The sequence below is a fragment of the Echeneis naucrates genome, chromosome 1 (assembly GCF_900963305.1).
Source record: "Echeneis naucrates chromosome 1, fEcheNa1.1, whole genome shotgun sequence".
Lineage (NCBI taxonomy): Eukaryota > Metazoa > Chordata > Actinopteri > Carangiformes > Echeneidae > Echeneis > Echeneis naucrates.
This window is the reverse complement of record NC_042511.1, coordinates 8869386-9013564: the sequence shown is the minus strand read 5'-3', so window position 1 is coordinate 9013564 and position 144179 is coordinate 8869386. Positions and strand designations below refer to the sequence as shown.

The window sequence follows — 144179 nt, the reverse complement described above, 5'->3', positions numbered from 1 at the left end:
TTTATCGTGTTTCTTTTGCTCTTTTAATTAGTAAAGTCTCTATAACATGAGCTGTTATCTGAGCTGGAACTTAGTGTTCTTCCCGTAGTGGCCATATTAACACTGTCATGTCGTTTTATTTAGTTAGCTTTATTTACCCCTCCACAGCAGGGGTCTTCCTCACCTGTACAGTGGTCCTACCTATGCTTTTATATTGTTGAAAACAGCTGGATCACGAAACATGGCATCTCTCCCCCAATGCCAAATGATTTTGGTATCTTATTTTTTCCACATTGGCCTTATGATTTTCAGAGCAGTAGTGCAGCCCTTAATGTTTACATTTTATGGTTATACCTTGGTTTCAGCCATACATCATGAAGTAGGTGCATTGATTCTCCATCCAGTTCCAGTCAGCTTTCATCGTGAGAGTTGGCAGAAAGTTGGCATGCTGTTCTCTCTTGTGGAGCACAGAAGCTGTGACTGAAATTTTGGAAAAAGGTGGAAAACAATCTGTGGTCAAAGATCAAGGCAAAAATGAGCCAACCAAGAGAAAAATAGGGTGTCGTCGTTTCTGATGTGCAAAGTAAGAGTACACATAACTTCAACCCTAAGGCGGGGGAACACATGACCTGAGCTTTGCACGTGTGGAGGACGCTGCTAAACTCAAGCCATTAATATACGTGTCTGCTAACACTAGCTGTGAGCCTGCAAGATGGTTTTTGATAAGACAATGATCTTCTCCTCACTATACATTTCTGATTCACCCGTCATTAAAATTAATAAACTATTTAACAATAACATTTTCAGATTTATGACATATTCAGTTTTTAGCCAAGATATAGAAATTATAGCCAAATTGTGTTAGGTTTATGTAATTTTGCAGGTTTTATGTCATCATGACCATCGACAGGTCTTTCCCTGTACTAACAACTGTAATAATAATTAAAAAATTGTCTATTAAAAGAATTTACATGAGAAACTGAAACTACAGCCTCTTTAACAGAACGTTTACACTGAGGTGATAAATCAAGTGAGAAGTAGGGGCATTTTCACATACACTTCAATGTAACCTGATTCATTTTACAATCAGTGTATTTGCCCCCAGTTGGTCATTAGATGGACATCACGGGTTCGGTTCCTGGCCTGGAGCCTTTCTGTGCAGAGTTTGCATGTTCTCCCAGAGCCTGCGTGGGTTTCCTCTGGGTACTCCGGAGTGTGAGTGTGAGTGTTTGTTGGTCTCTTACTGTCTTTGTGTGTTGGCCCTGTGATGGACTGGTGACCTGTGCAGGGTGAACCCCGCCCTCACCGAATGTGAGCTGGGATTGGCTCCAGCCCCCCCCACGGCCTGGAAACAGATAAGTGGTTGAAGATGAATGAATGAATGAGTGAATGAAAGAATGGTCATTGTATAGAATGCAGCTTTAAGGTTCTACAGCACTTTTCAGCCAGTTTATGTCTATTTTTATTCTCTGTCTAAAACTTTACCATGGGAACTAACATAAAAACTCAACATGTTCCACCATGCAGCCAGATTAGCCATCCATCCATCCTCTACTGCCTTTTCTGTTTCCAGGTCAGGGGGGTGCTGGAGCCAGTGATTTGGGATATTTAGACATGTGACTGTCCATCACCATAGACAAGAAACTTTTATATGCGGGTAAAAGTAACGTTTTATACTTCATTATTTAAGTAAAGAAACTTGTCTGTTTGCTGAAAATGAACTGGAATAGCCCCGTGATGTGGACAGAGCTCTGGATTTAAGGCTGTTTAAAGGTAAGATCGCTCACAGTCACTTTGCTGTTAAGGACATTTAATGAATACTGCTGGGGCTTCTGCATTTGACAAAGGTTTAGACTTTCAGTTTGGGAGCTGACAGAGGGGCTGACTCGTGACTCTGAGCAGAAAATGATAAACAGGTGCTCAGAGTCATTTCATGATCCTTTGAGGCTGATCAGTAATTCTGTGAAATCCTGTGCTGACACAGTCTAGCAGGGCTGAAGCACACAGTTCATACTGCCATCATTGCTAACGTGATTTTTTTCATTGTCTGACAGATACTTGGTGCTGGGTACATTGAGGAAAGAGCAGGATTTTCGTGCATACATATTGTGTGAACATAATATCAGAGTGAGTAGAATGAGTACAGGAGCATGTGCTTACAATATTGTGTCATTTGTGCTGTGCTTTTAACATCAACACAAAGACCCTGTCTTTTTTCTGTATCAACTCATTTAGTGTTGTCACTGCTGCTATAGCTGCCATATCTTGCAGACATATCAAGGCTATTGTGTTATCTTTAATGTAATTAGTCTAAATACTTTTCTATCCTGACACACTTCCTCCACCACATATCAGTGTTCGATTCTCTGAAGAATCACTTCAACGCTACACGAATAAATATTTTCATATAAACAATGAATTAAGTGACCACCACATAAAAAGCATAATTTCTGTTGATGAGCTCACACAGATTTTTTTCCTTCGACTCTTTTGGTTTTGATTTATTGACTCTGATTCATCTCCAGCAGTCAGCTCAGAAAAAGCGGCTGGACGCCACCTGTCACAGCAAACAGCAGGCCGATGAAGTTAGTACCTGCAGCAGGTTCATACAGCGCAAAATTTCAATGACCAGACCGAGACAGAGTGCATGTTGTTTCATTCCAATCATCCATCCAAACATTTGGCAATTTCAAGCTGGTGATGAATAATTACTGTTTTAAGGGTCAGGCCTTCATGCTGAACAAGAGCCTGGAGAGAGAATACTATTAGCATGGAGCAAGAAGTTGATGTAAACACGCACACAGCAATAGATTTAATCCCATCCTGTTGTTTATCACGCACATATATCGAATGTCTAAACATGAGCACACAGTTAGCCTTAATCACAATATGATTCATGCCATCCATCATTCATACTGTAAATATTGTGCTGTTTTTCACACATCTGATGGCTGTTATCATAGTATTTAGGAGAATGAAACAACATGGCGAGGGTGTGGAGCCAAGTTGATTCACAACCAGCAGGGAACCAGCAGAACGTTGTTGACTGTGTTCTCGTCTCACAAAAGAGTACGTCTAATCTTAAACATATGGCCGAAGCTGGGGATACATGCATGACAGCATGCAGAGTGTGGAAAAATACTGCTGTTGTCGTTTTTTTCTCCTCTCCTAAAAATTTACGTCTGTTCCTTTTGCCCTGGCTGTTTTCACTGCTTCACAAAAATTTCTCAAACTTATCTTGGTTTATTACAGATATAAACAAAATGCAGAGAAGTTGGTGGATTCTTTTATAGACCCTAAAAAGGCATAAAAAAGGAAAATGGCAGTATGGTGTAACCACATAGATTCAGGCTCTTATGCTTTGTAACTGAAATAAAGATGAGATATTTCATGGAAAAAAGTACTTTCTGACAGAAAGTTTGTTGTGCTTAAAGCAGACATTTTTTTTTTCAGTATGATCAGACAATACTACTCCGACTCAGTAACATCATCCTGGCTGTCCTCAGAGAAATTCTCCAAATATGTCAGCTGAAGGAGTTGAAAAACAAGCTGGGTGTTGCATATATATTTGGACTGCAGGGGCTTGTTCATTTGTTTTATCTATCCCACTTTTTTGAGTCCTCCACCTCAATTTATTTGTATTGGCCTCAGCCACATCAGACTTGGCTGTAGCACTTATATATTTAAACAAGGGCAGTTGAGGGTTGGGGGAAGTGTTCACCTAAACTAGCCGGGTCACCTCAAACATTTAAACACGGCTCCGTCCGTGGGGGCAAGATGTTTACCTGAGTTGGCTCTGTTCCTGCCGCACAGGGCCGCCAGTCCTTCTCAGAGCTGAACTGTGGAAGAGCAAAAAGACATGCAGAGTCACAGAAGAAGAGTGTGTGATAAGTGCAGAAACAAAGTAAGAAACAAAATACAAGGCTTTTGCAGGAAGTAAACAAAGAGAAACATAAGCACAAGGACAGGCCAGATGGAAAGGGGGGTCAGTCACACAACACTGGATCATTTTACAGGAAGCGCACACTGATACTTTAGCCACTGACCTCTCGTATGCAGGAGTGGGGGTGGAGGTGACAAGGGCTCCGCAGGCCCCATCTGCATGGCTTGTCACCGGCTATGTGGCCATGTGCAGCACCTGGACCCACGCCAGGCCCCAACGCCCCTTTGTGTTGGCCAGAGTGGCCGGTTGGGGTCTGCCTTTGATCCCAGGCCAACTATTCATCTCTAAAGGAAGAGGAAGAGCAAAAAAAAAAGAAAAGAGAGAGAGAGAGAGAGAGAGAGAGAGAGAGAGAGAAAGATAAACAGAAAAAATGGGGGGTTGAGGGGGGAGGGAGGGTGGAGAAAAGAAAGTCAACCTCTGCTGCCAATTATTGGAAAAACATCAAGGTCTTTTCTGTCCGTGTAAAGAGAAAGAAGAGAAGAGAGGGAAGGGGAGGTGGAAGGAAAGACGGTCATTTGATGGCTCGCCTCAGTGTTAGTTGGAGGATTGTGGAGAGTTGAGGCAGACGCTGACCTGCAGGAGGTGATTACAGGTAGAGAGCGGCATTTGTCTGGCTGTTAAGACTCTTTCTCTGTTTGGTGTGTTTTCTTTCTGTTTTTCCTGTGTGCCCTTTTTTTTAATCTTTGCCTCTGTTACTATCTCTCTCAGACTCCCTCTCTTTCTTTTGTTGTCACCATCCTTATCAGTGCCTTTCTTTCTGTTACCACCATGTGCTGTTAAACCAGTTCACAAGGACAAATAAAGGTCACCTCTTTGTCTCTGTTGAGGTTTTTTTTTTTCTGTCTCCATCTATCAGTCTGGCGCACCCTCCCCCCCACCACCACCACCTTCCCAACCACACATAATCACACATGTACTGTATAAAAACACATATAAACTGTGTCCCCAAAACAGGAAGCAAGTGTGAATGATACGCTGTGTACAGATGCAGCATGCCAGACAAATGATGAGGATGTCATGACAACAAACAGAAGGGAGGATTACAGTGTTGTCAGTAAGCAAGACACATTTTAAAGCCCATGAAGAGCAGAAATAATCACATAAATGATGCAGGTTACACCACACCGGTAACTCTAACTCGGCCTAACAGGCTCAAGGCTCCATCTCTTTTCTTATTCAGGCAGGAGTTTGGCTCAATGTTCATGTACTTTTTCAGAACAAATCCTACTTCACATCAGTACTCAAAGCTCCTTTGCACATTATAACTTGACTACCGGCTACAGAGTCAAAGAAGAAGGTTATATGACGTGTGCGTAATGTGTCTTTCCTTGGATGTTTTTTAAGGTGTCACATGTTCAGTCAAAGTAAAAACAGCCAAAACTTCAACACTTAAAAGGATCAGTAAAGGTTTTACTTTTTACGCATGACTTTTGTTTAGGAAATTTTCTACAGTTCCAGATTTCTTCTCGTTGTCCTGAACCTCACCATTATTTCTAAGGATTGAGACACAATAACCCCCACTGTGGTGTGCAATGGTTTAGTATTTGGACATTGTAGAAAAGCACAAAACATGTTTCAAAATGTAGTTGTTTGAAGAACATGTATGATTTTGGTGTCCAATAGCATCTTCAGATACAAACAACAGTCTTGCTGCATATAATAAAATGTTGCAACTGTTGAAACCTAGAAATACATAGAATGTCAGACAAGACATCATCACATATTGCTGTGGCACTGCTAGGGTGTACTTGTTGTCATTGTGTTGCTCATCACATTCTCCAGTGTGACAGCCTTTAAGGAATATGTCTGCCTGAGACATCTGAGCTGCTGCTTGTTGTGTCTTCTTCTGCTCAAAAGAATCTTCAATACATAAGTGGAACCCTTTCACTCCTAACACATTTCACTCTCATAATTCTTTGCTGCTTTTCCTTATTCTACAGAATAATTCACATTTATTTTATATAGGCAGTTTTGAGCATTAATCTCTGGTTAGGATTACTGATTAGTTGACGTTAAAATGGTAATGCCACTAAAATGTTTAATGGGCATTAGTAGAAAGACAGTCAGATCAGGACAGCCAAATAACATATAATAATATATATAATGATCTTCCAACAGGGAACATAACAGCCTCTGAGAAGGTACATTACAGTTACAGTTAGTCAAATTTAAGTTTCAGTTTGTGGTTACCATTGTTAGCAAAGTTTCTTATCAACTAATATTGTTTTTTCTTTCTCATCTGTTAACCTGGTACATTATTCATTAAAACAGTGTTTGATTTTGGCAAACAAATCACAATTAACCAGCACATTAATGTCAGTGTACGTGATGTACATGAAGGGGAGCAGCTGAGCTCTTACTTTTACATCCTGCCAGTTTGGTGTAAGGGCCCTAAATGCTGTTCATGTGCATCACTTGTCTCCTCTCCTCTGCCTTCGTCCTTGTGGACAAAGAACCAGAACAGACAATAGCACAAGCATTGATCACCAAGGATGACTTTCTATCTCTCTCTCCCTCAGCCTCAGCCTCTCCCCCCTTCTGTTTCTGTAATTTTCCTTTCATGGCTGTTTTTCCTGCTGTCTCCCGAGACCTTCTCAGCCGACAAGAGAAAACAGAAACCGAACATTAAAACGCCCTGCAGCCCTTTAAACACTTGTCATTTGTCCTTTGTACAAATCATGGCAAGAGTTGCTATAGACGCTGTGGAGGCTTTTTTCTTTCGGTTTTGAAACTGTTTTTGTTTCATTAGGTTTGCTAGTGAAGCAGAGAGAGGGAAAGAAGGAGGAAAACAGACAGTGAGGGAGAAAAACCACAGTCAATTATGAGTAAGGGGGAATGATCAAAAATGAGCCGTTTAAAAATCCAATTTGCCATGGGGGTGTAAGATGAGAGATGATTGAAGGACAGTCAATGTCCTGTGGATCTCTCTCATGAATTTTATTTTTCCATAATTAGTCTGCCAGTGTTTTCTTTGCAGCTTGCACCCCCGGTGTTTGCAACATGTGAGTCTATGCACTATGTCATGTTTCCGCATTGTTTGAGTGTATGTGCTCCGTATGGATGTGGGTGTGTTCATTAGATTCCCAGTACCTGCGTCCAGCCATGGGCGTTTAATTCAGCAGGCAGGCAGGCAGGCAGGGGCATTATCACTCACAACCATCACTAATCCCCATGGAATGAAACACCGACACTTTGATGTCTGCCAAAGAACAGTGCTGTAGTATTTGGAAGCGAGACCGTGCATCACGTACAAACCATAATTAACAATCTATAGCTGGACTCCAGCCAGGCAAAGTGGTGGAGGTGCAGGGAGGGAGAGAGAGGAGAGAGAAAAAGGAGAAAGACAGAAAGACACTGGTGGTAGAGAGCCAGAGGCAGGACAGTGAAGCTGGAAAGAGGAGCTATATGCGTCTGTCTTTTCATATATATATATATATATATATATGCCCATGCACACAAACATGCTGTAGGAAGACAGTGTTGTTGTTTCAGTAACAACCTGCTCAGAGCTCAAAGAAGGCTGGATGAAGGATGGTTTAAGTAAAATGCGGACAACAAATTAAGCAGAACAGCCAAAGAACACAAACCTCCTGGACTTTAACTGCTTGATGAGGATGCAGAAAGAAAAACTCAGGCCCTCTAACACCAACTCAAGTTGTCTCACACTCACACACAATGCAAGATTCCTCGTGCTGCCTACACACATTTTGGTGAGAAAATGATATCAGTGCATGCCAGTGTTCATCACAGTGCGAGTGTGCATGTGCCTCACACACACCCCGTACACACACAAACACACACGCACACACGCAGACTATAAAACATATACCTCATGTAAGAGGATAAAACACCAAAAAACCAAAGACTTTCATCAAAGCAAGTGAGAGAGGATGTCAGAGATTTTTTCAAAAGATGAAAGGGGGGGATATTCTCTCATTTCGGCTCATCTCTTCCTCTCACTCTCTTTCAAAATCCTTGAAGTATCATCCATGTTTTTATGATGAAGACAGTGAAAGAGAAAGAGAGAGAGAGAGACAGAGAGAAACGGGGGTAAAAGTTATTTACGTCCCACGCTGTGTTATGTGGTCTGTCACTTCTCATTTTCTCCCAGGGCTGTCCAACTGGAAGACTTCAGTCAACTCTCTCCAAGCCTGTATTTGCTGAGGTAATTACAAAGTGACAGCTTCAAATCCTCTGCCCTAACACACACACACACACACACACACACACACACACACACACACACACACACACACACACACACACACACACACACACACACACACACACACACACACACACACACACACACACACACACACACACACACACACACACACACAAACACACTAAATATGGGTAAATGTGAGAATATGGTTCTGGGGCCTTTCAGTTTTTGAGCTGAGTTGGGTAAAACCTGAGACGCACATCTCTCATTTCATTCAGTCGACAACTAACATAACTGCACAGATGACCTTTAAATGTTCCAGTCTTCATTTGTCAGAACCCCAAAGTCTTCAATGATTAATAAGCTGATAATTATACAGCATTTGCTGGGAACCAAGTTGGAGAAAAGGGGCAATTTTTTTTGTTGTTTGTTTTTTAGATATCTGCATTCCCATAAAACATATGTGGGATGCAAACACACACTTTCACATACACACACAAGCACGTCCACCTCCCATATCCACTTAGAGGTGATTGTAAGAACATCTTTGATCTTTTTTTCCTTTCTTCTTCAAGGAGATGCATTGCCTATTCACATAATCCATGACAGGCATAATGTGATTTGGTAGTATCTCTAAATGGCAGGGAAAACCAGTTGACAGAAATTAATAAGTTAGCGTTGCATAGAAGGAACTGGGGGAGGAGGGGTTGGGAGGAAATGGTGGAGGTGGTGGGGTAACCTGGCAGCAAAACACACAGATCATCAAATTATCTTTTGAGGCATATTGTCATGGTAAAAGTCGCATGCATGCAGAGCTCAACCTGCCCTATCTGCAGCCTTGCATGGTGCTGGTCTGTCGTCTCCTGTTTGGATCATCATTTGAAAAAAATCTGGATGGGCGATGTCACAGACTCAACGTTATGAGCAATCTGGAGACTTTGGGGGACCCTCGTGCCTCGTTTCTGTCAGACGGTCCAGATCCACAGGAGGACGGTTTCCAAATTACTCTTTGAGCTCAGCATGAGGCCTCACAACTGAATGGGAATGTTGATGTACAGCGTAGGCTCACGTACATGGCAGCTGCTCCTGGATTCAGGGAAGTGGGTGGATGCGTGTAAAAGGTCTGTGGTACGGGGAGCTTTCGCAAAGGTAAGGTAAGGGTAATAGCTTGTATTAGATGCTCAAAAAGTACACAGAGTTCTTCCATCCAGTTGCACGGTAAACTTGTTTTGCTTGTTGAACTTTGATTAATTACAAACTGTTGTGACAGAACTTAACTTTGATCAAACTGCTGAAGGCAAATCTCTATAACCTGCTGTACAACAGGTACATGTTTTAGTGTCAGTGGAAAGACAGGTTTAATGGGACGTAAAACTCCTGTCAACTGACTGTTAAAACTGTAAGATAAACAACATTAATAGTGAATGACTAAATAGGCAACTATTTAAAACCGCATCTTGCTCACAAAAACTCATCTGTGACTCATCGGTTTCGTCATAGCTTTGTGGGTATGATTTGATCAAATTTGATTGACAGTAACAACTGCAACTGATTGGAAATGGCATCATCTGTTTCCTGACCAATGCAAAAAATAATTTCTTTAAACTGTCCACTTAGGATTCTATAGTCACCATGTTGGTGAGCTTCCAGCTCTACTGACTGCAAACATACTAATAACTGATATTGACATAATATTGGTTGATTCATGAAATAATAATCAATTATGCTTGGCCACATTCTTGTCTGATCAGACAGGAAATAAAAATAAAGATATCTGGATAACATCACACAGTCACAGTCAGTGCAGCCACACTGTGTTCACGTCTCGGGATCAAATCTGATGTGCTGATGCCAGTACAGCATCACGAGGGATGAGCAGAGCAGCTTTCATGCCTGACTTGATGCCTTTTTGTACTTCTTCTTTGGATGTTAGACGATTCTTCGCAGGCCACACTCAGTCATGATCATGTGGCTCCATCCAGCCTTACTTTGCTCTCCATTTTCCTCGCACAGGCCAACATGGTTCCCTGGCAACAGCTGTAAACAGCTACACTTTGAAGAGGAAAGCATTACGTGAATGTACCACATATCAGAATAACAGTAAACAAGTCTGAAAGTGGAGTGTGGGGTGGGGTGGGGGGTCAATTAAACTCTGATTATGTGTCTACAACATGTGCACACAAGCATGCGTGCACAACATACACAACTATGCTAGAATGTTCATGTTGGTGTGCTGCCTGCACACAAGTCTTAACATCTGGATTTGATGGGCGGTCTGATACGTATGAAGACACAAATAAATAAACCAATAATATGCCAAACATTATCTCACTATAAAAAAGTTAAAGAAAAAAAAGGAGCTGCATCTGGAGCATTTCACAGAAACAAATGTGAGTTCTCTGAAGATAAGGAGATTTCAAGGTGGCAGTTTCCATTGGGAAGAACTGGGCCAGCATTGCTTTATGTGCTGCTTTTGGCTTAAATATGAGCGTGTGTGCATGTGTTTATGTGTGCAAGAGAGCATGACAGATAGACAGAAAGAGAAAGAGGGATGAAGAGCAGAAAGAGAGAGTGTGAGTGAGGGAGGTATGTCATGCCTGCCAAACCACTCAGCAAGAGCCTGATTTATTTGGCAACTGTTAGCTGGTGGTCCAAGTACAAGAGGCCACCTACACCAGTGCCTGACCTTTGACCTGCCTCACCTTCTGAGATGAACTCAGCTGTCTTTGCTAAATCTACATTCAGACAGGAGAGATGAGCTGTTAAAGAGGAGCACACACTTTCACAAACATGTCCAAAAAACACACATACATGCTTATGTTTAGGCCACAGCAGACAAATGTGCAGTTGCAGCAAACAACCACACAATATGCAATAATGCACAATATGCAGAGGAAAAGAGAACTAAGGACAGCTTCTACTTTCTCTCTGGTGTATCCAAGGGACATGTGAGATGTCTCTCACTCTCTCTTTTTGCTATCTTTCTCCATATACAGTATATACACACGCACACAGACACAGACATACTACATACAGCAACGTTTTCTATGAAACACACTGTTTCTGGGCTGTGACCTTGGACACACTCACAAACATACACACACATCAATCTACTTGCATATAGATTGGCTCTAACTCCCTTTCTTTCTCCCTCTCTGTCATCATCCTTATCGTTGTTTCCATGCATTTAAAACTTAAATATATCCAACCCCATTGTGCACTGTACATTTTGTTACCATGGTGATTACCATGTGGTGCAAGTTAAATAAGCATGTGCACATCTCTGTGTGAGTGTGTATGCATGCATATTGCATGTTTGTGTGCCAGTAGTAGTGCTATCAGCCAAGAACAGTCTCAAGCTACTCTAAGAAAACAAAAATAAAAGGAGGAACATTGACTATACCCTTTTCTGGTTTCCCTTTCCCTCTCTTCTTCTCATCTTTCCAGTCCTCCATCTCCTCATTCTTTTCTGCCCCTCCGGCGCCCTTTCTTCCCTATCTTTCTCCATTGCCCCATTCCCTTTTCTCCATTTTGCCCTTCCATTTTCCAGCCACCTTACAAATCCAGTTGCCCGCCTGCGCCAAATTTCAACAGCCAGGAGAAGGAGGAGATAGAGACTGACGGGCGGCTCAGAGGTGGGGGGGGTTTGAATGTGCATGGTGGTACTGAGTGAAGTTCTGGACTCATCTGGACTGCACATTGCAGCCCCCTGAAACCAGCGGCATCATAACACCAAGATGTCAGCTCACACCACCACTACCACCAGTGGCCCAAAAATCCAACACAACCCAGACTGAAACTGGCTTTGTGTGTAGCTGTCTGTCATCCTTACTAATTCTGACTCTTGTGTGTGTTTATTTGTGTACTGGATTTTTTGAGATGAAGAGGGATTCATATTTTGTGTTTGGGGACATCTTTCACAGAAATATTCGACACACAAACATTTTAGTAAATGCGTGCACTCATCCCCCAAAGGATAGATATTTCATTTGTGCGTATTCTTGAGTGTTATCAAATTAGATTCATATTATTCTGCCATATGATGTTCCCTCCTGTTTTGTGTACATGCAATCACGCACATATGCCATTCTCTCTCTGTTTGTTTATGTTTAAAGCCATGCAACGTTTCATTCCCACTGATCAAGGGAGCAAAAGGCTCTTTTATTCCAGGGGTGGTCCCCATGTGCAGCCACCACTCTGGGCTGATCAAGGGCAGAGCAGCAAGGGAGGAGCAGCCAACCAGGCCTGGTAGGTCTGTTCATCTGACTGATGCGTTGGCTTGTAGAAACACTGGATGCCTTTTACAAAAAGGAGGGGATTACCAAAGCCACAGAATACTATTGATTGATACATTTCTTCCTGGTTTCTTTCTGTTAGGTGATAATATTCAGCCTGGGGGAGTTATTTGAGACAGATAACAAAGTGCTGAAACAGATAGTGAGAGAGATGCATCTGCCAAAATACAGGATCAGAAGTCACAACTCTGTGGTACGACTCGCTGGCCTGTGTAATGTTGGTTGATGGTTTATCACAGCTTGGGATTCAAGTAGTTGGTTGTTTTAACTTTAGTTTTGCCAGTTCTCAGTCATCTATGAACTCAGCAATAGTCCAACAGGGTAAAAATTGTGATTTTCAGGGGTAGACTGAATGAATTATATTTTAGCAGTACATTACATGAATGCATACATCACAGAATACATTTTAAACTCATTTACTTTGTAGTTGTATTTGGCCATATTTTTACACAAGTAATTTTACTTACTTTACATTTAAAAGTACTAACATTTGAGTACCGATTCCACTATTTTGAATATTTGTAGGTGAACTGAAAAATGATAAAAGTTCACAAAGGGACTGTCTGAATGATGATGCCTCATTAGTCTTCATTTTCTCTTCCAATTAAGGTTTTCTAACCTCAGGGTCTGATTAAAATCTGTATGACTGTTGAACTTCTTTTTAACAATGTCACATATTCCATATCTAATTTGGAGGGTACACTCTTATAAGTGACAAGAGTTTCACTGAAAACTACAAAAACTGGAACAATTCCGTAACTTGTAAACTGATATTTTGCCCATTTGGTACAAGTGCAGCTTTGCAGCTAAGTAATCTTCTGTGTGCACTACCCAGTGGGTAGTGCACACAGAATCATTATGAATCAAATCGTTTTGAATCGAATCGTAGCCCCAAAAATCAGAATCAAATTGAATCGTTAGGAAAAGATTCCCACCCTTAACCTGGCTAGAAGGAAAGGCCGCACAGGAGGAAGAAAAGAAACAATAGTCTGTGGTTACTGTAAACAGGGAGAACCAGGTACCCTTGCTATGGAAGGATAGAAAGGGATAATTAAGTCTGTGTTGTCAGTCTCGGCTCACCGGTCACGTCAAAGACGGTGGATAGTCTATTCCAATAAGCTTCTTCCAGTCCTGTGTTTCCCTGGTTGGTAATTACCTCTCCTGGAGACTGACCAGGGTGAGAAATAAATTTAGACATGTGTGGGCTGGATATTGGAAGATCTAGAGGGATGATGGCTTTAGCTAGTGGTGGAGGTGACGGTGACACAGACAAAGACAGACACACACACACACACACACACACACACACACACACACACACACACACACACACCATGAAACCGAAGAACACATGTACACATACACATAGAAACATATTCTTCAGCCTACATAGTGACAAAAAAAATAAAAAAATAAAAAAGTTGAGATTTGAGACTGGAGCTTTCTCCTTAGCCATCCAATAAACTTCTTTGAGCAAGTTCTGCAACCACAGAAAGTCTCCAGGCTGCATAATTGTCTACACCTCATGTAATGTATCCTCACTCCTTGCTGCTCTAATACTTGTAGCACAGTGCAGCTATTGAGCTATTGGTCTGATCACTTCTGATACTCCATCTCTCGGCTCCACCTTGCCAATCCCTTCAAACTTGTTTTAATGAAAACACATTCCTGAGTTCGGCGGATTTAGTGGATTTTGCTCACTCTCTCATCTCTTCTTCTCTCTCTAGGATTTAGGGGAAGACGGGGTAGAAAAGTGCTGAAGCTCCGGCAACAGTAACAGTGTGACTGTGGCAACAGCAGCCCTTTTTAAGAACTGCTGACGCCAGAGCACCGAGCATTTGTGTGCATTCAAGGAATGAGGAATATATCTCCAACCAGCTTAAAGAGAGGAAGAGGTGTAGTGTAGGAGTGGAGAGGTACAGCAGGTAGCATGGGGGAAAGAAATATATAAAATAGAGGCGACAAAGAAATTAAGTGGCATCTACACCAATTCATTTTCATTTTAAGACAAAAAGACAACTATTTTATCTCTGGGTCGAATTTCTGTCCATACTATCACAGCTGACAACACGCACATTTATGACCATTGCCATGCAATGGAAATGGACAAGTTGGTGCAAACAGGAAGCAGATTGTCCTCAAATCTGCCTCAAAGAAAATGCACAACATGGCCCCTAACACTTCACCCATATTGTTTTCACTGCTGTAACTCCAGCAAAATAAGACAATCGAGGGGCAACTGTTGGCTATGACACAACTCTGTTGGTTTTCAAGGAAAAATTGGTCCAGCAGCATCTCTAAAAGTCTTTTGACAAACATTGTGGATGGGATTTCAAAAAGTGTAACTAAAATGCAGGGGTGTGCATGTAGCCTAAAGGGCTTATGTGTAAATTTTCACTATTGCTACATAGCCAACAACAACATGAAAAAGCTTTTGTATTACAGTCATGAAGAAGAAGATGTGATTATTCCTTTACTTACACACAGCTGTGTCTGTGTCGCCTTCTGTACCATTGTCGAGTTAGCATGCTAACCAGCTAGCTCTGACCAGCAGTCAGTCTGGCGTCCAGGCTGCCCTGAAGATGAAGGTTATTTTTTAAGAACGGAAAAATTTCCCTTCGTTTACACGCAAACGGAGAATTCGCCTCCGAAAACGATTCTTTTTTTTTTTTTTCAAACTCCGGCCAGAGCGGAGAAAGACATTCTTTTTGGCATCTGACGTCACATTGTGCGCCAGAGCTTGCACCTGCGCCTAAAGTGCGACATTTGTTTACTTTTTCATTTGGCTGTGATCATTTTCGGGATTCTGATTGGCTAACGTTACACTGCCATCTGCAGTTATGGGATGTCCTGACGGCATACATACTCTTACTGCAAACCACAAGTTTATTGAAGACGGGCACGTGTGCATGATCTTATTTTTTCAATACGGAGAGTTTGAGATGTCCGTTTATTAGAATAAAAACCTGCTTTGGAAAAGCAGCAATGCCGGAATCGTTTACCAGGACCGGAAAAAACAGCCGCTAAAATATATGAGATGGCACATATCACACAGATGGCACATATATCACAGTTAATGTATAATGGGTGACATATGGCGACACAATGGTGAGGGCCAGATCAACCCACAGACATTCCCAGACCACAATAATCTAGAGCAGATGATGACTGACACACGTGGGCTCCATGAGGACAGTGGCTTTGTTGGAAATCACTCTGGCCTCACAACCATGATCATTATTTCCTGCACACTGATATAAGGTACATGCATCTGTGATGTATTTGTGATTATTGAGACCAGGGACTAAAGATGAATATTTCCACTATCTGATTTTAAAGCATGTGAATGCAGTATTTTTGATCATTATCGAAAAGTAACATTCTTGAGAACATAATAGTCTCCTAACAGATAAGAGGAAAGCTTAAGATTCACTAACCAAGGATGCTATGAATACAGCAACAGGGGAAGTAGATTATTATTATTAATAGTCATCTAAGCAGAGGCTGGTGGAGCCAATCGGAGTTTACACTGGGCGAGGTACACCCTGACAGACAGAGACCAACAACCACTCACACCTACAGACAATTTAGAGTCACCAAATATGATGTCTTTGGACGGTGGGAGGAAACGGGAGTACCCAGAGGAAACCCACACAGGCATGGGGAGAACATGCAAACTCTGCACAGAAAGGAGCCAGGCCAGGAACCGAACCCGTAACCCTCTTGTTGTGAGGCAACACACTAACTACTACGCCGCCATGCTGCCTGGTGTCAAACATCCTGGCATATATAACCCCGTATTTCTGCATAATTTGTGCGACACTAATTATAGTAAAATTATTTGGTGCAATACTAGTGATTTGGGACGATCCTCCATCTCTCTTTGCTTGATCTTGGTCAAGGTGTCAGTATGAATGGCCTGCCGAGTTTGCTATAAATTTCAAAGTCAATTTTTGATGAGCTGGATAAAATAATTTCATATTTTATAAGGCAAAAAAGCACCCTAGAAGTAGATTATAAACCTTGCAGTTATCTAAACTAGAAAGAGTTCTTAGGGTCCCAAACTCAGAATATTATTTCTGAACTGAACAGATGAAGCCTCTAATGGTGCAGATTCAGAATGGCTCTTTCAGTCGGTGGCCTAATATTGACCAAAATATGAGCACAGTGTCCATATAGATACACCCATGGAAGAATTGGCAGAGTGGACCAAGATTACTTTTAAAATCTGCAAAAAGATGTCAACAACAAATATTGGATTTAGGAAAAGCTATACCCCTCCTAATTTTGAAACTGGTTTTAGAAAATAGTCACATCATAGTTTGGTTTTATTTACATCAATTATTTGATGGTAAAATTCTTAAGACATTGGAACAGTTGAAATTTGATCTCCCAAGTAAAGAGTTCAATTAAGAACTTTCCTTACAACACACAAGGAATGGACATAACTCATACAGCCCATCTCTGTAGCCAAGCTTTTAATAGAGCAACAATGAGATAATAGAGATTAGAGAATAATCAGCAAATTATAGCATTTATTTTTATCTATGAATCCACACAGTTCCCTGCAGATAAAGAGGAGATGGGGGTGGAGATAAACAAGGTCATATCAGTGCTGCTGTCATATCACTGACAATCACCTGGCCACAAACTGAAACAGATGGAGGGAATTTAAGTGGAAAATAATCACTAGATTCTTTAGGACACGAGAACTAGTGTTGGCTCTCTAATCACACTCATATAATCTGGTCCTGTCCAAAGGTGAGTGTTTACCAGAGAGCAGTATTCCATGTCCCCTTAAAGTGGTTTTTCATTAACATATGCCATGGGAACCTACAGTGGCATTACTGGTGCTGATTCCTGGAGGACTGGAGGGGACAGCCAAAAAATATTTATTGAATATATTACTCACAGCTGCATTAAAATAAATAACCATTAGATGGCTGAAACCAGATTCAACTGGTTATTATATATGGATCCCAAAAGCATAGGATCTTTATCAAATGGAACAAATGACATACCTGCTAAACCTTCAAAGCTCCATCTTTGCTGGGCATGGAGCCCTGTCATGGCTTTGTTAATGAAGTGAGGTCAGCTGTTTGGCCCTCCTATCTGATGTTTGCTTTTAACTCCTGTGCACACGTCATATACCTCCTTCCTGGGATACACACAGTACCTCCATTTCTTTTTCCACTTGGTGGGTTTTGGAGTGGCATTTAGCCATTTTTTAAGTACTTGTCTACCATTTGATTATGCACAAATATATATAGATACAGCTGGCAAGGAAGATAATTGTGTGAACATGTTTAAATTGTACTGATGTTGACAAAAAATAAATAAAAAATGAAGTTAAAAAAATGTTCCCTCTGTGTGATTGATGTGAAGAGTGACAATTTTCTCCCTCCTTCATTCTCTACAAATTCAACAGCATAAATCCATTTTTTAATCCAATCAATCCATGTGCACATCCTTGACCCTGTACTGGAGGTCAAGGATGATCAGTCAAAGCCTGACAAGCCTTAGCTCTTTTCAAAACCACTGCCATGATGACGGTCATTCATCAGACTGGACACACTAACTCAAACAATGTTCATGGAAAGTACTGTGGACTCAATGTGGCACATGAATAAATGGAATAAAATCACGTGAAAAAAATAAAGAAACAGTTGAAATGAATAAAGATGATGAACACTGAAGAACTGAGGAGCAAGTTTCACTTTAGCCCGGTGTGGGCTTGGTGGTTGAACGAATGGGAAAAGAGATGACACTGAAGATCACTGGGTGTCGCTCACTGTTGACTCTGGTCCGTTGTGCCTGCTCAGAGTGAAGGGTCCTCCACTTTTCCAGCTGTCCCTTGTCATCCTTCAGCATCCTTGACTCTCCTCTTCAAGCGGCTCTGGGCCCCATGGGAGCCATGGGTACTGCCAGCTGAACCACCTCGCCGACAGCTTTTTCCCATGGCTGGCCACCGATGCCTTGCTTTGAATCCTGGAATAGACAGGGAGAGGACATCAGACCTGAAGGTAAGCATGGGAACATTTCATTATAGGGAAACACAGGTGACAACGGTGGTCGAAGACAGGTTGATAAATTCTATTATTCACAGCCCAGCAAGGGCGTCAGATCTCCCCTGGTGATCGCTACAGAGGCCTGTGTCAGAGGTGACATCAAAGAGACATGGGCTCTGTGACAGCCGCCGACAACGCCACTGCCGAGGTAACTCCCAGGTGCCCTGGCATGGGTCCCTACTCGGGAGCCCCCCGTGGGATAAGGAAAGGTCACCTGGCAACACAGGTCAAAGCTTTGATCCTATCAGATGAAAAGGGACTGCCTTTTATGAGTGAGAGGTAGAGGGAAGTGGTTAGCTGTCATTTTGTGTTTCAGAGGTAAAACATGGAGCCAAGGGGAAGCAAGCAGCAGCAGCAGGAGTGTCCCAATCATTATTTCATACTCGGAGCACTTTGGATGGTTCTGGACTAAAACAAAGTGTTGAAGGAAAACAGAACTCGTGATACCCATTATTATTAAACTGCATATTTTATGAGGCCCCTCCCGATTAGAAAGTCAATTGGCGGTTATGTATTCACGCAGGCAGTGAAAAGGCACTGAGAGAGTGACCCTCAAGCTTGACCTCGCATGCTTTGAACTTTTTCTCCTCGGCCCCCCTCCTGTCTTTCTCTTTCTCCCTTTCTCTGTCTCTTTCTGCCTGCACTTGGTCCCCGGGAATGAATGCTTTGATTTGGGCCGTCCAGCTGCATAAGTAAACCACATTACATTTTAGGAATGTAAATAGCAGAAAGTGCTTTTGTGAAAAATTCATTGGATGCTCCCGGCTGGACCACATAATTATTTAGAGAGCATATGTAAATACCTCTTACGATTATGGAGGAATGCACGCAATTTCCCTTTCAATGTCCTACCCGGTCATTTGGTCTGGAGATAGGAGGTCACAAAGACAAAGTAGGAAACTATAGAAATGCTTTGCAAGCAAGCCAATGAACCGTGGTGAGGGAGGTGAGCTCTTCAAGAGATCCAAGTGCTCTTTGGACCTCATACAAGAGGCAGTGTCTATTACTGGAGTATCGTATACATCCACACAGGACCCGGTGGTTGCTCCAGGCTGACACAGCTGCAGACACACTATGATATCATTTCAACTTAACGCCATTTGTCAGGGATTTAAGAAATAATTTCTCAGGACGCCAGCAGCATGCTTCATCATCCCCTTCACTGGCTAAACAGACACAAAGCTAGAAAACATACAGGAGTTTGTGCATGTCAGACACAGTTCCCGACAAGATAAGTCTGATACACGCATGATGTGCTAAGCTGTGTGTATTATTATTCTTTATTTTTTTTCAAAGATCAAATGTATACTTTACAGTGCACACCCTGTCTGCCATATGGAGAAGCATGGCTGTGCTCAGATCAGCTGCCATCACTCATCACTTCCTCCTCTGCAAACTTCAGACACAGGCAGGGCTGACTTCCTGTCTGTCTGGAAGATTGCCTGTCTCTGGGGAAGGGGACATGTCTCTGGAATGACATGACTACTCTGCTGTGTGCTTGTGTGTGTGTGTGTCTGTGTGCGCGCACGCATGTACACATTCATGTATTTTCATCTACTTACAGTTAAATATACAATGATCCTGGTTTGCCAAATGCAATCACTGTCAAATTTTAATCTGAATCGCTCCTAATGCCCTTCCATGTCCTCTGCCATATATTCTATTGTTATGCGGCCCAACAAAGGCTCTGACTCTGAATCCTCCAACCCATTATCAAATGCAACAACACTGACAACCAAACATCTCCTCAGCCAACGATCAACATCCCCAAAGGTAGGCTAGTATGATATGTGTGAATATGTGCATAGTCTGTGATGTCTTTCTCTGTCAAACATCAGTGTCTTCTCCCAAGACAAGAGATAGGTGACAAAACAAAAACACACACTCGAACAATAAGCCGTGTTATTGAGGAGGTGATTGAGGAATAATAATTAATGATGAGCATGCAGCTACATAAAGATGCTCTCTAAAGACTAGCCAGGTGTCCCCAGGGGAGTGAATGGGGTTTCAATTAACTGACAGGCAGATGTATTAGAATTTATATCATGGGCATTGGTGGGCAGGTGAGATGCAGGACTACAGTGCTTTGAAAACCAGTGTGGTTTCCCCATTAAACACGTCCTCTAGGTCCTTTGATCTGCTGGGTGGTATGTGTCCTTGGAGACATGTGTCTGTTTCCTCAGAGCTCTTTGTTACCAGCACCTCATTTTCCTGTACTGAGTTTTAGTGGCAAGGCAACAACAGGCTCAGCTGCATTCATTCCCAGACAACAGAAACAGCAGCACGTCCACATCATGTGACACCAGCTGATTTTATGCCTGCATGATGCTAACCACACTGTTGATGCATGTGTGCACAATGCATGAGCATTAACATGGGTTGTACGACTTTATTAGGACTCCTATAGTCTCATTTGGCTGTATGACTGAAACATGACTATACAGTTCATATGTCTTTTTGATGTACATGTAAATGTTATTTGAATGAGTTGGACTGAAGTGAAAAAATGAAGTTACTGGCTGACTGTGGATCAACTCCTTTAGTTTTGCCAAGCCTGGCCTGGTTCCAGACCTCTGACCTCACCGCCCACATCTCTTCTCATATGTTGTGACTGACTGTCCAAACAGCTGACCAATCAAAGCTTTCTATGGCAAATTAAGAGTGGCGATTTAATCATCTGTCCTTGTAGCTACCTTTTACTTCTCCCCACAGCATAGAACTCAATTACATACGTGAAACAAAGTGGCAATTCAGTTTTATCAGCTCAGGCTGTGCTGTTATGAGATGATTAACGATTCTACATTCACACCAAAACACGCACCATGAAGCCAAAGAGGTGACGTGACAGTTCACTTGTCAGAAGACGTGCTGCTCATGTTGAGAAAACATTTGGATGGTCCAAAATGCTTCTGAGCTGCATTTCAGGAAATACTGGATCAACTATTTCTACAGTTTGGCCCACACCCGGAGCTCAAATTCAGGATCAGTATCCCAGCTTCTGCCCTTCCACCTCTTTCAACAGTGCAGCACTAACACTGACTGCAATGCATGCTTGTTTTCTTGTGGCTATACCATACCGAGCCAGAACATATGCTGAATAAAGTGTTATTGTAAGATTCACTTTCCATATTTGGACGCGTTCGGCAGCAAACACAGAAAATCCAGTTGCCAGTCAATAGAATGAAAGGTGATATCTGCACAGATGTGCAAGACTCAGGCCAAGGACATGAGCATCTGGACCAGGAGTTTAATTTTGCTGCCTCAATACAAGACTATAATTATATATACCAATACGATTGCAGTGTGCAGGTGCATTGTTATCCCTGAAGATGCTTGCACCTCTAAAATGAATCCAGTGTTATTGACAGGTGCCCGTTTGGTAAATGGTAAATGTATTGCACCTACTCAGCGACTTTTTAACGTTACCATTCCAAATGCTTTACTATACTTCCGCTTGCTTATGCATGTGATGTAAAACCTGCTTAACCAACTGTGAAGTTTCAGGAATGGAGGTCTTGAGGCAGTATCCATGCCCCCCCTCACCCCAAAATCATACACACAGACACATGATCACTGACGTCAGCAGGCGTTCTCACCAGCCGGTTCTTCCTTGAACTGCTGGGTCAGTTTCCTGTTCAGCCCTGACACAATATGCATGAATGCTCCAGCCTGCAGCACTGCCGCCCTGTGAAGTAGTGTTCAGGTTAAATTCCTCCCAGCTAAAGCCCTTGGCCCTCCCCAGCCACGGTAGATCTGTAAACTGTTTACACTTCACTTCCCACACCTGGAAAGGTTCCAAGGCAAACCTGGAACGGGGCCCACAAGATGGAACCAACAGATAGGCCCTTAGATTTCAGCAGGAGAGAAGTGATTGGGTCTTGTGCTAGAGTGGAGTATTGACTCACCGACACCACCAGACTCTCTTTTTCTCTTTCCTAAAGGGAAAGTATGAGAGGAAGTTTGAACTGGAACCAGATCCATGTGCTCAACAGTCTGCTGGCCCACAAACCCAAGGCTCAGAGTGCTCTTGTCATATAAATATCTCCTCACATGAAAACTTCTCATAAAGCAGTTCTCTGATGTACGATGACTAAACACAGGTTATATGGGCATGCTTCATTCATGCTTACTTTCTAAGAGTTTATTTGGATGTTTTAAAAATAAAAGAATCTATGGGTTGAATTTGTCAATGACAGTAAGTCTCCCCAGGCACATTCTTCTCTGAATGTGATTAATGTTTCCTTGAAATCACAGTAGCAAAATCCACCACTGACGCAGCAGGTGCTCTCATGTACGTCACTGCCCGGGTCCCACTGAGGGTATCACAGCTAACTTGTGCTTAAATCACACACCACTTTTGCCATTTCAGTTTTCATGCAGGCCACACCTCATGCAAATGCAAATCCAATCTCTGATATGTTCTGCAAGTGTGATGTAAGTGTAAGACAGAAAGAAATCCTCCATTCCCCTGGTATTCGAAGGGAGGCTCATAGAGATGGATGAGAGCAAACAAGCAAGTGAGAGAATGAGAGAGGACCCTCTGTGTGTACTTTATGATTAAAAAAAAAAAAGAAAAAGAATCACTTGGGGTGGGGAGATTTCAGAGCGTGTGCAGATGTACACTCCAGAAAGAGCAACTACATCATTGCAAGAGTATCTGCAAAAGTGTGCCATGTGAATAAGAATTGTGTTAGATGAATACATTGGACTACTGAAATAATTATATATATATATATATATATAAAGGCACTGCAGGAGAGAGGAAGGACAGTAGGGAGAGACATACATTTTGTGTTACCATCGACCATAAGGATTCCAGAGTGAATACGAAGCAGGCCTGTTTTCTATAAAGTCTGCTGTGAGGCAGTGAGGGGAGGGGATTCATTCAAATGTTGTGGACTGTCTGAAAGTCATGCTACTTACTACAACAAAACGGAAAAATATGTCAACTACATCCACAGCTAGCCTGGCCCAGCCTATTAATTGCCCCTGTGTCCAATTTGCTGTCTTCTTTTTAAGTGACAGTGGCAACGAAAGGCATTTTCTATGGCTGGAATTAGGAGGGGATGAGAGAGGGATGCATACAGAGAGAGCACCACCCCATAGCCCGAAACTAGCATGTCCTGCAGTGACATGTATATTGAATACCAATCAGAGGCATGGGGTTTGTCAGGCTAGCGCTGCTCTCATTTCCAATGCACACACTGTAGCTCAATCAGTTGGGCCCTGGTGGATAAAAAGGGATCGCTTGCCTGGCTCTCTGAATATTAGCTAATGCCACATTTGCAAGTCTTCAAGAGCAAATGAGGAGAAGGGGGGGGGGGGGGGGGGGGGGGGGGTCAAAGAGGGAGATGAAGCAGATATGGAGGGATGGAGAAACAGAGGGATGTGAGATGGAGAAGATAGGAATGTAGTGAAAGCAAGAGAAGGAGAAGGGAAAGAAAAAAAAGTGCTCTGTTTGGGATTGTGGAAAAAAAAGAGATTATTTCTTGCAATAAAAAAAGCTGTGAATGGTTTTGGCTTTGTAGTGCACAAGTGATGGAAGTGATGCCTGGATGGGGATTATGGTCTTTTCATCATAAAGCCCCATCTGGTATACTAGCAAGACCACGTCTGTCCAGGCCTCTCGCCCTTTAAAGTCTCGGCTTGGGTTACACATCAATGCAGTCCTATTGCAGCTGTGCCGAGAAAATAAGGCAAACCAATTCTGCACATACATGACAAAACTCGCTCGGACACACACACACACACACACACACACACACACACACACACACAAAATCACGTAAAGAATGGCTCCTCAATTATAAAATGTGTCGGCACGCAAATAGACAGATGGATGAACAGGGATGGAAACTGAAGTAAATAGTCAGATTTCACACAAACACACACACACACACACACACACATAAACAGACCGTTGCCCCCATGTGCAAAGTCCCATAGAAACAATGGTAAAACAAAAAAGGCCAGCTCTGTTTTTGAAGCATGCCTATTTCTAACTTGAAAGAAGCAGCCATAATTAAAACCAATGGGCAGCAATGCGAGATAAATGAATAGCAGAGCGTTCACCAGACCCCTCCTCATCTTTTAACTAAACCACTGGTCCGGTGTCTGACAGATGTTCCACCTCCATTTGATGTGTGCATGTGCAAGCCTAAGTTTGTGTGAGTGCGTGTATATGTGTTTATCTATGAATCTGTGCGTCTGCACCGACTGGCAGGACTCTGTCATTTGTCATTTCCTTCTAGTTCATCTTTGGCTGTCTACACACATAAACCTATCATGGACTCAAATTCTTATTAGAACTTGATTTGCCTTGCTACAGTGGCTGCATTTGCAACATGCACAGATGTTACAGAAATGGTGCAATAAAATATCCCCTGTTATGTTATATGAGGGCCTTTTGTATTTTATAAAGTTATACCATCTTCTATCGAGGGATCTAATTAAAATAGATCCTTGTATTTTTGGTGCTTTATCATCTGAGCAAATGCCAATACACTTTGCTCTACACCGCATGTACAAACTCATTTTTAAGCTGCTCATGCATGAAACACTACATGTGTTTTGGGAATCTGTGAATTGGAAATATGAAAGATTGAAACACTCAGAATGTTTAAAGAGCAATTATGTTATTCTACAGTGATTAATGCAATGCAAAGAAGTAAAAGAAAAGCTGAGAGAAGTTATTAAACTTGTTTTAAACCTTAATTCCAGACAATAATGTGGACTCCGCACCACCAAATCTTCTTTTTTTTTTACACCCTTCTGCTTTAAAGAGGATGATATTTAACTGATCGGTCACATTTCTCCTGCAGAAGTACAGTTACACTTTACTCTTTTAGAAGAGAACTGCCTTTCGGCCACAAATGATATTAGATGTCACACATTAACTTGAAGGACATGATTCACTTTCTAGCTATGCAGGACCTTTTAATTCTCCTGTCTAAATTGGCTGGGGAGGGGGGTCCTTCATCTTCAGACCATGTCATCATCACACTGGGCCTCATCATTGGAAGAAAGGCTCAGCATCATTATCTCATGATCTGCCTCTCCCTATTTGTTCCTAGACCAATAGGATAGGAACAAAGAGGATAATATTACCACTGGATAAAGATAAATGAAACTCAATTTCACTGGAATTAAAACAAGCTTTTGAAGAAAGAAATTATAATAATGAATTCAATTGGATTTGTTTGGCATTAATGGTAGATTGGGCTCTCCTTTGACCATTCTTGATGGAAAAATTAGTTTAGCTTCTTATTCAGTGTTTTCAAAATAATGAACAATGGAGAAAGTCAAAGTACAGAGAGATTGACAACGAGAGGTGTGTGTGTTTGTGTGTGTGTGTGGGGGGGGGCATTATGACTATCCAAAATTGAACTGTTAACAAATTGGTGGGTCTCAGCTGTTTTCCAAGACTTCAGCCTCCAGGTGAATTTGTCTGTCTTATTGTGCAGTGCGGTTCTATCAGTGCTGGACCTTCAGTTGTATCTGGACAGCCCAAATGACAACGCTGCAGGCAAGAGAGAGGTAGTTGACGAGCGAGGAGTGAATAAAAGGAGTCCAAATCACAGCTCGCCCGCCTCCTCCCACTTCCCCTCCTCCCCTGTCAGCGAGTCTGGACAGCCCTGAGGAGATCAAACCTGTTTGTAATCCTGCGCTTCCTCTTCATGTCTGTGTGTTTACAACCTGACCACATTGCTGCCGTACGCTCTCTCGCAGCTCTGTCTGTGGTCCACGTCTTTCTCCATTAAATCAGAGGTAGGAAGATGGGGAAGAAATGGGGATGCATTCATTGTCCTTGGCTGACAGTTTCTCAGAGAGACAGTCGCACCCTGCTAGTTTTTTTTTTTTTTTTCCTGCACTGCACTGACAAGTGACGGGCAATTAATTCACGCCAACTGCTCTCCGCTTCTTACATGGTCATCATAGACATTTCCAGCCTGGGGATTGAGTGAAACATAAAATGTGTGCTGTATGACTGTCATCAGATGGTTTGCTCTGTTTCTGGTTCCTTGTTGTGAGGAATGCAGGCTAACTTAAGAATGACATTTTCCTCTGGAGCAGTCTGGGGGCCTTGTTTCTCTTTCGACCATGCTCGGGTTCTTTTCAAACACACTAATTAGCGGAAGGGGACCCCAGCCATAGATCACAGGGCCTGGATCTTTGGGGTTAGTGGGCAGGGGAACGGCCTTTGGGGTGCAACCCAGGAACTTCTTCAATGGAAACCGCATGGCTGTTAATGGGTAACCTCTGGGTGGTCCAATCAACCTCAAGATGACATTTACTGACACATGTGTCTCTGGTGATTGATTTCAGCCCATGAAACATCAGTCTATTATCTCACTGTATCGTTGCAAATTATGATTTATCTGGATGGCAGCAGCTGCTGATGACATCACGCCTTGAATGAATTGAAGCAGGTTTCATTGGGTTTCCCAGGGGCCCTTGCGGTTTCTTTGACATCTCCATCAAATTTACAACACCATGGAAAAAGAGATATGTGAAGACAAACACATGCATATAACAAAAACCAATTACATCACAACAAATGGCTGTTTTTAACGTGTTAACGTGTCTTTGATTCTTTGATGTTTCCATTCAGTCACCACAATGTTGTTAACATCTCCCCAAGCCTCAAGGTCAGAATGCAAACAGGATGGTGGAGAGCTCACCACATCTGACCCCAGTCCCCAAAATGTTACTAATCTGCATCACAAGAAGAGCAATCATCTCACTTCAGTGGTTTTCCTGCTACAAACCCTCTCGCCCTGCAACAACCTGACATCATTGTCCACAAACTCTCCAGAACATTTGTGGTGTGTAATTTCAAAGCAATGGGAAAGCCCCTTTCCCTCCAACTCGGAAGTGACCATGAATAGGCAACTTTTCCCTGGTTTAGCTGGTTTCGCATGTAAATTCGAGGAATCTTGAAGGCATGAAGTGAGGCTTATGCTGGGAAATTTTAGACACAGATGAACATATATAACGCACAATTCTTCCCTGAACACCATGACTACTAGTCAAAAGTCTGGACACACTTTCTCATTCAGATGAATAGGAAAGCGTGTCCAAACTTTTGACTGGTAGTGTATATAACATGAATACAGTCTATCAAAGCAACAGGGATATTAAATGTCTCTTTAATAAGATTTACAAAACTCAGTTTGAGTTATTTGAGTTAATCAGAAGTTGATCCCACTATTTCCATCAAAGCTGCGATCAGCTTGGATTGTAGTTGACTTGAGGTTGCATAACAGTCAAACAAAAAAAATGTGTTTTCCCTGAGCACTGGGTTGTGCTGATTGCCAACACAAATTATATAATAGTTCAGCAATCACCTTGCAGTGATGAGCTGCTTTCAGCATCTTAGCCTTAATCCAATTTCCTGTTATTAAGATGACAAATACAGCTCCAGGCAAGCTCAATTACACCATTAAACCAACTGACCAGGCCACATAAAGAATTATTTCATGTAAAGTGGGTTGGATTGAAAAAAGAATATATATATATACTGAAGTCAGGGAAATGGTGACTCTGTGTTTTACTATAAGGTGGTATCATTTTAGCTCAGTGTTACCTTAACTTTAACTACCTAGTGTTAATGGTTGAAATAGCCATAGAACATAAAACATATTGTCATTGTTTCCACTGCCGAAGGCCCACACTTACCATAGAGCTCAACTTCTATGCACTGAATAAAACCAATGAATCAACCACACCAAGCAACGTAAGAAACCAGCATATGTATTATTTCACTGAATTACCAAACCATCATGATATCAATGTCAAATTCTCTCCACCATGAAATATAGTTTAACATAAATAGGAGTAAACTTTGAAGAACCTATTGGTTCACTGTTTTTTTGACCCACACAATTACCAAGTCATCCTGCTGGGCTGATCGTCTTACTGTGGAGCTATCATTTACAAAAATGTCTTAAGAGAAAAAAAAAAAAAAAAAAAAGAAAGATTCTGATATCCAACCAGGACCGAATAAAGGTGACTGGCCATGCTGACAAACTACATTTAATTCTCAAGTTTGAAGAGTCAAACACAACCACACTAGGGGTTTGCCTGTCGAATGGCATCCCACAGAGACCCCATGATAGAGGGGCTGGGGCTGAGCAAGGGAGGGGTAGGAAGAGGGTAGAAGGGGTTTGTGGCTGAAACGAACTGCTAAAAGAAATAAATGCTATTCATAATCATCTTATGAACAAGCCTTTGTGAAGCAAAAAAAGAAAAGAACATTAATGGTAGGCAGCTTCAATTCAGTAGGTTGTAATAATAAGCTTAAGAGAATGATGACCGTAATGGCTACCTGCAGTGCCTGGAAAAAAACCAGAGTGCGCCCCCACCAGCCCTCCATCTTTCATAGAGCTACACACAGCCCAGACTTCTCCTTTGGTCAGCCAGCAGCAAAATGAAAGACAAATCCTCCCTAGGGCTTGCAATAAAAGGCCTGAATCAAACTAACACTAGGGCAGTTTTTCATTCACTTTGCCACCAGCAGTTTCAGCATATTAGCCTCTTCTACTCTTGGTCCACATCCCGCAGTGTAATGAATACAAAACTGCATTAAAGTTAATACCACATGACATTTCCCTCTTTTTCTGGAAAAATTCCCCTTTCTTTTTGTTGTGGTTTTTGCTGCTGTTGCACATTTGTAAAAACCACCTGCAGGAGTGATTTGTCAATTTGGTAAAGTGCACCTGGAGCATCCAAGTGGCTACGAACAACGTCCCGGAACATCACATAAGCCGTATGAATGGCAGTCTTCAATAACTGCATGCCAGCAGTTAAAATAAATAATGCATCCATACTTTGTGTTAATATCAGCAAAGAATTGCCGCTCAAATAGCATCAGATGTGATGGAGACCCCCTACCTGGCAGCCCCTGTATCCACGACCCCCGCTGTTTGTGTATTGTCGAACCATGGCGGCCCATTGACAGCGTCCCACGGATTGCCAATTTCCCGTTGGTGGTCCCGGGTTTCGCCTGTCCTCTCTCAGCATTGTGCAACTGGAATAGGTGCGTCCTCCCCTGTTCACGCTGCGGTTGTAGCTCCACGATCTGATTGGACAGTGGTGAGCGAGACTTCATCAGCAGAACATCCCTGTCGTCATGACAACTTGCCAATATCCCAACAGGGGTGTATTTGTAGGAGGGTGGGGTGGCAGGGCATGGTTGCTGTCTTGCCTCCGACTGGAAAACGACAATGATTTATTTTACATCATCGTTACCTCACTTCTTGCTTCCCCTTTCTTAGAATTAGCGGGCTAAGCTAATCTGTCCAGCCTGCAACGTCTGGGCCACTTTCCCTCAGTGTGTGAGCATCCGACCAGCTGTCTTGTCAGGGTTTCTCAAGCCAGTGTCTCGCACCACAGGATGCCAAATCAGCTTAAAACGATGGCCATAATAACTCGTCTGTCACATGAGATCCAGGATGCCGACAACAAATCCAAAGACGGACAACCAATTCAAATAACAAAAGTTTTTTCTTAAGAATTTTTTTTTTTTTTTTATCATATTCCAAGAAAGGAAGGAAAAGAAAGATTTTGAGAAACAGCAGTTTGGCCATGTTTGAACTTTTGAGAGACATTTGACTTTCTATCCTCAAATGACTTGTCATCGTAACCAAGCACTTCTCACCCAAAGCCATCCTCAGAGAAAGGACAATTTAGTCAGCTTTCAGTTAAACTCAAAGAAACATAAACCAAAAACCCAGCAAATCAGGCTGGAACAGAGCAAAACAGATCAACAGAAGATGGAAAGAAGCGAGGAAAGTGGGCGAAAGTGAGAGGAAAGTAAAAGTGAGGTATTATCTTGTTGTTAGCCATGCTATTCGACGCACCAACAGATAAATGTTTGGCGGGTGAGACACCTGCTGTGCTGTTAGCCTGCTAGCCCATGATTAGCACAGAGCAGGTGGCTGGTTCCCAGGGTTCTTTCCCAGTTACCTCCCGCCGAGTTGCAGACGATGACCTTGGCCGCTGCTGGAGCTCTCCACCCCTGCTATGAGTGAATGGCAGGCCGGGACTGAGGGCCCTAGCCTCCACACTCCTTTGATTGCTAATCCCCCAAACATTGTGCACCACCCGGCACCCTACCTGGCCCTCTAGCTGGAGGCGGCTTGGTGGCGGCCATTGAAAGCAGGTGATGAATGGGGCATAGCTGCTGGAAGCCAGACTCCCTGGGTAGCAGAGGAGCTCTGCAGGCCCACAAAGCTGCTTAAAATTGTCCAGTTCTCATCTGTTTTGTTGGATTTCAGAAGAAAGAAGAATGCCCCAGCTTAGTCCTTGATGAGTAGACAGCAATGTCCAAAAATAGACACACAAAACCAGTATGCTATCAGCCAATTACAGAACATAAACAACCTTTGGAAGTCTTTGAGTTTGCCACGAAACATGTTCAACGGATCCTCGGACAAAACCCCAACTTCAAAGCATGAGTATGGAAAAAAAACTGACAGCTGAGAAAAAGAAATCATAATACTGATGCTGGAGCCAGCGAAAACCGATGGAGCATGGTTTGATAGAGTACATGGACTCTTAAAGTGGTAGCATCCTTTTCCTTCGGACCACCGCCCAGCATGGGTTAGACCTTGAGTGTCCATGTAGTGTTAACGTGTCAGTCCACAGTTTTTTATTCTGTGTGTAAAGTCACTGTCGGTGCTCTGACCATTTGGATTGTGGCAATGATCGAGGGATGACCAGCGCAAATGACAAATTATATACCCAAAAAGCGGTAAATTATCTATAACGAAATAAATTTTCTAAGAATTTTCCTCGGGACAGACTCACAAAAACTACTTATTGTATAGAATTTACCATGACAAACGCAAGGCACCATTACAATAACAGTTCCCACAGGGCAAGGGCGGTAACACTCGATTCTGCCATTTCAGATTTTTGCCCCAGTGACATAGAATCCCAAATCATTCCTCAATACGTTTCAGAGGCTGCGAAAAAAAGAAGAAGAAGAAAAAAAAAAGTGCGATGCTACAGATTTAAAAAATGAAAACACAAACCTTCTCATTGTAACGTCAGCAGCATGTTCAGGAGAGACTGCTGGATGCCAGACTCTTAAGGGGACCGAAGCTGAATTCAATGCCTCTTGTCAGGGGAGCTTGATGTGATTATCGCCCCCTGCTAGGGCAGGGATAGTGAAGTTGTCTGGCGCTGGCAAGGACGCTCAAACGGCACTGCGGGATGCCCCTCTCCCTGTCCTCGCTCCAGGAACATCGCTCCGGACGCAACAGGGGGTGGGAAACGTCCACCATCTTCACCAAAGACCCAGTGTGTACATGTGTGTGTGTGCGCATGTGTGAATTTAGGTTGTGTTGACAATATTGTTCTGCAGTTCCTTACTGCTGATTCTATAGTTGCAAAGAGGGGTTCTGAGAAGTGATGGGACCCCCACCCCCCACCAGACCTACAAGCTGGCATTCAAGGTCAAGGTGCTGCTGACTGGACACTTCTGGGCTTATTACTTTTTAATGCACTACAGCTCAGTGTGTGAAGCAATTTTAAAACAGCGTGTGCACATATTTGTGTTTCCCTGTGAGTGAATAGAAGTGGAGGTTTGGGGGAGTTTTGCAGGTTTTTTTTTTGTTGTTTTTTTTTTTTGTTTGTTTTGGTCTAGAGGAACTTCCCCTTCCCTCCCTTCTCCCCGCTGAGGAGTCTGTCGCTCCTGGCTCATATCGACAGACCCTCTGCTGACTATTGATCTATGAATTTGTACAATATGATAATAACAATATGTCTTTTTCAGTAGTGGGATTGTGATGTGTCTGTTTATTTTTTTCAAGCCTTGTGTTCTCCTTTCACATGCTCGTACAAAAAGCAGTTGAATAAAATAGAATACACATGAACAGCAGCTGGAGTCTTCTTTTTTTTAGGTGTAACTTTTATTGTACTACCACACATAGGATGACACCACTTTGAGCTTAGAGCTATACAAGAATTACAACCGACCTAGAAATTGACTGCATAAATAAAACAAAGAGTAATAAAGGCCTCCGGGTTTCGAATCTCTCTCCTAAGGACATGTTAATGCGTGCAGAAAGAAACACAGCTGACATAAAAAGGCAAAACCCTGCTGCACAAACATGCACAATGGTGACTTAGATCTATGTGCTTTGACCACCCAGACATGAGCTCATGAGCACAGTACCTTTTGGGCTATCAGGACCTTTCTGCAGATTCCCCCACATTGTACCACCGGGCCAGCCCCTGCCACCCCTATCCTCGACTTAGCTTTCAGTGCTGTCCCCCTGGAGGCGAAGGGGGTAAAATAAGACTTCAAAGCAACTCCAAAATAGTCCTGACACAAACTCATTTCCTCATGTTACATGAAGGGGGCTGGCAGGCTTGCTAGATTGCTCCATCTCTGGTATGTCTCAGCCTCCTGCTCTGCGCTACCTCATAGCAAGCTGTGGTGACTGGATGCCATTTTGACAGAGCGATTACGGACAGTCTGACATAGACTTAAAAGGAGCCAGATGGGGAGAGAATTTACAAGGCCTATCTGTGGGTCATGCTGCGCTCAGATGAGATGAGGAAATGGGAGCTCATTTAAAGGGATGCTATTAGCAGTGAAGGACCACAAATGACTGCAGTTTGGAACTATATTAAGATGAAGCTCAGCAGAATGCGGTGGGGCAGCCACCGCATTCTGCTGCTAAAACTTTTATTCTGGACATTCAGGACAAAACCTGGCAGGTGCAGAACTCAGGCAGAACTTAAAGGGTTACCACAAAATGAGCTAGAATTTTTTTCCCCACAAATGAAGTATAACAGATAAAGATGTGGGAATTAACACATTTTTATGCAAAGCAGCAATAAAACTATTAAATAACTACATGGCCTTCACATGAATAGTTAGTATAGAATAGTAACGGATTCTGTATATAATGAGGTAATGTTTCTCAGTGTCTTGTTTTTTTAGACACGTAATATTTTGATTTTGGTGTGATGCCCACAAAGCAAGCTAAGACAACAACAAGTTAGTGTTAATGTACGGATGCATTGTAATAGTAATAGCTTGAATGCCTCTCAGTACGGGCATGAACCTCAATGATGTCTGACCCTCGATCTGCTGCTTTAAACAGATGCGCACGAAAATGCAGTTGCAAACTTTGGTGCAAATTGGTTCCGTTTTTTCAAGTTGCTGCAACATTTTTCCTTTTTGTTGAAAGTGCAATGAAACTGACCTTTGTAACCAATTCAAATATGAAAACTCGTGCTGATTCTAAGAATTTATTACAACTTGACTTGTCTTGCTCGATTCTTACCGCAGTAACTTGGGATTGGAGACTTGAGACTCCAATCCCAACCTCCCAACCACCAGCTTCAACTTCTGGTTTTCACACTGCTGAACAGGAACAATAAATGATTTCCATTAAGAAAGACCAAAGTGAAGTTCATGTTTTCACAAGAAAAATTTGTGATATCTAAATTTTACATGTGATCCGCAGTTCCGCATGTGACTGATGAGAGAAATGATCTTTTATATAATATATGTCATGTGAACTCAATCAGCGCAGTGTTCTTGCTATTGCAGTCACATGCTGGAGGTAGTGTGCCAGAGAACGAGGCTGTGCAGCTTAAGATGGAGGCAGCTCTGCAGCATAGTGTTTAGCGCTGTCGTCTCACAGGAAGAAGGAAGTGGGTTCAATTCCCTTTCTGTGTGGAGTTTTTATGTTCTCCCCATGCTTGTGGAGGTTACCTCCGGTTTCCTCCCACTAGGTTGATTGGTGACTCTAAAATTGCCTGTGAGTGTGAGTGGTTGTTCGTTTCTATGTGTCAGTGAAAGACTAGCAACTCGTCCAGGGTGTACGCTGCCTTCAGCTGGGACAGCCCCCTGACGCTTACTCATAAACACTAGAAAATGAGAGAGGGATCAATATATTGAATGGACATGAAGTTTGTTCGATTTAGTCAAGCTTTACTTAGCTTCCAACCTTTACCTTCAGTCAGCCTGAAGATGCCTAGTCCCTGAATTTAACCAAGATTTTTAGTTTCCCGACTCCAAATACAATTCTCTTTAAATATTATCACAGTGCCACTGTCTCTGTTTTGAGCTGTTTTGTTTTAGTTGTTTTTTGTTTTGTTTTGTTTTTTTACATGGTGCCTTCACGTGTGTCTTCACTTATTTACCATGAAAGCACATAATAAACCAGGGAAATGGAAAGTTAGCTACATTAGACATTGAAGAAGTATTACATGCTTCCTTGATTTCATAATTGTTACAGCGTGCATTTCATTTCCTTAATGTTCATTAAAAAATGTGTAAAAAAAGAGAATGTGTGTGTGTGTGTGTGTGTCTTTGTGTGGACACAGCCCAAAAAGCAGCTCAGGCTTACATGGCCCTGAACTCGACTTGGCTGAAATTCAATCAAGAATTTGATACACTTATTACTAAGAAATTATAAACTGGCTTCAGATCTTAAGTTTCATTTGGAAGGAGGGCCCTCTCTTTGCTCTCTTTCCCATCAAAGGGACTTCTTCATTTAAAATTTCTAAATGATTTTACTCTTTTTTTTTTTTCTTCTCGGTCCATTCAGCTGCAGCAGGATCACAGTGCAGAGGGATAAATGATATTCTGTCAGAAGCACAGGATTTGATGGTTGGGCAGGAATCTGCAGTTTGGACTAAATGCCAATGCTACTATTTGGCCAACAGGTATCCAGCTGTTGCTAGGACCTCCCTCCTACTGCAGTGCTCTGATGGTGATTGGCTGGTGCATTTTCCCAGTGTGGGGTGGGAGTGCTGCATTGTGTACATGTCTTACCACGCAGGCACAGAGATAATGCTCTGGATAGGATTTTAATAAGGAGTTCTTCCTTCAAAAGAAACCGTTTACCCCCAAACAATAGAACTGTATTTGCATATATTACACAGAATCATGTCCATTATGTATTTTCAATCAGAGAGAAATGAGGTAAGATTATTAATCAAGATTAGGTGATACTAATATTAGATAAATCCAGGATGTAATATAGCTCATATAATGAAAGTAGGACTGAACCTGTGCAAATTTATAAGATAATAAATCCTACAAACATTCACTCTCATAAAATTGATACCACCATTAAACCTGCAGCAGCCCACCATCTCCCACACCAAAACACATACATGTAATTATTAGTGCAGTATGTGTTATGAATTAAACATATATAGGAAGCATTTACAGAGTTGTTATTCATAGTGCAACAGTTGAGGAAACAATGAATGATGAATAAATGAACATAGAGAAATGCATCTATCCCTCAACCTGCAGTCAGGCAGAAGTGAGAATCTCTACATCAACCTGCACTAAAGATAGATTGTATGAAAGGTATTGACTTTGTTTTTCTATTGCTTGAGGATACATTGATTTTCCTTTTTGTTTGTGTTTTCCACAGACATAGGAAGAGGAAAAAGCAGCTTCAAACCACGGTGCAGTTAGCACACACACATTTCCACAAAGAAAAGGATCCAAAAACAGATACATGGCAGGACGGAGCAGCCAAAGACGCGCAGCGAAAAGCTGCAGAGTTAGAGGAGTGACACGAACCTGTTGAGCGACTCTTCCGCCCTCCCGCCTGGCTGCTGGGAGGAGGGCACTTGTTTCTCGTGCACAGGGGTTTTGATCTTTCTGCATTGGCATCCGCTTCCTCCATCTACAAAAGCCATGAAAGAGAATAAGTAATTTATCTATCCGTGCGTCTGTTCGTGCATGTCTGCGTGTATCTGTGTGTTTTAGGCTTGACCTATTTCTGCTGCATTGACATGAGGTTGGCATTTCAACCTCACAAGTAGAAGTGCAGGCACAGGCATTTCATAAATCCCTTTTTTCAAAAGAACAAAAAAAGCTCTTGATAATAGTCATTTGGAAACACTAAATATGCGCATAACAGCATTTTTATTTTATTTTGTTTTGGGCTCTGTATGTTAACTACTTGTGACGACACATAATCGTCAACGATCACATAACATCACATCAGATTGTTACCATAAACACAGGACATTTTTGCATCAGATGTACCATGTTTTCAGCTATTATTATTCAGTTAATTTACAGCATAAATATATTTTTGAAACAAAGAAAATGAATAAAAAAATCTGAAATGAACACATTCAAACTTATGGACCAAAGAAACTAAATGAGGAAAGTTTAGGCTTGGGGAAGGCAAATATGTGCAAAAATAAGATGCAGGTTCATAAATAAAATATGACTAGGAATCGGTTCAAATATTTCAAAATAGGTTCGCACCTCCTCAAAATATTCAAGGAAAAGTCCCAAGCATTTTTTCTCTGGCTGAGAAACAGCAAAGCAAAGTATTTAAATGTAATAATCAACTTAAGGGTACAAAATGTTCTTTAGATAAAGTATAGCAAAAAACAAAGCTGGCTGGAAAATGTTCAATGAAAACAATGAAAATGTTCAAAGATATTAAACTTCTATTAATCACAGTTTAGGGATATCTGCAGCACTCTATTGTGGCCATGTTGAAAGAAAAAACTTGACTTTCACACTGAACTCTGATGGTTTGTTAATAATATTAATTTATGGTGACTTCCTTCTTCTCACTAACAATGTCAACTCTCTTTGGGTCTGTCAGAACCTTAATGCTACATAAATAATAAATTGACCTGTCAGCTAATTTATATTTGTCCCATACTGGAAGATTTCCTTTCTTGTACAATTACTGTGTAAAATGGAAAACTAAAACAATTAAATTGCAGTTATGATAATTAATAATGTGCAGAAACATACTTTGTTCATGTTGGAGCATTCTCAGTCTTATTCGCATGATGCCAGCCCTTCACCTTGAGAACAGAAAGCAGCGAGCCTCTATCAAAGCTTTGATGTGGGACTGGAGACGGAGGAAAGTTCAAAGGGCATGTCAAGGAAGAGAAACAGAGGGAATGAGCAAGAGGAGGGTGGCAGGGAGGCGGTGACATGGGAAGATTCTCACCAAGCTTTTCCTGGGCATAGAAAGAAGGAGACTCCTAATAAGGACACCAGCTAATGAGTTCCAAGTGACATTTGATATTGTGTGTGTATACACAAATGCTTTGAACAGTCTTTAAGACTGCCGATATTCCCATTTCTCCATCAAGAGCTGAATGGTATGTTCCTCATGATCTCACGAAAAACAGGTTCTGGACTTGATATAAAGGCCTCTAATAGGAAAAGCAGGGCCATGTGAGGAGCATGTTGTTGTTTACCAGTGCTCGGTTCTCTTCATAGCACTGTGTTATTCAAAACAGGATGCTTTTTGAAATAATTATGCAGAGATGTTTGCAATTTCATCTGGCCATATAAAAACAAACCTTTGCAACCAGATGGAACATATCATTTCAGAAAGCTTAAGGATGGAAAATTCACTGTCCCACTCTTTTTTTTTTTTTTTTGTGAGCTATCACTGCAGTAAGAGCGTGGAATATGTGTGCTCACGATCAGGAAATGATTTGGGAAGTTTAAGATGTCAGGAAGAGTGTCTTTCTTTCTTGCATAGTTTAAAGATTTGGCTCTGAGGCTCCAAGCTCATCATGTCATCAGGAAATTATTAAAATCTTTGATGATTTTACTAATAATCAAGATTAAGTTTTGTTGAACTCACTTAATCAGGTTCTGGCCACAGGGAAGGGTTTTGAGGATGCATTGTTGTTTTTTTTTTATCATTGAGAGCGAGCCCATGGGGAAAGGTGTGTGGAGAGCTGACTTTCTCACATGTAGCCCTCATTAAGCAGCGAGGGAAAGACTGGTTTAGATTCACGGCCATTCTCAACCTTGCCTCAGTTGGTGCATCTGAAAAGACCTTCTGATAGAAACAGCATGCCACAGGAAATTGAATGCAGCTGCATCCCTGTTGTTTGTTTCACTATTAAACCTCTCTTTTTCCTCATTTCATTTCTGCTTTTAACACCTTTTTCAGGAAACGAATATTTTAGTTTCTTCCCAGAATCCAGGAAGAAAATGTTCTCATGTACAGTGATGTTTTCCTGGATCTCTCTGGACGGTCTGCCCTCCCCTAACTTTGAGGTCTCTGTGGGACATTTGCAGAATGTCTTCGTCAGCCGTTACTGGGAAAAACCTGGAATTTCGCAATCCCAAACCCATGTCTTTGGTAGTGGATGTCAGGCTCGCAATGAGCAGGGCCTCCGTTTGATCTTCAGTCTGAGGCAGCTTCATAGTGTGACTAATGCTGCTGACACATTTCCTCGTTGCCCTGATTCTATCTAAACCAAAACCACTGGAAGTCGATTTGTTTATGTCAACTCTAACAGGAGGACTTTTTCTATATCTGTACATCACTATAAAGCCCTTTTTTAAACTGGAAACAGATTATGCTTGGAGAATTGCACAGAGATAGAAAACGCGATTAAAAAATGTTAGGGAACTATATGTTTGGGTGTATACAGTGTTTACGGTGCATTATAAATAAAAGAGTTGCAAAAAATGTTGAATTTGGAAACTTGTTCAATTTATCCCTTACGTTTGGCCTGACAAAATAAAATAAAATAAGTTAGTTCCTGAACAAGAATTTTTTAGTTTTTTGCTTAAATTTTTCTTGTTTTTTTTCTTAAATTATGAGTTATAATGTAGCTAAAATAATTTTTCCATTTCTTCCATTTTTCTTTCCTTGTAATCATCTCCATCATCACATTTGGAATATTTAATTAAAGCAGAATTAAATCCATTTGACAAAATACAATGCAAAAGAATAGAATCATATCAATAAAATTTACAAACAATATGATAAAAACGTGTAGACAACAGCACTTACATATTCACAAATAATTCATTTTAGTTTGTCGTGTGCTTTGGAGAAAATATAACAGAAATAACTTTTTTGCTTTTTTTTTTTTTTTTTTTTTTCCTGTTGTTGTTTTTCTTACTATTATGAGCAGTCCATACTGCTATAAAAGAAAAATTTTGCTTGCTTTGGATGAAAAAAATGTATCAAGCTAAATGTTTTATTTTTTCATGCTTAATAGCTAAGTTTGTTTTTATACTGTTGTGAAATGCACATTCACAACAGTATAAAAACATAATTTTACTTTATTTTTGCAGCATTGATAAGTGTGAAGAGTGGATAGGATAAATATATCTTAGCTGTGAAACCTGATTAGTCATTAGGTCCTCAAAGGACAGAGGTTGTTAAAGTGTGAGAGGTCATGATGTTTATATCGACCTTTCTGTCTGACCACAAACCTCAACCAACTTTTTCTTCCCCACCTGCTGCTGCCTGTTAGCTCCATCGCTGCCCAGCACACACACAAACCTGCTCCATGTGCTCCACTGCTGCTCCTACCTGCTGAGGGAACAGCTGCCCACAGTGCCCATAAACCCAAACACCCATCAACGCTGCTACCAAGCGTCCGCCCTCTGACTAAAGCTGCAGTCACTGTAACGTCTGGAGGCTCATCTTCACTACATGTGTGACTGGAGAGAAGCTTATCCAGTTTAAAAGCCTCTATACCACAAAAATAAGAATTTTCAATCCATAGATACAAATTGATTGTCAAGAAACAAATTTCTGTTCTATGTGAGAGTGTAATTTATGACCATACAGGATAACCTGTTGTCCTTGTCTGAATAAAATTTCAGTTGCTAACTCAAAAATAATAATAAAGTGTTGGGCACCACGCTGTCTTAGTTAGATGCCTAAACGGAAATACTTATGAAACAACCATTTGGAGTTGTTTGTATTTAGAGTTGGAGAAAGCTGAACCTTTCAAGCATCAGCCTGGGTGATTATTTTGAGAATAGTCTGGGTGTCTGGGTTTCCACTGGGTGCTGCCTTTTAGCTCCGTACAGTTCTGAACAGCACACCCTGAACTGGCTTTTGTTTGAACTACTAACAATACCCTTACTTGGTAGGTGGGCTGTATCCTGAATGGCAATGGCCACATCACACAGATGGGCAGCATGACATCAGTGCGACATCAGCATGACATCAGCATGACATCGGCATGGCGTGTACTGACCTGAACCGACCAAACCAGGCCTGGGGAGAGGTGGCAGCTGGTGAACGCTAACCAAGGGAGGCATTGGTAGTCCTAAATCTAACACTCACTCTTGAACAATTGTGTTTGGCACAAGTGTATGCTTGAATGCATCTTCTTTATTTGGGATCATGATTCTGGCCAAGTTCTGTTGCCATGTGAAAAAAACAGAGGAAAATATCTTAGAATTGAGCTGCTAATTTTTCCACTACATTCACAACTCGCTCACTGGCATTGTCTGTTGTTTACTGCTGAACAGGTATTATATATTATGGTATGTAATGACAATGATCAGAGACTTGTTTGCTGAAAGCTGCTGCCTGCTGCTTCTGAAAAGTTGATTATGGAGACCAGGACTCCAGAAGAAGAAACTTTTAAGTGTCGCATCTTCTGACAGAGCACATGCTCTACAAACTCACACCACGTGTTTCACACTTTCACCAAACTGATGATGAACCCGTTGACCTCAGTCACAGATGACGACCAGATGGACTCTGTGTGACAGGATGCTCCGACATATTTATGTTATTGCTCTCATATAGAGGACTCACCAAAACTGTCATAGCCACCCCAGATGACTGTTGTGTTTTGAAAAAATACTGTACATCTGCGAATGACGTGCCAACATCCGTCGTACAGGGAACTTGCTGTCATGACTCAAGCAAAGTGTCACTTCTCCTCTGTGTCCTTTTCAGCTTTGACACCTCAGTTCCTGTTGTCACAGTTAAAGCACACAATGTAACACTTCCAAGCTTTTTTTAAAGGAAAGAAGAAGTCTTTCCATACTGACACCTGTCAAATTCACTGCTGTTTATCCACAATGTCAGCGATGGAGAAGCTGTGAGTGCAGCAGGTTGAAAATTGACAATTCCATCAGTGGCGTTACTCTCACTTTAAAAAGGTTTGTTCAGTATTTCTCCTGGTGTGAATGTGACTTGGTTTTGATTGTGAACATCTTGAAATGTACATGTCAGAACCTGGAGATTTTTATTAGGAAAAATTCACTGTGCCTCTCGCATCTATGTTTCTGAATGAGAATATGGAGATTACGATTACATGTTATTGTCAAAAAGCAATTTATACATGAAAATTAAAGGTAGCTGCAGATTTTTGCACCAATTCTGAATATTCACACAGCTTCTTCTCACATTTAAGTCAAAAAATAGTGGTTAGCATTGTTGCCCCACAACAAGACAGTTCAGTTCCTGGCCTGGGGCCTTTCTGTGAGGAGTTTGTATGTTCTCTCTGTGCCTGTGTGGGTTTCCCCCCACCATCCAAAGACTTCATGTTTAGGTTAACTGGTGACTCTAAACTGTCCGTAGGTCTGAGTGTGAGTGTGAGTGGTTGTTGGTCTCTGCCTGTCTGTGTGTTGGCCCTGTGATGGACTGGTGACCTGTCCAGGGTGACCCCAACCTCACCTAATGACTGGCTCCAGCACCGCCACGACCCGGAAACAGATAGGAAGGATAGGATAGGAAGGAGGATAGGAAGTGGTAGCAGATGAATGAATGAATTAGTTGTCGTGTCACCAGGGTGAGAGTCATTGATGGAGTGTTAGTCATTTAAATACATTTCCCTGCACTGTTGCTTGTGTTTGTGTCTTTGTGCATTTAGACTCATTTAGACTTTTTCATGCATAATGAATTAGTATTTAATTTTATGTTGTAACCATTGAAATACAATCCACGTGATTGGAACTTGGATATATATATCCAGGTCCATACATATTCTTCTATTTACAAAATCAAAAAAAATAACTTGACCATAATTACTACATTGGTTGGTAAAAAGTCGCACTGGCCGGGACTCTGATCTCACCACAACATCCCATCACCCAACACTGACTGAACTTAAACAGACATACTGTTGTGATAAAGCCAGTGAATCCTATAATATGGTATAGTCTGTATTACAATGTTCCTCACTAATAACAATTAGTGGTTATACTCATACTATAAATTACACCAAAATACAATGAAATATAATTATGAGTACCATTTGGCTTATCTGACTTTAAAATATAAATATGGTGTAGTTTCCATCACAAAGCTTTGGTTTGCAGTGTTGTCTGTGCGTGTTAAATGACACACACAGACAACACTCATTTGTGTGTATTTTGGTTGATATTGGATGCATGTTGATAATCCCAAACAAACCTCAACTACAACAGGGGTTACTTAAGAAGCATAACCTCAATAAACCCAAACCAAGCATTGGCTTTTGGCACAAAGGATTTGCAGAATTTCACAGGAAACATGTTTGAATTTGTCTGAAATGGTGGTTGGTGTTGCTTTGATGATTTGTTGATAGTACTTCAATGTTGTTATTAAGAATATGATAGTAATTATCTGTGTTTAAGGGGGGATACACAAAAGGTAATAACTCTGTATTACACAAGACAAAAAATACAGGCTATGTAAGAAGAAGGAGATGCCAGAAAGACTGTAAATTCTCATTTCAGGGATCCATGGTTTTTTCAGTTGTAGGGAGTTTCATGGCGAAAAGGAAATAGTAGTCTCAACCTTTCAATTACAGCCCATAATCATAACTCAGGGCCATGACAGCTCAGTCCGCCAATGTTTGGCCATGGTTTCTATTTATGCTAATGCTACACAAAGAAAACAAACAACATTTCATGAAAATACTGATTGGCCCACTGATGCAAACAGATGGACCAAATCCTACTGAGCATTATTAATTGTTCTCTCTCACCTTCAGTGACTTCGTCACAAAGAATAGCTGCCATGTCACTTCTCAAATGTGGCCCTCCAGGGGCAGATGCCTCTCTCTTTTAAGTCCCCCTCAATGTTTTGCGCTGCGAAACAGTAGAAAGTAACAATAACAGGATACACAGCCAAGAGAGAGGCAGACAGAAAGAAAGACCATCTTTCAAGACCTTTCCTCGTCATCCTTTTTTTTCTTTGTAATTTTGGTTTCTCTCATGTTTGACATCAAAGATGTTGAAATTGTTTTCCCCAATGTTGTGTACTCTGTAATTATTAATCTGCCTTGCAAGCCGACTGCCTTTGGGGCAAAGTCAGACACAAAAGGCCCCTTTCTGGATCTCTGATGTGGAGCAACACACAAGAAAGAAAGGAAGAAAAAAGAAAATTGAATGAGAAAAAAAATGTGCAACAATGCCACCAAACTAGAAGTGTGAACTTTTAGACAATAGCTGTAAACTTTGAAAGACAGAGAAAGAGAGTGCCATAGAAAGCTGAAAAATGAAAAGCATAAAGTGAGACAGAGGGAAGAAGAGAGGGTGAAGCAATGCTTTAAATGTGCAGTGCTGTTATGACAGCGCCAGGTGAAGGAATAGTGACTAGATGCAGTAATGAGGTACTCTTTTCTTCCAGGCTCACTCGGCCTCCTACACTCTTCTTAACACCTTGAACTGATTAGTCTCCATTCACAAAAACTCAGCCTGTGGATTTTGTGGCACAACAACACTAAAAGACTGTGGCAGCTTTACACCGGTATATTATATTTATACATATGATAACGCCAAACGTCAACACTAAAAATCTGTTTTGCAACTTCCAAGGCTCTTCAACAAAAAAAAAGAAAAAAGAAAAAAGAAAAAGAAAGGCAGCATTAGAAATAATCTTCAACAGGGTTACCAGGCTGCAGTGTTGGAAAGTTACATTTTATTCATAACTTATTGAAATGTGCAGTAATTACATTTCTTTGCTATTTATTGTTATTTGTTGTTTTACTTCTGCTCCTTAGCAATCCTTCTGGACCGATCCCAGCACACATTGGGTGAGGGTGGGGTACACCCCGGACATGTCACCAGCCCATCACAGGCCCAGAAACCACATTATTGTAATGGATCTGCCCCACGCTGCTGGACAGGTTGTGGTATTATAAGGTGAGTATAACAGACACAAGTTGGTTTTATTTCCGGCCACCCAGCACCTCCATTTCCTCTGAGTCAGTATTTGAGGCACCGTGTCTGCTTGTGAAAACTGCATTATGTTGCGTTGAACATCTTATGCATTTCAGAGTTTTACCTTGCTTGACTGTGCATGGCACTACGGAGGAGGGAGAGCTGACATGGTGGCTACACTGGGGTGCTGATAGTGAAATCCCATTAGCCGCCCTCCCACTGACGGCAAACTGACATCAATAGGAAGAGCCAGAGCAGGTGGGTGGTCTGTCACTCTCTCACCACTCACTGGCAGCAACAACCTGCTCGTACGCACACACAGCTGGGAGTCTGCTAACGCATTGCGGCTGTTGTGCTGTGCCTGTCACTGATAGTGTCTGTGTGTGCGTGGAGTGGCATTGATGAATCCCACGATTTAATATGATGGACAATAATACAGAGAGAAGACATTTGCTTTCTAGTTTCAGCCAAGACAGAGGTGGAGGGAGACAAATGGAAGTGAAAGAGAAGTAAGCAAACCATTAAAAAAAAAAAAAAAAAAGCGGGGAAGAAAAGGGGAATGCCAGCTCCTACGTGGCCACCGATTTTGAATGGTTTCTGGTCAGGGGAAGTGGCAGGAGTGGATGCCCAAATTAGAGAGGTCCCGGTCGAATCTTAGGAAACCCTGTCATCCTCAGGATGCTGGCATTCCAGGCAGCGAGGAGCATGGGAGCGGGAGTCACCCGGACAATGTTTGGTTCAGACAAGATGGGAGGGCCCCCGCTTGGTGGTGGATTTTCCAAAACTCCAAAACCACAAGGCACTTGGGAAGACAGGGGCCGGGACTCTATTGATCACAGTCAGAGCTGTTTGCTGTCAAACACGCTGCCAGGGAGGTCCCCATCAACAGTCGCTCACAGAGATGAATACACCCCTCGCCATCGTAAACGTTTTGATCTACATTCACACACATTCCACATGAAGTGCTGTAGGGCATGAATCATGCATACTTTATGATCAGGGTGACAGTTTTAATTGTTTAATTGTGAAGATATTTTCATTATCTGTGTTTTTTGCCTCATATCTTCATGATGAATCCAAGCCACTTTGTAAAACTAAAAAGAGCATCTGTTTCCTTTCGTTTTCTTTTTGTTTTTTTGCTAGCTAAGATTTATTTATTTGTTTGTTTCTTGCTTGAGTGAGATGCGACTGTTTATCAACGCAAGTGTGAGTGAAATGTATTTGGTAGAAAATAAAACACAAGAACATATGGATTTTATGGAAAATGCAGTTCTTCAAGCATTTGTGGAGCAAAATTCATCCAGAGTGAAGTCAACCAGATGGTATGACATTCAATTGAAAGCCAGATGAAAAGACGTAAAGAAAACAGAGAGAGGACTTAAAGGCAGACAGCATCAGCAGAGAAAAAAGACAAAAAGCAAAAAAAATATACAAAAATTATACATTCATCTTCTTCAAAAAAAAAATGGTTTCCTTTTTTCACTCTATGAGACCACAGACTACCACTGTCAGCTCTGTAAGGCGTTCTCTTCAAGGCCCACGTGTGTATGTGTGCGTGCATACATTAGCCAAATGACAATCACAACTATAAACAGGAGCTGAAAACAAAACCTGCAACCACCTGCTCTGACAGCCTCTGCCTGACAGCCAAGGTCATAAGAGTCAAGATGAAAACTGACGCAAGCATGAAGCGACCAGACAGCTCGCCACACATATTATATATCAGATGAAGAGCCGGAGAGAGAAAACAACTCCCCTTGTAATGAACCAAATCTTCCTCCTCTTGTTTACAGCTGAAGGGCCTTGATTTAACAGTAGAAGGGGATGAGGGCTGGTAATGGCAAGAGGAGGGTAGTTTGGAAGGGGGAGGGCAGCAAAGGGGGCTTATGTTATCTGTTAGGCTTTGCCTGTCCAGTGCATTACGAGTCCTGCATCGCTCATTTCATGGCAAGTGTACTGGAACAGATTATCGCCGGGTGGAGAGAGAGCACAGAAGGCAGTGGGAGAGAAAGAAATGGGGTGGAGGGCTGGACAGCCCTGGTTTTGTAGTCAGAAGATGAGCGGCAGAGTGAGCAGTCTCCAAATCCCTGATTATGCACACCCCTACAATTGCTTCACATTATCCGCCGATTTATTTACTTTATTTATTTACGCCAGCATTCAGCAAGTTTCACTCTCTCTCTCTCTCTCTCCGTGGTTTTTCCACTAAAAGTTTTCTCCATCTGAATAACCAATCTAACTTTTCTTAATACACTGTCAAAGCCGCAAGGAATGATTCTTCTGCTCGAGTCTGGGAGCTTCCTCTTAGCTTTGTCATTGCGTCCACATCACCTGTCACTGTTTTTTTTCCTCAAGAAAATACCTTCGACTGAGGCCTGACCTCGGTGTGCCACAGAACATAGCATTGTGTTGTGTGTTGAATGTTGTTTTGAGGCTCAAAGGTTTACAATCACAGCAGCCACATGGTCAGCTCAGGAGGAAGCCATTTTGTGGCTTTCCCTCGCATCTGTTGATCCCTGTGGATACTTCCTGCCTCTTGTGTTCTATGAAAGATGAGATGACTTTGGACCACCGGCTTAGGATGAGATGCCTTTGCCCTGGGGGAGGCAACAACTGGAGTCATCTGGTGGCCTAAACTTGGCCAAAGGGCCTGAAGAGGTAATACAGTTGTTTGGGGCCAAAAGCAGGAGTGACCTCTCACACTGTGGCCACTCTCATTTAGTGTCCACGGCTGTCCCACTTCTCAGATAACATGTCTCTTACATCTTCAGTGGATAACCCACATTTCTCAGGTAACAGACGACATATCAACTGTTCAGTTAATGACGCTGTGGCAGTTAAGCATGGATTCAAATATCATCATCAGAATCTTGTATTCTCCACTGTTGTAATGTTGGGGTCAAATATAAAAAAAAAACAAGACATAACAGCTAGTTTTAGCCCTTATTCTAATGACAGCTCATTTTACTTCCTTGTCTTTATTTTATATCTGTAGTCAAGTTGCTCTTTCAGCATTTTCCACTGACAAATTAACTTCTCATTAGAGGATTCTCAGTCAGCAAAAGGAACAAAGGCACAGTTATTTTACTTTAAAGTGAGAAGCGCTCAAGTGGCAGGTCTGTTTTTTTATGATTAAACACAAACTAGGTTAAACGTAAAAACGTTTTCACAAGTTTTCCATGTGAAGATAGTGCACATCATATTAAATTGAAGTAGGCCAAGATGGTCAAATAAAAAGCTAAATATAAATTCTATTCTGACAATGTATAGCTTTAAACTGTTAAAAAACTGAGATTGGTGGAAGGTGTGTCGCGGTTGGTTCTGCTGCCAGAGAGGCACTGGCTGTGTGGCGTGTGCATCCTGGCTGCTGTGGAAACACACACATTAACACTGAGGTCACAGAATGCTTTAAATTGTAGCTTTCTCTTCATTTTAGATTCATTTCTGATTTATTTTTTGGCAGAAAATGTGTCTAGCATACCAGTCATGTTGCTGGCATGATGTCACAATAAGTGTCAGCAGGTCTTTCCTACTTTTTCCGTGACACTTGTGTGATACGTGTGGAAAATAGGTGAGATGTTGAATCATGAGATCATACTGCCACAACACGCACATCTTATGCAGGCAGAGTGTTTGGTCTGCAAAATGCAAACCAAGACCTTCTGCAGCTGCCACGCACATGTGATGCATCCAGCGTGTTCTTGCTTTCAGGACTGGGCTCAGGGCTGGGCTGGCTTATGTTTTGTTCCGATCAGAATCAACTGATGTGAATCGAGTCAAAGTCCAAATCCCATCCTTTTTTAAGTGTGACAATAACTATTGTTCCATCTGAGTCTGCTGGCCACATAACAAAGCTCCTCCATAGTGCGAGCAATCTACGGCATATTCATGGAAAAAATTATCATGTGAATGAAAAGTGATTTACCAGTGAGTCAAACTGAATGTAGACACTGAGGTTGAAACTATGCAGAGATTTTCTAAATGCTTGCTTTTCCTAATTATCAGTAGCAAAAAGGGACACTGTCCTGCATGTTTTAGATGTTTAGATGTTTCAAATGATCAGCTCGTCATCAAGCTCTGCTGAAGTGTGATCAGGAGTGAGTTGTCAGAAAGTGATCACTCCAAGATTAGCTGGTTAGCTTCACGGAAAATGTGTGATGCGACGGGCACTGGACATAGTTGGTATGAAGCTGCTCAAGACCGTTCTGTTGTGTTGCGGTTGTGTTGCAAGTACAGCTGCTGCCAAATGCCCTTTAGACTAAATCTGGTGTAATTTAAGTGTAAAGGCATCATAGGATATGATGTCTATGATTATTTGCCATGATTGAAGTACATTAATTCTAACTGCTGTTTAATGACGTAGAAAATAACACAAAAAAAGATAATAGCATATGTAAGTCCCGCATTTCTTTTAACTGGTGGTGCTGGTTCAGCGCTTGTTGGGTTTGGTACAGCTTTGGCTTGGTGTTGATTCTCAGTGGGCTTGGCAGAAAGAGCAACACTTGATGTTACAGGGAGTGATTTGATTCAGTCTATCAGAAATATCCTTTAATGGAGCTTAAAAATGTGTTTAAATGCCCGCTACACTGTTCTAAATGAAGCTTGCCTCTGCAGCCTAGCATCGCCATTGTTCTCCCTTTCTGTCTCCTTTTGTATAAGCACCCACCACAGGGGTGTGCCAGCTAGAAAGCTCTGCTCTTTCTTCTCTCTTTTCCCCTGATCTGGCCAGGAGACAAAGCATTCAAAGAAGAAGAAAGGTTCTTATCTGAAGCAGGGAAAAGGTTTTAACCCGAGAAGCCAGAGCAAAGAGGTTGTTCAGCTTTTTCCCTCTCGCTCTCTGTCTCTCTCTTCTGCCTCTCCCTCCTTTAGTGTTCCTGAGGGGAACGCGCAGTGGGCTGCATATTTGTGTTGCTATGTGCCCACTTTATACCGTTCTCCCCTGCCGAGCAAGGCTATGCAGCATTGAGTGAAGGGCCATGTTGGAATGCCTATAATGCACAGTGGAAACTGTGACTGCTTTTGATTTAAATGGTTTCAGATGCCTTTTGGAGGTGTGCAGTGAGAAACAGCTGGTTGCTGTGGCTATTGATATGCACAAAAAAAAGCGTGTTGAGGCTGTTAAAGTAGCCTTGTAGGCAGGATTCAGGCAGCATCTTGCCAAATACGGTATTTATCCTTATGCATCATGTTTTGTTATGGAGATAAATGTTTTTGGTAGATTATCATGATACTGCTTTGCCCAAGTCCTTTCTTAAAAGCATGTCTATACCCCTCCACCCCAAGCAGAAATGCATTATACTCTCAAATTACTATATGAAAATTACAGCTGAGCTTTTAACTGCAACAATGGGCACCAGCAGATCCGCCGCTCGTTTCCTTTCAAGAAATTTCTTTGAAAAATCTTCTAAAAGACTGTAGATTGCTTTTGATTAAATGGGTTTTTAGTAGATATCCCAAAGGAAAAAAAATGTAATGGCAACTGTGAAACATAGACTAACATGACTGTATAATGCACTTTAAGGCAGAGTTTAAACACAAAAGTTTGTCCTTGACTCTCTGGATGAGTGAATACAACAAGAAGGAAAGTGTATGAAGTTTTAGTGTTTTTGGGGATTTATGATTCAGCACTGAACTCCAATGAAGTTCAATTTCCTTCTGGTTCCTTTGGCTTTGTCACTGGTTGAACTAGTCTGACATTGCTCTGACTCTGAGCTGTAAGTGGGATATTTAGGAGCACAAAAAAATGCTGCCAAAGAGAGGACAGCCAACCAGGATGTAGTTCTACCCAATCACCTTTGGTTGTTCTCAGTCACACGCAGCTCTGGCTCAACCAAAAGAACTCAGTCAATTTCAACTCCCAACTGAGTTGAAACTGACTGAGCACGGAGGAGAGGTTGAGCTTATTATTGCCTACTGTGCTGAATGTCTTCCAAGATGTTTTTCATGTTCAAATGGTATTGCAACACCAAAAAAAAAAAAAAAAAAAGATGCAAGACTATGAAGTTATATTCGTCTTCAGATGAAACACTGTACTGTATATATGAGCGCTCACTTTCAAAGATAAAAAAAAGAACAGATTTGTTGTCCTTGCTTTGTGAGATTTTAGTTCGATTTAATGTAGCAGCTGTTCTAAAAATTGAAACATGTTGGGATTTTTTCTAAAAGTACATTAATTTAAGTTATTTGTTGAATTTCCTATGAAACAGTTGTGGCTTGAAATGCATCATTACGGGTTTGTAATGATGCAGTTGATGAAGCTAAATGAGTGATAAACACAGAGTGTCTTCAGGCTGGTATCCTGTTAAAGTTGGTCCAGAGTGACTCAAGGTTAAAAAAAACCTATACACAAAGCTACAACAGTACACAGTGTTTCTCAGTCATGAAGCTCTTTTCTTGAGATGAACTCGGGAGATTTTTGGCAAACAAAGTAATGTTGTTGAATCAGTATTCATTACTTAACAATGTTTCCTCTAAGCTGTAGACATTTGCAGGTTAAATATCAGAGCTATGTCTGATATATGATATGTATGTAATAACAGCAGAGCGGACAAGAAATACAATAATATCAGTCAACAGAGGAGCTTTTATGGATATGCCATGGCACTTGCAGTTTTTTTTCATCATGGGAGTTTTTTCCTTTTTGCACTCATGGTGTCTTTTTTTTTTTTTTTTTTAAATCAAAAGGGTTTTAATTCGTTTGAGCAGCTGCTGCAGTGAATGATTATATGTCTCAGAAAGGCCCATGCTGATCATTTTTTCAGAGACTGTTGAAAGAAATGAGATTTCTAAGAGTTACAGAGACTAGTCCAGACATGATGTCATAACTGTGGCTCTCCATCTCTGTTTAGGGATGTTTGGTTTTGTTTTTTCCTAAACAATCAGTTTCAAATGACATCAATCCCACCAACATCATTTTCAGTTGACAGGAAAGCTAGCGGTTGCTACCAGCAGTTCGTGTTTTTAAGCTCATCAAAGAAATAAGATGATGAGTTTTGTTTTGACTTGTTATCAAGCCAATGAAGTCAACATGAAGATACTAAAAGTGCAGTTCCCATAGACCCTTATGTTAAAATATCCATCTTCAGAGTAGAAATAAGATTTCCCAGTCTAGTACAAAAAAATGTTTGGTCTGTAGCCTGTGGTGCTGAAAAGGGGGGAAAGGAGAAGGATTCTAGGGGCCCATGATTGATATAATTAAAAATGATATCAATCAATCATATAATTAAAAATTATATCAATCAATCAAATTATACAAATTATAACTTGTAAAGATTGTTTTCATGGGGCCCACGCGTCCCTTTCTGTAGCTAACTTCTCTCTTCATGACAACTGTATGGGGTGAAATTTAAAGGAACTCAACCATTCTCTGTAACTGAGGGATTGTCAAGTGGGTGAGCCTTAGTTTCCCACCAACCAGGATGAACCACACAAACTCCACCACTTTCATACACTGCAAGGACGACAACTCTATTTGCAAACCTCTTGGTCGCAATGAAGCTAATGAAGATGACTACAGCAATTCAACTGATGTTGTTTGTCAAATGTTTCACTGACATTAGCTGTCGTGAAAAGCAAAAAAAAAAAAAAAAAATCAAAAATGTGGAGGAGAATTTGGAGGCCTTGTGCCAGTCAACCAAAGTTTGAGTAATGAAGAAGAAAATGTGTCATTGTGTTATCTGAAGACTCCAACATTTTTCCACAATCATACACAAACTAAACTGAATTTTCTTTCTTTTCCAGTTTGCAGAATCTCATTTCAAACTGTTTTTCAGTCTTTTAATTTTTTTATTTTTTTTTTTCGTCTGGCACACAAAAGTAATTGACTTCATGAAGAGGAACTATTGTTATGTTCCACACATTGTGAGAGACTTAGTGTTAAGGGTAGATATACCCGCAGACACAGAAACAAACACACATACACAAACCTCCCTTGCCTCTACCTGCAGACAGTGTGGAGAAGAGATAAGGCTGCATCAAATGCACAACACAGTATTGATTTCCATGCCAACCAATCTCACCCAATCAAAAAAGGTCACGCTGTGTAGAAATCAAAAAGAGGACTCTTTGTTTCAGAATTGCATGCTGGGTAGCCTTCAGGCAGACAGATTCAGTGAGTGAGACAGTTTGAAGCGTAACGTTTTTCATCTGTGGCTAACCACCTCGTGCAGCAGGCAAAATTGGAAAACAATATTGATATCTGACCAATGTAATGGCTCAGATACCAGTGTGAGAAAGGCAATTTTTTGTCTCCTTTCCAGAAAAGTAGTCTGGGCTCACGCTCATGCATGGCAAAAGTACACCCATTACACACTGGTGTTGGTGTGAATCTAATTTTGTCCGCCCCTTGCCATGCTTTCCAAACTCAATCTGTAGCCTTTGTCTGTTTTTGCGACTCACTGAGACATGATAAACAAGGCAACTATTCAAATCTATGAGGCATGTGGGCGGATTTCACAGCCTTCCTATGGCTTGGTGTGATGATGGTCAAGATGGGGGCTTTGGAAGGCGTTTTTGATGTGTTTGTGTTGCACCGTGCTGGGTCCAGGTCACCCCTACATGCATTAATGAGCTGATGCAGCGTTTGATGTTGGCCTTCAAATCTCCTTTGGTGCTCTGGCCCTGGTGTCCACCCCTCTATCCTCCGTCTTTCTCACACACAAACGCACTCTTTACACACACAGTCAACATCACACGCAGGCAGATACTCACTCATTTACATAGCCAGCAGGAAACAAGCAGCTCCGCTCTCCTGCAGCGCTCTGCTGCTGATGAAATGAAAAGGAATGCCCACCTATGTTTGTTTTTTATGCTTCCATAAAAAGGGGCTGAGGTGGAGACAGAATATGTGAATATTTTGTGTGTTTACAATTTACAGATACGTATATATGTTTCCAAGACACTGATTCAAACAGTGAGAACACTTGCAGTGATACCAAGGGCTAAAATTTGCTCAAAAAAAAAAAAAAGAGAATGTTTTTTTTTTTTCTCTCTACTTGTCTATATTCGCCTCATGATTATTTCTTTTTTTTTCCCAGTGTGTTTTTTCCGACTCATTCGCCAAGTCCCCCCCAAAAACCCCCATCAAGCCAGCAAGGCCTTCCAAATGCACAATTACTTTCCTCTGTGTGCTCTCCTGTTTCCCGGTATGCTAATTTCCTGTGATGATCAGAGGGACATAGGGATAAAAGTGTTGTGCTTTAAGCACTTTGTAGTTTTTATGTTGTTGCCATAGTAACATGAAACTGGAGGCCAAATCAATGCGGCTTCTCTCATTTGCATGGAAAAATAGAAGCCTTAAACAGAAACAGAAGGGAAGGAGAGAGGGAAAAGTAAAGAAAACGAGGGCGCACGAGGGGAAACAAATGCCATCCCACACTGTAGAGCATCACCCTTCCTTCAGTGCAATCTACTTTAACAAGAACAACCGCCATTTATGCACGGCAGACACTTCCTCGTCAACAAGGCCAACCGCTTATTAAACTACTCTTGCAAGAAAGCAGTAACAGCCTAACTATTTATCCAGTCTTAGAGCTTTTAGCTGGTCTCCACAACACAGCGATGTAGTTCCCATTCACTTGATATGCATTCTGCATGCTGCTCACTCCACTTTGAAGTTGTTCACAGGGCTATGGAGCTATGATTATCCTGCCCTGACAAACCTTCCACTCCTCCTCTGAACTTCATGATGCCGACTGCAAGAGCTGCGCCCTACAGCCTGAGCAATGTCCAAACTACTCCAACCAGCCACAGCCCCCGATCTCATTCAAATGCAGCTTGTGAATGCTTAATTACTTGTTAATTAGCCCAGCTCCCCCGCATGCCACTCGCTCTGTCTCGTCATTTATCAGGTTCCCAGACTGGGCAGCTGTTAATGAATGGTGTAATTTATTCAGCCCAATCTGTTTGTCCTCAGAGTGCAACGCTGCATAAAGACTGAGAAAGTGCACATGCATGAAATGATTAGGAAACATCTTGGTGTGCCAGAGAGCGACGCCCAAAGAAAGCGTCTGCAGGTAGTGCAGGCCTACCCCATTTCTCTGGGTATTATCACCAAACCCTGCAGTGTAACTAATACTCACACAGACAGATTGGAGGCGGCTCCAGATACACACCTTCTGTCAGCTATCTCCTCCCATTCATCTATCACTACACCCAACTGACTCCAGGCGGATGGTATTTACACAAAACAGTTCAAGTGCGACTGCATCAGCTTTATTATTCATCATGCAACAGTTGAAGCTAGTGACAGAAGGAGGTTGATGTCAGATCGGCGTTCAAAGAGCTCCCATCCATGAAGAGATTTGGAGGTCGGTGATAGTTACAAAAAGATGTTTTGGGTGGTGTTCATAGCCAAACGCCATTCGATCTCATTACCTCATTTAAAAATAATTTGAATTAAAATTTAAATCCACAGAATAATCATGACACCAAAAAAGGGGGGTCCAGTAGCCAGTAGCCTACCATTAGCAAGAATCACATACTGACCCCCACTGCCCCAGGTTATAGCCAGGGGTTAAGTCGGTTCAAAGAGGAAAACCAAAGCTGGTTTGGCCGCATCCCGAGAAAACATAGTGATTGTAAGCCTGGCATGTAATTACACCCCAACTGCCCACTTATTCCACTTAGCATTGGACTCAATCTTAACAGGCCGCCATAATGTATAGCAGCCATTAGTCATTTCACATAAGTTCTTAGTCATCTCACTGCAACATGGAGAAAACAGAAGTGTCTTTTAAGCAGGGAGGCAAGTCGCAACGCTGGAATTCTAGCAGCAGTAAGAGAATTTCAGTAATCCCGAGAGGGAACTTTGTCGACACAGAGTCAGAAATTAGCGGTAAAAGGGGTTTCAGAATGGAATCCAGAGATGAAAGCCAGATTCCCCTCACCAAACTTCACATGAGGGGCCAAATTACCAATGACGTCATTATTGTTTTCTACGACCAAACAGATTAGCCCAAAATGAGGCCCTGCCTCAGTAACTGCAGGATCCGTTCATCAGGCCCAGGTCCACGTGGTAGCCTGGTGAGATATCTCTCAGGCAGGAGCCGAGTAAACACAGAGTAAACACTGACATCATCTGTGGGAACACATCAACAGTGACATAACTGGGAAATATTCAAGAGCAGCGCTTAGTTTTGTTTAGTATTAACGTTTAAACTAAGAACGAGTTGCTTATGTTAGTAATGACAAGACACTATAAACTTTCATTTCTTCTATTTTTCCCCTTTTTTAAGTTCACTGAACACACAAGTTGCATAATGCACTTCATTAGTGTCTTACACACACGCAAGTATGCAAGGAATGTTCATACCGTCTCTAACTATACATACAATGAGATTAAATATGCGTATTTGTTCATATCTGTTGGTGTAAAGTCCCCTTTACTTTGTTTCCTAGCTGCAGAGCTGAGAAGGAATCTGTTTAAACATTACAGAATAAGCATTCAAGATTTATTACTTTAATTCTTTCATTTGAATTGATGGGAATTTGCCTGCAAAAACAAATGAGAAGCATCAGAGTATCACATAAAAAAAAGTTGGTAAATGCAGGAAATGACCAGAGTCAGACAACAGCATTGTAAAAGAATGGTGAATCATAAAAAAAAGAATTAAAACAAATGTCCCTGCTCCATTCTGTGATGTGTATATTCAACACAAAAAGACCAAAAGAAGCACATGAGGCCCATCTTGTATCAATAGTGTTCAACTTTTTAGAGAGGTTGTGGATTAGAAGAAACACAGTGAATGCTTCACTCCTCTCTGCAGAGCAGAGTTTCACTCTAAAAAGCTCTTATCTGCTTCATCTGCTGTATCAAAGTGTGAAACAAAGTGAATGTAGAAGACATATTTTTTACATAACATAATTATTTGCATGATCCTATAGTCTAATTTTTTTTCACTGAGGAAGGAGCAGCTCTGTGTTGTTTTAAGAATTTTAACTAGTCAATGTAACATTTTTGTGGGAAAAGGAACAAACTATTATGTCTATTATGTCTTAAAATGCATATTTAGATAATTCCACATGATCGCAATTTGGATCTCATTTCCTTATTTCCGTTATTCCTGTCTGTAGTAAAAGTATTGTGCTCACGAAGATCTGAAAACATAGAAGAAAAGAAAAGCCAAAGAAGTCAGACAGTTTTAAACAAAGCCCAAGGCTTGTTTGGGAGACAAAACAAAAGGTGAACATGTAAAAAAAAAAAAAAAAAAAGAAAGACTATCCAAATCATAGAGCTCTCGAAGTTTACATTTTTACCTTAGTTTTATGAACCAACCAGGTTCCAATACCGCAGAGACACAGCTGGTTGTTTACAACAAAACCAAAGGGTGTAATTACATTCCTTTATTTTGTGGTTGTACTACAGAAGACTAAAACTAATCACATCCGAGCATATATTCAACATTGCCTTGAAAATTAGTCATTCAGTCATCAAAGCTTCAGAAATTTATGACCAGATTTTCCAAGAAGACAGCCACAACTGTTTCACCACTGTAATTGTTGCCGTGTACAATATAGATTTGGCCCATGCTGGCTTGTTGCATCTCACTTAAATACAAATGAATAGTCAGTCATTCATTCATTCGCCATCCAGCAATATAATGTGATCTCACCTTCCTTCTCAGAGATTCGAGGTTCTACCTGAAATATTACCATAAACGATCAAAGGTGCAGGTGTCTTCATTCAATGGAAAAGGCAGGGTTGCATTCCCGTGTGCACACCCACACACACTGCTCAGTTACAGCTTAATTGACACTGCACCCCTGGACATTGACCAGGTGCTGCCTTCATGCTGTTCACATACCTGTCTCCTCTCAGCCACCTGACTGTGGAGAATAAAAGCCCTAATTAATTTAGGCTGTAGCTTCCCCTTTCAACCAGTCTGGTGCTCACTTTGATCTGTTTGCACTGCATTTGATCTTTAGTGAGGCTGTTAACAGCACCACTGAATTAGACCACTGGCCCCAGATGAAGTCCATCCTAATTATCGTCCCCACTACTGAACAAAAGGCCCGGGGCCTAAGGCCTAACCAGTCTGCCTTCTTCAACAGTCACAAACACACACCCCTACACATTTATAACCTCAGACAAAGCAAGATTTTGAAACCTGTAGAAAAATAAAGTATGGCTTGCATTTAAAGCACAACTGATGTTGTGACAAAAGCTCATGTATATATTCTGATACATTTTCATTTTCAGAAACTATACTGTATGTCTAAATGTCAGTATCATGCTTTGTTTTGGGTTTTATTTTTGTTTGTTTCTCATATACTTTTATTTAACTTTATTGTTCGATTGTTTGCAATATATTTGTATATCTGTATGACTGCCTGACTGACATTTGTGCAGAAATGTGGTGCATTGAATTATGTGTAAAATCTTCATAGTTCTTATGGACACACTATGCGTCTTATGCGTGTTTTTCCTGGTTTTTAAGCAATTGTATCTTTTAAAGGCTGTTTCTTCTGCTGCTGGGATAATATATAATTTATGTGAAAATATGTATATGACATCATACCCTATTGAAATGAAAATTCCCTTTGGGCTGCATATAATGAAGCCATCTGGGAATCTCCATCATGGAAATACTAGCATTTCACCCTTGGGTGTAATTCTATTTCTTTATATACCGATATGTGTAGAAAAGTAACAGTGTGTTTTTCAAATGCAGTGCTATCTGAAAATTAAAACTAATTCTAAGTAACTTTAGAAGGCAATCAGTTTGTTTTTCTCCCGATATATATTGTGTGCATCAAGTTATCATCTCTGACATTTTTAATGCTATATACACCCGACTTTCTAAGATGAACACTAGAATTATTTTAAAGAAAAGTCATGGCGTCAGTTAAAAATAGCTGGGGCTTTTGGTCCTGTTATAATAAGCAGTCATGGTGTCTTATGTGAAACCTAAACATGTAAAGCATGAATCTTGCAAACAGATCACAGGCAGGCTCAGAAGACTGTCTACATCTAATCTGATTTTCCATTTTAAACATGGTCTTTGATGACTTTGCAAAGAACAGTTACCTTGGCAGATTCCCACAAAACATCATGAGGGCAGCTGAAAAGGAGCAGCAAAGTCACACGCTCAGGCCCACATTGTCTGTTCAACAGAAATCCCCCATGTTGCCACGCTCCTCTGACAACCTAAAAGAACAAGGAACAAGGAAGAACAGGTTGGTGTGAGAAGAAGTGAAAAAAAAAAAAAAAAAAAAAAAATCAATAAACTGAAAAAAAAAAAAGAAAAAAAAAAAAAATATATATATATATCCAATAAAGTAAAAGTAGCTTTGTCAAAATATTACTTAAGTAAAAGTGTTTTTTAAAAAACTCAGGAAATACAGGAAAGGAAAGTAGCTTTCTTGTCATTATACAATACACTGGTGTGATTCTGCTACAGACATGTTTACAGCTCAAAAATAGCTTCAGTTAAAGAGGCCCTACACGAACCGGTCTCTGGACGGATCCAGTCTAGTCTCTAGTCTCTGGAGGGGTTTGGTCCAGTCCAGAGGTGTCCAGCTCCGGTCCTGGAGAGACACTGTCCTGCCTGTTTTAGATGGTTCCTGCTCCAACACACCTGATTCAAATGATCAGCTCGTCATCAAACTCTGCTGAAGTCTGATCAGGAGTCACTCATTTGAATCAGGAAACATCCAGGAGCGGATTTGGAGACCTCTGGTCTGGTCTCTAGTCTCTGGAGTGTTCCCATCTCTTGTCTGTACAAAACATATTTTATATGGACACAGTAAACACAGTCTTAAACTCCGGGGTGTCTGGGGGTCTGGTCTCTGCTGGTTGTCCTGTCTGTTATCTCCTCTTGCTGTTCACCTTGATTAATGTGAGCTCCATGTCTAGTTCATCCTCTGCCTCCTTTTATGATAGTAAGTCTTGTTATAGATTCAGGATGACGGCAGAAATGGAGGTGAGAATTAGTGACTTAGAGTCCGGCTCCGCACTTTAGCTAGCTCAGCTAATGCTAGTGTAGCTAGCTATGAAGCTAAGTCTCGTTTCAGCTTAGCTTGGCTTGTCGACGCTGGTAACCATGGTAACTAGCAGCCCGGGCAAAATTCTCACACACACGGAAGAAGAGAGGCGGAGTGGTTGGACACATGGACCGGATTTATTCAGCTATTTTCAACATCACAATACGGTACTTCTATGAGTCTCATCACACTGACTATAGAGCTTACAGCGGCTACAGCTGCCGGTACTTCTCACACCATTCACCGGAGAGAGGGACAAACACACAAAACAACATGGCTACCTGCTGACTACGTCACACATTACCCAGAAGGCCACCTGCTTAAAGGGGAATGCTCAGGTCACACTGCGCAGCGGCCATTGGACAAGTGAAGGAGAGACTCAGGACAGAAGTTCCTCTAAAGTGGAGCTGTGTGGATATTAACCAGCTTGCTATAAGTATCAACATACATTTCTATATAGTTCCCCATTGCTGAGCCTATTTTGTGTTTGTAAACCTTTCATCATCTAATCTCTACAAAAACAACCTGTGTGTCCATCATGTTGGGAAGTAAAGCACATTGCAGTGTAAAGCTGAGGCAGCATGTCTCTATGTCTGTTGAGTGAGTGATGCATGTTAGTGAATTTCCCTCAGGATAAATAAATGTAGATCATATATATCATATTTATAATTTAAAAAAGATATAAAGATATAAGACATAAAAAAATATATTTCTGTTTCCCAGTTTGGGGTGTACTGATGTCCTAATACAGATGGAGGATGCTGATCTCTGATTTTTTTTGTGATGGGAGCAGCAGGGTGGCATAGTGGTTGGAGCTGCCATCCTGCATTGATTCCCGGTGTGGGCACTTGAACATGTCTAAGTTAATTGGTAAATTGTTTAGGAGTACTGGGTTAACGAGAGCATCAATAGAAATGTAGTGGAGTAAAAAGTACAATATTTGTCCTTCAAATGCAGTGAAGTGAAAGTTAAAGTATCCACCCAAAAATAATACTCAAATAAAGTACAGATACTCAAAAACTGTACTTAAGTACAGGACTCAAGTAAATTTACTTAGTTACTGTCTGCTTGTGCACTCAGGTCACAAAAGACTGATGATAACACATGAACATGTGAATGTATATTCAGTGTAAAACTAATTTTAAACAGGAATCTACAAGAACAGAAACCTGTGTGTAATTAGATCTTATCTGATTTTACATTTCTTGCAAATTCTACAACAAGCTGGTCAACCTAAATAACAGATTTATTTCATTGATGCAAATCTGCAGCTCACATTTAAAGCTACACTAATTAACATCTATGCATCAGTATATTTCATTTGATTCTGCTTTATATTATATCATTCTCCGAGACTAGTCTAGAGCAAAAACAAAGTGCAGGCCTATTGAATTGGAGGTAAACTTTGCCTCCAAAAATCATATCAAAGTAAATCTAAATGCTCAAAACACTGTTAGATGTGTGCATGAAAAGCTCACTGCGTTACACCCAATCTAATTAAATTGTTTATTGGCATCTTTGAAAAAAATTGTATGAGCAGTGAAGACTTATAGATGATGTTTCAGCGGAAGCTCAGAAAACATTATTCACATCAACACCCATTTAGAGACACTGAAACTGTTTTTCATACCTCTGGTGGTATGACACAGAAGAAAGCCTGTTATTGTTGCACATATTGTTCCTATCCGTCTTTTGGTGGTTTATGTCGCAGGAGTCAAATATGCCTGGGAGCTACCGGGGTGAATGTAGTGTGTGGGCATGTATTTAGTAGGTATGCATTCAGTGAACAATGAGCGAGTGCTTAGGCTGACGAACAAACACAACCAGGGGTAGGATCTTGGAATGCAGAAGGTACAGGTTTATACACCTAACGATGAAAGACTTATTTGATTAAGGCTGTTGAGTTCAGAGCCAAGAATCAATGTTAATGGATGGTGGTGATGGAAGGTGTGCAGTCATCTCTTTAATGTCAGAGTCTTTGCTTTTTAAAAAAAAACTGGCTCTTTGGTTCTTATCCATTTAAACCGTTATTACCTTGGCACACTAAATAAAGTTGTGACATTAGAGCTTCAAGTTCTGTGCAGATAATGACATGAGGCCCACGTAAAGTAATCTCTGCTCATTCCAACTCTGTGCGCTTTGAGTTCAAGCAGCATACATGACCTCACAAGACTTAACTATTATAACTTTATGAAAAGGTTCCTTTAAAAGCAGAGTTTCAAAGTGCTTTAAATCTTGAATCAGAGCAGGACAATGACGTGGATTTACAGAAGGAAGACAGACAGTAAACTTCAAAATAAATTACAGGGAAACAGACACAAACATGCAGGCACAAGGAGATACAATGAAAGGGCGATAACAATTACTTAAGGAAATGTTACAAAACAATACAAATTTGTAAAAAGAGTAAATAAAAGAGTAATAAAAGATTTTTAAAAGTAAAAAAGAAGAAGAAGAAGAGTGTTTTCCAGACATTTTAATTTTACAATGCGCTACAGAGCTCACATGGAGAAAAGCTAAAAAAAAAGTAGCACTACATTTTTCATCTCCTGATGAAACAAATCTCTATGCTCATAGTTACTTGGGCTGATGGGTAAATCTAAACTGTAAAGCTGAAGGTAGTTTACCAAAATAATGAGCCAGATGGTGAAACTATATTGAGCTTTAATTGTTGATTTCAGATGTCAGAATTTGTTCAAAATGAATTTCACATGACCGTCGGTTGACGCATTGCTTTTACAAAGATACTGACTGATGCGGTTCTGAAAATTTCTGCCTGTCTCTCCCGTCACCCATTGGTTTGTGAATGCTTATTTGAAGCTTCTGGTCTGTGATTTGGCAGATCAAGCCATCATGGATACACTGTTTTTGACCTGGAGGGTGGACCTGGGGAGGAGTCGCATATGGTTCTGACCTGCTTTAGGCTTTTTCTGGCAAAATATCCCTGTCAGATATAGACCGCCAATCATATGGTAATTATGCACTAATCCCTCATTAGGATGCCCTAATTTGACTCCATCTTTAATGGATCATTTTCCTATAAATGGGACTGTAATTTTAAAAAATATATCACATTGTATTGAAAACTTAAAACTGGAGACTCACAAGGAAAACACTAATTGAGGCAATAAATCAAGTGAGGCATCGGGGCATTTTCACATAAACCTTTTACAACCAGTGGAGTCACTTCCTGATGTTCAGCAATTAGAATCCAGGTTTAAGACACTTCAGCACTGGCTTTACTCTTTACTTTGCATGGAGTCCATGTCCACTCTTATTTATGGCCTGGGGTTGCTTTAATTACGCTTTATTTATGCTGCTGCAGGCGTAGACTGCTGGCACCTCCATCACTCTCTCTCTCCCTCTCTGTCTGTCTTGCTCACCCCATGTATGTACATCACTCATTGCATGTCACTTTGTTTCTTCCTGTAGTCTGTGTTCCAACTAATAGTTTCTATTAGTTACCATTAACTGCGATAATAAATCACTAGTATTATCCCTTCTTGGGTTATTTTTGCTTTACCTTTCTCTTCTCTTTTCCTCTCCCCTCTTTCTCTCTCTCAGATGGCTGCCCTCCCTGAACTTGGTTCTCCCCGAGGTTTCTGCCTCTTAAAGGTGTATAAAGGTGTGTAAACGATTTGCCGGTATATTCATAATTTGATTTGATTTGACTATTCAGATAAGTGGCAATACTGGGGACTATAGCCAGTCCCGGCTGAAATATGGTGAGGGTGGGCCATGTCCGACACTGGTCACCAGTCTGTTGCACATATTTTCTAATGAGGTGGCTTGGCAGAAAGGCGTGGTGGTTATGATACACCCTCAGAGTGGCTTGATTTCATGGCAGACAGAAAGCTACGTGTCATTATCAGAAAGTGACAAGACGGTCCAGGGCTAGCTGGTTAGCATGCTGAATTCAGAAGAAGAAAAGTGGCATAAACATCGACAGTTATCATTGGTTTCCTTTCCATCACTGTTGATGAATGAAGGATAAAGTTTTTATACTGCGTTCTAAAGCATACGTAGCTAATGTGATGGGAGCTTCTGTCAGTGTTACCTGTTACCTGTGAGAATGAGATTATCAACTGTTTCAGTGAAATTACTGACTTGACTTTGCTTTGCTTTAGTTTTCCTTTGTATTCATTCCTGACCACCGCACCTGGTCTCTGTGCTGGGACTAGGTTATTAAACTGATTTATTTACCCTTGAGCTTTCTGCATATTTTCTTTCAAGTCATCGTCATCCGCATGTGACATCATCAGAGCATGCTTGCATACCTTTGTTGCGTTTTCTTCCTCGCTTTAATTCACAGCCACAAAAGATGAGAGGAACCCATAGCATACCAGCTAAGAAGAAGACCGCTGAAGAGAGAGCAACGCAAAGGCAAAATAAACAGATTTCAAAACACTTTTATATCAAGATCATCAAACGTCCCATGCGATGAAACAACATGCCGCAGCACGCTTTAATTGACACACTGACAACCTCAAACTTATGATAAGAAGAAGAGAGTGGGGGCTAGAAGGATGGATGGAAGGAGTTAGGCAAGAATAGAGGGGTTGAGGAATGAAAGGGAGATCAGCCTAAACCAACAACAATAATGGAATGATAGAAGGGCTTAATTTTGCCTGACAGACGGTGCTTTCATCAGATTGTGTGCCTTGAACTGCACCTCGATTAATTATTAAATAAGACGGCCTGCTCTTCAGCTCTGGCCCTCTTTTGATGCTCCTGCAAATGTGTTTCTGCTGACAGATAGAGGTCCACCACTGGCCCCTGTTTACATATTCCAAAATAGAACAGCCGGCAAGTCCTAATACTGTGTCATAAAGCATGACTGGAGCTTTGATGGTATTACAGCCGCCTTAGGGAGGCTTTTTTTTTTTTTTTTTACAATGATTTCAACCTTACACATAGATACTCTTTATCATCACTGTTGTTGCCATGTTCCTTCATTTGTTTGTTTATTCACACACTGTACTGTACGGGGAGAATCTGTACTTATTTACTCCAGATAAAGAATGCTTTTGTCATAAGACTTGAGGAAAGTGTGTTGTCCTGTCTTGTGTTCATACTGGAGCTGTTTATGGCTTGTTGCAGAGACCAAGGCATTTGGTGGTAGAAATACAGATATTCAATTTATTTAAAGTAACTTTTTCCCTAAGCCCCATAAAGTATGTATACATATTTTATCTTTTGTGTGCATGTTGGTATGTTAAAATTTTTCTATTTTCCAGTTTTAAGGTTCCACTAAAGATATAATTTCCTCTGTAAATGTCTCCTTCCTGTATGTGTATTCCTTCCTTTTTATATATCTTTGTTTATGATAGAAAAATTTTTAACTCATCATTCTTCAGAAAGACTATAGTCAGATAAAGGCAGACATTCCCCCAACAAATGTAATTTGAAATGTAAAGTACTAAGCAACCTATTGAAAAGTGAGCAAATGAATTACAAAGTACTATAGAAGCCAAACATTATGTGTGGATGGGGATGATCACAAAGCAGAAGGAAAGAGATGTAATTCAAAAATGATGTGGGCAGCTGTTGGCTTGCTTCACACTGCTTCTGCTGTAAATATGAAATGAGTTTTACCACATACAGCACATGAAAGTTGTTAAATGTGATTAATTAAAACAATGTCTTTGTTACACTTCACTAAGTTAAGGCCACAGACTTTCGCCCATAGGATTCATACATACTCCAAACTGGGAATGGACGCAGTTAAATACTGTATTGTACATATCTTCAAATCCACTTTTACATCTTTGAAACCTTGAAGTTAAACATCTTTTGACATATGTGCTATGGGACGACAGAAATTGAGCAATAGGGTGATTTATATATGTATATACATCCATGAATAACGTCAAACTTCCTGTATTTTGGTGTACTAAAAAATATTCCCTCAAATCAATCAGACATGGGGAACAATAACCTAGCCCATCATTGAACAAATCAAAAACTCATGATTTCCCTGAAATGGTCCTGGCCTTTTTTCCACGCTTGAATGCATGCACTTGGCCTCGATCTGACATTAGATTATATGGGATTGGCATCTACCCCCCCCCCCCCCCCACCTCCTTTGATTTGGGAGCCCTCTGTGTGCGGCCCGTGTCTTTTCAGCTCAACTTGTTTGGTTTGGGCATATCTAGAATAACTGTGGCCTTGTTAATACTCCCCAACCTGACCCCAGTTCACTGCATCTGGAGAACATCCCACACACCCACATAGCTGTATCAGACAACCCATGTGTACGACGTGTACACACACATTCAGAAATGAATACACAAATTCACATATACAGTAAACAAGTTAGCTGATGCCAGGCTTGCCCTCCAATAATCTGTCCAGCTCCCATTAATCATGTCTCTCAGGACATCACCTGCAAATAAACTCGCACTTTAATTCTATTCTGGCGAGGAAGAGAAGAAATCAAATCAAACAAGTCTTGTCTGAAAGTAGCAGAATTCTGGAAAAATAAGTCTTTGATCCAGCCTTAACAAGATCGCTTTGACAAGTCCAACTGATGGCTGCTTCTCCCCACAATAGCTTACTGTGTAGAGATGCTGGAGATGATCTAATCACCACTGCCCTCAGAAGTCTGAGTGAAGAGATGAATAGGAAACATAGAAGAAACATTGTCATCCACCACTTTGGACGTGAAAACACATGATGGCTTCACCTTATCTGATTTTATTCCAAATTAGTAAGACCAAATGAAATCAAAGGAGAAGGAGGAGTCATTTAATTTCCTTACACACCCACACTCCACTTTCTGCAGTAAATTGTCGTGCTCCTCTGCAGGAATGGACATTGTGATGAATAGACAGAGAACAATGCTCCTGCAGATGACGCCTTGTTGAATGGTTTACACGGTTTTATCAGTTCTCAGATCCCATGTTAGAACCGCTACAAACAGATATCCCCAAACGCGTGCCTATACACAGATTTCTTTCAAACTGCAAATGAACCTGGTTACCAAAAGACAACCAGTGTTGTAGGCAATCCAGCAAAAACTCCCTTCTCTCTGGTGAGAGTTCAGATGTCAGCTTCACACTCAAAGACAAAGCTGAGCACAAATACTGACTCATGCCATCCTCTCTATGGCACCAAAAAAAAAAAAAAAACAAGGCACATTCTCAAATGCCACCTTGTGACTTTTTGGAGGAGCTAATCTATTCTATTTAATGTAGTTCAGAGGGACCCGGCTCCACGCTGAAGACACAAGGCAGGATTAGTCCTCATATAGCGGTGGCAAGATGAAAGGAGATAAACCACTTAGCCTGGTTCTTGGATGATTTTATATATTTATTTCCCGCAAGTCTCTTCCCAATGTTTGAAAAGGGATTTAACAGCGAAGACACTTAAGTCTTCAGAAGTTAATCTCTTTTTCCTCTTTCAAATAAGTTGTGGACTTTTTTTTGTCTATTTTGCGCACTGAGTTTTATGAACTTTCAACAGTAGTTCAGTGAGGGCTGAGACACAGAATTCCCACTGCTAAGTGTGGCCTTTGTTATAAAAAATCTTAAGCGATGCTTTAAAATTGTCACAAGCGCAAGTTTCAATCAAATATTTGGCACAAAGTGCTTTGACATTTCAATGTATTTAACAGCTCACTGACTGCCTGTTTCTCTCTGAATTGTACCTTCTCAGAAATAGCCCTTAAGATTTGGATGCACAGTTCCCTCACCCCAAAATGTGTCATGTGGCCTTCGTGTCTAGCTGAGAGTCTGACCCATCTGCTCTTGAGTATCTTCCCACTCCTCTATTGACTCTGCAGACCCTGTGCTCTGAGCTAAACCCACTGAGGGGTGCCGACCCAAGGCTTTGGCCCCCTCACATCAAAGGCTCCTTATGGAGGATGTTAATATTTGCTCAGGTGCATCTCGCGGGTCTCCCTCTCCAAGCAGAGACTGCTCTGAGCATATAAATATAACGGAGGCCAAAGGGGCGTCTGGTAAGGCTGTCCCTGTGTGTGTGTGAGAACAGAGGAAGGGAATGGATGACAGCGTGTGTTGTCACAAAACATACACACACACTCATATACACAGACTCCACCCGTCCATCAGACTCCTCTGGTTTATAGCCTGCGTTTGAACCCCCTCATCTCTCTCTTTCCTTTCTTCTTAGTGGCCTTCTGACCTGGGGCTGACCTTCGATCGGGGGGACATGGACATGACAGCTGGGGACAACAGGAGCCCTGTCCCAACCAAATCCCCTCCTGCCGCCTGCTTCTTCCATCCCATGACCCCTCCATTGCCTTTGAACTTCTGTCTCAGAATACCAAGTCAAGACACATTTCCTGAGATCCCTCCTGTAAGCCCAACAATGTTACAAATAAGAACATGGTGGTAACATTACCAAGAGCTTTTCCTTGCTCTTTGTTTATGGCTCTAGACACCTCACATCTGCACTGATTTCTTCACTGTGTCACTGATTACGACAGCTTACAGAAAGCCTAGGCCCCAGCTCCCAATGTTGCTTTCGCTCCTGTGCGTTGGATTTCATGTTGACTCGGCTCGCCACAACCGGCTTGTTTCTGCTGAGCTCCGCCAATAAGATCTAACCCTCGGCAGCCTTCGTAGTCAGCCAGCACAGATAGACAGACGTGGAATCTAGAAACTCCAGCATCACATCAAAGGAGTTGGAAGCCAGTCAGCCCCACATCTGCGGAACAATCTGACGGTGAAACTGATGTGTTTCGTAACCAGCTCACTGACAATACACAGACTGTTGAAGACCTACAGAACTGCCGCTGCTGGTGGAGCACACTTAAACAGGCCTCAGTCTCACATACGGTACATGTCTGGAGTTTAGGATCCCAGGCAACCATGGAGCACTGGTGTAAGACTGCTTTGTTGCAAGTTTGAACCAAGCATAAGCTTTTTTAGCAGTCCGACTGTTTGTTTAGGACAGGAGTGAAGCCATGGTATTATACAGAAAGAGATACATTAATCAGACGGGCTGCTATTTAATGGTACAGACTGACCAAATGGAAACTTCTTGACTTTTCTCACCTCAGAAATAAACATGTTCATACAAACATAAGTGAGGCGAGACAGATTGCATAGTTTTGCAATAGCAAGGTCAATATACACAGTTCCAACAGCAGAAAATTGCCTTTAAGCACTTTATATCGCAGTTGTGCACATCAGAAATTTGCCCAATGCCAGGGGCAAAAAATCCATTAATGCTGTGACTGTCGGTTTATCATCGATGTGAAAATGTAAAAAAGTCTTCCACAATGACTTTGTCTGCCTATCCAGACTCAGCGCTATTCCAAGGACGTGTGCAGAAGGAAATGTCAATCTTTGATGGCATTTTTCTGAATTGCCTGTGAATGGCGATAACATTACCAAGTTAAATCAAACACCAGTGGTAAATTACCTAATATTGATCATCTTTTCTTATCAGCAAAGCCCAGGGCTTGTCCTTCCTGCTCACATTGTCCTCCTTGCTTGTTCTAATCATCTCTTTCTCAATGTTAAAGTAGTAGGAAAAGTTTTCAGGCCATTCACTGAGGAGTCACAAAAAGTACTACCTATAACTTTATTGGTATGAATAAATGGATGGTATTGTGAAAATGCTCCATTAGCAACCAGATATAGTGATTTCAGGTTCACCAAGGTGTCCATTCATCCACTAATGAAACATTTTTTCCTTACAGGATCACAGAGGGACAGGAGTCAATCCCAGCTGACACTGAGCGAGGCCAGCACGCGCCCAAGATGGGTTACTAGGGTTTCACAGGATGGACAAACAACCATTCACCCCGCCCCAGTCCCCAGGTTCCAGCCCAGAACCAAGTTTCTGCTAACGGCTGCACAACAGCCAAGTGATGTTTATGGTAAATTGAGTATTCATTCAGTAACCAAAAAAAACCTCCAACCTCCAAACACCTCCTAAACACTCCATTTTAATTTTTATTATTTGCAATATGATTTAATGCACACACAATGCTCTTTGGCTTACTGTGGCCCCAGAGCTAGAAAATCATCAATCAAAAGATTGGGGGGATGCCAATCCCAGCTGACAGCACAGCTGTGTTGGCCAGGGTTTAAAAAAGACACAAGACACAACAACAGGCTGTCCTCTAGATAATCTCCACAGACCTCAGGACATACTTATTCAAAAGTAACTTTGCAATAGTCGGATGTGTCTTAGTCATTCAGCAGACTGACCCTCAAATCTGTTTTATACAAATTTAATTCGGGATATTGACTGGAATATACAATATGACTTTAACCTATATGAATGGGAGAACAGTAAATTGCATCACTATGAGGTACTGACTTATTACACAGTTATATTTTTCAACTTTATGCAAATGTACTGTGTGTGCTCTACATATTACACTGCCCAATTTATTACTAGACTGAAATTGCTCAACAGTGTTGTACGTGCATCATAATTAGCACAAGCTACTACTCAACTTCTTATCAAAAATTCTCTTTAACATGCTCAGATATTGGAGTGTGGGGGTTTTCTGTGGAATTTTCTACCACACTTCATGGCCAAGTTAATGAGGATACCATTCATGAGTCAGATGTCTAAAAAGATCTCTGAGCTTTCTTTCCGTGCCCCAATTCAGGTGGCTTGTTAGGAGGATGACCCTCCAGAGACCACAAATGTCAATTATATATCAATAATTCCAATATATAAAATGATGAGAATGATAATAATATAGTTCTAAAATCTTATAGAAGACACCGCAGCTGTGCCTCGGACAGCATTTAAAGTGGGCTGAGTAACAGTAATTAGACAAGTGTTAACAGGAGGGGAAGACATTTTTGAAATCATCAGTGAAGACGGGCATTGACAGTATTACCAGTGTGATGTGTCACCATGTTGGGACAAACATATTGAGCTGACTGGACTTTAACAGAGGCTCCCAGGAGATAATCAGTAAAGTGAAGGCACCATCTGCTCAGCAATATGGAGATAATTAACTGCACATAAATGAAGTCAATAAACACACGGTGGGTGAAAGTATGTCCATTCAAATTAGATCGGAGATTAATATTAGAAAAGAACCTTGCTGTGAAAAGAGAAGCATATAAATGTATACTTGGTAATGATCTGGCCTTTATGACATCATACTAAAAACAGCAGGTAAAAAAATTCTAAATTTTGTATAGCATCATGTTGGTACTGGTGTGTGTGGGGATATGCAATCCTCTCTGAAAAAATATTCATCGCACAGACTCCTTCATTACCCAGAATGACTTTCAACCACCACCAGTCATAAGCTAGCATGCTGCATGAGAATGTTACCAGATAAAAACTGACAGCCAACTATGCACAAGAGAGATTTTCCAGTTAAGAAGAAGAGTGCTGCTGGGTTTACTTTGTGCTTATTTTCTGATGTATGCATTGCATGTTGTTCCGGGGCGGCTGCAGCGAATTGGAGAACTGGAGAACTGCTATACTATATTACATTTTACATTTTAGCATTGATGCAAAATGAGGAGTTAGATAAGAAGTCAGTACTAAATGGTAAGCCTGATATATCTCTACAATCCTGCCATTAATACTTTAACCTGCATCACTGACTTTTAAATTCATTTATTTATTTGTTTGGCCACTTGGGAGCAGTAGAAACAAACTGTGAGCACAACACTGGGTATTATTTGTTTTTATCCTGATTCTTCTCCTCCTTTTGTCGGTGTAGTGTCTGGTGCACGGCAGGTCGTGTTGTCAGGTACTAAACTCACACTAAAGCTGTTGGTTTGTTCCCAGGAAGTCTTTTCACATCCATTATTAAGGAGGAGAAAATACTTATTTGCTGAAAATGCATATTTTTGCACACTATTGTCTAATTTTGAGCATGCTAGCTGAAATGTTAAATCTGAAATTTTTTGCATCCTCTAACATTAAAGTTAGGACGTTAGCACATTAACAGTAATATACTAAAAAGCATCCTAAAACCAAAAAGTTGACATTTTAGAATGGTTACAATAGACTCAAAGTACATTCAGGTAGAATCCATCTTAGTTGTGCTAATCCGTGCATGTGATTTTAAAACCCCATAACATTGACACTAAATAAAAACTGTTTTGCTGGGTTTTTGTGGTGTACTTAGTAATATGAACTCTCGCTGTAGCCACCCGGGACCTCTTTTGACCCAGCAAGTGTAAATTTTCATCGTGGGTGTAACAAGCGCTTTAGTCTCACATGACCAATTCTTCAGCAAATAATGTTCTGATTGTTCAGAGGTAAACTCCAGTGTAAATACAGCATAGAGCAGTCTGTCTTTCATGCTTTCAGGGACATGGTATGATGGCCTGAAGAACTCTCAAACACAACTGGATGAAACCAAATTTCGACTAATAGTTACTGACAGAACAAAATAGAAATGATTGTGCTCCAATTCTTGGATCAGTAAGTCACATCACATAAAGCAGTTAAGTAATGAAATGTTGCTGATAACATTTGCTATTTTTCCAAAATGGGTTTGTAACATTTTTAAAATCTCAGGCTTTGTTTCGTTTCAGTCAACAAGTTGTGATCAGTGTTGTAAAAATTAGCTGCTTCGATTTAACTGATTAATTCATTCATTTAGCCTTTTACGTGTCAGGATTTGATGGACAGGAATGCGAGATGTGTGATCTTGGGGGGCTGAATGGTGATGATGATTTACAATCCATAGTTATCAAACAACAACCCCTGAAAAAGGGAAACAAGTGTGGGAGGATGAAACTGACTGGGAAACCTTGCTGGTATATTGCATGTCACAAACTCTGCTTGTCAAATATTAATCACATCCCTTTTCCCTCCCTGTTTCATTCTAGCTTCAGTAGTAATAAATACATTAGTGGATAAAAGGAAATCAAACCGGTTTCCAGAGGGAGCCTGTGAAGCCTCACAATCTCCATGCTGTTTGTACTTGGGAAGAATCAATTAAAAATGTACAGCTGCCATAGATTTATTATTCATACGCACATCTTTTTCAATCCATCGATGGGCAGACATGTATTTGTCAGGCGGGTAAATACATCAGCAGGAGGATGAGGAGGCTGGAGAGGGGAACGTTTTTGAGAGGAGGGATTTTTTTCTGACTCCTTCCATCTCAGATTTATGACCTTTTATAGACTAGTAATGTCCTTTTTTTCAATGTATTTTTCAGAAACACTTTGTCTCCATCTGTCATTCTATTAAGTCAGTGTCCCCCCACACTCCCCAGTCCCTCCCCTTACTTTCTTTCTCTCTGATGAGCTCTCTTTGTCTCTTCTTCTTTGTCCGTCTGTCTCTCAAAGCTCACACTCAGGCTGCTGAACATGGATTATTGACCAGTTGCGTGTTTTAAATTTTTTGACAGATTCTCATTTGATATTTTATCACTTCGTCCTCACCCATCTGCCTGCCAGTCAGGTTGCTGGTGCTATAGATCCCTTATGGCTCAGCCAAAGAAGCCATTGAAGCTCTGCTACGCAACCTTTCCCCCTGCGCTTTGCTTATAGGATCCACAAGCAGACCTACAAAGACGTGATTGAAGTGAAAGAGTCAAGTCAATCTGAGCTCAGTCACTGGCACGCACGCACACACACAAACACATGTGGGTGTTTTCGTCTTGTAACATCTGAGATTCTTCAAATGCACTTTTAAAAAAAGTTTCTCGCCAACAACATCAGTAGAGGCGAAACTTGTGAAAAGGGCTGCCAAGTAAGACACAAACACACATGCACTAATGCATCTACCTCCAGGTTTCTCCTCCATGAGAAGTGTCCTTTCTTCTTCCTCCTCCTCCTCCTTGTCCATTTCTTTCTCCATATTACATTTTTATTAAAAACATCAATCTGCGTGATGCTCGCCTGACATCTGTTCTGGGGAAACTTGGGAAGCCTTAATGGGAGATCAATAGAAGGAAGATTACTCATGCCCAGGTGGAGGGGTGAAGAGTATAGTTTAGCAGATGTCCCATACAAAGATAGGTCACGTGTCTGTGTATATTTGTGTGTGTGCATCACTCTAAGCATGCGTTTGAACATGCATGTGTTGTGGTATGTGTGAGATAGCCGATACAGAGGATCCCTGAGGGAACCCTCTCCCCGAGAGCTTCCTCCTTCAGGCAGAAAAGCTTTGGAGGAAGCATTTCATACCTTCAAAATTACAAGCTTTGAAATGTGAACGACTGATAGACAGCAGCGCTCAGGCTGAACTAACGCCTTCGTTTAGCCTTAATGTGTTGCCCTTGTCAGGTTGGATCTCTCTATCATGTCTTTGACTAAACTTGATGGCGAAGTATGCACACACATCTTTGCCCATCTGCTGTATAAATGTTCCTTTTATCTTCCGAGATGTGTTCCCTCAAAGATAAGATGAGATCTGGGATGACTTTGTCCAAATCCCAAACCAAAGGCACGAGGGTGAAAAAACCGAGGACTGTTATTCCAGCTTTCCACCTCTAGAGGGCGAATTCAGTCAGATCTTCTCTTTTCTGAAGATACTTGTTCACAGAGTGTTTGACTGAAAGCTGGGACCATCTGAACATCAGGTGTACAGTGTAAATAGTTGAACTGTATAGAGCATATTCATTTCTTTGATCGAGGGTGCTTTGTATCCACAGTGGCAATTCAGAAAATTTCTGCAGAAGTAAAATTGCTGAAATACGGAGAGAGAAAGTAAAAACACCGGCTCTCTGACACAACTCCTTTTGGCTTTTTGCCATAAATTCTCACAGTTTTCCTCCACATCTGGCGATGCTACATAAAGGGGGTTTTTGAAGGCTGGAGATACTGTAGGTTACTGGATGTTCCTCCACCTAAAGGTTGCTTCAATCACACAGACACACACACACACACACACACACACAGTAAAACAAGCTTTATCTGGTATGTTAAAAGCACATCCCAGACGCAGGAGGAGCAGCTTGGATGTTTCCAAAGGCGCTGTTTTAGAAAGACAGCAGGAAAGGTGTGAGGAGGAAAAAATATGTAGCCTTTGACCTCAAAGGAAGTGATTTATACAGGACTATAAAGCAAGCCCCCAGGATCAGCGCTGGGCTGTGATTTTGTAGCAGCAGCCGCAGTCAGAATTACAAACCAAGAGCCTTCCACCGACCCTAAAAGCTTCTTTTCATTTACAAATGACTTACTCTGAGTTATTATAATTTAAGCCAGGTCCAATGAAAATGAAAAGAACTGAATTAGTAAATGAGGAGTCAGCCAAAGGTCAGCCTGTTTAACCGGAGGATAAATCTGAAGCACATTTGTCTGTGCAACAAAACACTGAAAACTGAGGGAGCCTGTTTACAGGGTGTGTAAATCAAGGATGAATGGTTTATGTATACTCAGATCCATAAAAGAAATGGAGGGTTGAAAATGCCAATATGGATAATAAACAGATTTATACAAATTTATACAAATTGTGATGGTGTACACAGAAAATCATAAAACTGTGTGGTAGAATAATAATGAATATGAAATATGAAGTTAGTACTAAAAACAGATGTCCTGTGGGAGACAGACTAAAGAAGGTTCACTGATGATACTCATCTAGATTTATTGGTGACAATGTTACAACTTACATCATAGAGTTCAAGGCAGGTCTTTTTACAATCAATTTCATACACAAAGACATATAAAAGAAATTAAATGCTGTAAACAAAAAACAGAACTCATTATATCTGAGTCCATCTGTACTCATCACTGCCAACCCAAACAGATCCTAATGAAGAGGGAACCAGTTCCAACTCACATCAACACAGCATGTTTTCTCTCTGGTCTCCTCACGACCAAGATCTGAACAGATGAAATTCAGATCCCAATGGGTAAAAGACATCCTGCCCTTAACCCTGCTGGACTCATTATAAATTGGACATGGGCATCAGGATTGATGAGTAGTTGGTTATTTCTTTGTTACTGAACCAAATAGTTTGTCTGTGTTAGTCCCCCACTGCAATTCACATTCAAACTACCAAATAGACATGCTGCCAAGTGGCATGCTAAAAGGATCCAAGGACTTCACTTTACAGATGTAATGTTGTAGCTTGCCCATATCAGGGTCACACTGCGTCGCTGAAATGTTAATGTGCATGAATGAAGACATGCATGGCGACACATTACTCCACACGAATGCACGCTTAAAGCAATTATAGAGGAAAAAATTACTCATTTAGCTTGTTTTCTTTTTACAGAATCAACCAAAAGGAGTTAAGCAGAGAAAGCTTGCCTTTCTGTCTCAACTTCCTGTCTTTATCTCTTTCTGTGCACTGCCCTTGAAAGAGAAAAGGACAGGCTCAGACAGCCTGGGAACGGCTAACTACCAGAGGATCCGAGCAGTGCTACATCAAAGGCCACCCCATTTGCACAGCAGCTTACACACACCCACACATACACAAACACCGGCTTACATATTTGGGGTTGCTTTCTCTGAAGTTCATTAGAAGTGGCAGAACTATTACCCTCTTTGACAGCATGTGTGTGAGTCAACTACAAGAGGGCAGAATTCAGCCCATAAACAGTTCAGCTTGGCCAAAAAAAAAAAAACTGGGGAAGCATTGGAAAGAGTCCCTGCATTATCTTTAGGCTTGCTCTTATTTCGGGATTGCGAGAGCGAGTCGACAGTGTTTTATCCACAGATGCTACCAAAATGTGTCGTGTACAGTAAATATCTTTCACAAGTCATTTTCCATGACTGGTGGTTTAAGTTAGTGGAACAAAACGGCAAGAATCATAAGTAGATGGATTAGCAGACATCTCCTCCCACCTCCTCTGATCTTTTGCTGCAGCCTCATGAGAAGGAAGCCCCGTTTCCACAGTCATCTAGTACACTTAATCTGAAGTGGCAATATTAGAAGTCTGAGTTTGTGCCAAGACAAATGCAGCTAGCTGAACACAACTGGCTCTTCTCAACGGTTCCCAGTGTGCCATGTCTGAGAAAAAAGGGGGGAGGGGGTCACATATGAGTTGGTTGGGGAGTGGAAATGAATGAGGGAGGAACGGGAAGATTAACGTGAGAACAGAGGAGGAGTGTGTTGTGTGTGGGAGGGACAGATGATGGATACAAGATGTGTGAAGATCCTTAGACAGGATGAAAGCGTTTGAGGAGTCACGTTGAGTTATTGGACTAAGACTTTAAGCGACATGACGATAGCATCAGCGAACGAGGGAGCATAGGTCACAGTGACATCACTAAAAAGGGGATTAATCAGGAGTGTCACCTTAAATGTTAAGGTGGAGATGAACTCCAAACAGCCTCTATCCTGATGATACTTAAGTACGCAACAAAGAATTAACTTCAAGGCCACGTCTGGTCAAAATATGAAATCTTAGTCCAGTTGAATGTGAGCTCAATCAGGCCTGAGACCACAGTGGCTAAGGTGGACAGAGAGACGGACTCTGGTGTAAAGTTGAGTTTGCATTCCAGCATCCACTTGGCGGTTGGATACAAGTCATCTCACCACATGTTGGAACCATTACATGATGTCATGGTGGTACAATTTCCCACCAGTGCCTGCATGTGTGAGAGGAAGTGATGTCACAGACCCAGACTGAGCCCTGCAGATGGCACTCTCATGGACCAAGAAAGATAGTATCTAAACCTTCTGCGTGTGTGTGTGTGTGTGTGCGTGGGAGGGGGGGTTAATGAGACATGTCAACAGATGCACAGATCAGTTGGTTTATTTCCAAAACACATCCCTGCTAAAAAGATTTTTCCGTCCTCTCTTTTTCCAGAAGGATCCGTGGCTGTCAGTTAGTTTGAATGTTGAATCTGTGCTTTAATTCTGCTCTGATCAATGTATTTTTTTTTTCAGCAGGTGATCAAATGACACTGTCATATAATAGGCTTCAGAGCTCATGGGGGTTTTTCGCCGCTTTTATCGTTTATTGTTCGGGTTCAGCCTAACTGTTTTGGTTCACTCTATCTGCTCTCTTCAATGTGGTTTACACGAGCTTTTGTCAGCTCTTTTCAACCAATAATCCAGTAAATTGCGACATCCCTGCTTTGCACTAAACACTGAAGAATTTTGCAAATAGCATTAACATTTAGCAGCTACTGAGCCATATATACCCCTGAGAGCTGAGAATGAATATCAAGTCAGCCAGAAATATAACTTCAGATAAATCATGTTACTAGGTGGCCATTGGTTGTATTATTTCTTGTCATTGTTCATGATCCAAGTTTAGAGCAGTTAATTTTTGTCTCATTCCCTGTAATTTAGTATTGCATATAGACTTGCAGCTATTACTCTGAATTCCAACTGAATGGAATAATTTATATATATATTTATAATCATTTATAATATACCCAGCAGGTGAAGATGCCAGACTTTTATTTAATTTGACAATAGAACAAACTATTTATCATATTTTGTACAATTTATAACAAACTTGTGCTTCAAACTTGTACATAAAGTCATGAAATTGTTGGCTAAAATGGGAAGATACAATTATCATTGCCTACAGCCTTTTATATTTGCATGTTGATAGTAAATTGGAACTAAATACTGCCACAACACTTCATAAAACAATATTCATAACCTGAAAAATCCCAGGTGTTTGTTTGCATTTCAAACACATCTGTCTTTGTGTGAAAACTGGTTAAGCGCTTAATCACTGGTTCCAGGGGAGGGGAGTGAGGAAACAGAGTGGGACGGTAAAAGTGGATTATTTTGCAAAAGGGGAAAAAATAAGAGGGGAGAAGAGGGAAAAAAGGAGAGGGAGTCTAAGCAGCAATCGATGGTTTTTTCCCCCAGAGCTCCATAGGGATTTGTGCGGAGTGATCTGAAGTGGCACCCTGCTGTGCAAACCTGAGTGCTTTGACTCCACATAAAACCATTCAATCACAGAGCACCGTGTTCTACTAAAAAGCCTCTCATGAGATCATTACCAAGGATGAACAAATAGGCACTAATGAAAAGAGCCAGAGCACTTTGTGTAAAGGATGAGGGGGGAAGTTGGAATGGGATGATCAGTCACAGATTCATGAGTTTGAATATGGCGTGGTTTTCTCTGAAGTTAGCGGCATCTTCACTAATGTCCTGCTTTAAGATGACAGGAGTTTTTACTTAGATTGGCCATTGTGTGAATATGAGCTCATTTTATTCACTACAAAGAGAACGGATGTGAAAACAGTATCACGTGGTCTATGTCACATAGGCATGACACCCTCACCCTCTACAGTTACAGTTTGAGCTGTGAAAGTGCAGATTCGTATGTCCTTTCAAAAATTGTTGTAAAAACTTTCTTTAAAACATGTACATTCATCAGAGTAACAACAAATTATGGGAATTGTAGGATCCCTATTGCTTGAGCTTGACCCATACTGACATGAAAAGTCTATTATATGTCGTAAATATATTATATATTATAACATTCTGACATTGGTATCACCAATTTTCTCAGAATTTTGCAAACCACCTAGCTTTGTGTAGATATGATACTACATTAGGATGGCCTGTTAACTTTCAGATGACCGTGAGATCAGATTTGCCAAAGTGTGACCAAACCTTTGACTGGTATTGTATAAATGATAAACAGTGTCTTTAAACAATGCATCAGCGACTCTTTAACAATTTGAACAAAGGTAATCATTTGCTCCTGGGAACCTACCATGAATGTCAAATTCATCACAACTTGAGATGCAGGTTGGAAGCTGCTGACATCAAACAAAGGTGGGGGCCCACTACAAATGAGCCTCAACAACTCCCAACCACAACAAAATCTTTCTTTCTTTTTTGTGGGACTTGGGATCTGGGAACATGAAACCCACAACGGTTATATTGACAGTCCCTCCTTTTAGCACACAGTGGAAAAACAATGTTGGGATAATGATGCAATCCATCAAAAGGAAGCAGCAACATGGGGCATCCCCCATGCAAAGTGATACTGCTTTGCTTTAAGGCCCTCATAATGCACCTGTTTGTTTCCATAACACAAGACAATTGGTTCACATTTGGGAGCCATTTTACACATTGACCTAATGGCTCTCAGCTCTGACTCGAGTATGGCCACTCTCAAGTTGAGTGGAAGTGGGACATAAATCAAAAAGCTAAACATGTCTTAACTGTGGCTGCTCATTATCAGAGCTCCAGTTTTATGTTTTGTATACTGAAATCATCTCTAATGTCCAGGATTGCATGGAATATCCTTTCATCTTCCATAAGAACATTATCTGTCCAAGAATAACCTGAGAAAAAACAGGAACAAAGAAGTTGTTTTTAGTCAACAGCCAGTTGTCATGGACAGGTGACAAAGTCTTGAACGGCAGTACGTGTCGAAAACACAGAGAGCAATACATTTGTCACTGGTGGATTAAGTAGCTATGCCATACGCAAAATCCTGCAACTGTAGACATAAGCAGGGCGAAACCACATGAAACGGCCAGCAGCAGCAGTAGGGACTGTATCACAGGTCTGCCAGTGAAGAGTTCTTGGTTAGCGTACAGTGTGCCCTGTTCTACAGCCACATGCACAGATTAAAAGCCTAGGAACATTAAAGCAGTTGACCACCTGTCCCAGTCCTCGCTCTCAGGCCTGAATGAGACCACAGGGAGATCCTCTTCCTCCAGCACACCACCTGCTACCACTACCTCCCCTTTAATGTCGAGCAACTCTTTAAAGTCTCCACAATGGCACTTTGTAAGAGCGCCCAGTTTAGCATGGAGGCTACTTGCAAAATAACAACCAATTGTGCATTGGGCTTGCCTGAAACTAAAAAGAAATGAAATGTTTACAATCGTAGATTTTTTTTTTTTTTGTTTCAATCCCAAAATTGACCTCAGTGGGGTGCCATTTCTTGTGAAAATTGTGTCTGTAAATGACAAAAAAAAAAAGTCTGTTGCACAAGTCATTGAGGGTTTGTAGCGTTTCACAAAGTATGAATGCCAAGGTTTAAAAAGTATTTAGCATTTAAGTTACTCAGTCAGTAGAGATTAAATAGGCCCATATTTAAGTTATTGAAAGATGAAATAGCAGATTTTTCATATTGAGATATTATCACCTTTTTAAAATGGCATTATAAAGAGCTGCCTATTCACACTTTCTATAATATTGAAAATCATTTGGGGTCATGTTTCTGGCCACCTGGCAAATGCAACTCCAACAGTTTTGCTTCTTTCATCAATTCTCAAGGGGCACATCTGGCTCAGTAACTTCTAAATGCTAATGCAAGTTGTTTATTCTTTCAGTCTGGTATTTAGTGCCGTGTAAGAGGTGTGGGAGAGGTTAAGTTTTGTTTTGTTTTTTTGGGAAGAGTACCTAGATTTCCTGCCAAGAATGACAGTTTGAAACTGTTAAGAGTAAAGAAGTGTGAAACAAAAACATAGCGCAACATAGCACAAAGCATTAAAATGTCACAACTTTCATATATGCGTTATTATTGAATCCATTCTAAGTATCATTACTGAGACATTCATTATCAATTCAAATCAAATCAAATTTATTTGTATAGCGCCAAATCGTAGCAAAGTTACATGAAGGCACTTAGAGCAGGTGTTATAGAGACCCAACAGATCCCTATAGCAGTTTAAATTTTAGATTTTTATATCCACTGTTACATTCATGATACTGGCTTATTATTGAGGATGATTTTGCTTGTAAGTATGAGTGTGTTACATGATAAGCAATACTGTGAGTAAGCATTTATCTCATAAGAGAGGACAGATGCTTTCGCGTTTGGAAGAAGAAATATGTGCTGAAGCTGTAAGGTACATGTGTGACAAGCCGTGCGTAGAATGGAATGAAAAAGTGTGTTTCGAAGTCAGCTTTGCAGTAAGTGAAGAAGAAACAGAAACAAAGACCTCAAAGCCTGTTTCATACAAAGATCAACCTCTCTCTCTGACTACGTCTGTCTGTCTTTGCTCAAGGCAAACCTTTTCATCCGCTCTACCCACCCTGATGGCCATCCATGACACTTTGAAGGCCATTTAACTGCAATGGAATAATAAGGTGCACAAGACGGAGCTGATCTCTCTGGAAAAGTAAACTATATTAATAATGAGAAGCATAAGCTATATAAGATGTATCAGCAAACGCACTGAACACAGCACAGGGCTAACAGGTAAAAGAGAAAGAGAAGTATATGCCAGGATGTACCCAGCGTTAAATTTAATGGTACAAGTCAGAGAGGAGTTACATCAAAGGATACTTAAAACAGGAGGTTGTTTTTCCTGGGCAAATAAAGGACAAACTGTCTTCATCATTAAACTTGGCCACAGATTGTCTTTTTCTCTGTTTTGGATTAAGACAAAAAGGTTTATTTATCCACCATTCCTCCCACAGCCATGTAGGTCAGAGTCACTGAATCAGATGTAACATATATTAGTAGGGAAACAAAATGCAGAGCTGCAGCCAGACCCAGACAGGCCATCTGGCAATTTTGGCACACGCCTGAAGAGAGAGTACAGTTTTGAGCCATTACTTACTAAAATGATTTAATGATAGGTGTTTGTAAAATACTGTAGTATGAATGTGATGTGGTGTTTCAATGAGCATCCTGCAGTATTTCATTGTGAAATCAGAACACTTGGAACAAATTGTTACACATTTGTAGGTTGGAGGTTTGCTCTTGGAGCACGTTTATCAGTGAAATTATTATTATTTAATTATTTCATATGTAGCCCTGGTTTTAAGATTTTATGTTGTGTTATACTGATTTGACTTTATGATGAACTGTCCAGCCATCCATTATCTACAGTGCTTGTCCATCTAAGTCGCAGTGGGATGGAACCATTTTCAGGTGACATCTGACCTTCTCCTTTGGCCAAGAACCTTGTTGCAATAGTACTAACCACCATGCCACCACGCTGCTCTCTCATCCATCGTCTGAACTGCTCCTTTCTACAGGGTCATAGGCGGGATTCAATCCCAGCTGACATTAGGTGTTGTCAGGCTCCACCCTGGACAAGTTGCAGCCTATCACAGGGATGAAATACAACATACAGAGACAAACATTCATTCGCACTCACATTCAGACATGAGTCACCAATTAATCCACATGTCTTTCGACTTTGGGAGGAAACTGGAATTATCAGAGGGAACCCACACAACCACAAGGAGAACATGCAAACTCTGCAGAAAAAAGCTCCAGATCCAGGGTTTTTACCCAAAACCCAGTGTTGGGATCTCCCAAAGAGTGACTCTAAAATTATGCCCACAACCAACAAGGACATAGGCAGACAGATATTTGCTGTAACACTCATGTGATGAAGCAAAGCGCTTTGGTTCTGTTTGGGTGTCACTCCTCAGAGAAATACTCCACTATAGCTGCTAAATGTTGCTACTAATAAAGAACAATTTCAAGACCAGTGAGAGAGGACCAGAACAGTAAAGTTGCAGGTTACCAAAGTAGTGATCACAAATAAACAAGTGACCTCTTTCACCTTACACATAGTCATTTGACATAAATGTAAAAAAATAAATAAATAAATAAAATAAAATATTTTGATCAGAACGGTTGTGTGTTGTAACATTTGATAAAAGCCAAAGCAACCCATTAAAAGAGAAAACAGCAATTCTGTATGGGCTACAGGGTTGGGTTTTCCCTGTTCAGAGACAAATTCTCTTCACAGTCCTGTCTCAGATGAATGATTTATACTATTGCATTGTGATGTTTCCTCTGCTGGAGGTGCATATGCAAGCCCAGCTCAGATCATCAAAGGAGGTGCGGGCTGTTCCCATGCTTGTTCCTTAGGTGTTGCTATTAAATATAAGAAGATCAGGTTAAGTGATCAAAGAGTCTTGGTTTCTGGGGCTTAAGTGTTGCTGCATTTCATCAAAGGCCAGTAGTCTTTTTAACCTCCCCTACCTCAAGGTAACATAAAACTAGCAGGTAATGGAACTTTGACTTTCCTGTAAATACTGTACGTGCCTTTTTCGGTGGGAACCAATATGAAAGAGCATATAATGACACAAAATGGCAGCTTCCTTTCTCACATTCTTCCAGACCCCGACAAAAAAAGCACCTGCTTCTTTTATCTACAAAAGAACAATACAAATAGACTTCAAAAGCATATCCGGCTGACACTTTGTTTTCTTCTGACCAAAGTGTTTATCTGACAGGGATATATAAGGCCACTCTGGGGTATTGCGCTGCCAGTAACCCACTTCCTCCAAGCCCTGCTTAATTGTCAGGGCATATGTCCTTTAAAAACCACAACTTGGGAGCCATTAGCATCAGCTTCTTGTTGATGACTAATGCATTCACTCAGTGCTGTGTGGCACTCATTTCAAAGGAGTAACAGTTAAATACATTTGTTTCAAATGATGTGGATAAATCAAACATAAATGCACACAAATAATCTTATGTGACGTCATTACTTTGAAGATTAGTGTAAAAAAAAAAAAATCATAAAAAAATGAGAAGGTATTACAGCACAAAGGATTGTCACGGTTCAGTTTTTACCGAGGCCACCCATGTTCTGTTTGTTAAATTATCCTCAAAATAGCATGCTCACAAAAGACAGGAAGTTCAAATTCCTATGAAAAGACTTCAGGTAACATCCAGGTGATAAAGACCTCTGTGGGCTTTTTCAGCTCAAAGTTTTTTCTTCGGTAAAGAAAACTTTTTCTCACTGTGTTTGTGTGATTTACTGCATCCATCTGCATGCCTGCTAAAGCTTTCTTGCACAGATGGAAAGGAAAATAAAGGTCTGTCTCTTTTCTCTGTGTGAAATAGAGAAAAGGTTTGACAATGTGCATTGAAGGCAGGCAGTCTGGCGTTAGTGTGCTGCACCTATAGACTGCTTTGTGTCCAACATGAGCCCTGCTAGTGTGCACAGCAGCCACATCAGCAGGCGGTTCATGTCAGCTCCTAAGTCAGATTCAGTAACCTTGTAGGCTGATAGCAGCGTAAACAATCCCCCATCTTTCACAAGAAATGAACAAAAAACCTCAACAGTACATTACATTGAGTTACCTATCCTCTACAAACAGCGAACAGGATGATGCATCAGAGAATAGAATTGCCTAACTGGGGGCATTCAGACAGAAATAACTGACTTTCTCTTTGTTATCCTCAGTGGCATTAGAGTTTTGTTTGTGGTACTCGTGGACGTCAGCATAGTTGGAGTACATGTTCCATTTAGTTAAAATTTTGCTGCAGAATTTGGTGTAAAATCACTGCAATGCATGTCTTTGTGGTTCTACTGAAACAGCTTTGGAAACCAACACACTGAAAACAGTAGCCTCTCTCAGGGCAGTACTGCAGCTGAGCATTCGGTATGCGTTAAAAGAAGACCCACACAATGCCCCTAATGAAGGCCTCAAGGTCATACATATTGGTCAAACAGTAATGCTGTTTTGACCTCTTCAAATGAAGACCTTGTCATACCCCCCCCCCCACACACACACACATTTTCAACACTTCATGTTGTGCAGCAATCAATCTGTGTAAAGTTGAGAATGTTTATAAGATCTATCCCGCACAGCTTACTCATTCAACCTTTTACTTTCTTCACTCTTTGTGTATATAAGCAAATTCAACATGTTACAAAAGTTTTCATTTTGAATGAATACATGATTAACCTGAACCTGGATACACTTTGTAAAGGGGCCCCTCGATCTGGCCATTGAGAACGGGCAAAATCACTTTTGTGTTCTGATGCTGTCAGGTGACACTTTATGAACCAGTTTGCTTCAATCAAAGATTTGTTTTAAAGGTGAAACCTGAAACAGAGCAAGTATATACAAAACTTTTCTACCAAAACATATTTTTATTCATTCATTCATTCATCTTCTGCCACTTATCCATTTCTGAGTTATGGGGGTTGCTGGAGCCAATTCCAGCTCACACTGAGCGAGGGCGGGGTAAACCCTGGACAGGTCACCAGTCCATCATAGGGCCAACACACAGAGACAGACAGAGACCAACAACCACTCGCACTCACACCTACAGACACTTTAGAGTCAGCAATCGACTGAAACATGCATGTCTTTGGACTGTGGGAGGAAACTGGAGCACCCAGAGGAAGAACCGAACTCGCAACCTTCTTATTGTGGGGCAACATTGCAAACCCCATAATTTTAGTAATGGCAATAATGATTAGGTGATAGATGTAGAATTTGACCAGTAATCTGAAGAATATTACCTCTGTGCACTCCAGATGCCTCCTCCGTGCTAATGAGCACCTGATTTCCCTTTAAGTCTTCATATGCTTCAACATAAAACATACCTCTGCCTTTCTTTAAACTTTAAACCGGCCTCCTCTAAATTTGCTCTGTCAACTTCATAGTATCTGCTGCCAGCTGGTAGGTAACCCAAGCTGTTGGTAAATATACCACTTCTTTGGCCACACTTTTCTCTGACAGTATCTTTTAACTTCACAGCACTAATCAGATGTCCCTCAAGCTCCACTGATCTCACTTTGTGACAGACAACAAATAACATGTACTTTTATTACTTGCTAGACATTTTGCATTTTTTTCCCCAGTCTTTTCGAGTTTGTCCTCAGCAGCACTTGTATGTTCTATGATCTGTCTCTCTCCCTCCCTATCCCTCTCTCTTTCTATCTAATCCCAGACGAAAGGGAGTTGGACACTCATCCCAAAAGTTGGAATTGTAAATAGCTTGAACCACATCTAAGGCAGAGACAGAATTAGCAAGAATACACCAACTCAGGGCAGAGAAAACGAAAGAGAAAAATGCCATATTGTTCAATATCCAGCCCCAGATATCCTCTATAAGAGGTTCAACAGGGGCAAGTCCAAAGTAAACCTTGGAACTGTGCACAATTTTCCATCCTCACTTTACAATATGTTGTTTGATCTTTGTTATTTTGAATAAAATTATGAAAGGTAATTTGATCAGTCTTGGTCCCGTAAGATTAATCACTGACATGAACAATAATGTGCAAGAAACGAGGGGGTGTTCATCCACTGTGGACAAAACCCTGAGAACAAAGCAATCCATAGTGGCTATTACAGCACTTTCAGACTGAATACTGTCTCTTTCATGTGGGTGACGTGTCCTGCCTGCTCCTCCAGGAGACGCCAGCAAGGCACCATGGTCCGATTAGGAAGCTGCTGGCAAACAATGCCAGGGCCCTGTGCCATCTCCAGCTGCTTCCTCTCCACAAAGGGTCTCACTAAAGTGGATTGTACTTATTTACTCCTCTTTTATAAGGCTGACATGAAAGACAGAGCTGTTTATGTCTGTTTATTATGACTTGGGTTTCCAATAGGAACTTTAAGGAACACTCCCTCAGGGAATCAAAATACTCTGTGATTGGTTCTGGACCCAAGTGGTCTTGAATACTAGGATCAGCTGGTTAGTCTGGATTCATTAATTCTGCTGGCATTCAGATGTGATGTACCATGACCTCGGCTTCTCCCTGCCCTCATCTCAGCAGATTTCATAAGAAACACCAAGGCAGAAAGGTGGGACACACTGTTCTCTAGAAAGGGACAATTCTTTCTGCTATTGTTGCACTTAGTACCTCTGTGCTCACTCTGAAAGCTTGGCCATATCCCATGTGCAGCCCTGTGGGGAATGGCGAAGCCTCACGTCTGCAGCCGATTAGGGAAAGAGATTAAGGCCTGCCAGGAGAAACCGGGCCATGGTGGAGGTGTGGGTACTAGGAGAGATGGAATGAATAAAAAACAAGTTCAAACCAAATCAGGCCTGCTGGGCTTATCCACCATCAACTGCAGAGTGGTTGGAGCTTCCAGATAAAGATGCAAGAAACCACATTGAGAGGAAGGAGGGGAGAAAAACTGAACCATTAAGTTTACATAAGTTTCAACTCGCACCACCAATTGTTCGCATGCTATCCAACATTTTATTTTTTCTTATTTTTTTTTACCTCCATCTCATCTCTCACCCGATGCGATGCAGCCTTGTATTCAGAGTCAGGCTGGGTCTTTAAGCTTTTAACAAGCCCATGGAGATTTTTCAGTCCCAGCTGTAATTCACAGAGATATTTCTCTCTATATTCAGTCTCTGATATCACAGTTACAGTTAGTTACATTGAGTTTCAGTAATATCTTTATTCCCATCTTTCCCCACATTATGTTGAAAATGTACATTGCATGTATCTGTGTTGAGCAAATTTCTATCTACTGTATGTTATTGATCTTTTTAACTGATGTGTTCACTGTCACACACTCACAGTTACCTACCCACTTGTAACCCTACACAACAGACCTTTTTATTGATGCTAAAATGGAATGATTTGAGTGTCCCAGTTACATTCTGCCTTGTCTCTGTTATTGTATCCTGTTTCAAACATATAAAAAGACATTTTTACTGCATAGAACATACCATCATGGATCCTGTAAGGACACGGGGTAAGGTACCGTCATATGTAATCACTACTTGTAAAGATGGACTGGAGACAAAAGGGCATGTGAAAACTGTTGAACAAATGTGCCCTTGCTCACGCTGGCCAAACACTATGCACTCCTGATTTCGCTCCAGTATTCTTCTCAGTCTGACTGCCTACTGAGATGTTTAACTGGAATGAAAACATTTAAATTTTTGGCCCCTTCAGCCAAATTATACTTCTCAGTAACTTCAAGACCACAAGCTTGTTATATACATGACATTTTGTGGTAACTAATTGAGCCATTTTAAGCAGAAATGTAATTCATATCATGAATGATTAGCTGTGATGGAGACCTCAAAAAAAAAAGTATCAGTAAATTTATAGAACCTGTTAAATATGTAGAAGTTTTAAAATCCGGATATGTGTAATTTAAAAAGGTTTGTGAATTTGTGAATGTGTCATTATGTGGTAAAAAAAAAAGAAACAAAACAAAAAAACCTTCAGTAATTTCTCCAGAGATTGTGACTTGCCTCTTCTCTCCTTTTCCGCCTTCGCTCGTTTTTAATCAGGAGTAGGTCCACCATCTAGTGGATGCATCCGAAACTAATCAGCCCTTTATCTTTCACCCTGCTCATTCTAAATCCAATGGTCTGAAACAGGGAACATACAATAGCACTTCTGTGTTAATACAAATAGCTCCAAGCAGTCATTTGAAGTTCATCCATGATAATGATGCTAATAAGGCTAATGACAATGAAGATCCTCTGTTCTCCTTTCATGTCAGCCACGAAACAAGAACAACATCTCCCTTCCTTAGGACAGTATTGTATGGATTTTGGCTTCAGAGCATTGCTCAATTCACTTTGAAAAACTACGGGGGTTTTTTTATCATGAGAGAGGAAGCAACTGGAGCAAGTGAAAGAAAGCGGGAAAGGGATTGTTTGCAGTCAGAAACACATTTCAAAGGCTTCCCCAAAAACAGCCTGCAAAATCTGAGATGAAACCAGCTAATAAAGCGCCACAGTGCAATAAATAATGCAACAAGAGGAAACAACATGAAAGATCTTTTCATCTCCATATAGAGGAAAGGGGAAAGGAAGCAATAAGAGTGTGTATACGCTCAGTACTGTAGTAAATACAATAGTTTGTTGGACTTTCCTTTGAAACTTTAGAATATTTGGTCAAGGGCAGAAATGCATTTCTGGTTTTCAGTCTTGACAGTGTGCTCATTTAAAGTAAAAAAAAAAAAAAAAAAAAAAAGAAACAAATCATGTTGTATTCCAAGTCTTGGTCACAATGAACATAATGACCTTTGGCACATGCTTTGTGTCATCCATACACACTGGTACTCACACACCTTTTGTCATTTGCCTATTTTATTTTTGTTTGATTAGTGTTGAAATTGTTCTTTCTGTCATCGGTCCATGTGGATAAAAGTCTTTCCCCCACATTTTGGCCCTACAATATGCTCCGGCTCTCTCTACAGCATGCCTCCCTCCTCCATTTGGAAAGCAGAGCCAATTCTTATGACTCACTTCAATCAACAGGCCAAAAAATTCCTTCGTACCCACCCAAAATAGTTCTGTCCACCAGCTGACAGCCAAGGACAGAGATCAAACCAACCACAAAGCGCGGGGGTCGAAACAAGAGCAACGAAAGAGTTTCCTCTCCTAATCTCTGTTAAATTAGAATAGACGTGTGTAGCAGTGTGGGCTTCCTGGAGCGGATGAAGGGGCTTGAGTAGTGACTGGAAGTGGACTGTGTGGTTATGATATTATTAATAAAGGCAGGATTGAGGGAGAACAAGTGCTGAACCGGCATGTGTGTATATGTGTGTGTGTGTGTGCGCATATGGGAGTGAGTTAGCAGTGACAGAGCGACACAAAAGCACAGGGAGGACAGTTGTGTAACACTGACATCTTGTGACCAAATGTGCAAACTGAATCGCAAATTTTAACAAAAGGCAGTTGGTCCACATTACATCTCTATCCCCTGAGCGGTCAGATGCCCTCAACTCAATGGCCAGCAGAAAATAAACAAAAACTATTTTCCTGTATAACCCTCTCATTATTTGTGGTGTAGTAATGTGTTGTCTTCTGTGAATCAAAACTAATTGATATGTTAATTCACTACAGATTCTGATCTAAATATCCTTTGCACAAGCGGAGCCAAGAAAAATTCTCAATCATAATGACTGATATATATTCTCTCACTGTCTTATGTTATCACCACATTGACAATTTCACAAAATAATGTGGAATACTGACACCAGATAGAGTTTTTGACCAGTTGAGAAAAAAAGACCCTGATAAATCAGGGTAACACGCAATTGTAATACAAAAATTATCAATATGTTTGACACTATACAGGATGTCATCTCACTTCTTACAATATTGCCCACTCACCTATCCAGATTCACCATATGACACATCTAACTTGTACTAGATAACCTGGCCTTATGTTTAAGTTTTCAGTCATCAACAATGACCAAACAATCCAAAATGCTACAGATGCACGACCATGTGTTTTATTTTCCCTTGTTGTTACTGAGATGCAGTTGCCTGTTTTCTATGTAAGGCTTTGTTTGAGGTAAAAATGGTGAATGCCAAATCATGACAATTTTCAATTATATATTGTTGAAAGCAGAGATCGTCAAAAAGCATGCTTAAAATAGAACACATCTAGACTTTCTAAATATAATGTTATTTACAGGACCACCAATTGCAAGAAAAAAAAAACCAAACCTTATCGCATGAAGAAATCTCAAGCAGAGCCAGAGTGGGCCACATGTGTTGATAATACATAAAAATAACATAGAAAATTAAAATAATTGTTAGATTGAGCTTTGAGACATAATAAATGCATTTTGTGGTGCTGCTGAATGCGAGTGGCAGTAAATCAATGACACCAGTGGGAGGCGACAGAGGACAATCATCTATCTCTCTATCTATTTATCTAATGATAAATCTACCTAACAAACTATCTATCTGTCGTATCTGTGCCGCCATCTTATAGTGTGTCTGGTCTAAATAGAAATAAGAACTTTTGCTGCAATAATTGTGTTGAATATCGGTCTGGATGAGTATTACCTGGAGGTTAATGTTGGGACTTTGTTCTCATAGCAGCACGGTCTCTTGGCGTCTTGACGCACGCAGACGAGCACGTGCAGGAAGCCTACAAACGCTCCGCGCGGGCAGGCGGTGGTTGAGACGTGCAGGTTTGGCCGTGGAGCTCGCGGTGTCGCCGCAGACCTTCCCCTCACGAGGCGGCGAACTCGCCATCAACGTGGACACTCAGTGGACGCGAGTGAATGTGTGTGTGTGTGTGTGTGTGTGTGTGAGAGAGAGAGAGAGACAGACAGAGTCACAGAAGATTACCGGCGCTAAGCCGCGCGCCTCACCTGCTCCGGGACTTTATCAACCGCACCTCCTTGTCTTTTTTTCCAGACGCCGCTTGGCCGGAGCCGCAGAAACACCAGGTGACGTGGATTAACTGACTTCCTCACTATCTGCTGTCGGTTCGGCGGTTTTGTTTGTTTGTTTGTTTGTTTGATTTTGTTTGTCTGAAGTGCCACATCCAGGACGGTGTGGACGGCTCGCCCTGCGCTCAGGAGGGGATTAGAGAGGAGACACCCGCTACTCAGAAAGGTCCTAACACCTTATTCACACACAAACAACTAGACTGGGCCGAGAATAGATGTGTTTGTAAAATTGTATTTCTTTGCCTTCTGCGTCTGTTGTTAAACTAGCTAGCCAATGATTTCTTCATTCCACTAGCTCGCAGTTAAAGTCCAACGAGAGAATGTCAGCCAAATTCTACTGTTTGCAACTGAAGTCATCCCATCTTTCAGTTTAGCTCTCCGTCACCACATGTCAGGGCTCCATTGCTCCTGTGCAGATACACCCAGGTGATTAAGGTTGAGGTGACGGGGAGCAGGTGGAGGAACTGTGAGGTTGGACTGGGTGGCCGTGTGCTGGAGACCATTCACAGCATTCACCTGAGGCTTCCCCTGGCTCCCCTCACAGCAAAGGACTCAATCATTTTCTCTATTCAGCTGCTGCTAAAGAGTTGATGAACCGACTAATAGTACATAGTCTGTGAATGTGTTTCACTAATGCATCACTGCAAGCAGGATCATGCACAACCACACAGTCTCTCTCTCTCACACACACACTACTAGATGCATTTTACAGTAAGATGTTGCTCCAGATATTTTGCTGCATCATGCTTCTGCCTCTTGAAACACAGCACACAGTGTTGCCGCTGTGTATGACGCCTGATTCCATCTGCATGGGAACTGCATGTGTCCAGATCAACGGGCGTCTACAGTTTATACGTGTATCTGTTTCATGAAGAGACAAGACTGCAAAGCGAACTCTGGCACTCAGCACAGAGTTGAAACAGAAGAAGGAGAAGAATATGAGGCCAGCAGCATTCTGACGGCCCTTCCAGGCTTTACTAATTTATGATGTTATTTTTAGGCACAGCTACATTTTTGATGCTTCGTATTTGTCAAGTTTAATACAGAGCGAAAACTTAGGGTGTGTCTGTCAACGTCTTTCATCCTACCACACTTTCAGACATGAATTATGTGTGTGGACACTTAAAAGGTATTCTGCACTATAATGATAGTAATATTGTTCATTATTATTGCTATCATAATTATTAGTACATTTATAGACCATAATCATCAAAGTACTTTTCATGAAAGCACACACATATTGACAGCTGCATTGTTGTTCCCTGATGTAACCAAATATCCCTTAGCTCTTCTCTTAGCCCTTCTTCATTTTCAGAGCCTGAAAGCGTAAGTCTCACTGGTAAAATAGGAAGATAATGTTTTGTTTTGGTTTTTTAATTTCTCCAAACTCATTTAGTTGCATATTGAACTTTTCACCCAAAACTCAACACCAGACCTCACATCGGGCTATACTTAGGCTACTTTTGAAACCTGAATATTGTAAGAGGTAAAACCTTTTAAAACGTTTCTTAAAGCTTGTTTGTTTGTCCCTTTTTAACTAAAACAAAAATACTACTCTGGCATTTAGGGCAGACAATGTATGATGTAAAAACGTATGATGTATCAGTGACTATACTGGATGTAAATATCAGATGCTAAATGTCAATCAAACAAAAAAAACAAAACATTTCTTAAAACAAAGATTTCAGGAGGTTGGAAAACTTTCTCAGTGAGCAAAAACAGGTGCTCTTACAAAAAGAAGCATTGCAGCCCCCTGACTTATCACTGCACAGCGGCGAATCAGAAAGAAGGGAGATTAAGAACTGTTATAATGAAGTCTAGAAGGTTTTAGGGCCAACCTTAATCTCCTTTGCCATATATACAGCACATTTAGCCAAGTTTGGCATCAATCTAAAACTCCTGATTGAATGATTTCTAGCAACAGCAGAAATAGTTCTTTGTGCTCTTTTAGTGCTGTAGGCCTATCAGAGAGTAGGGAAATTAGTCTCCTCCTTAGCTTTTCCTGCTTTGTCCTTCTGAGAGTTTCAATGATTTAAATTGCAGAGGCCCTTCTCTGCGATTGCTCAGTTTAACCAGGCAGTCTGCTCAATGAAGTATTGTGGTCGTTTTAAACTTCTTCCATGTTGGAATGACGAAGGCCACTGAGCTCTTGGGAACCTTCAGTGCATCAAATAATTTTTTGGGCCTTCAGCAACCCAATCCTGTCTCTGATCTCTGCATGCTGCTCCTTCATGTCATGCCATGCTTTGCTTGGAATTGTCAGCTGTAAGATTTTTTCAAATGTCCACGTAGTAGTTGTGGGTTTTTTTTTTTGTTTTGTTTTGTTTTGTTTTGTTTTCTGGTTATTTGTTTTTGTTTTTTTTTTTTGACTGACTAATCAAGCTTTCTGAATCCAATCCTGTCAATTTGATATTTAAGTTTTTGATATATATATATATATTATTATTTTATTTTGACATAAGGCTGCAACATAATTAAATGTGAAGTAATCTGAACACTTTCCTAACCAACATTATTCTGTTCATACAAAGACATAGACTATATAAGTTATATCTGGTTGCTCTCCAGTTCTCTATTCATACCCCTAATTCTCTCAGAGAATCTACAGCTTGTTTGTGAAACAGTGCCAGAAATTTTAGCCCTGGTCTCGAAAGGCTTAAGTTTGAAGAAACTGAAAACAAAAAGGCTTGTGGAAATTATTTTTCAAACTGCCTGCTGCAACATTTGCCAAGCAGAAACATCAAGGAAAGCAGTGTCACTGTCACCCTCATTAATGGTCTCAAGTTAGCATACATAGTCTAACTGCTCACATGTCAGTGGATTAATTACCCTACTGATCAGTAAAGCCAGTAAGGCCATGTCTGTGTCACACTGAAGACTAACGACAGCTGGTGCCTGTAATGTCTTTTCTGTCTTCCCTCTATCCTTCTTTCTCAGAATTATTAGATGAATATCTCGATAACAAGATAAGACTAGCACAAGCTTCACTATCTAAAACTGTTGCCATCACTCAGCTTACAAATGGATTTGTATGATAAATAAATAGAAACAGTTACCTTGTATCCTATTTTTGATGTTTGCCAGGAATACCGATTTAGTTTATTGATGTAGTGGAGGATCAAAGTTAAATGTGGTTTCTGAATCCAAGCCAGCTTTCTGCCCCCTAAGTCTCGAAGCTTATTAGAAAGTTCAATAAATCCGCTAATGAGACAAATGCAACACATCGGGCTCCAGTTGAATTTGTCCGGATTCAACTTGGTGGTGATCTGATTCTAGCCAAACTTTGTGTCCCTATGCCTCCTGAAATGTTTCTGTTTCCTGTTGTAAAATCACAATTGGCATGTGTATACAGTAAATAGTTTGCTTGTGATAACAGTAATAGACAGCTAAGACAGCTGAATATGTTTCCTTGCTATTAATACATAGCACACACTTGGTTTCCTTTTTCTCTTGTACATGCAGTTTCATTGTTTTGTTATATGTTGGTCTGTCCCCTGTTTTATATTTCGTAATGTATATCACCTTTCTCTCAGATGGACAAAGTGGCAATAGAGTGCAGACATAGTGTTGTCTGATTGCGTCAAAATCACCAGTCCTTGCTTTACTCAGTTAAAATAAAAGGTTGTTAAAAGTCGTACTTCCACATAATGCAACATATGCAATAACATTGAATATCTCATTACAATGTCACCTGTCTGTGGGTGTGTTATATTAGGCAGCAAGTTATCAATTTGATACAAAGTTCATATGTTGGAGAAGGAAAAAAGTGTGAGGATGTAAGCAACTTGGAAAAGGACTATCAGAGAATCTCAAAAACTAGCTCTTGTGGGATGTTCCTGGTCTGTAATTGGCAGGGCCTATCAACAGTAGTCCAAGGAAGGAAAAACAGTACACCAAAGACAGTGTCGTATAGTCAGGGTCACTGAAGCATGTGATGAGCAAAGGCTGGCTTGTTAGGTCTGGTCCAAAGGAAGGGCTACTATAGCTCAAATTGCTGAAGAAATTAAATATGGCTTTGATAGGAAGGAGTAAGAACACAAAAAGCATCATTTGTTACATTTGAAACTAACAAGTAGACACACAAATGTGTGTTCATTAGGTTTTCCTGCCAGTCATACCCTTACCTTCGCCTTGCCCCCTTCTTGTAGTGCTCACATTTCCCATATTCATTTTTGCTACCTCATGTGTTTTCTCTCTCGCTCCCTCTCTCTCACTGTCTCCCTTTCTTCAACCTCATTCTCCGTCTTCCTCTGTGCGTCGGTATGCCTGTTAGTTGTTGTTAGAGTGAAGCAGCTGCATTATCTAGATACATTATTGATGCATGCTGCACTCTGGCCAACATGTGCACATACACACACACTCGCACACAAACTTCAACCACTCACTCGCATAATTAAAACATACATACACTCCTAAAATCAAACACGTGGTTGCACATAGACACAGATAGGCACAATCACAAAGAGCATGTGCCTCAATTTGTTTTGAATGTGAGTGGCTGCAACAGCGAAAAGAACAGCAGCACACGTGCAAGCTACTGTTTGTTCACGACTGAGAGAATGCAGCTGATTCTCTTCTGCTCTTAGCAAAAAATTTAAGATGCTGTAAGAACTGCACAGACTGAAATACTAAAACTCATGCTGAGCTAATAGTTTAACCTATTGTGTTTGTTTAACGCCCGCTTGTACTTTGGGAGAAGTTGGTGACACAGAGAAAAAAAATCCACCTTCTAAAATAGTGACACAGAAAAGAAGGAAACACTGACAGGAGGGAGAATTATAAAAAAGAAAAGTACTGAGGGGAGAGAATTTGTGTGGTGAGAAGGCGATGATGAGAGTGAGGGGCAGAGGATGGAAGAGCTCCCAGCATCTCTTTTCCCAGGGCTTTGTAAGGGCCTCATTAAATATGGATGGTGTTTGGAGCAGTGCATGGGCAAGTGGGACTCCGCAAACAGCACAAGCAGCCCAAGCAGGTCCATCTAACTGCGATGGAGCCCCGCTGTCTTTTTCACCTTGGCTGTCCCTCTGTCTTTCTCTTCTCATCCCTCGACTCACTTCACTATCTTGCCCTCTTCTTCCTCCCTTCTTTAGTTCCCACCCTGCATCTCTCTTCCGACCTTTCTCTCTGCCGTCATCTGTGTCTGTCTATCAAACCCTCTAATGGGAAAGTGTATCTTTTGTTGCTGCCTGGACTGTCTGTTCTTGTCTTTTCCCTTCATTTGTTTTCTCTCATCCTCCTCTATGTGTCCTCCCTTCATCCCTACTGCTTTCCCTCCCTCTGTTTGTTCCTCACACTTTGCTCCTCACCTACCAAGTTGTTTGATTGGTGCATGTGAATGAAGAAGAAAGGTTCTCTCCATTGTTTTTACTCTTCATCATAGATTTCTATTCCTTTCAGATGAAAGTCATATATATATTGCAACAGTGGAGCAGTTATATAAACGATAATATTGGTTCTGCACCTGCATCTACGAAAGTTTATATGCTACTGCAAGTATATACTAACTCTTAACTCTTAATTCTGCTCTCAGGTGATGAAGGCGAGTCACCGGTCCTCTTCAGCAGAGCCATGGACAGACAGAGAGCAGAGCAGGCCTGTAACTGGCACCTTCATGAAGCCCTGATACATAGGGCAGAGAGCAGGTTTGTCTATCTGAATCAATAATCATAGCTGTGGAAGACATTGAACACAAAAGGAAAAATGACAAAATCAGAGGATTAAGTGAGTGTAAGGAGAAAGTGAATCAGACAGACACTAAGAGGAGTCTGAGTTATGGTTTTAGCCAGTCTGTTACGCAAACTGGACCTGTGAGGTTGAGGTGAAGCTCAGTCTAATCTGGCTCAGCAGGAATGACGCACAAATGCACATCTTGCAGACACACTCTGTAATCCTATTTGCCTGCTCTGTACATTATTGTGTGTACCCATGTGTCTGTGCATTCAGACCAATTTGCAAAAGTTGTGCATCAAATTGAGAGTCTGCATTTCAGCATATGCTTTATTGCTTTTTACAAAATATTCCTATTTAGGTTTGTCCCAGACATACAAAATAAATATTTTTTTTCAGACTTCAAAGGTGAGAACAGTTGGGCTTGTTTGAATTTTAATAGTTCAGTCAGACCAGCCCAAGTATTGCAAGATATATTATATCTTTTATTTGAAGATGTTTAAAAATTGTATCATTGTACTTTACATATAGTTAATGCTGCAAGTAAACAGTGAAAGCAAAGTAAGACATGAATATAACAGCTTACTCTAGCAATATAAACTAGAATATACATAGTGAAACTGTTTATGGATGAAATGTGAACACACGGAGGAGAATATAGATAGAGCGAGAGCCGATGACAACATGAATGAATGGATGCACAAGATCTCTCTTGTACATCAAGCGTAAGTGGTGGCCGTGGGGGATTACCTATAAATTCTGCTGCAGCCCCATTATCGGCTCGTGTGTGTGTGTGTGTGTGTGTGTGTGTGTGTGTGTGTGTGTGTGTGTGTGTGTGTGTGTGTGTGTTCTCTGCAGCATTTGTTATATTGAAGGAAAAGGCCTGGCAGATGACATCAAGGCAGCAATTTTATTTTATTAGAGGTGGGCCAACTAAAAGTGAAATCCACTATGAAAGAGAAGTTTGTAAAGTTTATGATTTGGGCAAAACAGAGGCTGACCTACTGACATGGCAGAGGGTGTGTGAACGCAAGCAGCTCAAAGGCTGGAAAAAAATTTAGCTTTAATGTTACAATACGCTGGACAACTTTTGCACACTGTGTTTTGAATGAAGGTGAAATTTGATTGGAGTAAAATTTGGCCCAGCTCTACATAATTGTTGACTCATACTGGCTTTTCAGTGGATGTAGCTTCAATCCACTTTTCACTGAGCCTAGATGTAAGTTAATGTGCAACAATCTAGGTTAGAAAAAGGAAGTTAAATTTGTTATACTAAAATGTAGTTTGTAGTTTAACAGACATGGGTATAATGTGAGTTATTGTGATGGCATTTACTCATCTTTAAATGTGACTTGATCAGGCATTGTCAGCACAAAACCCCCAGCTGTGTTGAAAAAGTCACACACTCATCAGAGATAAACATGCAAGAGCTGTGTAAGTTGTCAAGGTTATTTAAATAGAAAATATATAGAGATAAATATAGATGTTGATGTTAGGCTTTCATTATAAATTGAGTTATAGATTATAATGGAAACATAAGATCACATAAAATAAAATAACCACATGCTTAGAAAGTGTAATTGTCTTGTTCTGGAAGCACAGAGAAACACACAAATGTGAGAAATTAGATTCCTCCCACAATTTAAGATTAATCTAATAAAAAGAGTGAAAGTGACATGCAAGTAATGCATGCAAGGATTGAATGCTGTGCTATGGGTTGTACAACAATGGTGTGAAGACACTAAAGAAAAAGATAATCTTAGGGCTGCCCTAAATTGACGAGTCGAATCAGAAACCTGGCAGTGAACTGAGATTCTTCAAGTTGAGCAGGGTTGTGTTTTAATTTTTTTGTTTTGTTTTTGTCACTCAGTGTACAATACAATAACAAAATAAAACAGAAGGTTACAAAAATGTTACAAAAAAAATAAAATTCTTGCAGTCAGCATGCGATACTTAACAGTCCCAACTTACTCACCTTAAGTTGGTATTAAATGCAAATAAATCAAAAACAATGGATGCAAGAATGCTTGTGTCGTGTTGTGTTGTTGTGTGTTATTTGTCTTGGGATTAATGCTAGAAGGAAGTACAGTAGGATATTACCCGTATCCTCTAATGTTACACCTTAGAAAAAAAACAAAAAAGGCCTGACACCATTTCCTGTCTTGTCTCCTCATGAAGAATATGATTGAAGAACGGGAATCGCTATGCAGCTTTAAGGTTTTTGGGCTTGCGCCTCATCAGTGTAGTCAATCAAAGCTACTTGGGCTGGAAAACAAATTCATGGGATTAGAGGGGATTGGTTGTATATGAACACTTTGTCCCAGTGTTTGACTTGAAATACACAGACATTTGGACGTAATCCATCCCAGGTTCAGCGATTTTAGAAAGAAGTAACTCTTCTGGATATCTATGATTTTAGAGCTTTGGGGCTGTGTCTCCTTGTATTTGTGTATTCTTTTCACCAGTGAGGGCATGGTGCTGGTGAGCTGGTTGTGATTATTCTGCATTGTGTGTCTGTAACTGGAGATGTGAGAGGCTGCGAGCAGAGCAAACAGGAAGAGTGAGATATAGAAGAGCTAAAAGTAAGGGGCATTTTGGATGGAAAGGGGGAGAGAGAAAAAGAAGCCGGAAAGGGTAATCTTCAGACAGATGGATGGATAATGTGTTTATGACTCAAGATCCCCCAGGAGACGTTGCTGTCTGGCTGTGTCACTTGCCACTTTCATCATTAAGTACTCCCCCTTTCTCACCATCTATCATACTTGTTTGTTTGCTCTCCTCTTCTCATTAAGTTTCCTGTGCTTGTCACCTCATAGTGTATCCGAGGATCCACCTTATATATTGCTTTTCTGTTTTTTTATTCAGACACTTCCTCTCTTTACACCCTCACCCCCACCCTCTTGTTTCCTCTAATGGATGGTGCTAATATCCATCATCAGCAGCATCCTTCTGGGGGGAGATTCCTTCCTGCAGTTGCTCATTGAGGCCCACAGAAGGACTGCTGAGATCAGTCATTCCATCCATCTGTGTGTGTGTGTGTGTGTGTGTGTGTGGCTTCATCTATCAACACTTTCCCTAACACCAACTTTCTTTGTATTATTCAATTAAATTTTTTGCTCATCGTTCATCTGCTTCACTTTTTTCTCTTTGGAGTTTGACATCTTTTTTTCCCTAGGTTTGATCAGTTAGTTGCCAAAATAAGCTAGTCATTCATTCATTAATTCATTCACTGGCTCATTCATTCTCTTTCTGTTTTGTCTTCTATTCATAGTCAGGTGATACATGAGCCTTCACTGTCAGAGTAGATACCATTCACAGTTGAGTAGAATCACCCTTTGCTGATGTTAAAGGGGGATCAGGTCTCAGGTAATGAACAAACCCTTGTCTGACTGACTACATCAGTCATCGGGGGGGAGGCTTTTGGGTGTGTGTCTGTGTGTGAGAAAGGAAAGTGAGTGGAAGACTCTGGTACCCTAGTAATCACTTCCCAAAAGCCTGAATGTTTGTCAAGTGATGTTCACTATAAACACAACTCCTCTACCAGGCAATATGTTTAATTGTATATTTAATGAGTTTAAATATGTTTATGTGTTTTGTAGTAGTATAGGTCAAAATTTTGCATGAATGGTACAGTAACACAATAATAATAAGTCCAGATCTATTTCAGCGCAGCTGCGTGTTGCTGTAACCTTTATGTTGGAGGACTTGGGATTGTGACATGCATGTCTACCAATCCTGCATCTTTAACATCATTCTTGAGGGTAATTGCATCATGGTCTGTTTAGACAAGTACTGAAAAATGAGGAAGAAGTCGGCGGTGCCATCTGTTCACGTCTGTAGCCCTCATTTGTATCTACAACAGCATTATATGATCGAAGATATTGCAAAATGCACAAGGGCCCATTAACTCAGTGGGCCCCAGTGTGGGACCCATGCATTAGTCTAATGAAACCACACAGACACCAAGGGCAACCCAAGTCCATTACAACCATTTCACCAGCCACAACAGTCTGTCAGAAAACCCACCAGGCTCACAAACGTAACAATGATCCATTTGAGGGAGGCACCATCATAATTTTACATTTTGGATTATTGATTTTTATTTAGGATTGAATATAGAATGCAACAAATTGGCTCATAATTCTGCCAAAGCACATGAAGCCAATCGTGACATCATTGTTGACCTCAGCCCAAGTATGATGCCCAAAAGGGTTGCAATAACCTGATGAAGTCACATCCCATTTCCACCAAGTGTGTATATTTGTGTGTGTGTGTGTGTTTGTGTGTACCATAACTCTTAAACATTGCAGTTTTCCAAATTTTAAAATTAGTGACCATAAATCTTGGTCTTCACATTTTCATTGTCTGATTCGAAAATCTCACTGGTTCAATTTTTTATTTTTTTATTTTTTTTGGGGACATGACACCTTGACTCTTTCCTCCATGGCAGATAAATGGAGGGGCAGGACAGGAGCCGCTCCCCATCCCGCAGGACCAGCCGGGTGGAGCAGGTGGTGGGACGATGGCTCAGACGGTCCCGAGACCTAGGCAGCAGGTCTCACTCTCTGAGCAGGTGAAAGTGTTTTCTAATTTAAATTTCTGCATAAATTTCTCCATTTTATCTAACTTGTACATCACTTGATGAGGGGTAGAGCCTATGTGGAAATATAGACTATTTCTATATTAGTAACCAACAAACACATTTGAAAATTACTATCTGTACCATTTTGTTATTGCATGTATTATTTTCTTTGTATAATCTAGGAAAGAACAGGAAAGAAGCAAACAGAAAAGGCAGGAATCAGCTGACACCAGACAGAATGCAAACAGCTTGCAATGTCTTCTTGCCATATGCAAGGTCTTGTTTTTATTTCTCTGTGCTTTGTCATCTACAGAGACCGGTGTACAGTGGATGGGAAGACAGCAGAATCCAGCAGTTCTGATCAGAGGAATTACCCCTTCCGCTTTAATGTTCAGATTCAACGGGACCCAAACATCAACTCTCATGGCCTTACTCTCTCCTCCCAAACCCCCATTGTGGTGCAGGAGGTTATCCCAGGTATGATGAGATTCTTAAAATGTAAACATAGCAGTAGGCAAAAGAAAATTGGCATAACAAACACTTAAACAATCTTAAATTAGTATAGAGAAAATATTACATGGTTATTGACAGTACAGCTCACCTTAAACTGTGTTCTAAAAGCTAATGTTAAAACTGATAACTATATGCTGTATTAATATGTGATTCTTTAGAAATGTAATGTTCCTTCCTTAATGCAGCATTCGCTGTGGACAATCAGGAGAGGAAGAAATCCAGTATTTCAGAATTAAAGTCAAAATTTGGTTCCATTGCTGACTGCATATTCAGCTGAGCAATGTCTGCTCGATGCCTCTCCTTCAGCTCTGACTACTTTTCCCACTGTCCTCCCATTCTATGTGTCAAGTGCCAGCATCTTTCGCCAGACTCTGCAGTGTTTTTGTCTGCCCTCACGGTATGGCTGGCTCAGGTTAAACCCTCGATAAACCATGAGAAAATACATAAATTATATAGAATGTATTTTATTTCATTTTCCACTGTTGCCGCTCCAAAATCAATAAATGTATGGAATAACTCATCCAACACTTCCAACTGCCACACATTCATCCTACAGTAACACTATGTAAGTATAATGTATAGGGTACATGCTGTCTTTTCACTGGTATGAGTCATACCATAATTAGCAAAACGTTTTGCAACTGGCTAATGTTACAGTTCCCAGAAATCAATTCCTCTATGCCATTTTAAAGCACAGAACAACTTCCTGTGTAGTCAACCATTTTTTTAGGGAGGTGATGAAGAACTGATTTCTAAGAGAACTCCTGTGTCATCTATTATGATACTGTATTTCCAATAGTGTCGCTGGTATTTCGGACACTAGGACTGAATGTTTTTCATAGTAAAGTGTGAATTGGCCCTTTTTTTTTTCCTTTTTAGTGTTTTGATAAAGTTGAATTGTAAAAATTTTTCAGTTGAGAGTTGATGATCCTGTACCTTTCTTCCTTTGGATCTTTATCTTTCTAAATGAATCTAAAGAGAGAATAGACTAATGATACAGGTAATCATTATAAATACAGATTAAAGGCAGAATATACAATAATTACATTTCTAAATCCAAAATAGTTGAGGCACAAGGGGGCTATTTGATTTTGTTTTTTTTTATTATTATTTACTTATTTATTTATTTGAAATGTATTAAATTTATTTATCTGCCCATATTTGTACTCTGAACTGCAGTTTGTAGCTGAGCTGCAGAGAGACAAGGAACTGAATCCCCCTGAGGTTTTATAGCAGATTACCTCGCTTTCTCCAGTCTGGCTCTCTGCTCTGTCACCATCTGCTTGCGCCTGTCTCTCACACACACAGACACACGCACACACACACACTGTTGCTCATTTCTCCAGTGACCCTACTGAGCCTTGGCTCAAATTTGCCTTTCCCTTTCTCTGGCACATGCTGCAGCATCTTAACAATGAAATGTGAATCCATTACTTAAAAGCTTTTTCAGTATTATCATCTCTCAGTGTCACCTGTATTATTTGTTCTTATTGAAGCAAAAAGTCATTATTTACAATTCCAGAATTAAATAACTGAACAGTGAGTCATTACTCAATGTCGTAGATGATGCATTTGCTGAATGAGTCTATCATTCAGTGTGGACCAGTGTGGGAGAAACTCAGGCCAAAGACCATGCTCATGCCTTCTCCTGTTCATGAGACTGCACAAAAATATTATACAATTTACATACATTGTTTCCTGTCTACATGACATCACCACAACAGACCAGGGATATGAGCACTTCTAATATTCTCCTATGATTTCATTTGATTTTCACCTGATTATCCAGCAGGGTCATCTTCCTGGATATTAGCTAAGAAAATAAATCAAATCCATGTGGAGTGGAAGTCCATCAGATCTTAAAATAAAGGGAAAATGTTTTAAGTTCCGCATAGAAACAAACTATCAAAGTATCAGTAACTATGAAAAAAAAATCCTTCCAAGCATGGAAGGATTTTCAGCATGAAAAGCAAAAGTGAGAAACTGAGCTGCATTAATGCAACATTGGTCTCTTTCCAACTTTTTCTTTTTTTTTATTTCACTGCTGCCTGTCAGTGCAGTTACTGTAATAACTTATCAGGGAACGGTTAGATGTGCACAGCATGAGGCAGCATTATTATATTTACTGTATTTGGAGCAAACTTGGCTTTTAGCCAGAGCTCTGGTGAATGGAGACATTACAGACATCACTGTATCAGTAAAGTTTTATTGAAATCAGTGGTGGTGACTGAAATCATTCAGTGACGCTTAAGAGTAGAGCAAAAAAAAAAAAACAACAACAATGAAGGACATCAGAATGGTGTTCATGTAGAGAATTAATAATTATTTGGTCCATAATTGTGCTGTACATATACAGAACTCTAGTCATGTGTTTATTTAATGTTGATGAAGAAAGGTGATGTTGAATTAGAGTCAAAGGAAATTAAATGAATAAAGCAAAGAGTTGTAAACAGTAGTTGTTTGATATACAGAATACTGAACAGTTATTGGACTTCATTGACAGTTGGGTTTAGAGAGCTGTGCAGTTTGTGTGTTTGTGAGTGAGAGATCAGTAAAATACAAACCACTGCCCGTCATCAGCCTGGTCACAGTGTGAATGCAGGCCAGTTGAACACCCTCAGGCATGACGACACAACATTTTGTGTGCACAGGTGGTCCTGCAGATGGTCGGCTTGTCCCTGGCGACCAGCTCGTGAAGATCAATAACGTTGCTGTTGATGACCTGACCCCAGAGCAAGCTGCTGAAATAATCAGGTCTACACTGACAGCTGCATTCACATACAACACATGCACAATTATTGGTACATCCTCCACAGGATGCCGTCTAACATTAGGTTATGCACATCTCTCCTCACCTTGTCACCCACACTTTCTTTTATTTCAGGGAGTGTCAAGATATGTTGACCATGACAGTCCTCAGGACAATGCTGGTAAGTCTGCTTTATACAAATGGCCACACATGCAAAAACACATTTACACACAAAGTTGCACTGATGCACACCTAATTGGATTATGGTTGGTCCTATAGATGGGATTGAAAATGGATGTAATGTGTTTCCCATTTTCATTAGGTTATAGACAAACACACACAGCAGCATGTATAGTGCAACTACACGAGTGGATACTACACATACAAAGTGTGCATTTGTACATTTGGGATTCTAATATACTTTTGTCAACACATCCATGAATAAACATGCCAATTAATCTTGGTGTCAAGCATCATCAGTAACAACAATCTTGTTACCAAGGTCTCATCACTACATAACTGTTAACAGTGTCACTACACACTCTCACAAACGCATCCAAACCCAGTCCACACACATATATGTGAATCTGAGTGTGTGTGTGTGTGTGTGTACTGGCTTTGGGTGTGTTGACTGTGTATTTGTGTGGATGAAGTTGTTTACTCAAATCTGTATCCACTAAGTTGAAATGTATTCGGACTGAGGTGAAGTAGATCAATAACTGAATGGCTGCTCCTCAGTGATTCTCATCAGTGGCTCTGCTGATTAAAGCACCTTAACACTCTGATTTATAGCTCACAGTTCCTCCAAAACATCGTTATTGAGCTGCAAGGAATTATTGGCATTTCCCCTTAAAATATTAATCACTGTCATTAGTGTTGATAAAAAACAAACCATTGAAGGAGTTCTGAACCAAGTGAAGATTTTTATTTTAATCAGATGGTGCCACAAGAGCAGGAGGATTGTTTACAGTTTCTGGTGCCTTCAACACACAGATTGTAACTGGTTGCGCAGTAAGGAAGGAATCAGTGTGCTTACTAAGTTACTGAGTACCTCTATTTACATCTCTAAATGTAAGTCCCCCATAGAAGGAACAAAACTCCCTAAACATATTTGGATACTAGTATTATATTGACAGTGATAAATTCTTATTGCCCTAATTGTTTGCATTTATATACACCATGTGTCTTATACTTATCATTTTGTCTTTTTGATGCAATGACACATAGCAATTTTTGTTTTCATAGCAATTGCTAACAGCTGTAATTTAGATAACTCAAACTCATCAAACTCATTCTGAACACCCTGTACTGTCATATGTATGCACAGCTGTCAAATGATTGATTTTTTTTTAAAATGTTGTAATTGTGAAATTTCAGGAGTTAGTTGCATCTGCTGTTTTGCATCAGCAACTGTACTGCAAGAAACTACTAGAATGACCAGGTTATGCATTGGTTTGTGTTCCTCCTAGGGACCAAAGTCGTCATTCATCACACCAGAAAAAAGGGCCAAGCTCAGGTCCAACCCTGTGAAAGTTCACTTTGCTGAGGAGGTTGAAGTCAATGGACACTCTCAGGTGAGCTTGACAACATGTTAGGATACTCTGCACCTTCAATACTAAAATCTACATTTGGATCCCCATCCCCATTTTTTTCATCCATTCATTTTCTACTACTTTCTGGGTCATGGGGCGTGCTGGAGCCAATCCCAGCTCACTCTGGGCAAGGGCAGGCCACACCTTGGACAGGTCACCAGTCCATCAGAGGGCCAACACACAGAGACAGACAGAGACCAACAGCGACTCACACTCAGACCTACGGACAATTTAGAGTCAGTCACCAGACGGTGGGAGGAAACCGGAGTACCCAGAGGGAACTCACGCAGACAATCAGGGAGAGCATGCAAACTCCACATAGAAAGGCCCCAGGCCTGGGAATAAAAACCCCCAAACTTCTTGCTGTGATGCTACAGTTCCACTATGCCATCATGCTGCCCCCATTTTTATTTTTATTTGGCATTATTTTATTTTTATGTACATCTTTTAGACAGTGAAATTTCATCACGTCTGATGAACCCTTCATTCATCTTCATCCGCTTATCGGGGGCCAGGTCGCGGAGGCAGCAGCTCCAGCAGACAACCCCAAAATTCCCTTTCCCCAGCTACATTGGCCAGCTCTGAGTGGGGGATCTCAAAGTTGTTCCCAGGCCAGTGTGGAGATATAATCTCCCCACCTGGTCCTCGGCCTCCCCCGTGGCCTCCTCCCAGCTGGACATGCCAGGAGTCCCGGTGGCATCCTTATCAGATGCCCAAACCACCTCAACTTGCTCCTTTCCACACAGTGGCTCTACTCCAAGTCCCTCCCAGATGGCCAAACTTCTCACCCTACCTCTAAGGGAGAATCCAGCCACCCTCCAGAGGAAACCCATTTCGGCTGCTTGTACCCGCGATCTCGTTCTTTCAGTCATGACCCATCGCTCATGACCATAGGTGAGGGTAGAAACAAAGACTGACCAGTAGATGGAGAGCTTTGCCTTCTGGCTCAGCTCCTTCTTCATCACAGCGGTGCGGTAGAGCGAACGCAACAAAGCCCCCGCTGTGCCGAATCTCCGGCCAATCTCATATTTGTCTCGTGCAAGCATGAGATTACCACCTACCTCCTCAGTCGAGGTCAACAGCGAACCATCCTTACCATAAATGGCTTGGATGGTCCCCCACTTTCCCCTTCTGAGATGCCGAACGTTTTTCCAGAAACACCTTGGTGACTCCCAAAAGTCCTTCTCCATTTGTTCTCCAAACTCCTGCCACACCCACTGCTTTGCCTCCCTCACCACTGAGGCTGCAGCCCTTTGGGCCTGTCGGTACCTTGCAACCGCCTCAGGAGTCTCCCAAACTAACATACCCCAGAAGGCCTCCTTCTTCAGTCGGACAGCTTCCCTGACCACCTTCAGCAATAGAAGCTTTGATCGTTGAACATCGATCACTCAGGTTCAATGTCCCCAACTTCCACAGGGATGCCAGAAAAGCTCAGAGGGAGGTGAGAGTTGAAGGTCTGTTGGACAGAAGGCCTCCTCTAGATGTTCCCAGTTCACCCACACTACACGTTTGGGCTTGCCAGGTCTGTCCTGAGTCTTCCTCCGCCACCTAACCCAACTCACCACCAGGTGGTGATCAGTTGATCAGCTCCGCCCCTCTCTTCACCCAAGTGTCCAACACATGTGGCCTCAGATCAGATGACACAATCACAAAATCGATCATTGACCTTCGGCCTAGGGTGCTCTGGTACCAAGTACGCTTATGAGCATCCTTATGCTTGAATATGGCGTTCATTATGGACAGTCCATGGCTAGCACAAGTCCAACAACAAACCACCGTTCGGGTTCAGGTCAGGAAGGCCGTTCTTCCCAATCACGCCCCCTCCAGGTGTCTCCATCATTGCCCATGTGTGCGTTGAAGTCCCCCAATAGGACTACGGAGTCCCTTACTGAAGCCAAGAAGGCTGAATACTCCGAACTGCTGTTTGGTGCATACGCGCAAACAGTCAGAGTTTCCCCCCCTCACAACCCTGAGGCATAGGGAGGCGACCCTCTTGTCCACTGGGGAAAACTCCAACGTAGTAGCGCTCAGCCGGGGGCTTGTGAATATCCCCACAACTGACTGGCGCCTCAACCCATGACCAACTCCAAAGAAGGATAAAGTCCAAACCCTCTGCCTGCCTTCGCTGCCACCTAACTGGCAGCGCACTAAACCTCATCGGTTATCCCCGCAGGTGGTGGGCCCACAAGGTGAAGGAAGTGCCACGCTGCTTTTTCGGGCTGTGCCCAGCCAGGCTCCGTGGTGTGCCCAACCACCAGGCGCTCACTGATGGGCCCCCCTTCCAGGCCTGGATCCAGAAGGGGGCCCCGGGCTTCCTCTGGGCAGGGCCATGTTTTTCATCCCTTGTTGTTTCATGGGGTCTTTTTGAACCACTCTTTGTGTGGCCCCTCACCTGAGACCAATTTGCCCTGGGAGACCCTACCAGGCATACTTGGCCCCAGACAACACAGGCCCCAGGTTCATAGGGGGCCACAAACCCACAAACCTCCCCACCACGGGACAACCAGGTGATGGTTCTCCTGATGACCCATGAGTCATAAAACCATGTTACTAACTGTTTGCTTTTTGGAAAGTGTTTCATTCCATCATTCTCAACCAGTTTTTAATTATCAGTACATGAACTTTATTTCTGGTGACTCCCAAAAATTGTCGTGCCTCTGATCTCCATCATCATTAGGACATCGTTTATACAATGCACAAGATGTCCATCCCATTAATGGCCTCTGACCAAATGGGTGGAGTCAAATGTCATTTACAACTACAAGTGCTGTTTTGTTATTTCTGCCTGCATTTGGATCAGCTCATAATAGGAAAACCATGTAAGTGGGGCTGATGAGGAAACTTTATCTGATTTTTCAAATTTTCACATCATCTACAACCGGCCACGCCGTGATCCAAATCCCTATCAGATCTATAAGAGCACATGTTATTACAGGTTGAAGGTTGAAGGTGTTGAAGCGGTTTCTTAAATTAGTTGCTTTTGTTTGTTTATCCGTCACATATGCTTATGAAACTCCTCACGTCCACCTAAAACACTCCACAGCGATTGTCTAGTTTCAAAAATGTTTAAATGACTTCAGTTCTTATTTATACTTTTATCTTCAGTAAAGGCAGTAGTTCCTTGCATTGAAGATTTGTCTGTTTGTGTCTGCTTGTCTTAGGCTATGAATGAATGGATTCAATTTTTAGAATAGTTTCACACATAATGTTTCATTCAGCCCTGACATGTTTTCATATAGGCCTGAATGGTTAGGGTTAGGTGCAAAAATACAGAGCAAGTTAAACAACTTTAGTTAAACAACTTTCTTCATCAAATCTTCAGACCTTCTTTGTTTATGAAACATTTATTTTACTATACTGGAAAGATCAGAGTAAGCAAATAAAAAAATCCCATTGCAGCTCTAGTCTAAGTCAGCAAACTTTAAAACATCAAAATGAAAGAAGCTTTTCACTGTGATGGGGAGTGATGTTTTATAATTTGTCAGTATTATTCTGTCCTGTTTGCAGTTTTGTTGTAGTTCCCATCCCACAGCGGATGTGAAATTAGCTGGATGTGCTGGACTGTCCATTACTAATCACATGGAAGATCAATATCTGCCTCATCCTCTGGTCATAATGTCTGTGATTACAGGACAATAAGCATCCAATTAGGAAGAGAGAGGAAGATGGAGAGGAGAGAGAGAGGAGGGGGAATGCACATTGTTTAAATGAGGATAAAATATGGGAGGATGAACACGGAGGGTTTGTCTAAAATCTGAAAGCTCTCCATTTGATCTTCAAAACACACAGACATCAGTGTCAATACATAAAAACATTTTCTAAAATCTAAAAAGAACAGGGGTAACGCAGGGTAACGTGATTCCCATGAGCCTGGCAGAAGGAAACAGACCATAGGATATGGTCACAGATGCTCTGTGAGAGGAACAGAGAACCAGACCACACTCGCATCTCAACACATCTGATATGCTTAATATATAGAAATATGAAGTCTTCCCAACTTCAGACAAGCATTACAGACACATATTTTCAATGTCACATCTCAGTGCATCTATGATTTATGATCATGTTGAACCAGGAGGTTTTACACTACTTGTTTTCACTGATACATCTTTTAACTCTGATCCTGATCCCAATCCTAACCCTGATCCTTGTGTGGTTTGCAGGGTAATTCGCTGCTCTTCCTACCTAATGTTCTTAAGGTTTATCTGGAGAACGGACAGACCAAAGCCTTCAAATTTGAACCCAGCACCACGGTCAAGGTACTGTTCAATCGATCCACCATACGTCCACATATTCCAAGCTTTTCCGTGATACTTTGCAGGAGTTTTGAGTTGTTCCAAGGTGACTCAGAGGTTCATAATTTGCTTATGAAATAATACAACCTTGTCAAGAACTAAAGCCAGTTACCATGCACAGTATAGGATATTCTGAATATAGGAATAATTTCAAATGGCATTCAGTCCACTTTATGAATTTGAATGAATGTGATGTAGCACCAAGTTTGCAGTAAACCACATATTAAACTACAATTATACAACAGAGGCAATATTAATTATTTAACTATTGCCTATTCTGACCATTAAAAAGCTACTTTATTGCTACACCACTGGCCTTAATTTGCCAACCATCCAAACTTTAGCTCAGCAAATATGTTTCCTGATCTCATGAAATATTATCTTTCAAGATGTGATTTTGTTTGTGCATCAGGACATTGTGATGACACTGAAGGAAAAGCTTTCTCTCAGCCATATCGAACACTTCTCCTTGGTACTAGAGCAGCGGCACAGCATCAGCAAACTACTGCTGCTGCATGATGAGGAGAGAATACAGGAGGTACACCAATAATTATTACATTGTATTTGTCTACTTCAATGTGCGTTTCCATTACACTATAGCTCTATCTCTACTGCAAGTGATCCATACGTTTGTGTTTCCAGGTGGTGCAAAAGAAAGAAGCCCATGACTACAGGTGTCTCTTCCGTGTTTGTTTCATGCCCAAAAGCCTCGAGTCTTTGCTGCAGGAGGATCCCACAGCCTTTGAATACCTCTACCTGCAGGTAGATTCGTCATCAACAAGAAGGAGGCTGCAGCATTTAACTTAACTAACCTGCTTTGCTATCATAACACACTCAACAAAAAAAAAAAGTTATATTAAATTCAGAATCTGGATTAGGAAGTAAAATTTCTAATTTGACACCCCTCTAAAAAGTGCAGTTACTGGAGGAGTTGCAGTAGTTGGCATATTTCACCATGAAATATCTGCTGACAGACAGCTTGTTATTTAATGTGCAGTTTTTCTAATACCTCCACTTTTATTCCTGTCCTGTAGTTGGTTAATTCAAATGTGTATAATTGTCATTTAACAAACAAAACCCTGGATGATTGTTGTCAAGATTATTTCTCAATACATTTTAGCATAATTTTTTTTTACAATAAGAGAGCTTTGCAATGTTACAGCAGCAAAGTGAACAGAACTAAAATGGCAATATGCCAATTTCTCTTCATACTTGTAAAAGACATGGGGAAACAAAATCAATATATGTGCAATCTGTTTGTTTTAGGGGGTGAATGATGTACTGCAGGAGCGATTTGCAATAGAGATGAGGTGTAACACGGCCTTGCGACTAGCGGCCCTGCACATTCAGGAAAGGCTAGCAAGCTGTGGACAGTCGCCAAAGACCAACCTGAAGATCATCACGTAAGCCATAAACACACAAAATTATTGTGACCAAAAGCATCACTAACTTAGATTGTAATTAACATTAAATCAGTTCAATCATCAAATCTTTTCAAGTAGGGTTTTTTTGTTGTTGTTGTTGTGCATCGTCCACATCAAAGTCGAAATGTGCTCAAAGAGAATCTTGTTGGGAACACAAAAGGCTAAGTGGCTACAGAATATTTCTTTTTTTTATTGCCTTGGTAACCTGGAGTACACTGTCAGCATTTTGGCTACATTTCATGTGTGTCATATTTTCTTCAAATACAGACGAGTAAAAATGTATCGTGATACTGACATCATACCACCATTTTTACATTATATTTCAATAATAATATAACTGGCACTTTTCACTGTAGTTGGTTTCTTTGCTGAATTTAACCCTGAATTTAAATGGTTCACATACATGGAAGTATGTAAATGTTTTTGTGAATCAGAAATTAAATTATAATGAAACTCTGTGCAGACGGATGCAGCTGGCTTTACCAATGCTACAGCAGACATGTTCTAGGTGTGAGCACACACACATGAGCCATAGCAGTTTATTGACACAGCTGCCATTCACACACACAACATCATAATCATAATCCTCATCCAAACACCTCTGTTAGTATTAAATTCATGACCATCTGAGGTCCAGCTGAACTGAAAGCAAAAATATTTCCTTAGCTAAGCTTGCTGCAGATATGACGTAGTTCAAATCTAAAGTAGAAGCAATACGCATCTACATAAAAAAATAAAAATTAATATAGAAATAATATGTAGTTGAATCATATTGGATTGATTGCATTTCTATATATTACACATAGTATGTGTTCTTATTAAATACATGCCAATACTTTTGACCATGACTATATGAATGAATATGACATGAATTAAAAATTTTTGTTGATACTCGTGTAGCCAATAAGAATATGTATGTTAATGTTTTGATGCTTATATTGTAGACATTAATATTATATCAAAGGCAGGCATGGCAGGCACATTAATTAAGAAAATAAATGTGTAAGGAATTAACATTAGCAGGAAAATAAAGGCATAATCACCTATAAAAAGTGCCATTTTTATCTCGTCAGAGTCAACGTCCCATTTGGACAAAGGGGCTGTCATGTCTCAGTCAAATGTAAAGAATGAATTAATACTGTACTGATCTTACATGAAGTACAGAGCCCCTAAACTGAGTAAACAATCATTTAATCAGAATTTATTCTGAATATATGTGCCATAAACTTTTTGGCTTTGTCAGTAGAGAAGAACAGCATCTTTAGAAGACGGATCATTCAGCTGTTCTCTGGCCGGTTCTGTTTTCATCAACCCCTCCTACCCTTCCACACCTCAGCCAGTGACACAGACAGGTCCTGAAAAGTGGCAAACATGGAGTGAACCAACAGATTAATCCAGAAAATTAAACACAATAAACACAATTTAACACAATATTTTCTTTATTTGATTTACTGTGAGCATTGACTGAAGGTGAATAAAACTCTGCCCAGCTGTAATAAAGGACCAATAAGTTCAGTAGTTAAAATCACTGAACATCAGTAGTATGACATAAAGGGGTGCAGACATTTATCTAACCGTACTCATTTATTTAGTTTTTTTTTTTTAATCTCCATTCTAGAACCTTTTGATCCTTTGATGTTAAACGTGCTTTGCGACATCATCTATGACATCAGAAGAACACATATATATAGGAGCCTCAGGTGAACTTGGTCAGTTCGTTCTGATCGCCCTCAGAGTGAGACACAAGTGACCTTCACTGAGAAGTTTGAGAATTTTTTGCAAACATTTTCCTGCAAAAATGCCTTCAAAGAAAGAAACTGCTCCTGCACATCCCGAAAATCTACCAGAGGAACAAGATATACTCCGAAGCAAAACCACCTGCTACCAGATACTGGATTTTAACGGAGAGGGTACCTTTGGAAAAGTTGCCATATGTTTGGACTTAAAGACATCCAAAACCGTGGCAATCAAAATACACAAAGACGCCGAAGATGACCTCATTGAAAAAGAAGTGGCCATGTTGAAGGCAGTCAGCGTGCTTGACCCAAACAAGAAGAACATTGTCAGATTCCTGGATGATTTCAGGTACCATGACCACTCTTGTCTGGCCTTCGAAATGCTGGACATGAGCCTGTGGGACCTGTTGAAGAAGAGACAATGGAAGCCGCTGAGTCTGAATGAAATCCGTCCTGTGGCCCACCAGCTACTTGTCGCTTTTGAAGCCCTGAAGAGTATTGGCATCATGCACACGGACCTGAAACCGGACAACGTGATGCTTGTGAATCACAAAGATCAGCCATTCAAGATCAAGCTGATCGACTTCGGTTTGGCCATTCACACCAGCGAAGTGGAAGTTGGAATGATGATGCAGAATGAATCATACAGAGCTCCAGAAGTAAACCTGGGACTCCCCTTGTCCGAATGCGTTGACATGTGGGCAGTGGGCTGTGTCATGGCGTTCCTGTACTTTGGTGCCAACCTCTTCCCTTGCAACTGTCCATATCACTGGATGAAAACCGTGGTCCGCCTGGTCGGCCAGCCAGGCAACCACCACATACTTTCTGGACTACATAGCTGGGCATATTTCATTTGGGATGGTTTCACAGGGCTGAGACTGAGGACACCAGAGGAGTTTGAGGAGGTGACTGGTGACAAGCCAGAAGTTTACAGAAGGCCTTTTGACTCTGCCCAGAATTTAAAGGATGCAGTGATGAAGCACACACCAACAGAAGACCATCTTGAATATGAGGACAGGATGGCATTTTTAGACCTTCTGAGAAGTTGCCTGGATCCAGATCATGACCTGAGAATCACTCCCAGGGAAGCTGTAAAACACGGTTTCATAACAATGGATCACCTGAAAACAGCAGCCAGCTCCTATTCAGATACTGCCATTCAGCTGATGGCTGTTTCTCCACTGGAAACTTCAGAGGGATCAGATAATGACAACACTAATGAAGACAATTCAAACGCTGCTCTCATCACTGACCATGGAAAAGATTCAGCACCTTCTTCCGGTTATGATGCAGACGCACAGGATTTCGCTGCAGAAACTAAAGACCGTCAAAGTGGGAGTGACGCAGCCAGGAACGGTAACTGTTGCAGGTTCCCTAAAACTCACAGTAATAAATGTCACTCTTGCGGATACGACGCTGACATCGACTCTTTCAGTGACGAGTCTGTCACCAGGGTCTCAAAATACAGACCCAGAGTGAGGAAGCATCTGCGCCGCCGACGGCAACCTGTGAGATGTTACTGTGATCATTTGAACCACCGTGCTGATACAAAGACATCCTGGGAGCCTTCCACCAGTCACTCCTACCATCAACATCCACGTTCCTCCCCTGGACCCTCAGCAGAAAGCAGCTGTCCCGATGGGGCCAGAGACACAACCACTCCAGCCAACGAACAGCCGGACAGCTCTGTTCTACACAACAACGACCATCCAGACAACCACCACGTGCCAGTTTCCAGAGACAATGACAGCCCATCAGCTGACTTTGCACCAACTGATGAAGCCACAGCCTCCGTCCTGCCAAACAACGAAGCCACAGCTGTCATCCAAATTGTTGACGCTGATTCCATCAAGACAGAACGTCGCCGGTGCCTTGCATTTCCGAGGCTAAACAAGTTCTTCCGCAGAGTGCAGAAGAGATTGATTTCCATCTTTAAACCAAGACAGTAGCAGTCAAACTCAACTACCCAACATCCCACCCATTTACTATCTCTCTTTCCCTACCTCTCTCTCTCCCTCTTTCACTCTCACTCTCTCTCTCTCTCTCTCTCTCTCTCAACCCAACCGGTCGAGGCAGATGGCCGCCCCCCCACCCTGAGCCTGGTTCTGCCCGAGGTTTCTGCCTCTTAAAGGAAGTTTTTCCTTGCCACTGTCGCCAAGTGCTTGCTCATCGGAGGATCTGTTGGGTCTCTTTAAATAATTTTACAAAGAGTTCTTCTTCTTTCTCCCTCTCCCTCCCTCCCTCCCCCTTCCCTCTCTCTTTCCACTCAACCAGTCGAGGCAGATGTTGGTGAAATGAGCGGTTAACTTGTCTGTGGTTTATGAGAACTGTCTGAAATATAAAAGTAAAAATAAAAACATCAATATTATTTCATCTTTCCATTGCTTTATTAATGTTTTGGATTCTGCCCATTCATTTCATTCACTTGTCTCATGGCCGCTGCATAGGCTCAGTGTAGAAATTAGTGATTTGTTCATGACTCATAACTAAGAGTCTTCTGGTCTTTCATTCATAATTCACATGGTCACAGCAGAACATGACCAATGCTGTTATGACTGGTGAGGAGAGATATCTGATGTTAGCATGAACGTTAACGTTAGCTATGTAGCTATTGGATGGACGTTTAATTTGTGTTTCCATTGGAATGAATTCATACACTACAGCACTTCAGTGAGCAGGTGGGCTGAAGTGAACAGCCATCATGGTATGAGAATTTTTTAATGATAGGTGGAGCGCTCTCCTACACACACACATCATAATCACAATCCTCATCCAAACACCTCTGTTAGCATTAAATTCATGACCATCTGAGGTCCAGCTGAACTAGACCTCAGTAGGCTATGGCCCAAAATGGTGCTCAATAGTTTAACAAAAGGAAACTTGTGTATTATATGCCAAGTGAAGCAAAACATCTTGTTCTTTAGTGTTTGAAAGCTGTACTTTTTCAGTCGTGACTGAAATGAGTCAGACACAAGACCCGAGTCAGTAAAAAGATCCGAACTTCCCACTAGCGTTGCAAGTCCATAAAATGATCCTGATTTACCACTAGTCTCAGTCCACCCGTTATTTCATGTGTGCTCAAGTCACTGCACAGTGTATGGAAATGAACCACAACACCAGTCAATCACAGATGGGGAGGGGTGGAAGAAGCCTGATTGGCTGTATAGCATCCAATCATAGTAGTCAGGCCATTTCCTTAAGATCTTACATGTGTCAGCAGCAACTATGATGGGTAACTGAGCCCAAATATGAGCCTGGCTGGTACCTGGCTGAAATTTTTAAACTATGTACTTAAATTTGACAACCCTGTATGTGAGCTTTTCATTGACATTGTCTTTTTTACTGTCATTCCTGCACAACACTGTAACATATATGTGCGTATATGTCATATATTATAGTATGGGTTCTTTTTCTTCTCAGCATAAGCATTTCATGCACACTATCTCATGTCCTAAAATCAAGCAGAACTTTCAAGCAGTCTTGTGCTCACAGACTTTCTCAGTCTGTTTTCCTGTGTTTGCTCCAGGAAGACGTGGGGCATTGAAAACTTTGTGTCATCCACATTGTTGAGGAACATGCGAGAGAAAGATCTAAGGAAGGCCATAGGCTACCACATGAAAAAGAGCCAACTGCAGCATGATCCGAAGCAGAAGGGCCTGTCTGTTGATCAGACCAGGATAAACTACCTGCAGGAGCTGGCTGAACTCAGGTCGTTCGGAGGCAAATCCTTCAGTGCCACCATGATGGTGGGTTTTCAGATTGTTAATTTTATACTCTACCACTCAAAAGTTTGGACACACTTTCCCATTCAAATGAATAGGAAAGTGTGTCCAAACGTTTGACTGGTAGTGTGTGTATATTGATTCTATCTGAAGTACCAATCCTCTCTTTCTCTATAATTTGTCATTGCTTGTCTTTGCATTTAACAACCTCTCCCCCACCCTTCAGCTCCAGGACAGGGAGTCGATGGTGACACTGCTGGTGGGGGCACAGTATGGTGTGAGCCAAGTGGTCAACCATAAGCTCAGCGTCCTGTCCACACTTACTGAGTTTACCAGCATCACACGCATTGAGCTGCTGCCTGAATCAGAAAAGGTCAGCCTGGTCAAAATATACCTACAAGATATAAAGGTAAGAGCAGCGAAATGCACACACATCTAAATCCAGAAAAACCCTTTCATTTTGAAGTGATTCATTCCACATGATAGACATTGCCACAAAGATTGGTAATATAAAGTCGCACAATAATTACTCTTATCTAAGTTTTTGGTATGGTGTTTTGTTACATGCATTAGTGACAGGGGCCCTTTTCCTGATAGACTTTTGTCATCATCAAAATGATTTTTGCTTCACCCACAGTTTGAGCACAACAGAGTTAGCTTGTGAGGAAGTCTGGATGCTAACAAATGAAAAAGTGCCTTTCAGACTCTGTTAATACTTGACCTTAACAGTAGTACATCAGTTTACAGCCCCTGTGAGATCACCCATAGGTTAGTCAACTGCTGTTCACTAGCTAGCACGAGTCAGCTAATCAAGGCAAGAGGTCAGGCCATTTTCTTATAGGGTTTAAATATGATCTGACTCCTTTTTACAAACAGTGTAACAGTTCAACATTGGCTGCACTTTTCAGTTGATCCATTTTATATAGTTACACCAGTGCACACGTGGCCTTAGTAAATGTCCCCATGTTCTTCTCAAGTGACCAATTATGAGTCTCGCTATGAAAGATTGGTTCATCGTGCATGTGTATGAAATAGAGAGAAGGAATTAGTGAGAGAAAAAGTAATAAAAATCAATGTACCAACTACAGATCTACAGTGAAATAAGGTTTTAGTCTTTTGAAATGCTAAAATAGTATTGGCTTATAATGAAACTATGGTGGGACTAAGTAGATTGTTGAAGTGGATGTAAGAGGAGTAGGAGGTTCTTCCTAGGAAGATTTCACATCACTTCTCGAATTTTGAATTTCCCCAACGAGGATCAATAAAGCTTTATTGTCTTATCTTAAATCTTGATGTGTTTTAGGTGCATTCGGAGCAGAACTTAAAGCTATCCTGCGGATCACCTAAGTCAGTTTGGGGCCAAACTGCAGGATCTATTTAACAGATTAAGAATACAAAAGTTGTTGTGCATCCAACTTCTTCTAAAAGATGTGCAGATATCAACATTAAAAGACACCCCTTTTGGATGCAGCAGGATTACTTTATGTTAAAACGTGTTTTTCATGAAAATGTTCTGGATCCGCTCCTCTCTTTTTCATCTAATCATCTTGTCTCCCACCCACTCAAAGCCCATCACATTACTGCTGGAGTCAGTGGCAGCCAAAGATATGTCTTGCCTAATAGCAGGGTACTGTCGAGTTTTTGTCGACCCCAGCCTCAACATCTTTCCATGGATAGATGAGTCCAAGAAGCACAGAGTGTCTGCTGAGGAAGGTAAAGGAAAATACACAGAAATCTGGTCAATACATCTCTAAAGTCAGTTTCAAATCCTTCAAATCCATTTCTTCTGCATTTTCATGCATGTTTGCAGGCTACGTGTCCCGGTGCGGCAGCGACTCAAATGACTCTTCAGACCTGGACATGGAACCACTAGTGACTCTGGTGTCTCTCAAGGAGAAGCCCTGTCCGCGCATGAGATCTTCATCAGATCCAGATGGAAGAAAAAAAAAAGACAAAAGGAAAAGCAAAGATGGCAAAGAAAAAGGAGATAAACCTTGGGAGGATAAAACACTAAAGGAAGAGAAGGAAAAGAGTAGTGAGGCTATGAATGAAGAGACGGAGCACAAGGAAGAGACAGAGAGCGCACAAGAGGGTGTACGAATACAGATTGAAGTAACAAACAATACCTCAAGGGAAAAGCATGGAATAGTGGGAAAAGACGGGAAAGGTGGAGATGGAGAAATGGTGCAAGCAGCAGAGGAGCAGCCATCTGCATCTGAGACATCAGATTCTTGTCACACTGACTCTCGTGTCCTCACTAGCCCCTCCAGTGACTCCCTCGATGCTCTGGAAGAAGATGATTTGCTATCTTGCTCCTCTACCTCCGGCTATCCTCGTGCAGAAATCCATCCCCACATCCACTCTCACAGGCATGTTCATTCTCACCTCCTCGCCCCTCCAACAGTTCATTCCCACCGCCTCAAACACTTAACAAATTATGACAGAGGGGAAGGAGACTGCAGGAGATCTGGCGATGGGGCTGATCCTCAACCCAGTGCAACTCTCTCCACTTCTCAAAGCCTCCACCATGTTGAAAAAGGTTCAACTAACCCTGACTCTGACAGTTCTCTGTGCTTTGCTGAGCTCTCTCGTCTTGTAGAGTTCCTGCCAAGCCCTCCAGAGGCCAGTGATGATGATGATGATGATGAAGAAGAGGAGTTTCATAGGAGGAGGAAATTGTTCCAAGAAATGGACCAGACGATGAGAAGAACAGGTGAAGGAGGAAGCATGAGTGGAGAGGGTGGTTTTCAAGAATATCCTATATCCCTCTCTCCTTCCTCTTCCTCTTCCAACATGGAGTTTGTGTTCAACTTTGACCAGAGCGATGCTCGATGCTACTACAACCTTTGCTCCAACATCACTCCTGACAGCGCTCGCAGTCTCCCCCACCTGCTTCATCATAGCCAGGGAGGAGAACCTGATGAAATGAAGGAAGACGATGCTAAGGCTGGAGACCTGGAACCCGTCCCCATCCTCCAGCCACCACCTGGCTTTGGAGACAGCAGCTCTGATGAGGAGTTTTTTGACGCCAGAGATCGCTTCACCTCGCCTGAAGACCCAACCTCAGGTGCTGTGCCAAGAGGTAATGGTTCTGTAAGCTATTGAAATGTTCACATTTTGGAGCGCTGTGGAGTGATACACACACAGACTGTAAAACTGTGTTTTGCTCCCATCTAGTGATTGCAGCTTTTACTTCACTACCGTGACACAGGATTTTATCAGAGAATATAGTTGCCAGGAAAGTAGTAGACTGCACTTCTGACCACACCTCATATTGATGCTGGATGTCCGCCAGTGGAGCCTGCAGAGCTGCAGCTATGCCCTCTTGCCTCAAGAGATATATCAATTCACCCGTTACATTTGAGTGTATACTGTTTATTCCACTGGTCTTATGAACAAGTTATAAGCTACATTCATCAGTTACTTTAATACACATTGGAAATTAAATACTCCAAGCTAGTTGTTCAAAACATGCAAGCAGTTTTCACATAGGTCTCAGATGGCTACATTTACAAAAAAAGATTAGACTTTACAAATATAAGAGTGTTTTCGCATTGCTGGATCAATCCTCTCGATGACAATAATTATTTCTTTCTGTATTATTGGTCAAGTTTAATGTAAATTATTTAATTATAATGTACCAATGCTCTTTAGTTCACACACAGTTTACCATCATCAACACATCAGGCTTTGCTGCACTGTGAGAGTTAAACTGTGCTCTGAGTCAGGACTTATATCATCTCATGGGTTTCCATGGGGATGAACTGGCATCTCTGGCCATGTTACTAATGTCAGAGGTTTAGGATTTAGATCAGTTATCTATGCTTTTGATGTTGACAATTAATGTACGAGCCATTCCTGTCGCAACATAAAACAACATTAAATCTGACACCAACTGACAAAAGTCAACCTAGCTCCAGTCTCATTTAGCAGATTGGAATAAATCCAATTTATTAATTACATTCATTTTTTGTTTGTGCACCATGAAACCTTACCTCAGTGATGAACAATTTAGAAGAAAAGCAAATGTATTCAAAAGTAAATATGGTTCATACTATTATCAGTATTAGCTTACATCATTTTGGGTTATGGGAAATAATCTTGGTGCCTGGTAACATGTGCACCTGAATCAGACTCACGGTATGAGTCTGCAGAAAGTTTGCGATGGCAGATTTGGACAGGCTGTGCCGGCAGGTGTCCAGAAAAAGAAGCCTGCGAAAATCCAGGTCAAAATCATCCTGCTTAAATGGCTGGACTATAATAATACAAACTCTTATCTCATCTGGGTTTTTGGAGTTTTTTAAAAAGGAACTCTGCATTAAGGGACTAAATAATAATAATATTAATAATAACAAAACCACAACACTTTATTTAATCAAAATAAACATTCTGACTTCAAACTAAATTAATCAATGATGAATTGAGCATGACGTTCATTTGGATTATGTCTGTTTTTAGAAGAACACTGCTACAACAAACTGTTACTGCAGCTACTTTAAATGCACACTTTCTCTGTGACATTCATCTGTGTGTCTTGCAGGTATTTGCAAGGAGATGAAGCTGGACTTTGTGAGTCTCAATGATATCAGAATCGTGGTGACAGATGGAGAGAAAGCTGGAGAAGCAGATCGAGACAAACAAGAAGATGAAGACGAGGGAGGAGGCAGAGAAACATTGCTCCAGCTCAGGAAAAGATCTCGCAAGCGCCGTTCCTTCATGGAATCTGATTATACATCTATGGTGTCATATCCAGAACCAGATCCAGAAAAAGTAAAGCAGAATAGGATTCATAAAAGTCTTTTGGCAAATAATGCTCAGATGCTGATCTCAGATCCTGAACCTTCAGGGCAAACCCAGAATCCCAGCCCTACTGTTTCCTCCTTGACTCACTCTGAAGGGGAACCTGCTCAGCTCGAGTCAAAACCCATCCTGTCAAGATCCCATTCTCATGGAGCAGGCTCAGCCTCTGCTTTTGGGTCCCTTGAGCAAACTAACGACACGCCACCCGCTTCCAGGACCAAGAAGCAAGATATGGAAATGGAACCAGACGCAATGGAATTCAAATCAGTCACAGATCTGGTTAAGGCCGCACCTCCAACCATCACCGTTGTCCGCTGCCGTGTGGATCCAGATGGGAAAGAGAGTGCTGACAGGAGGGGTGACGGAAAGGAGGAAGGGGAGGGACAGGAAGAGAGGAATGAGGGGAGAGGGGAAGATGAGAAAGATGATAGAACAGGTGTGTCAGGAAATGGGCCATTCACTAGTCACATGTTTTTTCCTGAGGTTGAGGAGGAAGGTAAAGGGGAAGACAAGGGAGGAGAGAGGATAGAAGGAGTGAGAGGGAACAGTTCAGAGAGAGACCTCAAGGGTCCTGAAAGTCAGTCAGAAGTCAACACAACGCCGCCATGTTTGATAGCTCTGAATAAAAAAGGTAGTAATGGCTTTTTAGCATCTCATCTAATTGCCTCTGAGCTAAACTCAAATGAAGAGAGACGTATGATTAAAGGTGTGCATGACAAGTCAAACTCACTGTCATCACCACCACCCCCTCCGCCCTCATCCCCTCTACCTGTAGTACCAGTCATTCACAAATCCCAAAGTGACGAAGAATTAAGGACAGACTTAGAAACCTCAACTAAAATCTCTTCATCCATTTGTGAGGAGATGCCACAAAATCATACACGTAAAGTACCAGTAACAACCAGTGTTAATGAAGACGAAGCTGTAGGCATTGTTTGCTCCACCTTGACTACTAGCGATGATGTCACTGATAGCACAAATTCAGACAATGTTTTCGATGATGACGAGGTCACCAATTCCTTAAATCCTTCTTCGAGTGGCATGAAAGATGACTGGAATTTGGCCACAAAATGTAGCATCAGATCTAATTCAGCCACAGCAGGTGAGGCACAAATCGCCCTTAAGTCGCTTAAAAGTGCTGAACCTCATGCAAGAATTCATTCAGCTAATATTGACTATACTCTAGCTATAAATTCTATCACAGCAAAGCTTGGAGCTGCAACTAGCATCTCATCTCCAACATTTAATTCAGGTACTAGATTGAAAAGTGAGGTGACGCAGGAAAATACTTCATGCTTACTTGAACCAAGAAACGATTCCACCATGCCAAGTGTTGAAGTTAAAGAGTGTGTAGCTCGTTCTAGCTTAGTAAGAACTAATGATATCTCCAAAGGGCCTCCTTCTCCAAATCGTTTCCTCTTCCAGCCATGTTCTCCCAGTATCATGGGCAGATTATCTGCCTCCACACTTAGGGGAAAGATTCAACAGTTGCCCCTTTATTTATCGTGCTCCTACGAAACCCTCCACCAAGACGAGACGGAGAATGTTGCTGAAGGCAACTGCAGCAACAATGTTGAGACTACCATCCAAGTCACAGATGTTACAGAGGATGTCACACAAACTACTGATTTTGAAACAGGAACGAATGCAGAAACAGTAGATTCAGACGATTCCGACACAACAGTCACAGGATCAGAGGTGGATGGGGAGCTTCTTGTGGAAATTACCTCAGAAAAGAGTTTTAATTCGCCTCTAGAGATGAAGGAAGCCAATGCACCAGTCCAGACTGAGCCCAAAGCCCAATATCAAACTCCGCTTTTGTATTCGCCTGTCCAGAACACCCCAGGACCAATAACAGAGCCTCCAGCAGCTATAGTGAACAGCATCCAAAGAGATACTTCAGGGCTAAAGATAGACACCACCAGTCCAGTGAAAGATGCTCTAAACCCGACTGGAGACAGTCCAGCTTATAAATTGAACAGTCCGTCACTCTCCAATCTAGCTCCGATAGTCGTGACCACACAGAGTCTAAATAGGCCAGGACTCCCTTTTCATGATCAGTCACAGGGAGTAAGATGTACCAGTAACGATAGGCCTTTAATTGGACTTTGTAGACCTTCAGAGCAGCTGTCTGACTCACCAAAAGACCTTTCCTCAGGCTGCAGAGTGTTTACAATCTGTGAAGGTCCGTCTCAATCAACGGCTCCGGCCGAGGATGGGGCTCCCCCGCCCTTGAAGCCTGAGATTGGCTGTAGCTCTGTGCTTGCATCTGGATGCGAGTCCGTTATGGAGGGAGTGCAGGTCCCACTTGACGCCTGTGGATGCCCAGCCATCTATACTAACTGCTTCAGCAGTGGGGACAGCTTTGACGAAGAGCTGACGGTCTACGAGTTCTCCTGCCGCACGCAGAGCAGCATGACTCAAACCTCAGGAGCAGGTCTCCCCGTAATGACCTCTCCACCTGCACCCTCCTTTCTTTCCACATCCTCCACCCTCTCTCCCTCCTTCCCGCGCTCCATCCTCTTCTCCTCCTCTACCTCTGAGCTCAGCCCTCTCCTCTCACCGCTGACTGACACCTCTGACTGTTTCCTGTCTCAAACGCACAAGGACACCATCAGTCGGTTAGGTCAGCAGCGTTACCCAGGACCTCCAACAGGTTTCCAAGTACTCCGCCTAGACGTGGATCAGCTCCTTTCTATTCTAGAGGGTAGCAGTAGTGAGCGGGCGATGGGCCAAGGAGGCCGCCATCCAAGGGACACCTGCCCGGCTCATTTTACAGAGAATAAGCGGGTGCTCCAGATAGAGGCCAGGCGGCTGATGTCAGGCTGCCAGAAGGTGGTAGGGATTGGCCAGAGCCCAGAGGAAATGCTTGACTCCCTGGCAGACAGTTTCAGGACCCTGGTGGAGTTGGCCGGCATATGCCTTTGGTTTTCTGGTTGCGACAGGTGTGACCGGAGGAACGCTGAGGCGGTTGCAGGTCTAGCAGATGTGGCCCGCTCATTCAGGGACTTCTGTCTGGCAGCCGAACGAACCAGCAGCAAGCGCAGCTGCCAGGACCTGAGCATCAAGCTGCTCGCCAAACAGTGCACGGCCCTCACCGCCTCCGTCTTCTGCCTCACTCAGCTGTTTCGCACCCTCACTGCACTATGAGCGGACGGCAGCCTCTGAAGATTTTGAAATGACCTTCAAGGAACCTGGAGTGTGTAACCACAAACAACCAGGTCACCAGTGAGCCCACAGGGCAAAGTGGGCAGTCAGCGTTTAGGATTGGCAGTGAAGTGGGAGGTGAGTTTACTTGGGAGCTCCATCACAGTTCAAATGATCACAAAAACTCAACATCACACAGCCGGTTTGCACTTTGGTGCACTTAACAAGGCAGAGATGGTTTGGGTGCATGTGGGGACTGACTTTATGCCTGCTTGCATTCCAGTATCGAGAAACTGATGTACTTGAATGTATTCTATGTTGTCTATTCATGTTTATTAATTTTTTATTTCATTGATTACCTGATGAGTTACTGAACTGTGTCTAAGTAAGAAAGCAAGGAATGTAAAGATAAGGAAGGAAGAGTTATGGAAATGTTTACAGGAATACCTTAACACAGAGGAATAGTAGTGTGTGAGAGTAGTGGGCCTTTTACTAACACACAAAAACAAGCAAACACTTGTATACACACAGTGACTGTATGTATACACAGACTGACTTGTTATGCTCCTCTGATAAGAAACACTGATGCTTCTCTGCTGTATGTTTATATTCTCCAGACTGTCAGCAAGGACTTCTTTGAATGTTACTGTTTACAAAACCAAAAACTAGAGTGAGAAATCATTGAATCCACACCAATGGATCCCAGGTTTTGCTGTTTTATAATTGTAGTAGCAGAATGCTGGTGTATGCGCATTGTATGACTTTATATAACATCATTTGGATGAGTTACAATCCTTTCACACCCAATTTGTTGTCATTTTGCACAGACATTTGCTATGTTTTATCTCAGTGTGATGCATTTGCAAGCTCTTTTCTCTTTGGTTTTGTCAGCACGTGTGTCCAGATGAAACACCGAGCCCTCCAGTGCAGTGCATGGCGATGTGGATGTCAAACACTGCTCTTTTCCATACATTCTTTGATTTTTTTTTTTCCTAACATTTGTCCATTGAGAAGAAGAATTTCTGTTCTCAGTGATACCAGGTGAAGATTTTGCCCATCAGATAATTAAGATTTATAGTTTTTGGAGTTTAAAGTATTATTCATGCACTGGACACTCATGTCTGAGCTTTTGGGACAGTCAGGGCTTGACACTGGCTCAGACCACACTGTCCTTTACACTAAGTGCATTATTACTACAGAGCTCCCAGTGCGACCACAAAGAGGAAAAACTAGTGGCTGAAGATGGAGGAGCCTGATTGGTGCAGGAATACAACAGTCAGCACTGCTGGCTATCTGTTCTTGCTTAGCCTTTGAGTGACTGACAGCCTCTTAGCAGAAATCTCGGGCTCAACTCGCTGAGGATAAGACACATTTGTCACAAAACCATGTGCAACACTGATTAACCTGATGTTTGCTGTTGTGGATAAACTGTTGTATTTTCACCTGGAATGTTTCTTAAATAAAGAGGACTGAGACACAGTCACTGGAGCTGCATGTTCACTGGAGAAACTACAGTTATCAGCGATGATTTCACCACTACAGTACTGGGAATACATTCTATTATACATAGATTGTTTCTACTTCTATTTATAATGACAACTGAACAACTTTTATTTGTTAACTGGTAATGTTTGGTTGCTTTTGGTTGTGACAAAATATGATTTTTGCAGCAGAGAAAATTTTATCACTTTAATCAGTAATTGCCTCATGTGAAAATTGACCCCAATCAAACAATTGAAAACATTTTTCTTTTAAAAGTCATTATTGTGCTCACAAAGCATGTTAATATAAGCCATAAAATGCATTGTTTCATCAGGATTTTATCTGTGAATGGATGAACGATGACGTCTGCTCTTGCTTTGTAATGCTCAACTTTCACCATTAAAAGGCTCCTTTCATTGGTCAAACACTTGTAACTTCTTTCTTTTCATTCAGCCACAATAAAGTTTGTTCAGTCACTTGTGTCTAAACACAGCTTTCAAACTTCAAAAAGCTTCATTCTGATAAAAAAAAAAAAAACAGTTCCCTCAAAATGAGAAGGATTTTTAAAAAAGTTATGTTGTTTTGAAACTAGAAACTGACACCATAAACTCTAGTAAATCATTTAGTGAGCTAACACAAGAAGTCAGGAAGTAGGGCCAATTTCCCATACATTTCAATACAATCTGACTTTTTTTTTTTGTTTTTTTTTTAAACCTGTGGTGTTGCCCCCTAACGGTCATTAGAGAGAATGTAGGTTTAACAGTTGGTTTCATTTCCCACACACACACACACACACACACACACACACACGTGACATCCCAGCTGCACTTCATTTGACATCAAGTGGTGTCAAAGACAGACTGAGATAATTATAACACATTCTCACCATTTTCACTCTTCTAGTGGCTGTCGGATTAATGTCAACGTCACCGTTCACCCCGGCCTGCTGCAAACAGCCCCCTCCTGTGCCACCATCCTCCTTTCTGCTCATGCACAAGCTTTTAGCCCACGATGAAGTTTCTCAGAAATGACGACCAGTCCAAGAACACCTGTTGTAACAATGATCCATATATGGATTTTTTTTTTTTTTTTTTTTTATTAACAGTTGGGATCTATGCCAGTGTTGATACAAAACATCACAGCGGGAAGACCACAGGCCCAGTCTGAACAGAGTACAGCAGAGTGAATCTGTGCTTCACGGAGCACTTGGTACAAGTCTGGTTTAGCTAAAACCTGCCACTACACCTTCATCCTCAGACCCGGTCGCACACAGAGAAGGAACGGTCCAATACAAGTTCTGTTGTTACACATGCCAGATGTTATTGTAAATAAAAGAAACCTTGTATTTTCAGGCCATGCATGTAATTAACAAGATGACAGAGAGGAAAAAAAAACAAAAAAAAACCCAAAACGTTACAATTATGTCTCAAAGGAAAAAAGGTTACGAGTTGGTGTGAGCAGCAGAGACAACAGATGAACAGGCAGCAGTGAAGCACTAAACCAGAGGAGTTACACAACTTATCTTTGTCCAACGCGTTGTACAAAGAGTCCAATTTATGAGTACAACCTCATTTGCATTTTAAGTAGCTGAAGAAAAACCAAATGTTTTTTTTAAAAATATACTCGAATGAACATGGAGAAAAATAAGCAGCTGAAGTGGATCCAGATCTGCCCTTGAGTCAGCTGTAAATACAAAACCTTTTCACCAATAAAATCATTATTTATTTACAGCAGCTACATCTGAGGACCAAGTGTGTGATGTGTCGAAGCTGATTCGTGCCACCCCTCCCTGCAGCTACACATACACAGATGCAAAGACATCAGCTGTTTTCTTTCATTTGGTTTTAATACAAAATTCCAGAGATATCGTACATCACCATCTCAATTTCAACTTTCACATTAGATCCCAAATTAGAAGAAAAAGGGTAAGAAAAGAAATGATCGGGAAAAAAGGGAGAACAGAAGAAGTAAAATAAATTCCAGGTGTTTATAGTCGCTTTGTAACATTTTCATTTCTGTCATTGTTGGGCAACAGGCTTCGATGCTGAACTCTGACCTTTAGGAGCCGGATTCATTAGCAGAGAGGAGCCCTGTGAATATGATGTAGAGGAGGCTCGCCCACCTCCACTATCAGAGTCTCTGTGTTAATGCAGATAAAACCATTAGGAACAGTGAACACAGCAGAAACACCAGCGACTCTGGCAGCAGACTCATGGACACATTAAGGACAGGAGGGTGTGATATTGCTTAGATCTATCCAACTCTCTCAGAAATATGTAAAAAGGTTAAGAGTAGCAGTGGATTTGAAACAGAGCACAACACACAACCTTTATTCTGTGCTACACGCTGCTCCATAACAGACAGACAGGATTTCGTATTCCATGAACCAGGAACAATGAGGGAAGCACAGTCTGACCAACAAGCTTCACATGTGAGGGCACCGTCTCCACTTTCTCTCGACTGTGGCCCCCCGCAGAGATGGGCCCCTCCTCACACACTCCGCTGCACTGCCACATGTAGAACTGTGGGTGACTGGAGCATTACAGCAGGTACAGATACACCTGTGGTCACTGGATGTCCTGTTTCTACTTTAGGTCCTCAATAACTCTTCCTTCTCAGCTTCCTACAGATCTGGCAGGGATCAGATCCACTCAGCTCAGTCTCCGGTCCCCAGTGACAGACATGTCCTATTTTCATTTAAATTACCTTTCTTTTAAAATAAGGGAACAGTATGCGACAGGTGTGTCGAAGCAGCACAGAGTCAAACTCGAGTGGTTGCTGTTACCGTTACTGATCATCTGAGGAAACCATCAGTCCGTGTCACAGTTTATCCCAACAGTTTGCCATTAACTACTGTTTAGTTTCATATTCAGCATGGTTGTCAGCTTGATTAAAAAAGTAAAATGGCCATTCTGTTATCTCCCTCTTTTCCCCCCCTTTACCCCCAATATACACAACTGCACACATGCATTCACACACACACGCGCACACACTCAAACACACATGCCCTCAACTCACGCACAGTCCTGATTTTCACCATGTGGGAGAGAGCCAAGCCATGCCAAGTCAGACCCAATTAAGATGAGCCAAAGAACAAAACACCTTTTTTCGCCTCCCGTGTTTGGCTCTACAAAATGGCTGCCAGGCGTACCACAAGGCTCCGTGTTCGGCCCAATTCCTTTTCTCATCCGCTGTTGTTCTGTCGTGCTCACATCTCATTGGCTAGCTCCTCCGTTTCCGTGGAAACATCTCCATTGGCGATCTTGGTGTTCTCCTCATATCCAGGGGGCATGAAAGCTAACGTGTAGGGGTAAAGCTTGTGACACTCGGCACGGTACGCCTCCACGCGCTCTTTACAGTCGCCCAGGACGGCGCTGCGGAGACACTCCAGGACCTCAGTGCAGATCTGGTGTGAGGAAGGGACAGAAAAACTCCTCTCATTCACAGTCCACCTTCATCACCCCTGAGCTGTTCACACTAACGTACAGTAGCTTAGTATAAACTCTGGAATGGAATGAAAGTGTAGAACATATTGGATGGTTCCAGCTGCTAAACGTACTGATGAGTGTAATCCGTCTCTCACTCTCTCACACACACCTGTATAGTTCTGTTGTTGAGCGACTCGTCTAGTGCAGTGGCCAACTCTGCTGCCTTCGACTCTGTCGATGAGTCCAAATACACCATCATCTTGGCAGCTGCAGGGGGAGAGAAGAATGTGTTAGCAAGAGGGGATATGAGAGAGAGAGAGAGGGAAAAAAAAAAAAAAAAAAAAAAAATATATATATATATATATAAAAATAAAATTCACCCCTTTCAAAAACTTTAAAATGATTTTTTGGAATATAGTATAGTAGTACAATATAATAGAGGGTCTTTAGTATTTAGTTCAAGATCTTAAAATAAATTAAAAAAAATAACAGATACAAGAATATCCTCATGTATTTATCTTTTTGAATTGTATTTATTATTTGAATTTTATGCATCTGTTTTATCAGATGCTGAACTCTCTGTGTAAAGGAGACATCATGTCAGACAGCTGATCTGCATTTGTGCTTCTGGCCAGCATTATGTGCGTCCTACCAGCCAGTCGGTGTGGTATGGAGTCGGAGTGCTTGGTGAGGTAGGCCTGGTTGAAGCTCTTAGCATTGCTGTCTCCAAACAGTCGGGTGATCTCCTGCTTCAGCACAGTCCTGACCACCTCCGGCAGCTCCTTGCTCTCTGAGACTGGAGGAGGAGGGGAAAAAAAAGGAAACGCTGGGAGGTGTGTCGAGGACAAGAGGCACTGGGTGGGAAAGCTGGCGGTGTATTTGCGTTGGCGTTAAAGGTGCAAACGATCACCCTGTCTCACCTCCTTTAAAGAAACGCACTAGACACTGGTGTAGCCATGGATGGTCAGGGTCAATGGCCAGCGCTCTCTTCACTGATTGGAGCATTAGCAGGTATTTTTCTGAGAGTTATTGTAATCGAGAGAAAGAGAAATCAAAAAGTAAGTGATGGATCAACAAGAAGACAACAAAAGGAGTTCAGTAAGTGAATTGACTTTAAGAATCAACACCCCCATGCCAACCTTTCCTGAAGTAGATCTCAAAAGCCAGTAGGTGCGTGTCAATTTTGTCCTTGACCAGATGTTTGAGAGGCATCAGGAACTTGACGGCTTCTTCCAGTGGATTTTCTACCTGTAAAAGTCAAAAATAAAAGGATGCTGAATTTAAAAAACAAAAAAACAAAAAAAAAACCTTTCAACAGGAGCCTGCCGGCTCCTTTCCAACACTAACCTTGACAAGCTTGTCAGGAACAAGCTCCTCTTTGGGCCCTCCGATCTCCTCGTCATCGTCCTCCTTTTTCTTCTTCTGGTTCTTTAGCTGCTTCTCCTTCTCTGCATTCTTCTTCTCCTCCTCCAGTTGGGCCTTTTTCTGTGCTCTCCGCTGCTTATTCCTCAGCTTCTTCAGCTCTTTGTCAGAAAGATTTGCTGTAAAAAAAAACGATGAGCCGAATGAATGATGGATAAACTTTTCGTCCTTTTCTGTGACCAGCAGAACATTTACAATTTGACAGTTCTGTTCAGTTGTGCTAATCTAAAGAATATAAAAACAAGTCCTAGTAACCATCCTCTCACCAGTGTCAGCCTGAAGCTCCTTGCTGTCATCAGTTAGGGGGTTGTCGTGGAGGCTCAGGTATATCTGGATGGCGGTGATGGCAGCCTTGTAGTAGAAGGGATGCATTCTGAGTACGTCCTCCAGCTTCAACAGGTCCACGTAGGAGCGTAGCGTCATCTTCCTCATGCAGTAGGTGTGGAAATCAAACTGATCGTCTGTGATCTCCACAAAATGCTGGTGGGAGAAGACGAGGGAGAATTTATCAAAAACGATGCATCTGATAAAGATCATCCAAAATGGCTTCAAAATAATCCCAGACTTGAAGTACTGACCCTTTCTATTTCGTGGCATTTCTTCAGGGCCTCGCCAAACTTGTTCATACCCTTATAGGCAAGTGCACATTCCGTCTGGAACCACATACACTGCATCTCATTCAGATTCTCCACAGCTGACGCCCCCTCCTGGACAAACAGAGTGAAAACAAGCAAAGTAAATAACGGTTGCTTTGAAATTTAATACCAGGTTTTTATTCACATTCATGATTCAAATTATCTTATCCAGCTTTCCAAAACTCAAGATCCAGCTCGTTTGGGTTTAGACTGAATGTGAATGCATTTGTATCTCATTTCACCTTAAGGCAGGGCTGATAATGGTTTTATGACGGACGTTAATAGTCTATTCAGCATTGTATTATTTTTACTTGGCTATTTCAAATTCTGCCTCTTTTTTGCTTTGGACCCCCAAGAACGCACTCATGGACCCATGGACTGCCAAGATCCCTTTTTGAGAACCAGTTTTAGTTTACCTGGAATAAGAAAACTAAAACTGGCTCTTGCAAAATACAAAATCAACATACCAACAGAGCAACAATTTCTGTTAAAAACACACACTACGTGCCGCTGAATACTGAAACTCTAATTTAACTTCCAGTATATTCCCAAAGGAAAATCAAAACTGCTAGGATTTTCAGTTTCTTTTTACTCAAGTTTACAGCCATGAACTGAAGTTAAAAAAAAAAAGTATAATTGTCGTCACTTTGCGGTGTGCAATCTTGCCTGAGTATACCTGGTCTTGAACAGACCCAGCAGGAAACACATCTATAATGTATGTCAGAAGTCTACCTCAGATTGTCAGTCGTAGTTTTCTCACCCGTGTAAACTTGGAGCACATTTCCTCAGCTTCTTTGATCATGCCAGCCTTCAGCATGTACTTGGCACACTTGGAGTTGATGAATCTGTCGGCGGTGTCCAGAGCCTGAGCCTCATCCATCCACTGAGCGGCCTCTCTGATGTTCCCAGCATGCTGTGGGAGGCAATGCAAAAGTCACGACACAGGACAGAAATTGAGATACACAACTCTTTACACAACAAACAAACAAACAAACAAATGTCAGGATGTTACCTTGTAAATCTTGGCTTTGATAAGGAAGAGTTCAATAAGTGTAGGTGTGCTCTCAATGGCTGTGTTGATGTATTCTAAAGCGAGTGTCTGTTGGCCAATTATGTCATAATGCTGTGCCAGGAAGTACTGCACCCAGAGCAACGTGGTTGGTGGCTCCTCCTTCCCATCATCTGAGACAGTGAAAAGTTTCAGCCTTCAGGGTTGTACATTTTAAGACTGCACCATTTAAACTAACAATAACAGTCTTTCCAGGGAATAAAAATTAAATTGCTGTATATATATATATATATATATATATATATAAAAATTCATCCTCATCTCCTCACCGTTCTGGCAGAACATTCTACAGCTTTTTAATGAAGTTTCATAGCTGACCACCAACTCCTCTATTATTGCCACCTACAGAAACAGAAATGGAACAAAGTTATTTACTTCATCTGCGATAAGAAATGAATATTTCAGACTAACTAGTGTCACTAGTATTTTCTTTGGTTTGGCCTCACTTCCTTCAGTGCACCATGTCAGTTGGTTTCAAGTGAAGTGAGGACAAAGCATCACTGTGATTCAGATCAGTCAGGACACATCTGCGGCTGCATTGTTGTCACCTTTTCTTTGTCGTTGTACAGTGATTTGAGTGTGGTGAAGACAGGCGGACAGCCTTTACTGAAGTTCATCCTCAGGTACCGGTCCAGACACTCTCTGAACTTCTCACCTGTGGACAAACGGGATCAGAAACTTTAAATTACTTCATTCATGTTTATTTGATGATTTTAAAAATAAAGAAATAAACCCCCCCCCCCCCAAAAAAAAAAAAAAAAAAAAAAAAACAATGGTGAGGGGTCAAATGTGAATACAAACGAAAGCCACAAACAAAGCCTATGGTCAAAAATTTTAATTGAGGTTGGGGAGAAGATGTATTATTGGTCACACCAGAGAGGAAGTTGAGGGGTAGCCGACGAGGAACAAGTCCCTTTGGAAACTTCTCCCAGGCGTCCTCGTAGATCTTGTGTCTCTCCTCTACGCTGTCTGGAAAAATGTAAACAGTCAGTACAGTTATGGCAGCTGGCCTGTGCCGACATTTCAACGGTCAGGGACAGATAGATGATGCTGCTAGGAAAAGCATTTCTTACTTGGTTTCAGGGCATTCTCCAGGCCATGGTAATAGGACCAGTTCTCTGGGTTCCTCTCCTGCAGACGACGGTAGACTTCTGTAGCTTCTTCTAGACGCTCCAACTTCAACAGCAACTCTCCTACAGAAGCATGAGAAGAGGAGCTCTAAATTCTGAGAAAACGTCCAAATTGTTTAGAAGCTGGTCAGATTCAACCAACAAACATAAAATGAATTAATTGGAATATATAGACAATTAAAAAGCAAATTCAGGCCAGTATCAGCATTGCCTCAGTGAAATGCAGCTTGTACATAGCAACAGGAGAGCAATGGGTAAAGACAACAACACAAAAAGCCAACAGTCAACTTGTAATTCTCCTACGATGAAAATGAATTGTTTAACCTTGTTAACTCGATCATGTCCTGTTATTTATTTAAAGACATGAATACAATGATGAGGCAGAGCCTATGCATTTTGACACTGTCAAATGATTCAGAATGTCAGGGATTCATAAAAAAAATAAAATAAATAATAATAATAATAAAAAAAAGTTCTGTCAACTTTCAGGGTCGAGGGGCTTCTGAGTCCACATAGTCAGAGTCTGGGAGTTTGCATGAACACAATCATTAACAAATGTTGTTTGTGGTACACTGCTCTCAAACATCTGCTGATCGCTGAACCGCTGGTCTGATTGCGTCTCAAACATGTAGTAGAGTCTCAGAAGAGTGTCAAGATGGTTACAACAGGATACATCTGTCATCTGTCAACCTATAGCACACACAGCGGCCAGAGCATAAACCTGAACCAGATTTTACATGAAGAAATGAACATAGATGAGCTCACAGATCAGAGGTTCAAGGCAAACATGTGACACCGAACATTTACCATATCAGAGCACTTTGATAAGTTTACACATGCCCAGAGAGGAACTTTCATCACATTCAAGAAAATTCTAGTTGATTAAGTCCACACATATATATTCTTCCAAACAAAAGAGCTTGTGTATGAATTGGAGAGACCAACCTCGTGTCTCCTCCACTGCCAGTTTGTCACAGATCTGCTTTTCATAGTTGGACAGATGCTCCAGAGCCTCCTTGTACAGGCCTGCCTCTCTCAGAACCTGGTTCTGGTACAGAAGCAGCTCGCTGTATTCGTAGTCAACTTTGTCTGGAGATGTCTGGACAAAGGACAAAGAGATGTTACATCCTTTTCAGCTATAGAATGTGTTCCACTACAGAACAATATGGTGGAAGAGCAGCAGTTTCCCTTTTATCACATTGCTGGATTTCATTCTTTGATTTGGTGTTAGAGTCTTTATGAGTGCGAGGGACACTTGTTTACTTCACTTTCATACCAGTCTCATTCTGCTGTCTTGTTTTGTAAGACCTCACAGAATGATTGACATGATAGTAAGTGTGTGTACCCACAGTGATTTTGCTGAACATGAAATTATTCATCCACAGCTGACTTGAACACACACTGAAAATATAGGGAGGGACTGTTGATCCAATTATGAATGCAGCTGCAAAAGTTTTGCTCCTAATAAGAGATGAAAACTGACATAGTTGCTTTATTTCTGTGACAAGATTAGTGTGTCATCTGTGCATGGTGTGCTGCAGCAGCGTTAGTGTCAGTCAGTGGGTAATCAGATTCTGCTCATGCATTGCTGAGTTACATAAAGACACTAGCTCGCCAGATTCTTGTTGCAACTTTGACATATCAGTTCCCGAGTGCTTATTGAGACAAAACTGTTAAGCTGCTATTGGTTTAATATAAAGAGGTGTATGTCTGAACAAAGCTTCAGTACCACTGACATTATTTACAAGACAATAAACAATAAGAAAACACTGAATTCACTGAGCGGACTCCTACATATTTGCTGCTCAGGAAACTCAGCATATATATGCATTTATCTTCTCCCACCATTTCAAGGTATCACAAAGTTAGCACAAAGACAGGAAGCCAACACGTCTTATCAGGATCATACCAGAGAGCGAGTGAGAGCACTCTATTGTGATTGAGAGCGATGCAGAAATGACAGACAACACCTATATTTTAAACTCCTTTAAGACAAAGAGTGGCTGGCCACAACACATACTACAACTCTGATTCAGCCTGTAAGGCAGACACCTACAACATGACAGGAAATGTGCGCAACCCTCATTCATCAACACTGCAGTGTGCTGCTTCACAGGTCTGTGTTTACAGCCCTTTGCTAAACCAGATTCTCATTTCTGTCACAGTGACCCACCTGCTGTGTTTTCCTAAACTCCTCAATGATCTTTGCAGCCATTTCGTAGTCTTCCAGAAGATGATAGGCAATGGCATAGCCAATCCAGGAAGCCCGCTGAGCTGGACGCAGCTGCAACAGTTGATACCGTGTCTCCTGTAGTTTAAAAAAAAAAAAAAAGTTAATATTGGTTTATTTGGCTAAGAATTTACCTGAAAATGTGATGTTTGGCTGGGGCTAGGTTGACAACACCAAGTGAAGAGGAGCAATTTTGCTGATCTCAGGTCAGGATGTTTCTAGTTGGCTAAGATAAATGGCCCCACTCCTTTCCCATTCACTTCGGAACATTTCTATGAGACGTACAGCTTACCATTTCGTACCTTGCACTAAATAAGCATCTAAATCCCAGGCTGTGTCCCCAGAGAACTGTTCTACATTGTAAAAACTGATTGCAACACGATATGTGCCTGCTGACACACTGCGTCCTCTCCAAATCAGCACCATACTGCGCCCAGGACTAGGCAGAGCGACAGATGGGAGTGTGTGCGCTAAGGAAAGTTCTTAAACCACAAATTGTTTCAGCCTGTTTTGTTCTTGTATTATAATGAAAATGTGCCATATTTCTAAAATCTGCCTTCACTTTTTTCCTCCCTCTCATTATGCTGATCCAAAGCAGAGTCATTACGCAACCACATACACCCTGTTCACCCTTCGTGAGTCCTCACCCTGTAGCCCTCCAGGTCTCTCATCTGGATCTGAAGCAGGGACAGGTCTCGGAGGATCTGCAGGTTGTCCTTGTCCCACTTCAGAGCATTGCGGTAACACTTGATGGCTTCATCATACTTCTTGTCCGAGCGCTGCAGGAGGCCATAAACATGCCAGCCTGGGACACACAGAAAGTTAAGGAGCATACAAAGTTGGTCCACACCAAGTGATGTTATTAAACTCAGATTAGAGGGAGAGCTAATATTGGTAATAGATTGTAATATCAAAACATATTTAAAAATAGCAGCAAGACCTGAACCAAGACATAAAAAAAAGCTCAGGTTCAAGTCTCACCTGAGCCTTTGTGCTGCCTGTCATTCCCTCTCTCTGTCTGACTGTCCTGTCTCTTTCACTGTTTCTATCACAGTGAAATCAAATAATGCCATAAAATAATTCTTCAAACAAAAAGCAAAATATGATATTAACAAAATCTTCCTTAAGATTTTTTTGGCCTTCAGGCAACACTGTAGTTGTTTTTTTGAAATTATTCTCAAATACATGGCTAAATAAAACAACGCATTCGCGACCTGTCTAGGGTGTGCCTGCCCTCGTCCAATGTGAGCTGAGATTGGCTCCAACGACCACCGTGACTCAGAAACAGATCAGCGGTAGAAGATAAGAGTGAATAAAACAATGCAGCCTTAACCACGGCAGTAGTGGATGTCAAACTGTATCCCATGTTTTGCCAGACGTTTCATTAAACACAACTTTTACATACATCCAGGAGTTCGAAACCAACTCAGAATTTCAGGTGAAAAGCTGTTAGAGTTTTCAGTGTTTGCTTGCTAATGACAGACCTCATGCTGCTGTTAGACAAACAGAAAAGTTAACTAGTCATAGCATGTGATGCTGCCTCTGTCATCTGTTTCAGAACGGCAGAGGGAAAATGCTTCAATCAACAAGTCATTTGAGTGAATATTTGAATGACACCAAAATCTACAAACAACACTAGTATTGACTAAATTTACTTTCCTCTCTAGAATCTGCAACAGACTTTGAAAAATACATCTCAGTTGCCTACCAATTTGTTATGAAAGCAATACATTTTAATTTAAAAAAATATAATAAACTATCATCGGTGAATGTGTGGTAACATGTTGTGGCCCTTCAAGCCTGTGGTGTCTAAAGGAATACAGCATATATATATATATATATATATTCCAAAATAAATGCGTTTTTGCCACAGTCCTAAGATAACAAATGACAGGTGACACTGAAATGACAGCCATTAATCTGCTCAGATGCGTTGACTTTGGTCAGGGTTTGAACTCAGATAGCATTTATCTGTTGAAAGTGTGCACACATCTCTCTCTGGCCTGGAAGTCAGAGAAAAAGAGTAACAGAGGAAGGATGTGCTGACTGTGCTCCACAGAAACTAGAGCGCCTCTACACAATGTGAACCATCTCTGGGACCTGGGGCAACACACATGGACATAGCAGCATGGACACGGACACACACACACACACACACACACACACACACACACACACACACTTGCCTGTTTTACACAAGACACTGCTGAAAATTAGAAGGGACAGGAGCTTCACCAGCACACCAGAAAACCTGTGTGATATGACCGTGTAAGGATACAGACATGGCTCCTGAGGTCGTTACGCAGGCCTCTTCTCACCAGGTCGTAAGCCTCCTCCTTTTTCCCCAGACAGTTCAGGGTCAAGCCCTTCATCGCCAGGGTCTCTGAAAGGGAGACAAGGGGGCAGGAGATGGTGAGGGACACACTGAATGAAAGCTCTAGGTCCCATGCATCTACAGTTCTGCTACTTACCTCCATGCTCTGCAAACTTGGGGTTGGACAGGATTTGTTTGCAGAACTTGAGTCCATTTCTGTACTGTTTGTGTTCGTAACATCGCTGTCAAAAGGAAAACAAGACAAGTCATATTAGGTCGAGAGAAAACAGTAAGTAATCGAATGAGATGGAAGAATTTTAACACGACCTCAGCCCAACAAGGTTAGTTTAGCAGGATTTACTTGATTCTTTCACAAACACAAACTTGTCTGCAGTGACCTAAAGCCAGGTGTCATCAAATTAGGCACTGTCTAGAAAAAGCTAAGCTGTAATAAATAAATAAATAAATAAAATTACAAAGCATATTAGAAGTATTTCACAGCTGATCTCATTTTCACATTAACAAATTTCTGCAAATAACAGTTAAACTCATAGTTCCAAACTGCATTAAGAGATTATCAGCCTTTTAGCCCAAGTTATATTTAGCTCATACAGTACACCACTTCTGTTTTTAAGCTGATGACTGTCAGGGGAGATACTTACTATCTGGGCATGAGAGAGAGAGAGAGTGACAGTTAAGCCGGCAAATGACACTTGCCCCACCATTGACTTCCCGAATGGTAAAAAAGGGGGGTCAACATCACAGACTGGTGCCAAGGTCAGTTGTGAAATTGCAAGTAATTCACTGTTGAGCTATGTGAAGGATTATGACAGTTGTTGGGTTGGGGTAGAGAACATTGGAAATATGGCCCGTCAGTTTCTTTACCTACATACTGCACTCTGACTGACCTTTTCAAATAAAGGATAAAGTGAAACAAAAGTGTATGAAAAGAAACCTCCTCAGAAGTGTGAGGGGAAAATGGATACATTTAGAGGCATGTGTCCACAGATGCAGCCATCATGTATCAATGGAACCACCCTTTCACAAGCATCTTATTTACTTTCTTTATATGCAGAATGAAGTGCCCAATGAATCAAGTGAAAACACTGAACCAAACGCATTACTGAATTAGTGAAACTATTTGGCAAAGCTAAGCACATAATTGCCCCGATTTACCCTGTAATCACCATCTTAACAAGCATGCACAAGGTCTCAGCTTTGCATCAAGTCTATGGAAATAAATCCTTGTCCCCCTAAGGAAAAATACATAAACAGCACAGGACCCACTCACAGTGTTTAGAGTGGATGATCTGTGGTTTCATTGTCATTAACATTTTGAGAAATGCCAACAATGTATCAGGCGTCCCCTAACCCCATGCCAGTCTATTTAAATCAAGAAGTGCAGCCAATGCATTGAAAAATATGTCAAACCACTGATTAAGAAATGTAGCGGCAGATAACACTTGAAAGAGTTCAGTTACAGATCCTGTAATTTCACTGGATTGACTACACTATAAGTGGCAATGCCTCTTTTGCATTATGGTGTTTCCTTGGAGGAAGAAGAGGAGGAAGAAGCACATTGTGCATTGTGAAGTATACTGGCAAAGAAGCTGATTTCAAACTGGAGTTGCACTAATCAATCACTGGTGGCTAAAAGTGTGCAGGACAGTTTAAATCTTGTATATACAAATGTGTGCCTGTCACATTTACACTGAACAGGCATTGGTTTGCATATGTACAGGCACACCAGGAGTGCAACAGCTCTCCACTGCAAGTAAAAGATCAGTTTGTAAAGGCCATCAATAATAATCATTCATCTTTGATTAGGACAGATTTATTACTCCTCACCTGAGAGCAGTGGCACCACTTTTTATTTCCTTTTATTCAGAATGAGTGAGAGAGACCAAAAGACCTGCTATTTAAGTTAACAGTCTGAAATATCTGTTAGTTACAAAATTAAAAAGAAAATTCCCATCACTCTCAACTTCAGTTATTGTGTTGTATTGTTGTATTATTATAGAGAAAAACCAACCAAATTCATCATTGTAACACATTACACTTTCAATACGAGCTAACAATGGACAATTTGCAGCCAGAAGTGCAGAAGTACAAGTATACTGATACTGTAGCACACATTTAATGTAAATTTAGCAACATTAACACCAGCAGCTGTGCTTATCCAGCATGTTCTTTACCTCACCCAAAATAACTCAGCCCCCTGAGTTAGAGAGGGAATGTTTCAGAGCAGTGGCTCTAAGCTGCAGGGCTTGCTGTTAGGAGCCATGGGGGAAAACACTGGATTTTGGGAAAACATTAGCTCCAAAGTACTGATGTTACATTCATGACAAATTGGAGGGAAGGCAGTGAAAGAAGATTGTTGTGGTCGGGTTGTAGCTAAGTTAAGATTTTTATATACACAAGTTCTTTTACACTTAAAACTTTTAGAAACATCTTAGCTTCACAAACACACCCATGTTACATCTAGACAGTCCTGGACAAATCGTTTCTGGTCCAACTGTCAGACTCTAAAGGTTTCTGGACTGATCTTGTCTAACAATACACCGAATGACCAACCAAAAACCAGAAGGGACTCCTCTTTGCCAGTGGCCTACAGATAACAGCAAAATTTAATGAGATACCTGAATGTACCTTTAGAAGAATTACACCTATTCAGTCTGATCACATGGCACTACACTCAGCCTTTGAATCAGGACATAAAGAGAACACAACAATTGATGTGTGACTGAAGGGAAGTGCCAAAGTGGGGTTTTATTTATTGTCTTTCTATAGTAAAGGTTTATTATTTGTTAAAGCAACTTAGAAGCATTTGATTGGATGCTGTGCATTCTTCTTTAAAGTCTTCTCATGCAAAAAAGAAAGAAAAGAAAAACTTGACTGCAATAAAATCTGAGGACTAGCGCTTTCTTGAAAATATTACTGGTCCGAGATCCAACTTTAGGGTCAGCTAAAAGGAAAAGCCTCCTCCCCTGTCTCTGAATGAGCAAAATGAAAATGCGTCCAACTCCACTGGCAACCAGAAATTGGAAAACCGCCAACTTCTACTAATGCATTTGGGCACTCAGTCTGGGAAAGCAAAAATAAAGAGGGGTGTGGTCACCTCCCAACTCCAGCCAGGGAGAAAAATGTTACAAGTTTCACATCGCATCCTGATGCAGAAAGGTTAATGACAGACATCTTATTCACACAACCATCTCCACCTCATGAAATTATTTCTGACTTTTTTTTCTGAAAACAAACCTGGTTCTGATCTTCAGTTCTTATTTATTTTTGTACAATTATATTGACCAGAAGCAGATTCTATTAATCCACCAAAATCCTCCGGATGCTCATGCAGAATTTCAAGCTACCAGAGGAATCTGCCAGCCCACAGAAGCTCCAAATGCAGTAAAGAGTTCAATAATTATGATAATGGTGTTTTTCATTTAAATGTCTCTAAATGATAATATTCATCTAATTATTTGACACTAGACATCTTACAGGAAATAAAGCAAAGACCAAACTGAACAACAGTCCCACACCTTATTCGCAGCAACAAAAAAATTCTCAGTAATTCCGTGCAGGTCATTGGTCTGTTCTGACTGCAGAGGTAGGAACAACTGAAAGTCAGTCCTCCGCCAAAATGTTCATAAACATCCACCAACTCTCTGAGAAGCGCAAGACAAGTGATGTTGATCTGAAGCAGTAAGAGACAATCAGCTGCTCGCTGCCAACAGCACACACAGTTCCTGGAAAGTGCGAAGCGGGATGTCCAAGCAGAGACGATTAGCAACACAACCACAAGCATGGCAGCGTGGACTTCATTACAGCGGGTTAGTTTTTACTGCAAACGGGTCGTTTTCTGTCAATGTAGAAATTAGAAACTCGTTCCACACCTGTTCAACCATTACTGTGATCTACAGCACCCTGAGCAGAGAGCAAACTGCGGGGCGACCCGAGGACTCAAACACGGAAGAGAGGGACGGGTGGATGGACGGATGCATGGATGGATGGACGGATGCATGGGTGGGTTGCTAGCTGCCAGTGCAAAGCAGGCCTGAAGCAGATTCAGATTTGCTGACACAATCACCCCCCCCCTCCCTTCCCAAAAAATAAATAAATAAATAAAATAGAAATTCCCTCGTCTTCACACGTGCGCTCGCAGTTTGACCTCCCCTTAACCTGAGCGATGGCGTTCACGTGCACAGGCCGAGGTCCCACACACACACAGATTAAGCCTGACAATTGCCTAAAGTCCGCTATCCCAACATAGCGTTAGCCGATTAGCTAACGTCAAATGGCCAGCCAGTGGGGTGAGCTCGGATGGCACGTTAACGTGGCCCAGGCCTGGCACCAAATAAACGTACAGGTAGATGCCGGTACAAAAACGGGACTAGCACTGTGCTAACAGCAAAACAAACGCTGCAACAATTATAAAAGCAGATAAAGACGCCAAATTAATACCATGCACGACTGTTGCAGAGGCTAACGAGTTAGCCATCGTGGGACCTAGCATGAACGCTAAGTTGTCGGTTGTTGTGTTTGACAGGCGGTGAGGCCTGTCTTTACCAACTGCCTAAGTGCGGCTACATAAACCAGGAAAAACGTTTATTTTCCATTTTCACAAGTGCGGCATCTCAATCGACATGAAAACGTGTTTCCGAATGACCACACATGTCATGAACAACCATTTTAGCTTTACGTTACAGTGACAGCGCACATCAGGGCCGGGCTGGTTAACCCATTCAATGATGCCATTTTGCTAACCAGCCGAAAGCTAACGCTAACACCGGAGAGCCACACTGACACCGACCGACGGACCGTCCGGTCCGTCCCCGGTCGGTGCGAGCCGCCGCGGCCGTTAAACGGCTCTCTAACTGCCCACTCACCAGAATCCTCTTGAACAGAGCGTTCTCTTTCGGCGGTAAAGTAACTGTCGGCATTGTGGCGGTGGAGATCAGTTTCCTCCTCGACCTCAGCACATGTAGCTAAAGTTAGCCCGGGTAGTCCAGACGAGTAGAGCTGAGTGATGGCCCCGGCTCGGCTGCTTCGGCTGCTCCGCTCGATTGCTCCGTTTTCTCTCCGCACTCACTTCCTCCTCACGTGGGGACGGAAGCTCCAACACCTTTCAAAATGGCGGCGGCAGATTTGTACGTGACAGACCGGGGAGGATGGAGCTGAAGTCAGAGAAACCACCTTTTTAGAAGAAGTAGTAAAAACGTTTAA

The 144179-nt window shown here is 41.4% G+C and overlaps 2 protein-coding genes across 2 annotated transcripts; one reads left to right on the top strand and one right to left on the bottom strand.

The window, feature by feature from the left end:
* The first annotated feature begins 96614 nt into the window (after window positions 1–96614).
* On the top strand, window positions 96615–125331 carry frmpd1a (FERM and PDZ domain containing 1a). The gene is made up of 18 exons (XM_029513435.1): window positions 96615–96661; window positions 101137–101259; window positions 101582–101745; window positions 104433–104535; window positions 104666–104711; window positions 106000–106104; window positions 110286–110381; window positions 110830–110955; window positions 111060–111179; window positions 111684–111820; window positions 117104–117323; window positions 117526–117708; window positions 118868–119012; window positions 119110–119171; window positions 119316–119634; window positions 119899–120381; window positions 121840–122535; window positions 123631–125331. The coding sequence occupies exons 2-18, from the start codon at window positions 101141–101143 to the stop codon at window positions 125247–125249; spliced, it is 4743 nt and encodes a 1580-aa protein (XP_029369295.1). The 5' UTR covers window positions 96615–96661; window positions 101137–101140; the 3' UTR covers window positions 125250–125331.
* A 2491-nt stretch (window positions 125332–127822) lies between these two features.
* On the bottom strand, window positions 127823–143896 carry naa15b (N-alpha-acetyltransferase 15, NatA auxiliary subunit b). Its single transcript, XM_029506485.1, has 20 exons — window positions 143843–143896; window positions 139114–139198; window positions 138921–139025; window positions 137290–137447; window positions 136586–136720; window positions 135358–135511; window positions 134356–134475; window positions 134156–134251; window positions 133831–133937; window positions 133552–133624; window positions 133226–133395; window positions 132974–133126; window positions 132157–132285; window positions 131845–132058; window positions 131504–131697; window positions 131296–131404; window positions 131077–131175; window positions 130809–130952; window positions 130326–130423; window positions 127823–130134 (listed from the first exon to the last, which is right to left on the bottom strand). The coding sequence occupies exons 1-20, from the start codon at window positions 143894–143896 to the stop codon at window positions 129937–129939; spliced, it is 2595 nt and encodes an 864-aa protein (XP_029362345.1). The 3' UTR covers window positions 127823–129936.
* Between the last annotated feature and the right edge of the window lie 283 nt (window positions 143897–144179).

Bases quoted from the DNA above. Each gene is read 5' to 3' on its own strand.
- frmpd1a (XM_029513435.1), top strand. From the start codon at position 101,141: ATGGAGGGGCAGGACAGGAGCCGCTCCCCATCCCGCAGGACCAGCCGG. The intron at 110,956-111,059 runs GTACACCAATAA...TTGTGTTTCCAG, and splicing joins ATGAGGAGAGAATACAGGAG to GTGGTGCAAAAGAAAGAAGC. The intron at 122,536-123,630 runs GTGTGTCAGGAA...CCCTCCACCAAG, and splicing joins TGAGAAAGATGATAGAACAG to ACGAGACGGAGAATGTTGCT.
- naa15b (XM_029506485.1), bottom strand. From the start codon at position 143,896: ATGCCGACAGTTACTTTACCGCCGAAAGAGAACGCTCTGTTCAAGAGG. The intron at 133,625-133,830 runs GTGACAACAATG...CTGTTTCTGTAG, and splicing joins TGTACAACGACAAAGAAAAG to GTGGCAATAATAGAGGAGTT. The intron at 132,286-132,973 runs GTGAGAAAACTA...CTGTTTGTCCAG, and splicing joins TGTGCTCCAAGTTTACACGG to GAGGGGGCGTCAGCTGTGGA.